At 46.4% G+C, this 143,833-nt stretch overlaps 2 protein-coding genes across 4 annotated transcripts; one reads left to right on the forward strand and one right to left on the reverse strand.

The window, feature by feature from the left end:
* Positions 1 to 1,361: 1,361 nt before the first annotated feature.
* KCTD9 (potassium channel tetramerization domain containing 9) lies at positions 1,362 to 34,032 on the reverse strand. 2 transcript variants are annotated; one of them, XM_038746703.1, is made up of 12 exons: positions 33,985 to 34,032; positions 22,109 to 22,230; positions 17,422 to 17,465; positions 16,512 to 16,632; positions 15,391 to 15,449; positions 15,103 to 15,231; positions 9,595 to 9,662; positions 9,388 to 9,483; positions 8,165 to 8,314; positions 6,120 to 6,225; positions 5,463 to 5,596; positions 1,362 to 2,106 (listed from the first exon to the last, which is right to left on the reverse strand). In XM_038746703.1, exons 1-12 carry the CDS (start codon positions 34,030 to 34,032, stop codon positions 1,990 to 1,992), a joined length of 1,194 nt encoding a protein of 397 aa, XP_038602631.1. In that variant the 3' UTR covers positions 1,362 to 1,989. The 2 variants fall into 2 exon arrangements, with proteins under 2 accessions (XP_038602631.1, XP_038602632.1); XM_038746704.1 differs by lacking the exon at positions 33,985 to 34,032 and adding an exon at positions 23,433 to 23,487.
* A 646-nt stretch (positions 34,033 to 34,678) lies between these two features.
* CDCA2 (cell division cycle associated 2) lies at positions 34,679 to 86,076 on the forward strand. 2 transcript variants are annotated; one of them, XM_038747418.1, is made up of 18 exons: positions 34,679 to 34,755; positions 41,158 to 41,290; positions 41,406 to 41,570; positions 44,831 to 44,988; positions 50,553 to 50,706; positions 52,134 to 52,312; positions 53,778 to 53,868; positions 58,787 to 59,004; positions 59,387 to 59,468; positions 59,925 to 60,160; positions 61,854 to 61,932; positions 66,698 to 66,786; positions 70,688 to 70,816; positions 71,488 to 71,668; positions 77,235 to 77,542; positions 79,260 to 79,388; positions 80,115 to 80,295; positions 84,410 to 86,076. In XM_038747418.1, exons 2-18 carry the CDS (start codon positions 41,236 to 41,238, stop codon positions 85,621 to 85,623), a joined length of 3,648 nt encoding a protein of 1,215 aa, XP_038603346.1. In that variant the 5' UTR covers positions 34,679 to 34,755; positions 41,158 to 41,235; the 3' UTR covers positions 85,624 to 86,076. The 2 variants fall into 2 exon arrangements, with proteins under 2 accessions (XP_038603346.1, XP_038603348.1); XM_038747420.1 differs by lacking the exons at positions 34,679 to 34,755; positions 41,158 to 41,290; positions 41,406 to 41,570; positions 44,831 to 44,988 and adding an exon at positions 48,628 to 48,712.
* The last annotated feature ends 57,757 nt before the right edge of the window (positions 86,077 to 143,833 follow it).

Consider the following 143,833-nt stretch of genomic DNA (forward strand, 5'->3'; position numbering starts at 1 on the left):
TTCAGAACCCGGTGAAGAAATACGGGCAGAATGACCGTAATTTTAATTCAAAAGCAAGAAATGAAACACCTCATTAACATTTCAGATGTTTTTTATTGGTGCAGTTTACATTAGACTTGAAGTCTGCAGTGTCTGAGTATATCCTCCTGCATTTTAAAGTCACGTCAGAAGAGGTACCTATTTTTCCCCTTTTCGATGAATGAACAATGCATTCTATAATTACTGAAAATAGAGTACAGCAATGAAATGGAGTATTTAAATATAATTTATACACATACTGATTATGAAAATAGATCTCTCAATACAATATTCTGTTTCTGTCTTGATAAAAAACAATAAAGCAAAGAAAATAATTCACTTTTTAAATTGCTTTCCAACACCCCTGGAGCTTTGGTATTTTCTCCTTCTGCATACATCACCCTACGCAAACACGAGTAATGTTCAGGAAAGCTTTGCATATGTAGAGGAAAATAAACTCCAGAAACATCTAACATTGTCAGATTCTTGGTTGGTTTCTCCAGACAGGGAGGATGTGTTCAGAGAACTCTCTCAGAGGGCTGAGCCATGGCCAGGGGCCAGAGCCCAGACCGGGCCAGGCCAGGCCAGGCCAGACCAGGCCCGATCCTTGCTACGTCCCCGCCAGATGCTTCCCAGAGGCACTGGCCTCCAGTTTGCTCTTTCAAAACAACATACAAAAAACAAGACAAAATCCGCGGGTGCGGATATGGGGGCAGGGGGATGGGGCCTGTCTCCTGGGCGGGGCCACCGCTTGTCAATGCAAATTGTTGAGTTCCTAGCAGGGCAATTTAACCTTTCACTTAGCGGTAATGATAGTTTTGACTCCCAAAGAAGGACTGATTACAGAATGCATTTGATTTTTCAAGTGTAGGAGACAGGATGGGAGTCAGCACTAGGTTTCCATGAGTTAGTCAAGCACCTGAGGCCACACAATATTGTTCAGGCCCGGGCCTTATTTGGTTTAGAAGGTTCTGAATGTGCTTGTTGAGTGGTAGATGCACTAACTAGGGTGGAGCAAATCAACTGGATCTTTTGGTGATTGGTGGAACTTGGTCAGAGTGAAAAGATGTTTAACGGCAAACCACAAGGAGTTGTGCAAAACAAACCAGAGGCTTCACAGAAGCCCCTCAGAGAGTCTGGCCAATGTACAGGTGGAGGGATGGAGAGGGAAAGGGAAAGGGAGAGAGGAAGAGGGAGGGGGAGAGAGACAGAAAGAGAGAGAGAGACTTGCCACACAAAATAGTCCCAATCCATCCCATTGCTCCCAGACACATACATTAATTTTCCTCAGTTGTGGAGAACTGAGAACTTCTTTTGTTTCGCTGCTGCTCTGTCCCCCCCGCCCCCCCCCCCCCCAAAAAATGAGCATTATGAAAAATACCTGAAGAGAGAGGCTTGCTGAGGTTGGCCCCACCACACCCATATTATGCGACAGTTTCTACAGGTCAAAATAAGCCAACGGTGGTAACTCTAAAGCTAACTGTAAACCTGAAATTTGTCTTGCTGCATGTAATTGAAGTTTAAGTATTCATATTGCATCTACAGACTTAATAAATATAATTGCATATATTGTGCTTTTCATAAATTAAAATCCTCCAATGCACTTCAAACCGAGGAGTTGTTTCCATAATACACCCGTTTCAAAGCAAAAAATAATATTGACCATCCCTGGTTCAAAATGAGCAGACCCCCCTTTATCCCAGCTCACTTGAAAGGCAGCAATAGAGTTGATTTTCCCTACATTTACAGAATAAATGCCGTCCCCTTCTAACTGGGGGTGGGGGGAGGGAGGTCAGATATACTTCCTTAGGCACTACTGAGGATGTTCATTATCATCTAATGGTTTTTTTTTAATTCTCTAAACAGTTCTGTTCCTGCTCTGCAGATGAGCAGGAGAGTGAGGGGTCACCGCTGTGAGGATGTCTCTCTTCTTCCCGGGTATGTGGCCATCCCATCGGTTCCCCCAGGTTCTTATCGGACGCTCTGGGACATGTGGAGGGGTGTGAGCATCTCTTCAAAGATCGCCCCCTTCACGTTGGAGCCTCTCAAGTTGGCTTCTTGGAGATCACACCCAGACAGGTCACAATTCTGAAATGCAACCCCCAAATTCTCTTTAGCAGGAAGAGGCCCAGGTCTACTCGCTGCTTCCCATGCGGTTGTGACACTGTGCCTAATGACAGTCAAACTGCGGAGAGCACCAGGTGCACTCCAAACCTAAGAATAATCACAGTGCTATTCGTTAAACACTTACTACTATGCACTGTTAAGCACTGTACCAAGCCCTGGGGTCGTCACCATATAATCAGGTGGGACACAGTCCCTGATCCACATGGGGCTCACAGTCTAAGCAGGAAGGAGTACAGGTACTGAATTCCCATTTAACAGATGAGGAAACCAAAGCACGAAGAAGTTAGGTGACTTGCCCAAGGTCACACAGCAGACTTGCTGGCAGAGCTAGGACCAGAACCCAGGTTCTCTGATGTCCAGGCCTGTGCTCTTCATTCATTCATTCCATCGTATTTATTGAGTGCTTACTGTGTGCAAAGCACAGTACTACGCGCTTGGAAAGTACAATCTGGCAATAAAGAGAGAAATTCCCTGCCCACAATGGGCTGACATTCTAGAAGGGGGGAGACAGATATCAAAACAAGTAAACAGGCATCATGACACTGGCCAGGGAGGTGTGAGGAAGCAGAGGAGAATAACATCTCCCAACAGGCAGAGGAACTGATTGCTACATTTTCCAGCAGCCATGGGGGCTTTCTGGGATGACTTTGCTTCTATCCAACTCTGGTGTCAAACCAAGAGTTTATAAGGGGTTTCTGTCTGCTTTTCCTTCTGACTTGGCTGAGAGGCAGTAGCTCCCAGCTTGGGCTGTCATGTAGTGAGTTTCTCCCTTTGCCTCAGCAATTTTACAGGAAAACAAGCTTGAGAGATGAGGGTGGTGACTTACACTGGGTTTGGCCCTTTTTTCCCTTTCTTCGGCAAACACTTTAGAGCAAATTTTCCAATGGAAGTCGGGCTCCCTAGCCCGCGTTACGGAGCCTCTATTGCTGAGGACATGCACTTAGATAAGGCTACTCAAGCCAGTAAGAGCTGGTCATCTGGCTTTGGGGTTTGCTATTTATTTCTGAATTTGTGACTTCCACTTTGGATCCCTTCCTGAATTGTTACAAGATTATCAATAATAATAATATTAGTAATTATGGTATTTGCTAAGTGCTTACTACGTGTCAAGCATTGTTCTAAGCACTGGGGTAGATATCCCACACAGGGCTCACAGTATCAAGGCAGAAGCATTGTGGCCTACTGGAAAGAGCACTTGCTCCCTTATCTCTTTGTCTGTCTCGTATCACTAACCCTTCCAACCCTGAATCACCTCCCCAGCCTGCCTCCTTCGCTCTTGGGTACGAGCTGCAGAGAGCTGCTGGAGGAAATCTAGACAGCAGGCTGACCTCGTCCACTTCAAGCTTATCCTTGCGTGCGTTAACTCTGCTCTCTCCTCAGCCCGGCAAAATGAGTTCTCCATCCTTATTGACACCCATGTCCATTGCTCTCACCAGTTGTTCCAGGCATTTGATTCCCTCTTCAAACCCCTGTCCCCCACGTCTCCTCCATCCCTTGCCCCTAATGACCTGGCCACCTACTGTATTGAGAAAATTGAAACCATTATCATGGTCTCCCCAAAAATCTCCTGTCCCTCCCTAGTCCCTCCCCACTTCTGCCCCTTCTTCAACTCTCCCATCTTTTCCAGCAGTATCTCTAGAGGAGATTATCCTGCCTCTTTTCAAAATCCACCCCCTCCGGCTCTGCACTCAACACCATCCCTTCGCACCTTCTTCAACTGTTCGCTCTCCAATAACAACTTCTCTGCTTCTTTCAAATATACCCATGTCTCCCCATCTATCAATCCATCACTAAATCCTTTCAGTTCCACCTTCAAAGCATCACTAAAACCCACCCTTTACCCTCCATTCAAACTTCTACTATGTTAATCCAATCACTTATCATATCCCACCTTGATTACTGTCTCAGCCGCCTTGCTGATCTGTCTGCCTTCTGTCTCTCCCAACTCCAGTCCATACTTCACTCTGCTGCCCAGGCCTTGATGTGACTTTACCCCAGAAGCTCAGAGGGACCAGAGCACAAGGTGGACAGGCCAGGGCTGGCACCCCTGTTTCCAGGAAGAGCTGGGGGCAGTGCTGGCATCAAATTGGGCACTTTGGGGCCTCATTCCCATTCTAGGCCAAGCACTGTAGTCTTAGAGAAGCAGCATGGCCTAGTGGATAGAGCATGGGTCTGGGAGTCAAAAGGTCATGAGCTCTAATCCCGGCTCCACCACTTTTCTGCTGTGTGAACTTGGGCAAGCCACTTAACTTCTCTGTGCCTCAATTACCTCATTTGTAAAATGGGGATTAAGACTGTGAGCCCCACGTGGGACAACCTGATTACCTTGTATCTACCCTAGTGCCTAGAACAGTGCTTGGCACATAGTAAGTGCTTAAAAAATACCGTAATTATTATTATTAGGTCCATTTCTGCAAGGAGGTGGCAGGGTGGGGGGTGGTGGGGAGCTGGGGAGCATACGACATCATTGGTCAGCCTGAGAAATGGTGGCCAAAAGGGAGAAGGAGTTTGGTTGTCAATAGACAGACTTGTGTTCAAAACCTAGTTGCAAGCCCATTCTAAAAACCCTGAAAACTAAGACACGCCACGGTCCATTGGATACCAGGCATCAGAGACTGGGCCCATCAGAGAGGAATGAGATAACTCCCTCCAGCTCCCACCTCTAGAGTGTAAGCTTGTTATGGGCAGGGAATGTGTTTATTGTTGTATTGTACTCTCCCAAGCACTTAGTACAGTGCTCTGCAAACAGTAAGAGCTCAACAGATATGACTGAATGAATGAGTAGAGCCTGATGTGCTACTGCCTAGTGCCCGCTGCCCATGAAGTGAGATGAAGGGAGTGGAGCAGGGAACACACTATCTGCTTGGGGTCCAGATCCAGACACAGTCTGAAGACATAGGATAACGTCAGCTTCCCCACCTGACTGACTGGATTAAGATCTCTACCTCAACAAAAGCTTTTGGCCTTTCTGTAGCAAAACACCTGCCTGGAAAGAAGTTTAACAAGTTGGAAAGCTCAGACTTGGGCAGCTTCTGACAAAAATTACAAGCCTGCAGGCCCAAGAAAGGAGAGATGTAAAAGAAAAACAAACAACAACAACAACAAAAACAACCCCCAAAAAAAGAAAACAGAGCCAAATCTCCAAATCGGATATTAATATCTATCACCTCTAAGATGAAATTCCCATTGACATCCACACTTGCTGAGAGGTTCACTTCCCAGGATTGCTGGGGGAGCTGTCAGCTGATTGTTAGGATCTATGCATTCACTTGCCAACCCCTGCCCCCTTTGTGCCCCCCTCAAAACTGATCGCTCACCTCTAAATCTGTCCCTGCCAGAGTTGCTCCTCTAAGGTTACAGTTCTTCAGCTTTGCGTTTTTTAACGTAGCCACTCGGAGGTTAATTCCTGTCATTTGACTTCCTTCCATGTCCACCCCTTTCAGATTAGCACCTCCAAAAAAAAAAAAAAATCCTGTCATCATCAACCACCTATATTAAACTTCTGGGCAAACTGCAATGATGAAACTTAAAAAACCACCTCTCTGTGTGAGGTTTAATGTGTCACGCAGTGTTGGAGCTGCTCAGAGCTAGACTAAATCCACTATTAACGCGAGCTTGGGTGAGCATGGCCTCATCCTCCATGCTTGTTCACACCAGTGTTTCTCTCTTTGAGACTCTCCAAGGGAAATGATTTTTGTTGGCCAAAATGGCAGCCGTTAATAGTAGATCCTAAAGGTAAAACCCACTAAGCAGTCCAGAATTGAACACCACCCCTCCTAGCTTTGGACTGGTACAAGACTACAGTGGGTGTGGGCAGAATCTGCCTGGGCACTTAATCACCTGGGGGGGGTGAAGGGAGAGTTAATGTACAATGTCCGTCGGACTAGCCCCACCACCCCAACACCACCATCATCCCAGGCTTTCAATGTAAGTCTGACTTTCCTTTTAAAAAAGACGGGGAAACATGATCTTACCTTCCAAATTGGCCTTAAGGCCCGAGGGATCTTCAAAATTACATAATTTCAGAGATGCTCCTTCAGCATTAGAACAAAGCATCTTCACACCCTGGAGGTTTGCGCACTGGTAGAGAAATGAGAGCCATTCATGCTGTAAGGAAGCTCAAGGATATATCATGGTTCGAATAGCAAAAAATCTTCTCAAGATTCAAGAGAAATAGGTAACGCTGTTTTTCCTTGCCTCTCACATCTCACAAAACACCGTCCCAAAAGCAAGGGCTGGTCCCTGCTTTTTCACCTCATCCCACACAGACCCGCATTTATGAGAGCTACTTCCTAAGGAGAAAAACTTTCCAACAGGAACACACAGTGCAGACCTTGGGCAAGTCGCTCCACTGCTTTATGCTTCAGTTACCTCATCTGTAAAATGGGGACTAAGACTGTCAGCCCCTTAAGGGGTATGAACCGGGTCCAACCTTATTTTACCCCAGCGATTAGTATACACTGCCTGGCCCAAGATAAGCACATAACAAATACCATAAAAAAAGTAATGATGATGGTACCTGTTAGGTCCTTACTATGTGCTAAGTACGCACAGTGGAAGGTCTAGGATAATCAGGTTGGACCCAATCCCTGTCCCACCTGGGGCTCACAGTTTAAGTAGAAGGGAGAGAGGGCAGGTATTGAATCCCCGTTTTACAGATGAACAAACGGACCCCAGAGAAGTGAAGTTACTTGCCCAAGGTCACAGAGCAGGAAAATGATGAAGCCAGAATAAGAACTCAGGTCCTCTGGCTCCCAGGTAAGGGCTCTTTCTACTAGGTTGTGCTGGATTCTGAATTCAGACTTTTCTCCAAGCTTTTTTGTTTGATTTTCCATTGTAGAGGTCAGAGAAATGAAAAGTTAAACCCCTAGACCTAAGAACACCCTAGCAGAGCTGTAAGCAAGGGAAGGAGAAGGTGTGGGGAGGAGCTTCTGCCTGGCCTTCCTTAGTTTGTGCTACTCACTGAGAAAATGCCTGGGGGGGTCACAAAGACTGCCATCTTTGCCATTATCATCACTACGAAAGGTGAGGGAGCCAGCTGCATTGCAGCATACCGTGGCACAGAAGCAGAGAAGAGTGTGACTTTTGCAGCAGAGACTTCCGCCTCCCAGGCCCTTTGGCTGGGCCTGGCCTCTCGTGGTTACCTCTCGATTACTAGACCTGTTTACTGCCTGCCCAGAGGACAGTCCTGCTGCTAATCTAGCCACCACAGAAGGAAATGGCTAGGCAGTTGAGAGCTAAGGACACCCAAGAGTTACAAGAGTGAGGCCTGGCCTCCTGTTGGCCCTCTTTACTTAGCCTAATCCACGCCCACAGGACAGAGAACCCAGAACTCGCCAGCTGGTGTGACTTTTCTTGCCAAACACATTTGAATCTCTCCCTGCTCAACAGGACAGACTTATCAGAGCTCCTTGAGATTGTTGCCCAAGGATCACATGGTGCCAGTTAGGACCATTTGCTGTTTTCTGCCCTCTGTCTTTCCTTGGTTGTCCCCCTCCTCAGACAGGGGGTGCCACCGAGGAGAGGGAAAGCCCCAGAGAGAGGCGGTGGTGGAGAAAAGTCACAACAAAGATGCGTTTTGTTGTGTAGCTCCATCTGGGACCGCCCTCCCCTGCTGCCTCCTCAAGCTGAGCTCCAACCTTGTCCCCTTGTCCGGCGGCTTACAGCTGCGAGATAGTTGAAGGGAGTGGATGAATGGTGATGGTTAAAGAAAAAAAAGGGAAGGCAACAACAGGTGAGAGACCGAGGGTTTAGAACGGGAAACTAGTGCTACAAAGAGAGGGCATGAAAATTTGCCTTGGCAGATAAGCTGTTTTCCCATCCCAAGGTAGAGTTCAGGGGCAGTTTTATATTTGGCTTTGTTTGGTTTCTGAAGCGCTCATCTGCATATGATACCGAACAAGTTCCAGATTCCGGATTCAGACTCTGCCGCATAGCTAAGGCCCCGGCCCCTGCAAACTTACAGTCTAATGAAATGGAAATGCAAAGCCTCCACCTTGAAAAGAGCACCGGTTCTTACATCAAGCACTGATCCTGAGAGATCGGCTCGCTCAAGATTTGCACAGCAGAGGTTGGCATGAGCTAAGTTGCAGCGACTTAAATTGGCCATCTTGAAGTTGATGTATCGCAGGTCCAAACGTGAAAGATCAGCACCACTGAAATTCAGCCCCTTCAGAAACAAACAAAACAAAAAATGTGGTCTGCCAGGGTTAAGCCAGCTTCCAACAGGCTACTGATCTGCCTCCTTTTCCCTCTTGGGAGCAGCCAGCGGTGCAGGGCGCTTTGCAACTGCACGTGAGCTGGGCCAGATTCCACATGTGGTAGGGCGGAGATGGAAGAGTTCATCCTTGTGCACGTGTGCTCCACTACGTGTGTGTGTGTGTGTGCGCGCGCATGTGTGCCTGTGCATGTGCACTTGAAGCAGCGGCAGGGGCATGGGGTGCCATCTTGGTGTCAGTTGGAGGTCCCCCTGGCGCCGCAGAGGCTCCCTTGGCAGACCAGAAGCCTGTGGCAGGAGCCTCGGGACCTGCGGTCTAGGCTGCTGGGCCCTGCCCAAGGGGACCGGGGGGCACTTTAGAGGAAAACCTCCCAGTCCCCACTTCACTGGCAGGGCCAGATGCACACCGCGGGATTAGTCGCATGAGCTACTAGAGAAGCTGAGAAGGGAAGCCCAATCGGCAGGCCCCCAGGACCCCCAGCCCATTTCATCACTTTGCCATGAACACAGTGCTTCCCTGGAACTTGCTCTGCTGTTTCTTCTGCCCTGACGATTCCAGGGAAGCAATCCCTGGGAATGGCTTGAGTGGGGTGTGGGGAGAATGGGTTTATTGCATGCTACTGCTATTTTACACGTGAGCTCCCTTGGAGGGGGACTCCGGTACGTGCCTTCTGATGCTGCCTCTGTTTCCTAGGAAAGCCAGTCGGATGGCACTTATTCACCAAAAATCCCAGGGCTGGAGTCAGAGGTGGGGTGTGGCTTACAAGAGAGGGTTGGCTTTTCGGCAGTAGGGTACATATTTTAGCACAAAGCACCCCTAGAGGGCCAGTGTTGAAAAAGCACACATCATCTCCACGACCCTGAGGAGTCAGTGGACGGAGCTGGCATGCAACCCATCATTTTCTGTGGAGATGAAAATCTGCAAATGTTGATTTCCCAGTCAATGAGCTCTTAGAGATTCTCGAGAGCCATCAAAACCCACTACAGGAAGCCTCTTTATCCAGAGGATACAAAGGCAAAGGTACCTGGCAACGCAGCTCGGATTTGGTCGGGGTGGCAAGCAGGAAACGGACAAATTCCTTTCGGGATATCGGAGAATGATCTTCTGCTGGTTGAGAATTCTTAGAAATACATTGGGAGAAGCTTGCTTAGTACACTTCCTTACAAAGTTGTGGCAAGTGTTACAATAGTCAAAAGATTTATAAATGAAACCAGAGTGAAATATGGGTTACCTTTATCGCTACTTCTAAATGTTCAATCAGTGAATCAACTCCAAAAAATCTGGCTTCTTCTAACACACCTACCCAAAACCAAAAATAAGTGACATTTGTAAGACTACATCCTATGCTAATATCATCTTTCTTTTCAATTCTGTAAGTCAAGCTCTACAGGGGAGGTATATCAACCACTTCCTGGATGTCAAATATGAAGCACTGTTTCAAGTATTGAACAATACTGCTGATTTTAAACAAGGAAGACTAAAAGAACATAAACATAAAATTATCGCTCAAAACAACTTCAAAATAATAATAATTGTGGTATTTATTAGGGACTATGTGCAAAGTACATGCTCCCTCTTCCTTCTGCACCACCCTTGCATTTGGATCTGTATTCTTAAAGCATTTGCTGTTCACCCTACTCTCAGCCCCATAGCACTTACATATATATTCATAGTTTAAATTCATGTCTGTCTCCCCCTCTAGACTGTATGCTCCTGGTGGGCAGGGAACATGTCTACTAACTCTCCCAAGGGCTGGTAGAATGCTCTGCACACAGTAAATGTCAATAAATACATCGATTGATTGATTTTACAGATGAGGAAACTGAGGCATAGAGAAATGACTTGCCCAAGGCTACATAGTAAGCAGGCAAATGTCAGAGCCATGATTAGGACCCAGGTTCCGTAACTCCCAGGCTTGTGCTCCTTCCACTATGCCGTGCTGCTTCACTATGCACAAAGGTGAACTCAAAACAACTGATTACTGAGCAAGAATTAAAGTTTCCATATTCAGAAAATCATTCTGATAATCGTTACTATGTCACCAATCCAAGACCAAGAAAATGAAAAACTCCCCATGTTAAAATATGGGTAGAATGATTAGCTCGTCGAATTTGACTTCTGAATAGAATGTTCTTGTATATAAGGTCCTAGCACACATGCACTTTCTTATTGGACAGGTCTGAAGAGGACTCATAATAGCACAGTTTCCATCTTATGAAACTGAGAAATGATTGGATATCATTTCCTAGAAAGCCAATTTTCTAACACTCACAAATTTAATCTAGCATTGATAACTGAAGGACCTCGGACCAACAGCATTCAATCCCCAACACACAAAGTTGGTTGTGACAGATGGGGCTCAGTACGGTTGACTTGCTACTGAGTAGGTTTGTGGCTCCTGGCCAGATTATTCCCTCAAATTGATGGCCCCACACTCTTCATTCTGGTGGCCCTCTCTCAAAATGGTGGGCAGCTCAACACAGAGGCTGAGGGCTGGTCCATTTGGGCAGCTCCAGAAAGAGCACCTGAGCCTCCCTCTCTGCCCCCCACCCCAACACACACATCCAAACTCTGCCCTCTGTCATATAAGCACAGGGTGTTAGACCCCTGGGCTCTTAGCCCAGATGTTTCTGGTCTGTCTCTGGGTGCCTGGGTCATTCATTCATTCATTCAATCGTATTTACTGAGCACTGTGTGCAGAGCACTGTATTAAGTGCTTGGGAAGTACAAGTCAGCAACATATAGAGACGGTCCCTACCCAACATCAGGCTCACCGTCTAGAAGGGGGAGACAGGCAACAAAACAAAACATGTAGACAGGTGTCAAAATTGTAAGAACAAATAGAATTAAAGTTATATGCACATCATTAACAAAATAAATAGAATAGTAAATATGTACAAGTAAAAAAAATAGAGTAATAAATCTGTTCAAATATATATACAGGTGCTGTTGGGAGGGGAAGGAGGTAGGGCGGGGGGAATGGGAAGGAGAAGAGGAAAAAGGGGGCTCAGTTTGGGAAGGCCTCCTGGAGGAGGTGAGCTCTCAGTAGGGCTTTGAAGGGAGGAAGAGAGCTAACTTGGTGGATGTGTGGAGGGAGGGCATTCCAGGCCAGGGGAAGGACGTGGGCCAGGGGTCGATGACGGGACAGGCAAGAACGAGGTACAGTGAGGAGGTTAGCAGCGGCACAGGAGTGGAGGGTGTGGGCTGGGCTATAGAAGGAGAGAAAGGAGGTGAGGTAGGAGGGGGCGAGGTGATGGAGAGCCTTGAAGCTGAGAGTGAGGAGTTTTTGCTTGATTCGTAGGTTGACAGGCAGCCACTGGAGATTTTTGAGGAGGGGAGTAACATGCCCAGATCGTTTCTACACAAAGATAATCTGGGCAGCAGAGTGAAGTATAGACTGAAGTGGGGAGAGGCAGAAGGATGGGAGATCAGAGAGGAGGCTGATGCAGTAATCCAGTCGGGAAAGAATGAGAGATTGAACCAGCAAGGTAGCAGTTTGGATGGAGAGGACAGGGCGGATCTTGGCAATGTTGTGGAGGTGAGACTGGCAGGCTTTGGTGATGGACTGGATGTGAGGGGTGAACGAGAGAGTGGAGTCGAGGATGACACCAAGGTTGTGGGCTTGTGAGACGGGAAGGATGGTAGTGCCGTCTACAGTGACGGGAAAGTCAGGGAGAGGGCAGGGTTTGGGAGGGAAGATAAGGAGTTCAGTCTTGGACATATTGAGTGTTAGATGGAGGGCAGACATCCAGATGGAGATGTCCTGAAGGCAGGAGGAGATACGAGCCTGGAGGGAGGGAGAGAGAGCAGGGGCAGAGATGCAGATTTGGGTGTCATCAGCATAGAGACGATAGTTGAAGCTGTGGGAGTGAATGAGGTCACCAAAGGAGTGAGTGTAGATCGAGAACAGAAGGGGACCAAGAACTGAACTTTGAGGAACCCCTACAGTAAGGGGATGGGAGGGGGAGGAGGAGCCTGCAAAGGAGACTGAGAATGAACAGCCGGAGAGATAAGACAACCAGGAGAGGACGGAGTCTTTGAAGCCAAGATTGGATAGCGTGTTGAGGAGAAGGGGGTGGTCCACAGTGTCCAAGGCAGCTGAGAGGTCGAGGTGGATTAGGATAGAGTAGGAGCCATTGGATTTGGAGAGAAGGAGGTCATTGGTGACCTCTGAAAGGGAATTTTGGTGGAGTGTAGAGGACGGAAGCCAGATTGGAGGGGGTCAAGGAGAGAGTTGGCGTTGAGGAATTTGAGGCAGCGGATGTAGATGACTCATTCTAGGAGTTTGGAAAGGAAGGGTAGGAGGGAGATAGGGTGATAACTAGAAGGGGAGGTGGGTTCAGGAGAGGGTTTTTTTTTAGGATGGGGGAGATGTGGGCATGTGTGAAGACAGAAGGGAAGGAACCAGTGGAGAGTGAGCAGTTGAAGATGGAAGTTAAGGAGGGGAGGAAGGAAGGGGCGAGAGATTTGATACGATGAGAGGGAATGGGGTCTGAAGCACAGGTGGAAGGAGTAGCACTTGAGAGGAGGGAAGAGATCTCATCTGAAGATACTGCTGGGAAGGATGGGAGAATAGCAGAGAGGGTTGACAGCGAGGGGGTTGGAGAAGGGGGAGGAGTGACTTTGGGGAGCTCAGACCTGATGGAGTTAATTTTACTAATGAAGTAGGAGGCCAGATCGTTGGGGGTGAGGGATGGAGGAGGGGGAGGAACAGGGGGCCTGAGAAGGGAGTTAAATGTACGGACAAGCTGACGGGGATGATGGGCATGGGTGTCAATAAGGGAGGAGAAATAGTTTTGCCTGGCAGAGGAGAAGGCAGAGTTAAGGCAGGAAAGGATAAACTTGAAGTGAACAAGGTTGGCTTGGTGTTTAGACTTTCGCCAGCAGCATTCAGCAGCTCGAGCATAAGAGCAAAGGAGGCGGACAGTGGCAGTGATCCAAGGCTGTGGGTTAGTGGTACGAGAGCGGCAAAGGGAAAGGGGAGCGAGTGAGTTGAATTGAGTAGAGAGGGTGGAGTTGAGAGCAATAATCTGATCATCAAGTGTGTGTAGAGAGGATAGGGAGCCGAGGTGGGGTGTGATGCGCTGGGAAAGATGGATGGGGTCTAGGGAGCGGAGGTGTCTGTGAGGTAGTAATATAGATTTACAGGGGAGATGAGTGAGTGAGGAGGCAGGTGAGAAGGTTATGATCAGAGAGAGGGATTTCAGAGTTGGTGAGGGTGGAGACAGTGCAGCGGTAGGAAACGATGAGGACGAGGGTGTGACCAAGCTGGTGAGTGGGAGAGGTGGGGTGGAGCAGGAGGTTGGCAGCGTCAAGGAGAGATAGAAGGCGGGCGGCAGAGAAGTCACCAGGGACATCCATGTAGATGTTGAAGTCTCCGAGGATCAGAGAGGGCATGGAAAAGGAGAGAAGGAAAGTGAGAAAGCGGTCAAAATCGTAAAAGAATTGGAGGTGGGGCTGTGGGGGGGCATGGTAGATGATGGCTACAAGAATCTGGATGGGGTGGTAGAGGCGAATAATGTGGGCTTCAAAGGAGGGAAAGGAAAGGGAAGGGGGAGGAGGGACAGTGCGAAAGCGACATTGGGGGGCGAGAAGGAAACCGACACCTTTTCCAGTGAGTCTGGGGGAGTGGGAGGAGAAGATGCCTCCGCTGGAGAGAACAGCAGAAGAGACCATGTCATCTGGAGTGAGCGATGTTTCGGTTAGGGCGAGGTCCTGAGGGGCCCCTGGCATTTGCCCAATACTTTCTGTTACATCCTTAAAGGCCACAAACACCTACCTTTCACACCCTTTGCCTGCCCTCCCATTCACTCAATCAGTGGTATTTATTAAGTGCTTACTCTGTGCAGAACACTGTACTAACTGCTTGGGACTCTACAACAATGAACAGACACATTCCCTGCCCACAACGAAGTTACAGTCTAGCGGCGGGGAGACAGACATTAATATAAATACATTACAGATATGTACATAAGTGCTTTGGGACTGGGAGAAGGGATGAACAAAGGGAACACGGCAGGGCGACACAGAAGGGAGTGGGAGAAGAGGAAAGGAGGGCTTAGTCAGGGAAGGCCTCTTGGACCTTGTGCCTTCAGTAAGGCTTTGAAGGGGGGGGAAATTAATTGTCTGTTGGATTTGAGGAGGGAGGAAACTCCCAGCCAGAGGCAGGATGTGGGTGAGGGGTCGTCGGCAAGAGATGGGCTGTACCTGGGCTGGCCTCAGGAAGGCTTTCCCCTGGGTAACAGACCTTTCCTGGGTCTTCACGTACCAAAGAGAAACCAATCATCAATCCTTTCCTCCTCTGCCCACCCGCTACCGCTTTGTATGAGACGACAAACAGTCTTTTCTAAATGCACGTGCGTGTACACCCCACCCCCCCCCCGGCTCCTCCCACCTCCCATTCCCCATGACTATCCCCAGTGACCATGCTCAACTCCCGGTTGAGCAGCTTACCATGATACAATGTTTTCTGTGCAAATTTGTTAAGGGAAAAGGGAACGCTTCTGGAAAGGGAATAAAATATCCACAAGAAGAATTTCAGTTGGCTTTTGTCCAAATTATTCAGTTGGCTAGTCTTCCAATTACATTTTCTGTTTCATAATTTCCATTGGTTTGGACTGCAAGACATCTATTACAGCCGGCAAGGGAATTTTATAGAAACCCACGCACTGCATTTTAACCCCAAAACAGTTAAAAACAGCATTTTCAGAGGCTTTATAGTAATAGCTGTAAGATTTACCCAATAAATTTATGCCATCATTTACAATGAGTTGTCCGTGACGCAGGTAATTCAAAATTGGTTCAAAGTACTCGGGACTGCGGTCAATTAAGAAAGCTCCTTTGTGATCTTGCTTATTTCCCCAGGCACCTGCAATCACATTACAGTGAAAAAAAAAAACATGGTAAGATTTGGGGGAATAAAAATTGTTGAATATCTTCTTATCACGAACAGAGGCAGATTCTTGATTCAAGTCAGTGTAAATGAAAATGAACAGATCCTCATTCATGAACATTACAATGCACTCACCTTTGTCTTTGAACATGTGGGCCAACATACTATCAGGTTCTTTATTTACTAAAGTGCTCCTGAAAATTCAGAAAAAGTCAGTTAGTTTGGAAAGCATTCAATAAAATGCTTTCTGTTAAAGTCCTAAGTGGCTCTCCCTTTGGTTTAATTTTTGATATATTCATTCATTCAATCGTATTTATTGAGCACTTACTATGTGCAGAGCACTGTACTAAGCACTTGGGAAGTTCCCCTCCTGGGGTGTGTTTTATCCCCTTACATATATCCACTGCTACAGCTTTCTTGGGCAAATGCATACAACTTGATAGTTAAAATAATAATACAGTCTAATCCCAAATATGAAGTTAGCATTAATAATAATAATATTATATAATAATATTACATAAATACATTAATAATAATAACTACAGTAATTGTAGAATTTGTTAAGTGCTTACTATGTGCCAAGAACCATAATAAATGTTGGGGTAGATATAAGATAACCAGATCAAACATAGTCCCTGTCCCACATGGGTTTCACAGTCTAAGTAGTGGGGAGAACAGGTATTGAATCCCATTGTACAGATGAGGAAACTGAGACACAGAGAAGTGACTTGTCCAAGGCGTGGAGTGGGCAGGTGGCAGATCTGGCATTAGAACCCAGGTCTCTGATGCCCAGGCTCTTTCCACTAGGCCATGACACTTTCCTAGTGATTAAGATGATTTTACTCTGAAGGGCTCAGTGTGCACTCTGCAGTACGAAACACCTTTTTTTAATAAAATGGCACAATTAATGATTTAAACTTCTGATGACCTCATCATCATCAATCGTATTTATTGAGAGCTTACTGTGTGCAGAGCACTGTACTAAGCGCTTGAATGAATTAAGAGTTGCTTGAGCTGAGAATGAGCTGAAACCCAGTTTTAAAAAGCATCCATTTTCAGGATGTGAACTGTGAGTTCTGGGGGAAAGTTGTCCTCCCATTTTACTTCAAGAGAAAAGGTCAGGTTCGCATCCTGAAAATGTATGTTTCTTCAAGTTTGGTTTCTGTTCACGCTACACTTGAATTGCTGTGGAGACAATGAGCAGCCTATACTCATTCAACTCTTCTCCAGAGAGATCGGACAAGTAGCACTTGTACCGTGTGGTTGTAAAGTACCGCCCTCCGACATTGAGTGTTAGCCAGTCTGTGTGGGACCCCGTTAGTCCTTCTGGGGTCCGGAGCTCCGTCGGAGTGTCCGTCGGGGGGTCCGTTTGAGGATCTGTTGGAGGTAGATAATCAAAGTCACGCAGGCCCTGGCACTGGCATGGGCTTTTCCTAAAGACCACAGAGGGCCTGGAGAGATACTACCTAACTGATCTTCACTAGAGGACAACCATCTGATTCACTTCTTCCCAGAACCCTTTGCTTCTTCTGTCAGAGGCAGAGATCCTGACTTGGATGAACCTGAGATCTGATTTACGAAACCCAAAGGAAGAAGGCTACTATCTCAATCATTACAGAGATGGGAAAACAAGAACAAAGAGTTCAATGCAAACTTAAATTTCTGTAGCTTGCTAAAAGATACTAAAACTTCTTAGATTTCATTCCAAGAATTCTTCTTTCTTTTTTAGTAACTGTACTTCACTTGGTTCTTTCGATGGTTGACTCCTGCCTTTCACTTCCTGTGTCACTTGATTCCTTTGGAGGATTGTTGGGGAAAACCCAGGTGGGTATAAATGTCTTCCAGTATCTGTTACAATACTGAGGGAAAATATGGGTAATTTGGGTAGAACAAAAAAAGAATGAGTTTTAATTGTAGAAAGTTCTTTTTTAACCAACTGCCTTGTGACCATCCAGGTACTTTAGAAGCACGTGAGACCCAGTCTCAATTCAAATAGTCTCTAATTTTGAGGGAAAGGCACCATGAAGAGCCACATACTTGAAGTATTCAGAACCAAGTCCTAGATCAAGAAAGTTATTCAGTGTCAACCTTGATCAAAAGCCTTGTGTTAAACTTATATTTTCTTTTATATTAGGGGAAAAGCTTTTTAACTTTTAGCACACTTACCAATAAACGGTTCTCCTTCACAAACAAACAGAACATCATCATCTCTGAAAAATAAAAACAGGCATCAGCATTGCCATTTATATAGAAGTCCATTATTTGAAAACAATGGTATTTGTTAAGGGCATACTATGTGTCAGGTACTGTACCTAAGCGCTGGGGTAGATACAAGCTAATTAGGTTGGACGCAGTCCATGCCCCAAGTAGGGCTCACAGTCTTAATCCCTGTTTTACAGATAAGGGAACTGAGGCACAGAGAGTTAAGTGACTGGGCCAAGGTCACATAGCAGGCATATGGTGGATCTAGGATTAAAATCCATGTCCTCTGACTTCCAGGCCTATGTTCTTTCCATTAGACCACACCACTCCTTTTTTGCCCAGTGCTTTATAGTCCTTCTAACTCCTCAGAACTGGGAAGCAGCACAGCATAGTGGATAGAGAAGCAGCGTGGCTAAATGGAAACAGCACGGGCTTTGGAGTCAGAGGTCACGGGTTCAAATCCCAGCTCTGCCAATTGTCAGCTGTGTGACTTTGGGAAAGTCACCTCACTTCTCTGATCCTCAGTTACCTCATCTGTAAAATGGGGAAGAAGACTGTGAGCCCTACATGGGACAACCTGATCACCTTGTATCCCCCCAGTGCTTAGAACAGTGCTTTGCACATAGTAAGAGCTTAACAAATGCCATCACCATCATTATTATTATTATAGAGCCCGGGCCTGGAAGTCAGAAGATCATGGGTTCCAATCTCAGCTCTGCCACTTGTCTGCTGTGTGGCCTTGGACAAATCACTTACTTCTCTGTGCCCTGGTTACTGCATCTGTAAAATGGGGATTAAGACTATGAGCCCCATGTGGGACAGGGACTGTGTCCAACCTGATTTGCTTGTATCCACCCCAGCACTTAGAACAGTGCCTGGCACATATAAGCACTTAATAAATACCATCATTAGTATAATTGTTGAGTTCCAGATAGGTTTGACTATACCAGTGCGGCTCAGGTAACCTACCCAAAGGTGAGACAATGAAGCAGTGCTTCATTCAGAACCTGTAATATTCAAGTTTTTCTTCATTCAGAACCTGTGATATTCAGGTTTTTTGTCCCTCATTCATCCCACTGAGGTAAAATGCTCCTTCTTTAGCAGCAATAGTATTCGTATTTGAGCATCTACTTGGGACGATGCACTGTTCTACACTGTGAGCACACATGATTGGGACTGGGGGATCCCCACCTGCCTTTTCAGCCACACACGCACTCATAGGTGACCTTCACTGTCAATGGTATCCCCTTTGAATATGGAGGGCCTAGATGTACAATCAACTAAATGGGTACACAAATCTGCTGAAGTTACTGATAAGGTAATAAATGCCTGAAGCGGCTGATAGAGTAAAGTGCTTGGTGCAGAGCTCTGCATGTGATGGATTGATTGGTCTTTCCAATGTGAGGAGCGAGGGACAGCTAGAAGGGTAGCTCAGGAGGAAGAGAGAGAGCAAGTTGGGAAGTGGTGGGTGAAGAAAGCAGGTATAGTAATAGTAATAATAATAATAATTGTGGTATTTGTTAAGCTCTTACTATGTGCCAAGCACTGCACTAAGTTCTGGGGTGGATACAAGCAAATCGGGCTGGACACAGTCTATCCTGAATGGGGCTCACGGTCTTAATCCCCATTTTATAGATGAGGTAACTGAGGCACAGAGAAGTTAAGTGACTTGCCCAAGGCCACACAGCAGACAAGTGGAAGAGTCAGTGTTAGAACCCATGACCTTCTGACTCCTAGGCCTGTGCTCTATCCACTACGCCATGTATATGTTGGGTGGAGTGAGTTGCAGGGAGCATGGAGGGCAAACTGTCAGGGCCTTTATGGTGATGTGGAGGGAATCGGAATTTCAGCAGAGAACTTTGATGAGAGGAGCAATGTGGGCCACGTGGCCCTTCAGGAAGATGATCCGAGTAGCTTCTTCAGTTTCAAGAACTAGATTTTAAGCTCCTTGACAGTAGGGATCATTTCTACGTAATTCTATAGTCCTCTCCCAAGTGCTTAGCACAGGGATCTGCACAGAGTAAACACTCCATAAATACTGATTGAAAAAAAATCAATTGTATTTATTGAGTGCTTACTGTGTGCAGAGTAATAATAATAATGGCATTTATTAAGCACTCACTATGTGCAAAGCACTGTTCTAAGCGCTGGGGAGGCTACAAGGTGATTAGGTTGTCCCATGGGGGGCTCAGTCTTAATCCCCATTTTACAGATGAGGTAACAGGCCCAGAGAATCAATCAATCAATCAATTATATTTACTGAGTGCTTACTATGTGCAGAGCACTGTACTAAGCGCTTGGGAAGTACAAATTGGCAACACATAGAGACAGTCCCTACCCAACAGTGGGCTCACAGTCTAAAAGGGGGAGACAGAGAACAGAACCAAACATACCAACAAAATAAAATAAATAGGATAGAAATGTACAAGTAAAATAAATAGAGTAATAAATATGTACAACCATATATACATATATACAGGTGCTGTGGGGAAGGGAAGGAGGTAAGATGGGGGATGGAGAGGGGGATGAGGGGGAGAGGAAGGAAGGGGCTCAGTCTGGGAAGGCCTCCTGGAGGAGGTGAGCTCTCAGCAGGGCCTTGAAGGGAGGAAGAGAGCTAACTTGGCGAAGGGGCAGAGGGAGGGCATTCCAGGCCCGGGGGATGACGTGGGCCGGGGGTCGACGGCGGGACAGGCGAGAACGAGGTACAGTGAGGAGATTAGCGGTGGAGGAGCGGAGGTTGCGGGCTGGGCAGGAGAAGGACAGAAGGGAGGTGAGGTAGGAGGGGGCGAGGTGATGGAGAGCCTTGAAGCCCAGGGTGAGGAGTTTCTGCCTGATGTGCAGATTGATTGGTAGCCACTGGAGATTTTTGAGGAGGGGAGTAATATGCCCAGAGCATTTCTGGACAAAGACAATCCGGGCAGCAGCATGAAGTATGGATTGAAGTGGAGAGAGACACGAGGATGGGAGATCAGAGAGAAGGCTGGTGCAGTAGTCCAGACGGGATAGGATGAGAGCTTGAATGAGCAGGGTAGCGGTTTGGATGGAGAGGAAAGGGCAGATCTTGGCAATGTTGCGGAGCTGAGACCAGCAGGTTTTGGTGATGGCTTGGATGTGAGGGGTGAATGAGAGAGCGGAGTCGAGGATGACACCAAGGTTGCGGGCTTGTGAGACGGGAAGGATGGTAGTGCCGTCAACAGAGATGGGAAAGTCAGGGAGAGGACAAGGTTTGGGAGGGAAGACAAGGAGCTCAGTCTTCGACATGTTGAGCTTTAGGTGGCGGGCGGACATCCAGATGGAGATGTCCTGAAGGCAGGAGGAGATGCGAGCCTGGAGGGAGGGGGAGAGAGCAGGGGCAGAGATGTAGATCTGGGTGTCATCAGTGTAGAGATGATAGTTGAAGCCGTGGGAGCGAATGAGGTCACCAAGGGAGTGAGTGTAGATTGAGAACAGAAGGGGACCAAGCACTGAACCTTGGGGAACCCCCACAGTAAGAGGATGGAAGGGGGAGGAGGAGCCTGCAAAAGAGACTGAGAAAGAACGACCGGAGAGATAAGAGGAGAACCAGGAGAGGACGGAATCTGTGAAGCCAAGGTCAGATAGCGTGTTGAGGAGAAGGGGGTGGTCCACAGTGTCAAAGGCAGCTGAGAGGTCGAGGAGGATTAGGACAGAATATGAGCCGTTGGATTTGGCAAGCAGGAGGTCATTGGTGACCTTTGAGAGGGCAGTTTCCGTGGAATGAAGGGGACGGAAGCCAGACTGGAGGGGGTCGAGGAGAGAGTTGTTGTTGAGGAATTCTAGGCAGCGCGTGTAGACAACTTGTTCAAGGGAACTTCAGAGAAGTTAAGTGACTTGCCAAAAGTCACACAGCTGACAAGTGGCGGCACCGGAATATGAACCCATGACCACTGACTCCAAAGCCTGTGCTCTTTCCACTGAGCCACGCTGCTTACTGTTCTAAGTGCTTGGGAGAGTACAATACAGCAGAGTTGGTAAACACGTTCCCTGCCCACAACTAATCATTCATTTTGGATTTGCCTTCTCCCCGTTTCAGGGTGCTGAAATACTCCCAGGGAGCTGAATGAAATTTCTTACTAAACTCTTCCAAGTTTGCTGACAGTTATCCTGTGCTCTTCTGATAAAGAACAGCTTTCATCTTCTACAACAGGGACTAGGAGACTTAGTGCTTCCCTGACAGACCTTCATGGAGACAGAGGGGTTTTTCCTTTGGTCAAAAAGGAATTTAGGTAGGAGTGCAGCCCAACTATCCCAAGTTACAATTTAAGAGTCAGTGGAACAAAAAAACCCTTCCAAAAGCTACATCATAGTCCTTCCAAAAGCAGGTGTTGGCTGTAACTTTTGGACCACCTTGAAAATCATTCTCAGAAAAATTGCTATCATCTCCTTTAACCTCATGGCATAAAACTCCATGTCTGGATTGAACAAAGTGAAGTTGCATACCCAGAGGTTTTATTTCTTTCTGGCTGACAGTGAAAGATTGAACACCACACCAAATCAATCCTCCTTCTTCATCGGATCTTTGCGGCAATTCTCCCCTGAGCATTTAATTTATTATCCCTATCTTAAGTAGCTGTTGGATGGCTGGAGAAACCACAGAGTATGAACTGGCAGCAATACTGACCAAGCAAGTTACCTGATCAAAGCGATATCATCAATCAAGCCACCTTTTCCATTGTACACACTAGTGGCTTTTATTCCTAGTTTATTGCTGGCTACAGAGAGTAGGTCTGATAGTGTTCCATAAACGGCAACCACCTGAAAAAAGAAAACAGGAAAATGAACAAAATGGAGTCATCCACTCTACAGAAAAATCATTTACTCTTACCCCATGAGAGGAATCTCTCTTCCTTGGATCAAGTAACGAGTACAACTGAGCAAGTCGCCAGTCTGTAAACAGAATCCATCTGTGTCTTTTGGCTTGGGCCCTTGCCTTTCTTGGCCTCTGCCTCTCCCTCTCGGTCTCATGGGCGCCCGCGGGCTAGGTGTGTGATTCCCTCGGGTATGGGCCCCCAACTTGTCAGGGTGTGGGTCGGTGGGCTCGCATGCCTGTTGTGTCAGGGTTGTCCCCATATGTTTTTCCATGTTCGTGCTGTATTATGTTTCTCTGAATTTACCCAAACCCTTCCATAACTTAGTGCCGTGTGCTGTCTGCAGAGCTTCCAGTAATAATGACTTCCATATGCTTACCACCTGCTGCTGTGTGAAGGAGGTTTTCCTTCTGGTTTGAATCTGCCCCTTTCATGCTTTGTGATTCCGTAAACTTCAGTCACATCCCCTTTCAGCCACCTTCTTTCTGGACCAAAGAGTCATAATCTCTTTAGCCTCCTCTGCTTGTCAAACCTCCCCGCTTCCACGTGTCATTTCAGCAGCTCTTCATTGTTCCTTCTCTAGATTGTTCGGTCCTCTCCGAGCCCTGGCAGCCAGAACCTAGGGTTTCCAGGGGAGGACGTACGGCAGCAGAACAGAGGTGGAACATCCGGTTTGATTTTCTAAAACTTTCCTGGTTATTCTTTCCCTGCCCGCCACCCCCCTGGCTCTCAGCCACCAACAATGCCTTGGGCTTTCTGGCTGTGCAGCTGCTAGCCATCACATCAGTGTGAGGTCGAGGGTATGGCCACCAATGATCCTTTTCTGGATCCTGAATAACAGCTTGTAACTAGAGCTTACATGATTTTGCACCTAAGTGCTCTGTCTTGCACTTGCTTGCTCATGCCCATTGAATCTCTAGATCGTAAGCTCACTGTAGGTAGGGAATGTGTTTGTTACTCTCCCAAGAGCTTAGTACAGTGCTCTGCACAAGATAAGAGCTTAGTACAGTGCTCTGCACAAGATAAGCAGTCATTAAATACAACTGAATGAATTAATGTCTCCCGCTCTTTTTTCTCCCCACTTTGCTGTATGGGGGTCTGGCAGTTGTCACTCCCATCAATAGGGTTGAACATGGAAATGATATTTACCATTCCACAAAATCGTTTTCCTTCTCTGCCCTCTTCCTGAGCCACAGGGCCTACGTCAACATTCTTCAGAATGGCTTTTCCAGATTGTTTCTTGTTCCGTGCACACATAGGCAAAGGAGAAAAAAAGGCTGGGACAAACCCGGTGTACCCAGCTCAAGTCTGCACTGGCGTTCTTTGTTTGACTTATGCCCTTGGCCAGCCTCCCAAGACCCAGAGACCATTTATACGGCTGATTTAATGGGAGGCTGTACTTGGCCAAATGTTAGCTTAAACGTTTACGAGCCAGTTGAATGCTTGGAAAAACAAAAGTTTTGGCTAGGGCTGGATCTTTTTGATTCGCTTACAATGCGCCCCCTGCCCTAGGGCCTCTGGGTTTGGCAGACCTAAGTAGTAGTAATGATATTTATTGAATGTCCACTGGGTGCAATGTACCGTATTAAGCGCTTGGGAAAATACAACAGAAGTATGAGACACATTCCCTGTCCACGAGGACCTTAAAGGAATCCAACATCTAAGAGTGAGTCCTCCATTAAACTGGGCAGAGGACCACTGACTACAGGCGGCAGGCAGAAAAGATGTAATATTCCCTAAAGTTGTTGACACTCTATTAATTCACACTGCAAACCCTGACCTCCCCTAGGCACCCCCCTCACCCTGCCCTGCCCCAGTATGCCTTTTCCAATCTGCTGGCCACTGCTTGGAACAAGGGCACCCATTTAGAATGGGCTCTGCCACTTGTCTGTTGTGTGATCGTGGCAGGGCTTAGTGGAAAGAGCCCAGGCTTGGGAGTCAGAGGTCATGGGTTCTAAGCCCGGCTCCGCCACTTGTCAGCTGTGTGACTCTGGGCAAGTCGCTTAGCTTCTCTGTGCCTCAGTTACCTCATCTGTAAAATGGGGATTAAGACTGTAAGCCCCACGTGGGACAACCTGGTTACCTTGTATCTCCCCCAGCGCTTAGAACAGTGCTTGGCACATAGTAAGTGCTTAACAAAATACCATCATTATTATTAACTTTTCTGTGCTTCAGTTATCTCATCTGTAAAATGGGGATAAAGACTGTGAGCCCCATAAGGAACAACCCAATTATCTTGTATCTATCCAAGTGCTTAGAACAGTGCTTGACACACAGTAAGCGCTTAACAAATACCATTGTTATTATTATTATTATAGTCTCTATTCCGAAGGTGGGTCCAAGTTCCCCCTCCCCGGTTCCTAACCTGACCAAGTGGTCACATTTTTTTAAAAAAAGGGAAACCGAAAAGACTTGGAAACCAACTCAGGGCCAGAGTCTTTGGTGACCTGAGACTTCCCGAGAGAAAGGGGCTGCCAGACAGCTGGAACCCAAGGGGTGCCTTTGCGATGGAACAGGAATAATAGTAATAATAATAATTATGGTATTTGTTAAGCGCTTACTATGTCCCAAGCACTGTTCTAAGTAAATGGGGGGTAGATACAAGGTCATTACTAAGGTTGTCCCACGTGGGGCTCACAGTCTTTATCCCCATTTTACAGATGAGGTAACTGAGGCACAGAGAAGTTCAGCAGGTTGCCCAAGGTTACACAGCAGACAAGTGGCAGAGCCTGGATTAGAACCTACGTCCTGACTCCCATGCCAGTGCTCTTTCCACTAAGCCATGCTGCTTCTCTAAGCAGTAAGTAGCCAGCTTAGCCAGCGGTAAGTGGCCAGCCAGGGCAAGGTAACCCATTTTCATATTTCTCGTCACCTCATTCCCATATTTTGAAGGCAGGGAGGAAGCAGGGGCTGGGGAGCACTGACTTTGAACCTTTCTAAACTGTAGCTAGCTAGCTGTCTGTTAATGCTCTTCAGGGCTCAGTATAGGGCTCTGTGCCCAGTAAGCGTTCACTGAACACCAATGATTCATTTTATTTTAGGCAACTTTCCAGAAAAGGCACGGTACATTATACAGCAGCGGGAAGAACAAAAGGCTCACGGAATATATAGGTTCCCCCGTTTCCAGAACGATGCGTTGAAGTAGTTGCGGTGGCAGCACATGCCACACATCTAGTAACAGAATAATTCACCTTGGGCAACCAGGGTTCTCCTCGTGACTGACGCCCTAAGAAGGAAAGGCATTCCATCCCCAGAACAACTGACACCACCGACAAGAAAGAGTCCTCTGTGTGGTCGGGGCAGTTAGGAGGTATATACTCTGACTGGCAAATTGTACTTTTCTCTGAAGCAAAAATGTTCCTGTAGTTTTGGCATGTGAGAGTTCATAAATTCGTGCTTGCTATCAAAGCACTGAAAGAGTTCTGACCTGCTTAGTGTGATGACAAGGAATAGAGCTCCAGGGGACTCAGTGGCACACCAAGATAAAGCAGTTATGCACCCACAGATAATAACAGCATGTGTGCATATAACTATATCTTTGTATAGATAGACATACATACCTATCTACCTATCTAGATAAGCAGCATGGTGTAGTGGATAAAGAACGGGCCTGGGAGTCAGAAGGTCATGGGTTCTAATCCCGCCTCTGCCACTTGTCTGTTGTGTGACCTTGGGCAACTCACTTCACTTCTCTAAGCCTCAGTTCCCTCATCTGTAAAATGGGGATTGAGACTGGGAGCCCCAGGTGGGACAGGAACTGTGTCAACCTGATTTGTTTGTATCTCCACCCTAGCTGTCCTTCAGAGGAAACATCACTGACGGGAAATTCACCTATGAGTACATGTGGACGAAATGGTCAAACCAGGATGCCATGGCCCAGCCCTTACAGCGGCGAATCCCTTCCTCTCTCCCCCCCGAGCTGGCCCAGGACAGAGAAAGGTGAAGCCTCCCGTCTCCGTCGACTGGGATTGCCTGCGCTGCCTCCACACAGCCGCCTCCTTGTCCCCCCATCCCCTTCATCCCTGGAAAGCCTGCTCGTTGTCACCATTCCGGTTAAGGGGATCCTTTTTGGATCTGCGACTTTTGACCTTACTTGGTTTTTGGTCTGTGGCTCTTGAGTTCATGAAGCCTGGCCAGCGCCAGTGTACACATTTATCTTAAACATGTCTTCACAGCTCATTATGGGCAGGGAATGTGTCTGCTAATTCTGCTGTATTGTACTCTCCCAAGTGCTTAGTATAGTGCTTTGCACACAGCTGACCGATTGATTCAAGTGATCTGAATTACTTTAGAAGTTGAAATACCCCCTGAACTCCTTGACTTTCTTAGAGAGGCAGCATGGCCTAGTAGAAAGTGCATGGGTTTGGGCAGCAGGTCACCTGCTGCTCTGTGACAGTGGACAATATCTTAACTTCTCTGGGCTCCAGTTTCCTCCTCTGTAAAAGGGGCACAAAAAGTGGCACTGTGAGTCCTTTGAGGGGCAGGGTCCTGGGTCCAATCAAAGGAGAGCGGTCTAGTAGATAGAGCCCGGGTCTGGTAGTCACAAAGATCTGGGTTCTAATCCACAATCCACACTTGTCTGCTGTGTGACCTTGGGCAAGTCACCTCACTTCTCTGTGCCTCAGTTACCTAATCCGTAAAATAGGGATTAAGATTGTAAACCCTATGAGGGACAGGGACTGTGTCCAACCCTATTACCTTGTATCTACCCCAGGACTTAGTATAGTGTCTGGCACTCAGAAAGCACTCAACAAATACCATTATTATTATTACCCCAGAATCTGGCACATAACTGGTGCTTTGTAAATGTCACTATTATCATTATTATTCTGAATGATCAAGAGGCATGTAGGCTTGACTGATTTCCCTAAAATCTCTCACTGAAACCTGGTTTTCTTGTAATGTAGTGGTCACGTCTCGCAGATCTCACAGATGTACAATGCCCCTCCATACACACATCCCACATCCCCTTCTTCCAATGTCACACTGTACTGTCACAAGACCCATGTCCACCGTGGAAAAAACACGCCCTAATCCTGCCAATGAAGGATTAACCCGCAGTGAAAACTAGCTTAGGGAGACCTCAATCAATTAATCAATAATAATAACAGTAACTGTGGTATTTGTTCAGCGCCTACTGTATGCCAAGCACTGTTCGAAGTGCTGAGGTAGATACAAGACAATCAGGTTCTTCATGGGGCTCATACAGCAAGTAGGAGGGATCTATCAATTGATAGTATTTACTGAGCACCTACCGGGAGTAGAGCACTGTACTAAGTAGTTGGTAGAGTACAACAGAGTCTTCTAGACTGTGAGCCCACTGTTGGGTAGGGACCGTCTCTATGTGTTGCCAACTTGTACTTCCCAAACGCTTAGTACAATGCTCTGCACACAGTAAGCGTTCAATAAATACGATTGAATGAACAGAGTTAGAAGACACAATTTCGGCCCTCAAGGAGCTAGACCTAGTGAGGGAGACAGACATAAGATCACTGTGAACAGGGAATGTGTCTGTTTTATTGCTGTGTTGCACTCTCCCAAACGCTTAGCACAGTGCTCTGCGCATAGTAAGTGCCCATTAAATACCACTGATTGATTGACTGAGAAAGGAGAAATTGATATGGAGGAGTGTAAGTGTTCAGAGGGTCACTATTTTTGGGAGTACTTACAGGTGGGTGTAAGGGCCTAAGTGGTGCAGTAGCAGCATGGCGCAGTGGATAGAGCACAGCTAATGGGTTCTAATCCCAGCTCCATCACTTATCTGCTGGGTGACCTTGGGCAAGTCACTTCACTTCTCTGGGCCTCAGTTCCCTCATCTGTAAAATGGGAATTGAGACTGTGAGCCCCAGTGGCACAGGGACTGTGTCCAACCCGATTTGCTTATATCCACCCCAGGGCTTAGTACAGTGCCTGGCACATAGTAAGCACTTAACAAATACTACAGTTATTACTAAGTGCGGAGGTGGTGTTTGGGAGTGTACGCCCTTGGGAGAAGAAAAAGAAATCGGGGAAGGTCTCCTGAAGGAGATGGGAAGGGAGTTCCAGGCAGGAGGAAGGATGGGAGCAAGAGGCTGGAGATATAATAATAATAATTAATAATAATAATTGTGGTATTTGTTAAGTGCTTACTATGTGCCAAGTACTGTACTAGGCACTGGTGTGGCCTCAAGCAAATCAGGTTGGACACAATCCCTGTCCCATAAGAGCCTCACAGTTTCAATCCCCATTTTACAGATGAGGTAACTGAGGCCCAGAGAAGTCAAGTGACTTGCCCAAGGTCACACAGCAGACATGCAGCAGAGCCGGGATTAGAACCCATGACCTTCTGACTCCCAGGCCCGTGCTCTATCCACTAGGCCATGATGCTTCTCTAGAGATAATAATAATAATAATAATAGTAATAATAATAGTATTTGTTAAGCGCTTACTACGTGCCAAGCACTGTTCTAAGCACTGGGGTAGATACACGGTCATCAGGTTGTCCCACCTGGGGCTCACAGTCTTAATCCTCATTTTACAGATGAAGTAACTGAGGCACAGAGAAGTGAAGCGACTTGCCCAAAGTCACACAGCTGATAAGTGGCATAGCCGGGATTAGAACCCATGGCCTCTGACTCCCAAGCCCAGGCTCTTTCCACTAGGCCACGCTGCTTCTCTAGAGATGAGATCAAGGCACAGTTAGTAGGTTAACTTGAGAGAAACAAAGAGTGTAGTGTGACAAGGTAAAATGGGAAGCCTCCAAGGTCTTCCCCAATTAAGCCTTCTTTTATTATTTTTTGTTATTATTATGGTATTTATTAAGCGCTTACTATGTGCCAGGCACTGTACTAAGCACTGGGTTGGATAGAAGCAAATCAGGTTGGACACGGTCCCTGTCCCATGTGGGGCTCACGGTCTTGACCCCCATTTTGCAGATGAAAAAACTGAGGTACAGAGAGGTGAAGTGACTTGCCCAAGGTCACACAGCAGACGTGTGGCGGAGCTGGGATTAGAACCCATGACCTTCTGACTTCCAGGCCCGTGCTCTACCCACTACACCACGCTGCTTCTCTTTTCCCTGGCTCGCTCTCCCCTCTGCGTTGTCTATGCACTTGGATCTATGACCTCTGGGCATTTGATATTGGCCCCACCCCCAATAGCACAGCACTTAAGCACATATCTTTACATTTTATATTATAAATTATTTATTTATATTAATATTAACGTATGTCTTCTGCTTCTAGACTATTAGTTCACTGTGGGCAAGGAACGTGTCAACCATCTCTGTTGTAGTATACTCTTCCAAGCGGTTAGTTCCTAGCTCTGCACACAATAAGCACTTAAAAATATGACTCATTGATATTAATTGGGAGAATCTACTATACATAACTTGGAGAAACTGTGGTGCAAATCTCAGAAGCCCTTCAGGAGGTTAGTGGTCAGCTTTCATCTACCAGAAAAGAACCTGCCCCACCAGTGCCTTTGAGGCTGAGTTGAAAAGCCCCTATTTAATACTTATGATAATACCCAAATGGAACTCCTCATCTTCCCACCCACACCCTGTCCTGCCCCTGACTTTACTATGTATCACCACCCTCCCTGTCTCGCAAGCCTGTAACCTTGGAATTGTCCTCAACTCGTCTCTCTCGCTCTGTTTTTATGGTATTTGTTAGGTACTTACTATGTGCTGTGCACTATTCTATGTGCTGGGGTAAATACAAAGTCATCAGGTTGGACACAGGCCATACCCCACGTCATCATCATCATCAATCGTATTTATTGAGCGCTTACTATGTGCAGAGCACTGTACTAAGCGCTTGGGAAGTACAAATTGGCAACATATAGAGACAGTCCCTACCCAACAGTGGGCTCACAGTCTAAAAGGGTGCACAGCCTTAATCCTCATTTTACAGTTGAGGTAACCGAGGCACAGAGAAATTAAGGGACTTGCCCAAGGTCACACAGCAGACAAGTGGTGGAGTGGGGATTAGAACCCAGGTCTTTCTGACTCCCAGGCCCAGGCTCTAGCCACTAGGCCATGCTACTTCACCAAACCACATATTCAATCTGTCTCCAAATCCTGTCACTTTGGTGACCCCCCTCTCCATTCTGCATTGCCCTTGCACTTGGATCTGTATCCTTTGAGCGCTTGATATGAACCCCGCCCTCAGCACTTCTGAACATACCTGTAATTTATTTACTTATACGTCTTCTCCTCTAGACCGTAAGCTCCCTGTGGACAGGGTACATGTTTACCAACTCTGTTGTACTGTACTCTCCCAAGCACTGAGAACAGTGCTCTGCACACAGTATGCGCTCAATAAATACAACTAATTGATCAACTTCTATCTTCACACATCTCTAGACCGTAAGCATGTTATAGGCATGGAGCGTGCCTGCTAATTCTGCTAAACTGTACTCTCCCAAGTGCCTAGTACAGTGCTCTGCACAAAGGAAGCACTCGATAAATACAAATGATTGACTGATTGATTGTTTGAAAGATCATGGGCTTGGGAGTCAGAGGACCAAGGTTCTAATCCTGGCTCTGCCACTTATCCACTGTGTGACTCTGAGCAAGTCACTTAACTTCTCTGTGCCTCAGTTCCCTCAACTGCAAAATGGGGATTCAATAACCACTCTCTCTGCTATTTAGATTGTGAGCCCAGTGTGGGACTTGATTCGTTTATATCTATCCCAGCGCTTAGTGAGTGCTTGGCTCATCATAAGCACTGAACAAACACCACAATTATTATTACAATATGGAGTTGGTAGACAGGTTCCCTGCAAACAGAAACTCCTTACCATCAGTTTTAAAGTTCTCAACCAGCTCTCCCGCTCCAAATGCCAACCTACTCACTATACCATGACCTCATCTGTCTCACTGCCAACCCTTGCTCACATCCTCCCTCTGCCCTCAAACTCCCTCTTCTTTCATATTAGACAGACAACCACTCTTCCCAACTTCAAAGCCTTATTAAAATCACACCTCTCCAAGAGGCCTTCCCTGAATGGACTCTCATTTCCCCTACTGGCTGTCCTTTCTCTGCAACCTTTGCACTTGGAGCTGTACCCTTTTAGTATTTGATAGTCACCCCATCGTCAGTCCCACAGCACTTATGTCCATATCCGTAATTCATTTTAATGTCTGCCTTCCCCTTTAGACTGTAAGTTCCTTGTGGGCACAGAACATGTCTAACAACTCTGATGTACACTCGCAAGCACTTAGTAAAGCACAGTAAGTGCTCATTAATAACAATATCGATTACGCACATGCAAGTTAATTTGGTGGGACACAGCCCCTGTCCCACATGGGACTCTCAATCCAAGCATTTCCTCACTCGGCTTCTCTGTAGTACATCCAGATGCTACCCGGCTGCTTCTACCCATTAACTGAATATTAGAAATTTATTTTGGACAGGCACAGACAAAACCAACTTCCGCCCAAAAAAGTCAGTTGAGTAAGTGTTGCTTTATCCCTGGAAACATATTTTATCACACAGTCTTTTAACATGTTTCTGCCCACTTGGGGGTTGTCCTGCCCACCTTCGAGCTGGTTCCAGGCCACCCATAACCCATTCAATCAAGGCTGGGCGAGCACTGAGGCGGGCGGGCGGGGTTTCAGGGAGGTGGAGGTGGGGGGATGGAAGGTTGCCCCCAGGGTGATGGACGTGCACCCCCCCCACCCCCCCGGTACTGACTGAGCACTTATCGTGTGCACAACACTACACACGGTAGCAGAGTGGCTTAGTTGAAATTCGCCCAGGCTTGGGGAGTCAGAAGTCATGGGTTCGAATTCCGACTCTGCCACTTGTCGGCTGTGTGACTCTGGCCAAGTCACTTAACTTCTCTGGGCCTCAGTTCGCTCATCTGTTAAATGGGGATTAAGACTGTGAGCCCCACGTGGGGCAACCTGATTACCTTGTATCTACCCCAGCGCTTAGAACAGTGCTCGGCACATGGTAAGCGCTTAGCAAGGACCACTATTATTACAATAAGCGCTTGGGAGAGAACCATACAATAGAGTTGAAAGACACGTTCATTCGGCGTTCTGTGCCCACAGTGAACTTACCCTCGGGCCCAAGCCCGGTGCCATGGCCCCCGCCAGGTCAGCCCGTCTTTGGGCCCGGAGAGCCGCTCTCGCTCCTCGCCCGGATTCCCCCACAATCCCTCTACCCTCTCGCCCCGACACGACCCAAACTAGCTCGGCTCTCTTCCTCCCTCCAAAGCCCCACTGAGAGCTCACCTCCTCCAGGAGGCCTTCCCAGACTGAGCCCCCTCCTTCCTCTCCACCCCCCCGCCCTACCTCTTTCCCCTCCCCACAGCCCTTGTATAGATCTGTACAGATTTATTACTTTATTTTACTTGTTCATATTTACTAGTCTATATATTTTGTTAATGATGTGCATACAGCCATAATTCTATTGGCTCTGACGATTCTGACACCTGTCTCCATGTTTTGTTTTGTTGTCTGTTTCCCCCTTCTAGACCATGCGCCCTTTGCTCAGAAGCAGCGTGGCTCAGTGGAAAGAGCCCGGGCTTTGGAGTCAGAGGTCGTGGGTTCGAATCCCGGCTCCGCCACAAGTTTGCTGCGTGACCTTGGGCCAGTCACTTAACTTCTCTGAGCCTCAGTTACCTCATCTGGAAAATGGGGATGAAGACTGTGAGCCCCATCATCATCATCAATCGTATTTATTGAGCGCTTATTATGTGCAGAGCACTGTACTAAGCGCTTGGGAAGTACAAATTGGCAACATATAGAGACAGTCCCTACCCAACAGTGGGCTCACATGGGACAACCTCATTACCTTGTTTCCCCTCCCCAGCGCTTAGAACAGTGCTTTGCACAAAGTAAGTGCTTAACAAATGCCATCATCATCATTATTATTATTTGCTGGGTAGGGACCGTCTCTGTTACCGGCTTGTCCTTCCCGAGCGCTCAGTCCAGTGCTCTGCACACAGTAAGCGCTCAATAAATACGACTGAATGACCAGTGCTTTGCACACAGTAAGCGCTCAGTAAATACGATCGAATGACTGAATGACCCTTCCTCCCCTCTAGCGCCTTATTCACTCATTCATTCAATCAGTCGTATTTATCGAGCGCTTGCTCGCCCTCGCCTGTCCCGCCATCGACCCCCGGCCCACCTCCTCCCCCGGGCCTGGAATGCCCCCAATCCGTCTGCCCATCCGCCAAGCTAGCTCTCTTCCTCCCTTCAAGGCCCTGCTGAGACCTCACCTCCTCCAGGAGGCCTTCCCAGACTGAGCCCCTTCCTTCCTCTCCCCCTCGTCCCCCTCTCCGTCTCCCCCATCTTACCTCCTTCCCTTCCCCACAGCTCCTGTATATATGTTTGTACAGATTTATTACTCTATTTATTTATTTATTTTACTTGTACATATCTATTCTATTTATTTTGTTAGTATTTTTTTTTCTCTCTGTCTCCCCCTTTTAGACTGTGAGCCCAATGTTGGGTAGGGACTGTCTCTCTATGTTGCCAATTTGTACTTCCCAAGCGCTTAGTACAGTGCTCTGCACATAGTAAGCGCTCAATAAATATGATTGATTGATTGATTGCTGTGGGCAGATCACTGTACCACGACCCCACCGCCTCTCGCGCCCCGATATCCCCCCACGACCCCTTCCTCCCCTGGCCCCCTTATCCTCCCGCCCCCTCCTCCCCTCTAGTCCCGATCCCCCGTCCCCGGCCCGTTCCCGCCCCACTTACCTTCCCGTTCTTGGGGCTGCCATTAAGAAACAGGGTGACTCGCCTCATAGCGCGCTGCGCCCGCCCGCCCGGCGACGCTCCCCTCCCTCCGCCTGCCCCGCCTCTACCCCCACCTCCACCTTCACCCCGCTTTCCCCCGGAGCCCCCATGATGGGCGGCCGCCCCCGCCAATCGCCGCGAGGACGGGCCGCGCTGGGACCAATCACCGCCGGGAAAGGGGGGAACTCGGGGGTGGGGGCGGAGGCCGCGGGATGACGCGACCGCGAGCCCCACCAATCGCGCGGCGGTCTGGGGCTCTCATTTGCATGGAGCGACGGCCTGCCGCGAGGGGAGGGGGAGCGAACGGCGCGGGGACGGAAACGGCCTCCCATCGGCGCCGCTGATTGGGTAGAGGCGAGGCGCGTCACGCGGCGGTCGTTGACTAGATTTCGAAGTTCGCAGCGGCCGACCAGGTCGCAAGATCGCTCCGCGCATGGCTCGGGAAGTAGTCCCTGCCAGGCCGGGCCCACCGCCCCCGCCGGCGCTCCCGCCCCCGGGACTGTGGAGTTTGCGGCGGGCGGCGGGCGGCGGAGGGCCCCCGGAGGAGGGGGTCTCCGTGGCGGGGGGGGAGTCCCAGGGGCGGGGGCAAGGGCGCCGAGGGCGGCGGAAGCATCCAGCGTTGAGGCGCACGTGGTTAGGTGGGCGGGGCCTGCGGACCGTTTGAATGGGAAGGCGGCGGGGCCGCCCTCACTTTTCCACACAGTCCTCAGGGCAAGGAGCCGTCGGCCGCAGGTGAGGGGCGGGTAATAATCATCTTAATCATCATAATAATAATCATGAAGACATTTGTTAAGCGCTTACTATGTGCAAAGCACTGTTCTAAGCGCTGGGGGGGATACCCCTCGTCCCCCTCTCCATCCCCCCCATTTTATCTCCTTCCCTTCCTCACAGTACCTGTATATATGTTTGTCCATATTTATTACTCTATTTTACTTGTACATATCTATTCTATTTATTTTATTTTGTTAGTATGTTTGGTTTTGTTCTCTGTCTCCCCCTTTTAGACCGTGAGCCCACTGTTGGGTCGGGACTGTCTCTATATGATGCCAATTTGTACTTCCCAAGCGCTTAGTGCAGTGCTCTGCACACAGTAAGCGCTCAATAAATACGATTGATGATGATGATGATGATGATCAAGTTGTCCCCCGTGGGGCTCACAGTCTTAACCCCCGTTTTAACAGATGAGGTAACTGAGGCTCAGAGAAGTGAAGTGACTTGCCCAATGTCACGCAGCGGGCTTGTGGGGTAGCCAGGATTCGAACCCATGACCTCTGACTCCAAAGCCCGGGCTCTTTCCACTGAGCCACGCTGCTTCTCTGATACTGGTGGCGTTTGTTAAACTCTAGTGGAAAGAGCCCGGGCTTGGAAGGCACTCATTCAATTCAGTCGTATTTATTGAGCGCTTACTTGGGTAGCTTAATTGGGTAGCACCTCTTGGTTGAGGAGGTGATTTTAAGAAAGGCTTTGGAAGTAGGAAGAGTGGTGGGCTGTGTGGATGTACTAGTAATCGTATTAATAATTGTGGTACCTGTTAAACGCTTCCCCACAGCACCTGTATATATGTTTGTACATATTTATTACTCTAATTTACTTGTACATATCTATTCTATTTATTTTATTGTGTTAGTATGTTTGGTTTTGTTCTCTGTCTCCCCCTTTTAGACTGTGAGCCCACTATTGGGTAGGGACTGTCTCTATATGTTGCCAACTTGTACTTCCCAAGCGCTTAGTACAGTGCTCTGCACACAGTAAGCGCTCAATAAATATGATTGATATATGTTTGTACATATTTATTACTCTATTTTACTTGTACATATCTATTCTATTTATTTTATTTTGTTAGTATGTTTGGTTTTGTTCTCTGTCTCCCCCTTTGAGACTGTGAGCCCACTGTTGGGTAGGGACTGTCTCTATATGTTGCCAACTTGGACTTCCCAAGCGCTTAGTACAGTGCTCTGCACACAGTAAGCGCTCAATAAATACGATTGATTGATTGATTACTGTGTGCAGAGCACTGTACTAAGGAGGTCGGGGGTTCACTCCTTCATTCATTCAGTCGTATTTATTGAGCGCTTACCAGTACTAATATTAATGATGGTATTTCTTAAGCGCTGACGTAGATACAAGGTAATCAGATGGTCCTACTTGGGGCTCACAGCCTTAATCTAGACTGTGAGCCCACTGTTGGGTAGGGACTGTCTCTATATGTTGCCAACTTGTACTTCCCAAGCGCTTAGTACAGTGCTCTGCACACAGTAAGCGCTCAATAAATACGATTGATTGATTAATCCCCATTTTCCAGATGAGGGAACTGAGGCCCAGAGAATGATGATGATGGGATTTGTTAAGTGCTTACTATGTGCAAAGCACTGTTCTAAGCGCTGGGGGAATACAAGGTGATCAGGTTGTCCCACGCGGGGCTCACAATCTTAATCCCCATTTCCAGATGAGGTCACTGAGGCACAGAGAAGTGAAGTGACCTGCCCAAAGTCACACATCTTTTTTTTAAATGGAGAAGCAGCGTGGTCTAGTGGACAGAGCCCGGGCTTTGGAGTCAGAGGTCATGGGGTCATATCCCAGCCCCGCCAATTGTCAGCTGTGTGACTTTGGGCAAGTCACTCCACTTCTCCGGGCCTCAGTTCCCTCATCTGTAAAATGGGGATGAAGCCTGTGAGCCCCGCATGGGACAACCTGATTACCTTGTACCCGCCACCCCCCCCCCCCAGCGCTTAGAACAGTGCTTTGCACATAGTAAGTGCTTAATAAATGCCATTATTATTATTATTATTATTATTATTATTATTATTTGTTAAGCACATATTATATGCCGGGCACTCTACTAAGCACTGGGATAGATACAAGCAAATCAGGTTGGACACAGTTACCTGACCCGCACGGGGTTCGCAGTCTTGATCCCCATTTTGCAGATGTCATTGCTGAGGCACGGAGTGGTTGAGTGATTTGCCCAAGGTCACACATCGGGAAGGTGACGGAGCCGGGATTGGAACCCAGGTCCTTCTGACTCCCGGGCCTGTGCTCTTTCCACTAGGTCACACAGCTCTCCAGCCCTTTGAGGAAACTAAATTATGTCCCTGAGATTGAACAAACTCATCTCAAATGATCCTAATGCCACTGCAGGGGCAATAGGGGAGCACCAGGAGTTTCAAATTTAGGGTAGACGGTAAGCTGCTCTCTAGACTGTAAACTCATCTCTAGATTTTATGCTTGTGTCTACCAACTCTGTTATATTGTTCTCTCCTAGAGCTTAGTATAGACCTCTGCACAGTCGTACTCAATTAGGGGAAGCAGCGTGGCTCAGTGGAAAGAGCACGGGTTTGGAGTCAGAGGTCATGGGTTCAAATCCCAGCTCCGCCACTTGTCAGCTGTGTGACTTTGGACAAGTCACTTAACATCTCTCTGCCTGTTATCTCATCTGTAAAATGGATATTAAGACTGTGAGCCCCACGTGGTACTACAACCTGGTTATCTTGTATCCTCCCAAGCGCTTATAACAGTGCTGGGCACATAGTAACCACTTAATACATGCCATTCTTATTATTATAAATACCATTGATTTTGGGCAACTACTGCTCTGAAAAAAGGAAAGCCCCCATGCTTAGATACCTAGCATATGCATATCCAGAAAACTGGGTTACCAAATTTTTGGTTGTGATAAACATTTAGAGGGGTGTGCTATTTATATTCAAGTCACTATGTATATATGTTTGTACATATTTATTACTCTATTTTACATGTACATATTCTACTTATTTTATTTTGTTAATATGTTTTGTCGTCTGTCTCCCCCTTCTAGACTGTGAGCCCGCTGTTGGGTAGGGACCGTCTTTATATGTTGCCAACTTGTACTTCCCAATCGCTTAGTACAGTGCTCTGAACACAGTAAGCGCTCAATAAATGCGATTGAATGAAAGTGGCGAAGCCGAGATTGGAACCCACTCCCAAGCCCGGGCTCTTGTCAGTCAGCCACGCTGCTTCTCTGTCTGTGTGCAGAGCACTGTACTAAGCCCTCGGAAAGTACAATTCGGCGAAAAAAAGAGAGGCAACCCCTGCCCAACAACGGGCTCACAGTCTAGAAGCGGGGAGACGGACAACAAAACAAGTAGAGAGGCATCAATAGCGTCAATATAAATCAAAAGAATTATAGATATATGCATGTAATAAAATAAATAGAATAATAAATATGTACAACTGCAGCAGTGCTGTGGGGTGGTTAGGGGGTAGAGCAGAGGGAGGGAATCGGGTCGATGGGGAGGGGAGGAGGAGCAGAGGAAAAGGGGCCTCAGTCTGGGAAGGCCTTCTGGAAGAGGTGAGCTTTCTAATCCACTTGTCAGCTGTGTGACTTTGGGCAAGTCACTTCTCTGTACCTCAGTTACCTTATTCATTCATTCAATCTTATTTATTGAGTGCTTACTGTGTGAAGAACACTGTACTAAGTGCTTGACTCTATTAACCTCATCTGTAAAATGGGGACTGAAACTGTGAGCCCCATGTGGGACAACCCGATTACCTTGGCCCATAGTAAGGGCTTAAAAAATACCATCATTATTATTACTGTCGGGGTGGGGGCGGTGCCACTCAGGTCAGTGCACCCCCCCCCACCCCCCCCAATCTCTGAAGCAGCGTTGCCTAGTAGTCAGAGCCCGGGCCTGCTAGTCAGAAGGACCTGCCTTCTAATCCCCCTCTGCCACTCGTCTGCCATGGGACCTTGGGCCAGTCACTTCCCTGTTCTCTGCCTCAGTTCTCTCATCTGTAAAATCTCTCATTGCCAATCACACTCCCCCCCTCCCACCGCGCCCCCTTCAAAGCCCTACTGAAGCCTCACTCCTTCAGGAGGCCTTCCCAGACTAAGACCCCCTGAGCCAAGGCCCTACTGAGAGCTCACCTCCTCCAGGAGGCCTTCCCAGACTGAGCCCCTTCCTTCCTCTCCCCCTCGTCCCCCCCTCCATCCCCCCATCTTACCTCCTTCCCTTCCCCACAGCACCTGTATATATGTATATATGTTTGTACATATTTATTACTCTATTTTACTTGTACATATTTATTCTATTTATTTTATTTTGTTAGTATGTTTGGTTTTGTTCTCTGTCTCCCCCTTTTAGACTGTGAGCCCACTGTTGGGTAGGGACTGTCTCTATATGTTGCCAACTTGTACTTCCCAAGCGCTTAGTGCAGTGCTCTGCACACAGTAAGTGCTCAATAAATACAATTGATTGATTAAGCCCCCCCTTTCCTCAGATACCCTTCCCCGCCCCATCACCCCACTCACTCCCCTTTGCTCTTCCCCAGCTCCCTGCCCCACAGCACTTGTATAAATGTGCATATCAATAGTTCTATTTGTTAATGCCTGTTTACTTGTTTTGATGTGTGTGTGTATATATATATATCTAAAGTTATATTTGTATTGATGCCTGTTTGCTTGTTTTAATGTCTGTCTCCCCCTTCTAGACTGTGAGCCTGTTGTGGGCAGGGATTGTCCCTCTTTGTTGCTGAATTGTACTTAACCACGACAGTGCTGTGCATACAGTAAGCTCTCAATAAGTACGAATGAATGAATAAAATGGGGATTGGGTGTGAACACCGTGGGGGGACAGGGATTGTGGCCAACCTGATTAACGTGTACCCTAGCGCATAGAGCAGTGCTTGGTATGTAGTAAGCGCTTAAGTACCTTAATTATTATTATTCCCCCTGTCTGTCTCCCTCTCTTGTGTCCCTGTGTCAGCTGTCACTCCTTTCCGCATTCCCCTTCCTCCCCTCCTCACCCCACAGCACTTATGTATCTATCTATAATTCCATTTATTTATATTGATTCCTTTTATTTGTATTGATGTCTGTTTGCTGAATTGTACTTTCTAAGCGCATAGTACAGTGCTCTGCGCACAGTAAGCACTCAATAGATACAAATGAATGAATAATAATGATGGTATTTGTTAAGCACTTACTATGTGCCAAGCACTGTTCTAAGCACTGGGGAAGATACAAGGTTATCAGGTTGTTCAGGTTGTTAGAGATTAATAGTAATAATAATAATAATAATGGCATTTATTAAGTGCTTACTATGTGCAAAGCAGTGTTCTAAGCGCTGGGGAGGTTACAAGGCGATCAGGTTGTCCCACGTGGGGGCTCACAGTCTTAATCATGAAGCTACGTGGCTCAGTGGAAAGAGCATGGGCTTGGAGTCAGAGGTCATGGGTTCAAATCCAGGCTCTGCCAATTGTCAGCTGTGTGACTTTGGGCAAGTCACTTAACTTCTCTGGGCCTCAGTTCCCTCATCTGTAAAATGGGGATTAAGACTGTGAGCCCCCCGTGGGACAACCTGATCGCCTTGTAACCTCCCCAGTGCTTAGAACAGTGCTTTGCACATAGTAAGCGCTTAATAAATGCCATCATTATTGTTATTTTTATTATTATTAATCCCCATTTTACAGATGAAGTAATTGAGGCAAGGAAAAGTTAAGTGACTTGCCCAAAGTCACACAGTTGACAATTGGCAGAGCCAGAGTTTGAACCCATGACCTCTGACTCCAAAGCGCGTGCTCTTTCCACTGAGCCACACTGCTTCTCATCCCAGTTCCGCCAATTGTCAGCTGTGTGACTTTGGGCAAGTCACTTAACTTCTCTGTGCCTCAGTTACCTCATCTGTGAAATGGGGATTAAGACTGTGAGCCCCCCGTGGGGCAACCTGATCACCTTTTAACCACCCCAGTGCTTAGAATGGTGCTTTGCACATAGTAAGAGCTTAATAAATGCCATCATCATTATTATTATTCCAGGTGGGGCTCACAGTCTTAACCCCCATGTTACAGATGAGGTAACTGATGCACAGAGAAATTAAATGACTTGCCCAAAGTCACACAACTGACAAGTGTGGTGCCGGCTACAACCCATGACCTCTGACTCCCAAACCTGGGCTCTTTCCATTAAGCCACGCTGCTTCAGAATGAATGAAGTTTAGACTGTGAGCCCACTGTTGGGTAGGGACTGTCTCTATATGTTGCCAACTTGTACTTCCCAAGCGCTTAGTACAGTGCTCTGCACACAGTAAGCACTCAATAAATACGATCGATTGATTGAAGTGTCTCTCTCTCCCTTCCTGCCCCCTAATCCTGGCCCAGGTCCCAGGAGAGGCACGGGGTGTCCTGCTTGACTTTTCCATCCCACCAGCCACAGTGCACATTTTGGAAACGGACATCATGTCAGCAGGGAAGGAGTGTCTCAGAGATGAGGAGCCCATTACTAGCAGTATTGGTAAGTTGGATTTGAATGTCTTTTTATCCTGTGAAATTGTACCTGCAGTTATTTTTTTTAAAATTTGTATTATTGTTTCGTGTTTGCTCCTGCCGTTTGCCACTGTGTGTTTCAGGAAGCCCACCTCTGGCAGATGGACAACATTTTCTGCCTCAAAAATCTGAAGCAGACATGATCCTCACAAGAGACCAACCTGTATTTAAATCCCCGCTGAATTTTGCTACTCTAACTGTAGAACAATTGGGAATTACACCAGGAAGTTTTACTAATATTTCTCCAGGTAAGAACCAAAGATCCATTCTAATGGCTGTAGGGTTTTAAAATGCTTCTTAAGTAACCATTTTGTCCTTGTGGGTAATTCACCAAATGAAGGGAGGGAATCTTTATTGTGAAAATGTTGGAAAATATGCCTCATTTGCATAATCAAACTCTTTTTAATGATATTCATTAACTGCTTTATAGGGTGCCAAAGCACTATGTTAAGAGTTAGAGTAGCTACAAGATGATCAGAGCCATAACGGCCTCTGGCCCACGTGAGAAGCCCACTGTTGGGTAGGGACTGTCTCTATATGTTGCCAACTTGTACTTCCCAAGCACTTAGTACAGTGCTCTGCACACAGTAAGCATGCAGTAAATACGATTGATTGATCTCTGAAGGAAGAACAGTGCTTTGCACATAGTAAGTGCTTCTAGACTGTGAGCCCACTGTTGGGTAGGGACTGTCTCTATATGTTGCCAACTTGTACTTCCCAAGCACTTAGTATAGTGCTCTGCACACGGTAAGCGCTCAATAAATATGATTGATTCTAGCTCTATTTTTTAGATGAGGAAACTGAGGCCCTGGTGACTTGGCCATAGTTACACAGCAGGCCAGTGACAGAAGTGGGACTCAAACCCAGGTCTCTCAACTCCCACTGCAGTGCTCTTTCCACTAGTCCATGCTGCCTCCTAACCTTATCAAATTCATTTTTTTGAGACGTTGAATCTTTGGGAATTGTGACTTGCTCGAGTAGTTGCATTATTAAAAAATGAGATGTAAGCTCATGTGGATAGAGAATGTGTCTCTTTACTGTTGCATTGTACTCTCCCAAGTGCTTTGCACAGTTCTCCGAACACAGTAAGCTCTCAGTAAATACGACTGAGTGAATTGCAGGGCCTGGATGTCCCCGTTAATTGGGTGTTGGGAAGGTGTGTTGGACATGCTTAGTGGAATGACTATAGAGTAACTTTGGAGCAAAAAAAGGGAGTAAAAGATGAGGGAATGTACACGTGATCAGAAATGCAGTCAGGGCTTGGAAAGAAATACAAATGAGGATTGAGAGAACCCAGGAGAAGCACTGTGGGCTGGTGGAAAAAGTACAGGGCAAGGAAGCAGAGGACCTGGGTTCTAAGTCCGACTCTGCCACTTGTCTGCCCTGTGACCGTGGGCAAGTCACTTCATTTCCCTGTGTCTGTTTACTCAACTTTAGAGTGCTTATTCAATACTTAAGACTGTGAGCCCCATGTAGGACAGGGATTGATTAACTTGTGTCTACCCCAGTGCTTAGAACGGTGCTTGGCACATAGTAAGCGCTTAGCAAATACCATTTTTTTAAACAGGAAGGAAGAATAGTAAAAGTCCATTCACCTTCAATCATTTAATAATATTTTTAAAAATATTGCCTGCCAGGTGCAGAGCACTGTGTTTAAGCACTCTGGAGGTGCAGTAGAAATAGCAGACATGATCTGTCATTTACCTCACTGACCTCACCATGCTACCCCCTCTCCCCTCATCCCAAAGCACTTGTGTATAGATGTACATATATATAATTCTATTTATATTAATGCCTGTTTACTTGTTTTGATGTGTATATAATTTTGTTTATTTGTATTGATGCTATTGATGCCTGATTGCTTGTTTTGGTGTCTTTCTCCCCTGTTCTAGACTGTGAGCCCATTGTGGGCAGGGATTATCTCTCTTTGTTGCTGAATTGTACTTTCCAAGCACTTAGTGCAGTGCTCTGCACACAGTAAGCACTCAGGAAATACGACTGAATGAATGAAGGAATAATGAGTTTACAATTAAGCAGAAGAAACAGACATGGTCTCTCAATATGCTTTTTGCCAGCGTGCCTTCTCCTTGGCACAAATCCATGAAGGAACCATCCCTGTTTCTGCTCTGTAGGGGTCTGCTTGGGGTTGGTTAGTTTAAAGAGGACTTTGGGGGATACGGGCCTGAGTGTCGATGCTCAAAGTGATTGAAGGAGGGCCCAAGGGAAGCCACTTCAACTTGGAAGGACTTAACAATTCAGCAGTTAGTATGGTTTGAGGGGATTACTTCCTCTTGGGGCTTTGAATAACTGCCAGGAAAGGGAGGGTCCCCAAACAAATTCTGGACAGGAGGGCCTTATTCACATAGGCCCGGACATGTGTTCAGGCCTGATTCTGTGGATGAGTTCTGCAGATTTGAGGCCAGTCTGTGGGCTCAGTCCAGAAGCACGGGGTCCGCTGCTGCTTCAATTGAATCCTATCTGGATTTCTGGGACCTGGACCTAGGTTTGTTCCGATCTGCTGCTGGCCCAGTAGAAAGAGCACTGCTCTGGGAATAGGAGGACCTGGGTTGACATTCCAGTTCTGCCTGCTGTAGCTGTGCTGTCAGCGATGAAGGTCTCTGACTGTTCTACCCAGTGGTTGGGCTAAGGAGGAATCTCAAAATATCTGGCTGCAGTTGGTGGGCAAGAGGGTGGCAACTCCCAGGGCAGCCGCCTGCTTGGTCACGGTGCTTGGGCACAGCGTTGGCCCAGTCCTGTGCTCACTTTGGCCGTCATTCATTCATTCATTCATCAGTCATATTTATTGAACACTTACTGTGTGCAGAGCACTGTACTAAGCACTTGGGAAGTACAAGTTGGCAACATATAGAGACAGTCCCTACCCAACAGCGGGCTCACAGTCTAGAAGGGGGAGGCAGACAACAAAACAAAACATATTAACGAAATAAAATAAATAGAATAAATATGTACAAATAAAATAAATAAATAGAGTAATAAATACGTACAAACATATACATATATACAGGTGCTGTGGGGAGGGGAAGGGGGAGGGGGAGGAGGGGGAGAGGAAGGACAGGGCTCAGTCTGGGAAGGCCTCCTGGAGGAGTTGAGCTCTCAGTAAGACTTTGAAGGGAGGAAGAGAGCTAGTTTAACGGATGTGCGGAGGGAGGCCCATCAGTGGGCCTCACACAAAAACATGTTGCCTGCACTGCCCCTATTCCCGCTTGCTTGCGACACTCTGTGCCCCTCCACGAGCGTGATTGGTAGGGATGAGCGGGTGAGTGACGTGGTGCGTAGCACTAACGCTGGAGTGTATTTCTCTATGCAGGGGCTTAATCCCTGAGATTCTGGCTCAGGATGTCACAGCACGTTGCGTTCTTCACTGAAGCCTGCATCGTTGTGTTCTACAGCACTTAAGACATCGTGTATGCACTCTGTATTTCAAGGCAAATGATGAAATTATAACATTTTATTATTTCCTTCCCAAATATACACATTAAAAATCCAGGGAAATCCCCACACTTGCTCAAAAAATTCAGACGGCGTTCTACAATTGGAACAAGAGGCTCTCCTGAAACAAATCATCTTATCCGCTACATTGCTCAGCAAAAGAATTTAAAGAATGCAGACAAATCTCCATTGGCCCAGTCTTCCTCTTCAGCCCAGGTACGGATCCTCCTCTGTAGCTTTAGCTGATTTTAGCGATCTTGTGAAGGTTGAATGGGCAGAATATTTAGACATCAAGTATGTGGGTTGGATAACGCCAAGATTACGGGCTTGTGAAACAGGGAGGATGGTGGTACTATCTACAGTGACAGGAAAGTCACTGGGAGGAGGGGGTTTGCCTGAGAACATAAATTCAGTTTTGCACATGTTAAATTTGAGGTGTCAGCGGGACATCCATGGAGAGCTGTCACGAAGGCAGAAGGAAATGCAAGACTGCAAAGAAGGGGAGAGGGGGCTCTCCTGGAAATCACCTGCATAGAACTGGTCATGGAAGCAATGGGGGTAAAGGAGTTCTCCAGGGGAATGGGTGTAGATGGAGAATAGAAGGGGACCCAGATCTGAGACTTGAGGGGCTCCCACAGTTAGGGAGTGGGAGGCAGAGGAGGAGCCTGCAAAAGAGACTGAATTCATTCATTCAATCATATTTATTGAGCGCTTACTGTGTGCACAGCACGTTACTAAGCGCTTGGGAAGTACAAGTCGGCAACATATAGAGACGGTCCCTACCCAACAACGGGCTCACAGTCTAGAAGGGGGAGACAGACAACAAAACATGTAGACAGGTGTCAACATCATCAGAACAAATAGAATTATAGTAATAATAGAAATGAGCGGCCAGAGAGTTAGGAAGCAAACCAGGAGAGGACAGTGTCAGTGAAGCCAAGGTGGGATAATATGTCCAGGAGAAGGGGGTGGTTGACAATGTTGAAGGCAACTGAGACATTAAGGAGGATTAAGATTGTGAACAGTCCATTAAATTTGAGAAGGAGATCATCGGCGACCTTTGAGCTGGCAGTTTCTGTGGAGTTGAAGGTGGTAGACGCCATTCATTCAATCGTATTTATTGAGTGTTTATTGTGTGCAGAGCACCGTACTAAGCGCTTGGGAAGTACAAGTTTGCAGCATATAGAGACGGTCCCTACCCAACAGCGGGCTCACAGTCTAGAAGGGGGAGACAGAAAACAAAACATATAAACCAAATAAAATAAATAGAATATGTACAAGTAAAATAAATAGAGTAATAAATGTGTACAAACATATATACATATGTACAGGTGCTGTGGGGAGGGGAAGGAGGTAAGGCAGGGGGATGGGGAGGGGGAGTAGGGGGAGAGGAAGGAGGGGGTTCAGTCTGGGAAGGCCTCCTGGAGGAGGTGAGCTCTCAGTAGGGCTTTGAAGGGAGCTCTCAGTAGGACTTTGAAAGGAAGCCTGATGGAGGGCGTCAAGCAGAGAATCAGAGAGCATCTAGAGAGAGGAAGCAGTGCATCTTCTGAGAGAGGCAAGATCAAGGCACAATGAGTAGGTCGGTGTTAGAGGCGTGAAGTTTGGAGATGGATAGGGAGACTGGTAAAGAACAGTTTGGGGTTTTTTGTTTTTTGTTTTGTAACAAAAATGATCCCACCAGCAGAGTTGAAATATGGACTGGAGTAGGGAGAGGCAAGGCGGTCATTAAGGAGGCTGATGTAGTATTTGAGGTGGGATATATAACAAGTGTTTGGACCAGTGTGGTAGCTAACAACCCTGTTATTTTGTCCTCTCCCAAACGCTTAATACAGTGCTCTGCACACAGTAAGCACTCAATAAATATGATGATTGATTGCTTGGATTGAGGAGAAGTGCGTTGCTTTGGTGCTCCTGCTGTTTTCTGGCTCTGGATTGAGTTTTGCAAATAAGGGGAAAGAAGGTCCTTCCACTGCCCTTTACTAAGCCACTCTGAGCACCGTACTCAGCTAGTGCTCACCAGCTGGTGTTTGCTGCTGCTCAAGGATTCACGTGTTCTCTTCTGTGACCATAGCCTGTGTCCGCGCTCCCTGTCGGCTATCTCGTAATACAAGCTGCTGGGCACTGGGGAGTGGGTGCGGGCGCATGGATGGTGCCGTGCCAGGCATCACCACTGCAACAGACCTACCTCAAGCTCGTGCCGGTGGTAGAGCGCGCATTTCCCCTCTTCACCAGTGGTGTTTGATCAAGGCTCACCCGAATGGCAAGGTGCTTGAAAAAGTGAAATTGCACATGGTTCTCTCTCTGAGTCCTTTTTTCCTCAAGCTCTTCACGCATACTCCATCCCCTTTCTTTTAACTGTATATAATAATAATAATAATAATAATGGCATTTGTTAAGCGCTTACTATGTGCGAAGCACTGTTCTAATGACTTTCATCAACTGATGATTTCGATGCCACACATTTGCAGGACTTCATTTAAAGTTATTGTGGTAGTATTAAGCACCTATTACATGCCTGAGCCCTGAGGCAGCTGCAAGATAATCAGATCGGGCACTGTCCCCACCCCACACAGGGCTCAGTCTAAGGAAAGGAAGGAGAGCATGGATATTATGGCTCAGTGGAAAGAGCATGGGTTTTGGAGTCAAAGGTCATGGGTTCAAATCCCTACTCTGCCACATCTGCTGTGTGACCTTGAGCAAGTCACTTAACTTCTCTGAGCCTCAGTTACCTCATCTATAAAATGGGGATTAAGACTGTGAGCCCCACATGGGACAACCTGATCACCTTGTAACCTTCCCAGCGCTTAGAACAGTGCTCTGCACATAGTAAGCGCATAATAAATGCCATTATTATTATTATTATCCCTATTTTACAGATGGGGAAGTGGGGGTCCAGAGGGATTAAGTGACTTCATTCATTCCATTCATTCAGTCGTATTTATTGAGCACTAACTGTGTGCAGAGCACTGCACTAAGTGCTTGGAAAGTACAATTTGGCAACAGATAATAATAATAATAATAATGATGGCATTTGTTAAGCGCTTACTGTGTGCAAAGCACTGTTCTAAGCGCTGGGGGAATACAAGGTGATCAAGTCGTCCCACGTGGGACTCACAGTTAATCAATCAATCGTATTTATTGAGCACTTACTATGTGCAGAGCACTGTACTAAGCGCTTGGGAAGTACAAGTTGGCAACATATAGAGACAGTTCCTACCCAGCAGTGGGCTCACAGTCTAAAAAGGGGGAGACAGAGAACAAAACCAAACATACTAACAAAATAAAATAAATAGAATAGATATGTACAAGTAAAATAAATAAATCAATAAATAGAGTAATAAATCTGTACAATCCCTACCCAACAACAGGCTTACAGTCTAGAATGGGGGAGACAGATAACAAAACAAAATAAGTAGACAGGCTTCAGTGGCAGAGTCCCCCAGCAGGCCTGGAGGGAATGAGTCAATCCATTAGAACTCGAATATTCTCGATTCCCAGACCGGTGATCTCTTCGTTGGCCACGTGGCCTGGACTTTTTGCTTCTAAGCAGTTTTTTCATGTATTACCATTTAGCCCCTAAGTTTTCTTAAGTCTGTCCTTTTGCTGTATCAACCAAGGGGTCCCTGTAAACAGGAAGCCATGAGATGACCTGCTGCTTTTTGGACCTTATTATTTCTCCTGTTGACATTTGAAAAAATTGAATAACTTACACCTAATTTAAAATAGGTGTAAGACTTTTGGTATTGGCCTATTACAAGTGCTCAATGCTGAATGTGTGTTTACATCATAAAGGGCCCAGTTACATCATAGAAGCTTATTTGAATTTCAAGTTCTCCCTTCGTGAGCAGTTAACAAAATCATGCAGCTTTTAACCAGATAACATCAAGCATGGCATCAAGATTTTGACATTCATCTTCCTTCTCTTTAGAACATAAAGGAGGTAATCGGAAAGCCTGATTGATGTAGTACTTCATCTTTTGGATTTCCATTTTCTTTTTAAAAAGCAACCTGTCAATTCTGTGTGTATTTTTAGGGGGGAATCTAAAAAGAGAGATAATTTAGTATTTTCAGAAGGGAAAGCTTTAAAGAACAGAAATAGAGGGGAACTAATTTTGTGCCATCAAACCCCTCAAAAGTTCTTAGTAACACAAAGCAAGAGGAGAGTATTTGTTTTGTCTGAGTTTTCTTTCTGTATATTAGTCACCACTATATGGTGAGTTTTCTCATTTACATTTTTAACAAACCCTTAAGGATAGAAACTTGGAGGGAAAAAACACACTGCAGTAAATAAATGTGTAATTGTGGTACACAAGTGATTAAAGAAAACCCCATATCCTGAAGCTTAATTTTGCTCACCAAATCTTTTACCAGTATTGGAAATACTTAATAATACTTTGATAATTTACGGCTGTCTTTCTCTGCCTAAGGTTTGGAGGAATTAGTCCTTTGGCACATATTGAGTGGTCATTGTATGCAGAGCACCTTGCTGACTTCCTTCAGGCATTAATATAAATAAATTACGGATATGTACAGAAGTGCTTTGGGAGCAAATCCAAGTGCAAGGACAACTCAGAAGGGAGTGAGAGAAGAGGAAATGAGGGCTCAGTTGGGGAAGGCTTCTTGGAGGAGATATTCTTTCAATAAGGCTTTGAAGATGGGGAGCGTATTCACCTGTCGAATATGAAGAGGGAGGGAGTTCCAGACCAGAGGGAAGATGTGGATTAGGGGTTGGCAGCGAGATAGATTAGATTGAGGTCAGGGGGTAGGTTGGCTTTAGAGGAGTCAAGTGTGCGGGCTGGGTTGTAGTGGGAAATCAGAATGGTAAGGAAAGGGGGCAAGATGATCGAGAGTTGAGGTGTTTATAAAGTGCTTACTATGTGCCAACCACTGGAGGTTCCTGTGGAGTAGGGAACCTTGGGCCTAACGGTTTTGTAGAAAAATGATCCAGGCAGCTTGTGACTCCACATGTGACAGAGACGACTGTATGTGATCTGATTGAATTGAATCTACCCCAGCACTTAGCTTAGTGACACCCCACACTGTAACAGGCTTGAACCCCATTCAGTACACACACCCCCAAAGCACCTCTGTGGAGACTTGACTACTTTCCGTGCTACCACTTAAACATCAAGTCCCTTAAACCCTGAGCCCCATGTGGGTCAGGGACAATCCACATGATTATCTTATATCTACCCCAGTGGTTGGCACATAGTAAGCACTTAATAAACACCTCGACTATCGTTTTAGTATATTCCACTTTTCCCTTTAGGCTATAAGTCATGGTGGGCAGAGAACATGGCTACCAACTCTGCTGGATTGACTCCCCCAAGCGCTTAGTACTCTGCACACTGTAAGCGCTTAAAAATACCATCATTTAATTGGTTAACTGAAGTGGGGAGAGGTAAGGAGGTGAGCAAGGAGGTTGATGCAGTAATCAAGACTGGAGAGGATGTGTTAAATAATTAGTTCCTAGACAATTGAAGGATAGTCTTAGAAAACACCCTTTTTACCTTTTCCTTTGTTTTTCTCTTGTACCTTGCATGTGAGTCTCTAATCACAGGAGTAGTTATTCAATTCCCAGAATATTTGGAAAGGTTAAGCAGATTGTCATATCATTGCATTTATTTCTGTTGTTTCACCCAACACAACTCTTAAGCCCTGGAGTCCAGTCTTGGGCCACCTTACCTGTCTGCTTCGTCTATCTTATTAATTGATCAATTCTGGATCCAAACCAGTCATTGTGTGTAGCTGATTGTACTGAATATTCTGTCATTACACAGGCCTGCCCCCTTTCCCATCGAAATGGTGTCTCATTAAAAGAGCAAATATCTGCCTTCCAGTCAGTTTTTCACCCGATGGAAGAAAACGAAGGAAAGCCTTGCTTTCCTGGATTCTTGGAGGAGGAGGAGGGAGAATTCCAGGTGACAGGCTATGGTAAGTAAACCAGTTTTTGTTTTTGCCCGAAGTGACGGTCTAGTTAATGAGGCCCTAGAAATTTTGGTCAAACTAGTTTTTCAGGTAAAAAAATGTATTCCGTTTGGGTGACCGTTATTAGAAGAATGTAGAACTGCTACACCTACCGCTCATCTTTTTATTGTCCAAAATGAGGTTGGAAGTAAAGTTTAATTTTCTGGCGATTTGGTTCGCTTTTAACTGTAGTTGTAAGTTCTTAGCAGACAGATAAAAGCTAACTCTGTATCCCTTTATGTGCTATTGTGGTGATGCCCTTTTACTGGTTTAGCTTCTAACATTCCAAGGTTTCATTGTGACCGCTTGGATTGGAGTCAAATCATCCAAAGTGAATGAGGCTTTTCGTGAGGCGGCGGGTGGGTCAGTTGACGCCTCCATTTGGCACTCCCTGCCCTACCCATCCTGGCCGGGACTAGGTCCCGGTTGAGGGAGACCGGACTCCTGTGAGCACCACCGGAGGCCTGGGAGTGGCAGCCGGCTGGGGCCCTGTCCTGACCTCGTCTGCAGGCTGAACTTCAGCGACTTGATTCCCGTGAGGCTCCTCTGGCCGGCACAGAGATTGAATGCTTGTGTATTCTTCCTGGGCGAGCCAGGGGTCCGCCTGGGTGGCAGCTCTGGTTGATGGCCATCAGAGGCTCCCTCCATCCCTCCGCCAGCCTTCTGTGGTGTTCCAAGTATCTCCTGAGCTTTGGGTGCAGATCAAGCCTCCGGGACTGAGGACGGAGAGGTCCTGGACCGGGGCTCTGCACTCAAGGTCTCCAGGCGGTGGGGCAGAGCAGGCTGGAGCTCTACATGTGGTCATTGTGTTGGCCCAGCGGGGCTCATGGGTAACACCGGCCCCTGCCAGTTTGAGTTTACCCTGACCCAAATGGAATTTCCCCTGGGAAGGTTCTTTACGGAAAGCACAAGAGTAGCTGGATGTCAGTTGCTGTGTGTGCTCCTTCTCCTCTGTGAAACATATAGTGAATTCCTTTGGTCCGCCAAATCCCCATACAGCTTTCTTTCTTTATTTCTTTCTTTCACTGGGACACACAACTGACTGCCACCTGACAGTTACTACTTCACTGGAATTTAGCTTTGGACCTGTAACCCAGATAGTTTAAGACTGCCACTCTGCTCCCATCAGTCATCCACCATATTTCTCTCTCTCAGTGCAGTGGCACTGAAGTTTAAGGAAATAAATAAATTTTCCATTATAATTTCCCATAGTGATCACTCTGCTTGTCTTTCTTTTTCTGAAATTTTCTTTTCACTTTTGACTTCAGAAAGAATTTTAACCTTTACTTGCTTTACAGAAATATTCAGAGATTTTGTTATAAGCACACTGTTTAAAAGTAGATTCAAAGAGCAAATATACTGATCCATCGATCATTCTCTCTTATGAAATGCAGTTAAGAATGAAAGCCCAAGAAATAGTGGAGATTTTTCATCGAAGCGCCGGCGAGTTTCTTACCAGCAAGATTTAAAAGATAACATTGCTAGTGGTGAAAACAAGCTGGCTGTCATCCAGACGGACTGCAAAGTGACTTTTTCTGAAGGAGCCAGAGCTAGTGGCGTGGACCAATCTATGGTAATGCACTTGGACAAAGGAAGTGAGAGCCGGGGTTTGGGGTTCTGCCTAGGTCATTTTCCAAATCAATCAAGTGTTGTGTTTTGCTATGCCTGGACAAATTTCAATAGATTAGGAGTGGTTCCTAAGGATTTTTTTTTATAACATTTGTTAAGCACTTACTATGTGCCAGGTACTGTGCTAAGCACTTGGGGAGAAGCAGTGTGGCTCAGTGGAAAAAGCCTAGGCTTTGGAGTCAGAGGTCATAGGTTCAAATCCTGGCTCCACCACTTTTCAGCTATGTGACTTTGGGCAAGTCACTTAACTTCTCTGTGCCTCGGTTACCTCATCTGTAAAATGGGGATGAAGACTGTAAGCCCCCCGTGGGACAACCTGATCACCTTTTTAACCTCCCCAGTGCTTAGAACAGTGCTTTGCACATAGTAAGTACTTAATAAATGCTATCATTAAATTAAATTAGATAAGAAATTAGGTTGGACATAGTGAATATCCCATATGGGGACTCACAATCTTAATCCCTATTTTACAGATGAGGTAACTGAGGCCAGAGAAGTGAAGTAATATGGCTTAGTTGGTAGAACATGGACCTGGGTTCTGATACTGACTCCCACATCTGTTGTGTGACCTTGGCCAAATCACTTAACTTCTCTGGGCCTCAGTTACCTCAACTGTAAAATGAGGATTAAGACTAAGCCTCATGTGGAACAGGGACTGTGTCCAACCTGTTTAACTTGTATCTACCCCAGTGCTTAGAACAGTGCTTGGCACATAATAAGCCCTCAACAAGTACCATTATTATTATTACTATTATTATGTGACTTGTCCAAGGTCACACAGCTGGCACATGTCAGAGAACCCAGGTCCTTTGACTCCCAAGCTCATGCTTATTCCACTATGCCACACTGCCTAGGCTCATATGGTGTATCGTACTTTCCCAAGCATGTAGAACAATGCTCTGTGCCCAGTAAGTGCTCCTGCGACAAAATTGAGTTCTCATTTCAAATTTTGTCCTCCTTAAATGGCCGCATGGAAGAAGTACTTAACTCAGTGAGGTTTTGAAATTGGTCAAAATACAGGTCTCTGGAATGATGATATTATAAGCACACCAGTAATGCCATTATAGTCTAACTTAATTACCATTCTGCCCCAGATTGATATTCCCACCCTTCACAATCTGGCACAGTCAAACCCAGTGTATCAAACATTTTTTGCCTTACATTGTCCTTCCATCCTTGTGGTAACAATTAGTTGAGTGCTGTGAATCAAATTGGTCTGGGAAACTGATGAGTCTCTGGAGTTGGGGGGCATTGGAGTTTGAGATGAGAATTAAATGGGTAACTGAAAGTATCCCTGAACCTTTTTATAAAGCCTAGTATGAATGTTGTAACCAGATTCCCAAATAAGCAATGACGTTTGTCTAATCTGTGACAGAGATATGCTGAAAATAAGATGTTTTTTTTTCTAGAAATCTTGTGTTGAACAACCCAGCGTTACTCAGTCTGGATGTCTCCGTTTAGGAGCTGTTCCATTAGCAGATCTCTCAGGGGCATTAAATGGTAAGAGACATTTTTCTTTGTTTTACTAAGCAGTGTGTCCTAAGTCAGTTCTTACAAGAAATGAGGTGGTATTGTTCTAGAGTGAAGGGTGATGTGTTCTTCAGGTAGAACAAACATGCTGGCAGTGCAGAGTAACTGAAAAGTGGGAGTCATTTTGTTTCCACATGAAAAATCAGGTTTGGGAGTCTTCCACTCAAAGGTTTGCTGGTGAGGTTGGAGGTTGGTGGGCATGCAGATCACTTCCATAGACTTCCCAAGCTAGGACAGGCCCCAGCACTCGCCTTTTCCAGGGTGTGAAACTGTGGGAGGGGATGGTACCCCATGGGAAACTCTGGCCTTGCTTCATTTCAGGGAATATGCCTTTTGGCTGATCAGTTGAGGAGGTGATTTGGCTTTTAAAGCTGTCTGAAGGGAGGTACCAGCAAACTGGAACTGTCTGGGAGAACCCAGCCCAGTGATAGGTCTCCAGATGGAGCAAATTGTTCATGCAGATATTCTGGGCAAGCTGCACACTCAGTCAATCCCTCAACTGCATTTATTGAGTGCCTACTGTTTGCAGAGCACCATACTAAATGCTTGGGAGAGTACAACAAATACCTTCCCTGAGAGGACCCGCATTTTGTCAATTATCCCTCTCCAGGGAAAAACCAAGTTGGTCTGTATAGGGAAAGTTCCAATTGGTAACACTTTCAGGATGGTGAGGTACTGGATCGGAGAGTATTTACTGAGTGCCTGCCGTGTGCAGAGGTCTTTATTGTGTGCCCAGGAGAGTACACTAATAGTAGTAATAATAGGTTTTATAAAACACTCTTTGGCCCTGAACTAAGTGCTGGGAAGAAATAACACAGGTGAGAATAAATACCTGCTTTCCCCTGGACTATGAGCCCATTCATTCAGTCATATTTATTGAGCTCTTACTTTGTGCAAAGCATTGTACTGAGCGCTTGGGAGAATACAGTATAACAATAAACAAACACATTCCCTGTCCCAGATTGTCCAACTTTGTGTGTGTACCCAAGGGCTTAGTATAGTGCTCTGCCTGGAGTAAGTGCTTATCAAATACCATTTTAAAAAAAGAGAGAATCATACAGGATTGTTAGCACTCCAGGGACTGATAATCCAAGAATGGAAGGAAGGAACCTGGAAGATGCTGTTTCTATGGATTTCATTATCATTGAGTGCCTAGTGCGTACAGTAGCAGGAATATAATACAAGAATGCAATATATAGAGATGGTAGACACCTTCCAGGATCTTACAATCCGGTAGGGGAAACATACATTAAAATAATGAAGGGTAGGGATCTGTGCATAAGGGCTATAGGTGTGGGGTGAGTACCATATATGTCCAAGGGGTATGAACTCAAGTATAAGACATGGAGAAGCACCCTTGCCTAGTGGAAAGATGATAGGCCTGCGAGTTGGAGGATATGGGCCCCAATCCTGGCCTGGCCATCTGACCAGAGTGTGACCCTGGGCAAGCCTGTTTTCCTCCCCGTGCCTCAATCTCCCCATCTGCAAACTGGGGCATTCTCCTTACCCACCCAGACTGAGTTCCCTGTGGGGCTGGGCCTGAGCCTGACGTGGCCAACATCCTGCATCTGCCTACCCAAGCTCTCAGCACAGAGGGTGGCACAAAGCAAGCGAATGCCACTATTATTGTTGTTATTATGGGGGAAGACTGGCAGGCCCAAATCATAAATATATAGTAGGAACAAGAATGAAAACATACGTACAACTTATAAAAACAAATATAAAAAATAAATGGAATATTTATATATCTATATATTTCCATATATATGCATATATATAGATACTCTCCCTCTCTCTCTCTCTCTCTCTCTCTCTCTCTCTCTCTCTCTCTCTCTCTCTCTCTCTCTCTCTCTCTCAGAGCACCTGAGGCAATTCCATGACTAGGGGGGTAGGAATTAGTTGGGAAACACAGTCTGTAGGTTGAGTGTTGTTAGGATTTTGAGGGTGGAGAGGGAGTTCCTGGGTGGTGTGTCTGTGGGGCTGGGGTGGGGTAGGGGGGCAGGTGGGGGGTGTAGAGAGAGACCCAGAGATCCCTGATGGAGAGCCTTGATTCTATCCGTGGGTAGACATGCACCTTGCCCACAAGGAGGGTATTTATTGCATGCATACTCTGTGCAGAATCTTGTACTAAGCACTTCTGAGGGCACAGTAAAGTTAATATATACGATCTGTACCCTTGAGGAGCTTACAGTCTAGCAGGGAAAAAGTCAGTGATCAGAAGTTTCTGTTTGGTATGGAGAAAAAGGGGTAGCCAGTGGAGGTTTTTGAGGAGGGGAGTGATGGATTCTGAAAGGTGTTTTAGGAAAATGACTCAGCCAGCTGTGTGTGAAAGAATCTGTAGAAGCGAGAAGCTAGAGGCAGGGATAGCAGCAAGGAGGCTGCTACGGTAATACAGCGGGGGTTTGTAAAAGACAGAGCTCTGAGTCCAGCAGGTCCAGGGGCATGTTGGGGGCAGGGAGTGTACTCTCCCAAGCACTTTGTACAGTGCTGTACTCTGAGAGGGCACAAATATTGATCCGAGTCTCAGGACATTGCTGCCCAGGTCATCTGGAGTCCAGTCAGACCAAAGCTTCCCAGTGTTCTAATTTGTAGCAGCCTCACACTGCCACAGCCTCAAATCCTTTCATAGCTGTGCAGGCTCAGGGCCCGTGGGAGCCCGGGGCTGGGGAGGAGGCGACATGGGGGATGTCGGGACAGGAGGAAGCTGGTGAGGGATGACGAGTCAGGTGAACCTGGACTTCCCAGGTTCAAATGTAAAACTCTGAATTTTGGGTGCTCTCTGAAACAATATCGAGTATTCTGGTGTTTCATAAATTAACATAGTTTTCAGATCAAACTGTTTTTGGAAATATAAGCTGCTCCAGTACAGTGCCTGGCACATAGTAAGCACTTAAATGCCATTATTATTATTATTTTTACTTTTAAATGTCTTTTTTTAATGGCATTTGTTAAGCGCTTACCTTGTGCCAGACATTGTACTAAGAGCTGGGGAAGATACAAACTCATCATCAGTAAGCACTCCATAAATACCGTGGACTGATTAATCCTGGGCTACTCTGTTAAGAACTAAACGTTGGAAGTGGATTACAGAGACGCTTTTGTTTCAAAGAAACCAACTTTTCATTATCAGTAGGTGGGTGAAAAGGGGGCTGCAATTTTAGGGGTGAGAACAGTGTGAAGCCTGGCAGGAATCCCTCCAGTAGTGTCAGGTATCTGTGTCATTAACTCTTTCATCTTTGAGCCTCCGTTTCTATTTCTCAAACTTCTTTTGGCTCTTCTGCGTCAATGTGGAACTGAAATAAGTGGATGAGGGGTGAACATTGAGGGGTGAACTCAATATGTCCAAGACTGAACTCCTTATCTTCCCTCCCAAACCCTGCCCTCTCCCTGACTTTCCCATCACTGTTGACGGCACTACCATCCTTCCCGTCTCACAAGCCCGCAACCTTGATGTCATCCTCGACTCCGCTCTCTCGGTCGCCCCTCACATCCAATCCGTCACCAAAACCTGCCAGTCTCACCTCTGCAACATCACCAAGATCTGTCCTTTCCTCTCCATCCAAACTGCTACCCTGCTGGTTCAGTCTCTCATCCTATTCCGACTGGACTACTGCATCAGCCTCCTCTCTGATCTCCCATCCTTCTGTCTCTCCCCACTTCAATCTGTACTTCACGCTGCTGCCTGGATCATCTTTGTGCAGAAACGCTCTGGGCATATTACTCCCCTCCTCAAAAATCTCCAGTGGCTACCAGTCAACCTATGCATCAAGCCAAATCTCCTCACGCTTCAAGGCTCTCCATCACCTCGCCCCCTCCTACCTCACCTCCTTTCTTTCCTTCTACAGCCCAGTCCGCACCCTCTGCTCCTCTTCCGCTAACCTCCTCACTGTGCCTCATTGTCACCTGTCCCGCCGTCCAGGCCCACATTCTTCCCCTGGCCTGGAATGCCCTCTCTCCACACATCCGCCAAGCTAGCTCTCTTCCTCCCTTCAAAGCCCTACTGAGAGCTCACCTCCTCCAGGAGGCCTTCCCAGACTGAGCTCCCTCCTTCCTCTCCCCTTCTCCCCCTCCCCATCCCCCCCACCTTACCTCCTTCCCCTCCCCACAGCACCTGTGTGTGTGTGTGTGTATATATATATATATATACATATATATATATGTTTGTACATATTTATTACTCTATTTTACTTGTACATATTTATTCTATTTATTTTATTTTGTTAATATGTTTTGTTGTCTGTCTCCCCCTTCTTGACTGTGAGCCTGCTGTTGGGTAGGGACCATCTCTATATGTTGCCAAGTTGTGCTTCCCAAGTGCTTAGTACAGTGCTCTGCACACAGTAAGCGCTCAATAAATACGATTGAATGAATGAATGAACATTGGGATTGCCTTCTGGATGCAGGATGGGGACTCCTGTCCAAGCTACAAGGGCATACTACTAACCTTGACATTAAGCAGAATTCATTGTATCTCCCATGCCTTCTTTTTCTATCCTCGGTTCCCAAACATTTTTTTAATCACTAGAAGCACAGCTAACTAAAATATCTTTGTGGCTGATTGGCACCAATTTTAAAAGTTCTAACCTGTTTGCCCTCTCCTACTTAAGATTAAACCTGGGAGCCCATTGTTGGGTAGGGACTGTCTCTACATGTTGCCGAGTTGTACTTCCCAAGCACTTAGTACAGAGCTCTGCACACAGTAAGCGCTCAATAAATACAATTGAATGGAGGAATGAATGAAAGGAAATCATTTAGAAGGCCCCTTAGCCAAACTCCTTTCTATAAAAGCATTATGAGATACTTTTTTTTTGCATTTGCATTTTTTTCTTCATGTCAGCATGAAACACATATCCTTATTAATCATTGACCAATATATATAACTTTGAAGGGGCTGGTGCTGCTGGCTATGTACTGGAAGAGATTTCAAGTAATGAGGCATCAAAAAGTGTAAAGAGAGTTAAGTTGGAAGAATCACCGCACCTGGGAATATTGAAGGAAAACATGTTACCAAGAACACCATTGTGCAAAAAGGAGGTTGGAATTCACACCAACCTCCGCTCGGTGCTGAAGAAGACCCCCGTTAAGTCATTATCTGAAAGTTGGAAGGTGAAATGATTTTCTTTATTCCTTTACATTTCTATAAACAAGGAATTTGCTTGCTGTAAAACAGCCACTTTGATTAAAAAAAAAATTGAAGGAATGAGTTAGATAAAACCAGAGGAGAAATTGACCCATTGTGTAAATGGAAGGGAGTATGTACTTTTTATAACTGGAATTCGGCCTTGTAAATGGATTTTGCGCTTTAATTGGCCTGTGTCCATTGTTTAGTTTCTGGTCTCTTTTTATTGCATACCTCTTTTACACCAAGTGACAAGTCAATAAGTAGCAAGCAAGCAAGGTTCCAGAGCAATCCCAGATTTTGGGGACCATTGCCACCCTCGTTGAAGCTGCCTCCATAAAAATGCCTTGTTGGTGATTGTTTTATCAGGAACACTGCTGCGCCACTTGTGAAGATGGAAGTCGGCCTTTCTCGTTCTCAAATGTGAAAGATTATGAAGACCTGAAAAGTGGTAAGTTTGCATTCCTTTGTGAGCCTGTACATAAGATGACCTGGTTGATAATGTGGCATCTTTGCCTTTTGAGCTTTGGCACTTGGGCATTGAGAGTTCCTGGAAGGAAAGGCAGCCGACCTGTGGCCTGTGATCAGTGATCCTGGCAGGGCCCTAATCCCACAAGAGCAGTTTGGACTGATTCCTCCACCACCTCCGAGCTTTTGGGTCATTCTTTGGTGAAATTATAATGCTATTTTAATTTGTGCCCTATTTTGCTTTATAATCCCTTTCTTCAGAATAATTATCAGTCATTTTTTTTTAAATCTTTGGCTTTGGCATTCATTTCCAATTGCTGTCTTTCTTCCAAATCCTGGGAAAGCTTTTCATCAGAAGTGCATGAAACCTTTGAATTGTTTTTTCAGTCTTATTACTGTGTGAATATTTTACATATTTTCTATGTTGCTGACTTTCCAGCTGGAGGGGAAGCTGGCATTCTGAGCACCCCAAAAACGTGGCAGAAGAAGGTTACCTTTGGAGAATACTTAAGCCCAGAAGTATTTGATGAATCTTTGCCCGCAAACACTCCATTACGTAGAGGAGGAACACCTGCCCGTCAGCAAGATTTGAGAAACATAAGCTCTCCAGAGCCGCATCATTTTCCTACGACAGAGTCATTACCTCAACTAAATTTTGATGATGATGAGACTCTGGTAAGTGTGACTCTTTTTTCCTTTGTAGGAAATCTCCATACTTTGCTCATCGGCAGAGAAAATTAGACTGTGTTCTTAGGGTTCTCTCAGATCTGTCCTCCTTTATTCACATGGTAGATTCCATTAGTGTTTTCTGCCACACATAAGCATTTTTTAAATGGTATTTGTTAAGCATTTACTACATGGCAGGCATTGTACTAAGCACTGGGATAGATACAAGCTATTCAGGTTAGACTCAGTCCGTGTCCCTTATGGAGCTCGCAGACTTAATCCCCATTTTAGACATGATGACACTGAGGCACAGAGAAGTTAAGAGACTTGCCCAAAGTCACACAGCAGACAAGTAGCAAAGGCGGAATTAGAACCCAGGCGTTCTGAATCCCAGGCCTTTTCTCTATGCATTTTGCCGCACCACTTTTTGCTGCTCTGTATTTTCAATAGGGCTCACTTAAAGTGGGCAGTAATTGGGCCATTGTATTAGCCAAGTCATTGCATAAAGTAAATCTGTCAAACCAACCAAATGGTATAACTGATTTTGATTTGATGTATTCAGAAATAAACTGTTATAATAGTAATTGTGGTATTTCTTAAGTGCTTACTGTGCACCAAGCACTGTCCTAAACACTTGGATAGATACAACATAAGTAAATGGGACCCCACAGAGAAGTAAAGTGGCATGCCTCAGGTCACACAGCAGACAAGTGGCAGAGCCGAATAAGGACACAGGTTGCCTGACTCCCAGGCCTGTGCTCTTTCTGCTAAGCTATGCTCATGTGCTGAATTTTGAGGAAACAATTTTGGAGTTGTTAACAGATTATACAGATCATGGAGTAATGAACCTCACTCTTGTCTCCAAGATGTACAAAAGGAGCCATTCCTGAAGGGGCAAGACAAACTATTGATGGGATATTTTCCACTTTTGGGTTGGCAGCACCGTAGTTGCTGATGTCTACAGAAGAGTTCAGAAAATCTATTTCACCTATTATTTTAGTATTTCCCTTATCCAAAATTCATTTTAATGATGATTTTCCCCTGTAGTCTGTAAACTCCTTGTAGGCTGGGAATATATCTACCAACTCTGATTTATTGTACTCTCCAAAGTGCTTAGTACAGTGCTGTACACATGATTCATTCATTCAATCACATTTATTGAGCGCTTACTGTGTGCAGAGCACTGTACTAAGCGTTTGGGAAGTACAAGTTGGCAACATATAGAGACGGTCCCTAACCACACAATAAACACCCATAAATACCATCGACTGAAAAGTCTACTTTTTTGCTTCCAAGTATTGGCTTGGATTTTTCAACCTTTCATTCCTCGAATTTCCTTTGCTGGCTGATCAGGATGGACAGGCATCTGATCTGGGGGGCTACTTGGAGCGAGCGGAGGCCAGTGGGATGAGGGAGGAGGGGTGGAAGCCCTCTGTTGGAAGCTTCTGTCCGGCTCCCAGACATCTCATGGACCTAGTCTCGGGGTTGCCAGGGGTGCCCGTGGCAGACGTGGACCTGGCATCGGGAAGATTTTAGTAGCTGAACTTGCGGGGGGTGGATGGATCTGGCCTGCAGTCCCTGTTGCCTTGAGCTTATCCACTCTTCTGGCTTGGGTGATGAAGTGATCAAGAAATTTGGAAAGGTATTGAGACTATTTTTTATGTATGACTTTGAAACGTCTTATTTCCCTGCCCTTGTCTAGGAAAATACTGAGCAACTTCAAGTATCTTGTGGTGCTGTACCTCCTGTTGGAAGTTCTCCATCTTCAGAAACTCTTAATGGTAAGGTAGGGGGAGGGGTGTGTGTGTGTGTGTGTTTGTGTGTGTGTGTGTGTGTGTGTTCCTTGTTGAGCTGCTTTGGTGATACTTCTGAGGAAACCTGTACTTTTCCAAGCACTCAGTGAAGTGCTTATCCAACCTTGGCTTCACTTGCTACTATCCTCTCCTGGTTCTCCTCCTATCTCTGACTATTTCTTCTCAGACTCTTTGCAAGCTTCTCCTCTGTCTCCCACTCTCTAAAAAAGGGAGTCCCTTAAGGCTTAGTTCTGGATCCCTTTCTATTCTCCCTTTACACCCACTTCCTTGGAGGACTCATTTGCTCCCCCAGCTTCAACTACCATCTCTATGTAGATGATTCCCAAATCCCCTCTCTCCAGCCCTGATCTTTCTCCTTCTTTGCAGTCCTACATTTCCTCCCACTTTAGGACACACCTACTTGGATATCTCACTGACACCTCAAATTTAACATGTCCAAACAGAACTTCTCATATTCCCACCCAAACTTTGGGGCTCACGGCCTTAACCCTCATTTTACAGATGTCAGTCAATTGTATTTATTGAGCGTTTACTGTCTGCAGAGCACTGCACTAAGCACTTGGGAGAGTACAATACAATAATAGACACATTACGTGCTCACAATGAGCTGACAGTCTAGATGAGGTAACTGAGGCACAGAGAAGTGAAGTGACTTGCCCATGGTCACACAGCAGACAAGTGACACAGGTGGGATTGGAACTCAGGTCCTACTGACTCCCAAGCCCATGCTCTATCCACTAGGCCGTGCTCCTTAGTAATGACGGTATTTGTTAAGAGCTTACTATGTGCCAAACACTGTTCTAAGTGTTGGGGTAGATACAAGGTAATCAGGTTGTTCCACGTGGGGCTCATAGTCTTAATCCCCATTTGACAGATGAGGTAGCTGAAGCACAGAGAAGTTAAATGACTTGCCTAAAGTCACACAGCAGACATGATGGAGCCGGGATTAGAACCCATGACCTTCTGACTCCCAAGCCTGTGCTTTTTCCACTAAGCCACGCTGCCTGTCTGCCAGGAATCTGGTAATTTGTCTGTGCCTGATTTGATCGATGGAAAGGACATGTTTGAAATATATCATTTATAGTTTTTTGGTAAGTTGTGGATATATTCTCCCTTTTTTCCTTCTGGAATTATTTTATTGTAGTCAATCTCCCATGCTAGATTGTAAACTCTCTGAAGGTAGGGATAATGCCTATTCACCCTATTGCACACTTCCACGTGCCTAGTACAGTGCTCTGCAATCAGTGCGGTACTCAAATATGGATTGTCTACATGTTACTTTGGAATACAGAATATCGACATAGAATAGTCTTAGTGCTGTCATTAATAATAATAATAACGTTGGTATTTGTTAAGCACTTTCTATGTGCCAAGCACAGTTATAAGCATTGGGGAAGATACAAAGTGATCAGGTTGTTCCATGTGGGGCTCACAATCTTAATCCCCATTTTACAGATGAGGAAACTGAGGCACAGAGAAGCGAAGAGAGTGTGAACTCTTGAGAAACTGTGTATAAAGAATCCTGGAGAGTTGATGATGATGATGATGATGATAATAATTATATTGAGTGTTTACAATGGGTCAAGCACTGTACTATGCCCTGGGACAGATACAAAATAAGAAGGTTGGGCACAGTCCCTGTCCCACAGGGAGCTCATAATCTATTTCACAAAGTAAACAGTCAAATAAAATCAATGGTATTTATTGAGCGTTTACTGTGTACCGAGTGCTGTACTCCGTCTTTGGAAGAGGACCATACAACAGAGTTGGTAGGCACTATCTCTGTTCACAAAGAGCTTACAGCCTAGAGGGGGAACTGAGAGCCTAGTGTAAAGGGGGCCAATGTGCCTTCCACCTGACGAGAGACTCTTAGGCCTGAGGGCAAGGATGGTCGCTGTCGCTCCTCTGCCTGCATAGAAGCCTCCCTCTGACATGGTCAAGGATACGTCGTACGTACAGGGAGGTTCCTGGACTTGGCAGCTGGGCTTGGATGCTGCTGAGTCAGTCGGTCAGTCATGGTATTTATTGAGCACTTACTGTGGTCAGAGCTCTGTACCAAGTGCTTGGGAGAGGACAGTACACCAAAAAAGTCACATTCCCTGCCCAGAACGAGCTTACAGCCTAGAGGCTGAGGTGGTATAGGATGCGATGGGAGAACACGTCTGGCGAGAACCCGGGCCCAGCCCCCACCATTCCTGGGGGAGCCGGAGCCCTTGAGAACCTGCCAAGCGAGACGGATAGGCTTCTTAGCAGAGATTTTGTTTTCCTGTAAAATGAAGGCATGTTGGACTGCCTTCTGCAAGAGGGAATCTCTCAACCTAAACTTGGCCAGCTGTCTGAGAGCCCATCAAATGAGCCGTTACTGAATACAGAGTCAAAGCGCAGTACACTTCCAGGGGAAGGAAGCCTGAACTGAGAACCTGACAGGGTTCAGGCAGTCCCCTAGAGCAGCTGCCCCCATTCATGCTGCTGTTACATTGCCATCAGAGGGAGTGTGCGCGTGTGTGTGTGTGTGTGTGTGTGTGTGTGTGTGTGTGTGTGTATTTTAAATAGAAGTTCAAGCTCTCTGGCTTGGAGACTGTTCCAGAAGGTGGAATTCATTCATTCAATCATTTATTGAGCGCTTACTGTGTGCAGAGCACTGTACTAAGTGCTTGGGAAGTACAAGTTGGCAACATATAGAGACGGTCCCTACCCAGCAACGGGCTCGCAGTCTAAAAGGAATGAGCTGGACCAATCAGGTGCCAGGGGGTCCATCACAACCCCCTCCATCCACCTCTCTCCAGGAACCCCCTTCCCCTTCATATCAAGTTACTTCACTTCTCTGTGCTTAAGTAATTATAATAATAATAATAATAATAATGATGGTATTTGTTAAGCGCTTACTATGTGCAAAGCACTGTTCTAAGCGCTGGGGGCGGATACAAGGTGATTAGGTTGTCCCACATGGTGCTCACAGTCTTAATCACCATTTTACAGATGAGGCAACTGAGGCACAGAGAAGTTGTGACTTGCCCACAGGCACACAGCTGACAAGAGGCGGAGCCGGGATTCAAACCCATGACCTCTGACTCAAGCCTGCTCTCTTTCCACTGAGCCACGCTGCTTCTCTAAGTTATCTCATCTGTTAAATGGGGATTGGGACTGCGAGCCCCATATGGGACAGGGACTGTATCCAACTCTTGTCTTGTATCCATCCCAGCACTTAGTATAGTGCCCGGCACTTAGCAAGTGCTTAACAAATACCATTACAGTAATAATAAAAAAATAATAATAATTATTATTATTATTATGTCTAAGAGACCACCACTCTTTTCCTCTTTAAAGCCTGATTAAAATCACATCTCCTCCAAGAGGGCTTTCCCCTTATGCACCCGCCCTTCTGCATGATCTGCACACTTAAATTTGTGTGTACACTTTCTGCATACAGAAAGCGCTCCACAAATGCCATTGGATTGATCAAGTGATTGATTGATCTGCTTCCACCCTGAATCCCAGAGAAGTTGGACCACAGGCCTAGTGTGCTGTGTTAGGAGAGGTGTTGGTTCTCTTCCCAGCTTTTGCTGCCTGCTAACCAATCCTACTCTTGTTCCCTAGTTCCCTCCCACCTACTGAATGCCCCTAGGTGCCTACCGTTGACTGCTTTGCCCTGCCTGTGTTGTGATGCCTCTGGGTTCCATGCAGGGCAGCCACGGTGGCTGCAACTCCTCTGTGAGCCCATTGTTGGGTAGGGATCGTCTCTATATGTTGGCAATTTGTACTTCCCAAGTGCTTAGTACAGTGCTCTGCACACAATAAGCGCTCAATAAATATGATTGAATGAATGAATGAGGACTGGAGGGTGGTATCCCCCACTTATCTAATTACCAATTGGTGGTTGGCGAGAGCAGAAAACAGCATTCAGAAAACAGAGAAGCAGCGTGGCTCAGTGGAAAGAGCCCGGGCTTTGGAGTCAGAGGTCATGGGTTCAAATCCCGGCTCTGCCACATGTCTGCTGTGTGACCTTGGGCAAGTCACTTCACTTCTCTGTGCCTCAGTTCTCTCATCTGTAAGACTGTGAGCCCCCCCGTGGGACAACCTGATCACCTTGTAACCTTCCCAGCGTTTAGAACAGTGCTTTGCACATAGTAAGTGCTTAATAAATGCCATTATTATTATTATTATTATTCTCTGTACACGATTCCTTGTCCCATAAACACACCTACACCTAAGTGCCCAAGCTGCAGAGGAGAACAGTGACAGAGAACACAGCTGGCTTCACGACTAGAATACACACCCATCAGCATCAGGCAGAGAGCAAATGGGATCGGCCACAAAGCACCTGGACCCTCCGGGTGGCCTTCTGGCCTCATGCACTCGCAGAAGTTGAGCTTGTTCTGTTGCTCCAGGATCGATCCAGTTGGTTGACCTGTTATCTCCTTGCATGCCTTCTTCTCCCGCACTGCTGCTCTGGAGCTGCCTTACAGCCGTGTTGGCCAATAGAAGGGAAAATTGATGCTTCCTGAAACACTTGTTCAAGCGAAATCTTCTTTTAAGTACCAAGGCTACAGGTTAAGTAGCCCAGTTTTCAGCATGCTGTTTAAGCAGATCACCTACTGTGCCCTGGTCTAGTGAAGAGATGGCAGTAACTTTAGTGTCAAATGATTAGTGAATGTTGGCGAATGTGTCAAAAAATGTATATCTTATGGTTTTTGAGTCAATTAGAATGTTTACTTCATTTTTACTTCTTCAGAAACCAAAATTTCTAATTCACCAAATAAAGATGGAAGTACTTCTCCCCTTAAAGATGGTAGAATAACACGGTCCTCCTCCAAAAGGAAGGTGAGTTTGTCATTGCTGTAATATTTTATTATGCATATTAATTTGTATTTTAATATTTTATTCTTCCTTTCATGCAGACAACCCCTAAATCTCACAATACCTGAATTTATACTTACTGTGACTGTCACTCTAGCTAACCTGCACCTCTGGGAAGAGGCTAGAAAGCTCTCCGTTGGTGAGAAGGGAAAGAGGCGAAATACAGTAGACACAGGAACCCCCTCTGCAAACATCCAGAACTTCTCGAAGCTACTCATTTGCCTGTCTCTCCCTGTTAAAGAAAAACCCTGTCACAAAATGAAACAGTTGCTATCTAAAGGCTTAGCAAGAGGAAGGCTACTTTGTAGAAAGTGTCAGTCCAGGAGCAGTACCATTGAGCACTCTGATGCTTTTGGACAAAGGGAAGGGGAAGAGACAATTAAAACGAAGGGCAGACATGTTTTAGAAAGAATGGGGGCTGAGTTTAAGGGGCCAGAGAGACACAGAAGTGGAGAGTTGCTCCAGGACTTTTTGCCGGAAAATTAAATGCATCCCTGGGAAGAGGGGTTGCTTAGGGATAAGAGTTTGGAAAAGGACTCTGTTTGAAAGGCTGTTCCCTAAAACATCAATGTTGATGTAATTTTTATGCTAAAAGCAGAGGGTTATTTCGATTCACTTATCTCGCACCCCTCTGTGTTCCACACCTATCATGGCCTCCACAGATTTAGGAGGCCCCTGCCGGACCCCTTTATCATGGGACAAGGCTGAACTTTGGACTTTTTTATGTTTGTCTTCTATGGTGCTCTGTATTTCTTTTTCATCTCTGCTACTAAGTCTGTCACCAAACCCAACCCTGCCTCGTTTTTAGGTTCTGAGCCCCCAGTGGGCCAGGGAACCTGTTCTAAGGCTCAACTGTGTATTATTTTTCCCCAGGGTTTGGTGCAGTGCTCTGCGCAGAGCAAGCTTTTACTTCCATTACTGCTAACCTGAGTGTCCAACTTAAGCAAAGAGGTTAATGGGGATAGTGGAACTTAGGCTTGCTGGAGAAAGTGCTGCTTGGAAAGAGGGAGGAGAGAAGGGGTGAAAAGTCTCTGCCGATGTCCAGGAGCCGGCCGACTGGCTGGACCCTGAATGAGCGCCTCCCTTGGCATTTGCGGGACTCTGAGTCAGAAGGTGGTGGGGGCAGGGAATAGCCCTTGTCCTGGGAAGGAAAAACACAAGGGTGTTAGCATCCAGGAAACATCTCCAGATGGTCTCGCCTTGTTCTCTGACTTTGGGGGTCACTTGGGCCAGGAGAAGGTTTGGGGGAATGCCCAAACCATCACCCCCACCCTTGAGTTAGCCTTTAACATGATCTTAATCCAATTAAAGTGAAACTAATATTTCTTAGTTGCCTTGAAATGATCATGATGCTTTCTCTGTTCTGTCCCAGACGGGTTCCTGTTTATCAGCTATTGGCACTTTATTTAATCAATCTGGTATTTATTGAATGCTGACCGTACACAGAGTACTAAGTGATTGTGAAAGTACAGTGCAACAGAGTTAGTAGACGTGATCCCTGGCCACAAGGAACTTACAGTGCCCAGCCAGGGGCAGACATTAAAATAAATTGGGGATTGGGGAAGTAGAGTATAAGACTATTTACACATGTCCTGTGAGGTTGGGGTGAGTATCCGAGGGCTTCAGGGTTGCATAATTTACAACAGAGGGGAGGGCAGATAGGGGAAATAAGAGGCTTAATCTTTAGGATTAAGGGAGACCTCTTGGAGGAGATGTAGGAAGGTTTTGATAGTGGAAAGGGTGGTGGACTGTCGTTTATGAAGGTGGAGGAAGTTCCAGGCTTAAGGGAGAATATAGGCAAGAGGTGGAATAGATGGGAACGAGGTAGAAAGGGTAGGATGATAGCAGAGGAGTGGAGTGTTTGGATTGGATTGTAGGAGGAGATCAGCAAAGGTAGGAGGGAGGGAGTGAGCTGATTTGCTGTAAAGCCAATGGGAAGAAGTTTCTGTTTGTGGAGGTGGATGGGCAACTATTGGAATGGGGATGTAGGGACTGAATGTGTTTTCTGAAAAATAACCTGGGCAGCAGAGAGAAGTATGCTCCATCACTAAATCCTGTAGGTCCCACCGTTACAACATCGCTAAAATCCTCCCTTTCCTCTCCATTTTAACTGCTATCATGTTAATCCAAGCACTTTTCCTATCCCACCTGGATTACTGCATCAGCCTCCTTGTTGACCTCCCAGGCTCCTGTCTCTTCCCCACTCCAGTCCATACTTCACTCTGCTGCCTAGATCATTTTTCTACAAAAACGTTCAGGACATGTTTCTCCACTCCTCAGAAAACTCCAGTGGTTGCCCATCCACCTCCACAAAAACTCCTCGCCACTCCTCACCTCTAAATAAAAACTCCTCACCACTACCTTTAAAGCATTTAGTCACCTTGCCCCATCCTACCTCACCTCGCTACTCTCCTACTACAACCCAGCCTATACACTTTGCTCCTTTAATGTTAATTTCACTGTGCCTTGATCTCACCTATCTCACCACCTACTCCTTGCCCGTCTCCTGCCTCTGGCCTAGAATGCCCTCCTTCCTCAAATCTGACAATTACCCTCTCCTCAGGCAAAGCCTTATTGAAGGAACATCTCCTCCAAGAGGCCTTCCCTGATTAATCCCCCCTTTCCTCTTCTCCCACCTGCTTCTGAGTGGCCCTGATTTGCTCCCTTTGTTCATCCCCTCTCCCAGCCCCACAGTACTTCTGTACATATCTGTCATTTATTTGTATTTTCTTTCTCCCCCACCCCCCAAGACTGTAAGCTTATTGTGGGCAGGGAATGTGTCTATATATTGTATTGTACTCTCCCAAGTGCTTAGTGCAGTGCTCTGCATGCAGTAAGCACTCAATACATGCTATTGAATGAAGGTATGGATTGGAGTGGGGGGAGTTGGGAGGCAGGGAGCCCAGTGAGGAAGATGATACAGGAAATGATGAAAGCTTGGATCAGCATGCTAGCAGCTTGGAGAAGAAAGGACGGATTTGAGCGATGCTGTAAAGTTAGAACTGACAGTATTTGGTGACAGAGTATTTGAATTAGATAAGTTGAGGATGCTGCCATGGTTATGGACTTTTAGGACCAGGTGGACAGTAGTGTTGTTTACAGTGAAGGGAAAGTCAGGGCGAGACAGGGTTTGGGGTGGGAATATGAGGAGTTCTGTTATGGACATGGTAGGTCTGAGATGTAGGCAGGACATCCAAGTACAGATATCCGGTAGGCCAGAAGAAGTGTGGGCCTGCAGAGAAGGGGAGAGGTCAGGGCTGGAGGGAGAGATTTGGGAATCATCCCGGTAGAGATGGTAGTTGAAGCCGTGAGAGCAAATGAGTTCTCCAAGGGAGTGGATGTAGATGGAAAATGGAAGGGGACCCTAAACTGAACCTTGAGGCACCTCCACAGTTAGGGGGTGGGAGGCAGGGGAGGAGTCTGCGAAAGAAAACTGAGGAGGAGGAGGATAAATAGGAGAACAAGGAGAGGACAGTGTCTGTGAAGCTAAGGTTAGATAATGTTTCCAGGTGAAGGGGGTGGTTCATTAATTCAATCATTGCTATGTTTATTGAGCCCTTACTGTGTGCAGAGCACTGTACAGTGTCAAGCAAGCTCAGAGGTCGAGGGTTGTGCTGGAATAGTTTGTCCTCTAAACTGTAAGCTCCTTGTGGACCAGGATTGTGTCTGCCAATTCTGTTGTATCATACTATCCCAAGCATGTAGTACAGTGCTCTGAAAATAGTGAGCTCTCAGTAAATACCATTCATTGATTGATAGAAAGTTCTTTGAATTTATCTCTTATTATTGCAGTAGTAAATATTAAAATATAATGACAGTCTTTTCAGATTATTAACAGTTTGAAATAACACATTCTTCAAATCAGTTTGTCAGCATCAAAGAAGAGACTGCCAGCAATTCAGCTGAAATAGAATCCAAAACTGAGAAAGCGATGAAACCCAACAGAAAGAAACCTCAAGGTCCTAAGGGCAAAACAGCATCTCAGAAAATTCCAGTAAGAGAGTGTTAAAGCTTCCATTTCTCTTCTTTCTACCTTGCTCCTTTATCTGGGTTGTAATAGGGGTGAAGGACAGTCAGTCTGGATAATGATGTTTCACTAATGTAGTGTCATTTGTCATGTATACTTTAATGAAATATCTATCAGTATATATCAATATGTGATAATCATGTTTACGTTGGTAGCAAAGTGCCATGTCAAAGTGTGGCTCTGGGAGCGGTCGGCAGCGCAGGGAGGTGGGGATGTGGGCTTGTCCGGCAAAGACCCAGATAACTGAGTTTTCCCAAGATGCAGCAGGGCCCTTGTGCTCCAAAAGGCTACCTGGGAATCTGGGTGCTGGGGGGCCAGGAGCACCAGTCCTTGCTCAGGGACTTGTTGCTCGGTTTCATCTAGAGCCAGTTGGTTCTGTACCTTCTCAGACTCTCCTTTTAAACAGTAAAGATTAAATTAAATTTTAAATTAAATTAAAATAATGGGTATGACCTCTTAATTTGAGAACAAATGAATTAGAATAACTATGAAGCACTGTAAAAGCCAATTTGCTGATTTTTTTAGAATATATAAATACATATTCTGCAGTGTGTGTGTGTGTGTATACATATACACATACATACACACACATTTTATATATATATATAGCCTCAGTTATGCTATTCTACATTTCTCAGGGGTTAAGAAGTGGCAAAAGAAGGAAAGGAAAGGGAAAGAGAAAAGTAGAGAAATCTTTGTATGGAAAAAGAGAGATGGCTTCCAAGAAACCTCCCTTAAGTCCAATTCCTGAGGTCCCTGAGAGCCCCGGAGCAGCAGCATCGCCCCACCTCAAAAGGCCAGAGAGTCTGTGGTCTTCAGGTATTCCTCATCTTTTATGTCTCAACCTCAGTCCTCTTTTCCTTTACAGCTAGGTGTCCCAAGGAGCTGAAAGGGAGGTTTATTGAATGGTCGCTGTTTGCAGAGTACTATAGTAAATGCCTGGGAGAAAGCACTACCACTGGTAGACATGATCCTTGCCCTCAGAGAGTTTCACTGAGGGCGAGTCTCAACTAACAGATTGCTCTTTCAACCTTCAAAGCCTTATTCAAATGATATCTCCTCCAAGAATTCATCCCTGACTAAGCCCTGACTCCCCCTACTTCCTCTCCCTCTGCATCGCCCTTGCTCTTGGATTTGTACCCATTAGGCACCCCACCCTCAGCTCTACAGCATTTAGGTATGTATCCATGATTTATTTTAATGTCTGTCTCCCCCTTTAGACTGGAATGTGTCTCCCAACTCTGCGGTATTGTACTCTCCCAATTGCTTAGTACAGTGCTCTGCACACATTAAGCATTCAGTAAATACTATCAGTTGATTGTTGATTGATTGATCGGTTTTGCATGACGGGACATGTACTCTAAGCCCCTCTTTCTGGGTTTTCCTCATTGACTCCTGCTGGATGCACATACTTTCAGGCCCTTGGGACAGTGTAAATGGCCACTTTGGGTCGCAGTGCCAAAGGATGTGGGGACTGGGCTGTCTCCTAGGGATTGGGTCCTGCCAAGGCCCTGCACTCTAGATCTCACCCCAGGGATAAAGGTGACTCTTTGGAAACCATCGTGTGTGTGACCTACACTCACTCACTTGGTGACCTCATTCGCTCCCACGGCTTCAACTATCATCTCTACGCTGATGACACCCAAATCTACATCTCTGCCCCTGCTCTCTCCCCCTCCCTCCAGGCTCGCATCTCCTCCTTCCTTCAGGACATCTCCATCTGGATGTCTGCCCGCCACCTAAAACTCAACATGTCCAAGACTGAACTCCTTGTCTTCCCTACCAAACCCTGCCCTCTCCCTGACTTTCCCATCACTGTTGACGGCACTACCATTCTTCCCGTCTCACAAGCCCGCAACCTTGGTGTCATCCTCGACTCCACTCTCTCATTCACCCCTCACATCCAAGCCGTCACCAAAACCTGCCGGTCTCAGCTCCGCAACATTGCCAGGATCTGCCCTTTCCTCTCCATCCAAACTGCTACCCTGCTCGTTCAAGCTCTCATCCTATCCCATTTGGACTACTGAATCAGCCTCCTCTCTGATCACCCATCCTCTTGTCTCTCCCCACTTCAATCCATACTTCACGCTGCTGCCCGGATTGTCTTTGTCCAGAAACGCTCTGGGCATGTTACTCCCCTCCTCAAAAATCTCCAGTGGCTACCAATCAACCTACACATCAGGCAGAAACTCCTCACCCTCAGCTTCAAGGCTCTCCATCACCTTGCCCCCTCCTACCTCACCTCCCTTCTCTCCTTCTACAGCCCAGCCCGCACCCTCCGCTCCTCTGCCGCTAATCTCCTCACCGTGCCTCGTTTTTGCCTGTCCTGCCGTCGACACCCGGCCCATGTCATCCCCCTGGCCTGGAATGCCCTCCCTCTGCCCATCCACCAAGCTAGCTCTCTTCCTCCCTTCAAGGCCCTACTGAGAGCTCACCTCCTCCAGGAGGCCTTCCCAGACTGAGCCCCCTCCTTCCTCTCCTGCTCCTCCCCCTCTCCATCCCCCTGCCTTACCTCCTTCCCTTCCCCACAGCACCTGTATATATGTATATATGTTTGTGCATATTTATTACTCTATTTATTTAACTTGTACATATCTATTCTATTTATTTTATTTTGTTAATATGTTTTGCTTCGTTCTCTGTCTCCCCCTTCTAGACTGTGAGCCCACTGTTGGGTAGGGACCATCTCTATATGTTGCCAACTTGTACTTCCCAAGTGCTTAGTACAGTGCTCTGCACACAGTAAGCGTTCAATAAATACGATTGATTGATTGACCTGCTTGAGGCTGGGGATGGAGCTGCATTCACTGGGGTAATAATTATCATTCATTCAGTCAGTCGTATCTGAGTGCTTAATTTGTGCAGAGCACTGTACTAAGCGCTTGGGGAGTACAAGTCGGCAACATATAGAGACGATCCCTACCCAACAAGGGGCTCACAGTCTAGAAGGGGGAGACAGACAAGAAGACATGTAGACAGGTGTCAAAACCATCAGAATAAATAGAATTATAGCTAAATGCACATCATTAATAAAATAGAGTTGTAAGTATATACAAGTAAAATAAACATAGTAATAAATATGTACAAATGTATTGCTGTGGGGAGGGGAAGGAGTTAGATTTGGGGTGGAGATGGGGAGGAGGTGAAGGAAAGGGGGGCTCAATCTGGGAAGGCCTCCTGGAGGAGGTGAGCTCTCAGTAGGGCTTTGAAGGGAGGAAGAGAGCTAGTTTGGCAGATGTGTGGAGGGAGGGCATTCCAGGCCAGGGGAAGGACGTGGGCCAGGGGTTGACGGTGGGACAGCCGAGAACAAGGCACAGTGAGGAGGTTAGCAGCAGAGGAGCGGAGATTATGGTACTTACTAAGCACTTACGCTATGCCAAGCACTGTTCTAAGTGCTGGGGTAGGTAGTAGTTAATCAGGTTGGACACAGTCCCTTTCCTAGAAGTGGCTCTCAGTCTTAATACCCAATTCATAGATGAGGATACTGAGGCCCTGAGAAGTGAACTGACGTGACCAAGGTCACCCAGCAGGCATGTGGCGGAGTTGGGATTAGAACCCAGGCTCTTCTGACTCCCAGGTCTGTGCTCTATCCACTAAGCCATGGTGCTTTTCTGTAGGGGAGGAAGGGGTTAAGTATTATAAAAAAATGATGGCATTTATTAAGCGCTTACTATGTGCAAAGCACTGTTCTAAGTGCTGGGGAGGCTACAAGGTGATCAGGTTGTCCCACGGGGGGGGGGGGGCTCAGAGTCTTAATCCCCATTTTACAGATGAGGGAACTGAGGCACAGAGAAGTTAAGTGACTTGCCCAGAATCACATAGCTGACATTTGGCAGAGCTGGGATTTGAACCCATGACCTCTGACTCCAAAACCCATGCTCTTTCCACTGAGCCACGCTGCTTCTCCATGCTGCTTGTACCCCTGGAGTCTTGACACCGATGCTACCTCTGGCTGCCCGGCTGAAGGAAGCACAGCCAGTGGGGGCAGACTGGCCGTGGGGACAGGGCAAAGTTGTTGGCATGGAGGCCTGGCACTGCCAGGCTGTCCTTTGCTAAGGTGCTCAGAGGCCCTGGGTCTCTGTCTGTTGGGTCTGAGCTGTGCCGAGAGGCCTAGCTGGAGGGGCGGGGTGCTCGCGAGCTGACTGAAACCTAGTGTTCTGGAGCCTGCCTACATGTCTGATTCTCAGGCAAGCAAACTCACATTTGACTCCATCAGCACAGCAGGCTAATACATTACACATCCAAATTGATGGCAAAACATCTCAAACAACAAAATTTCATACAGAGCCTAAGGATCACTTCAGTAGTATTTATTAGTGGCAGGAAAGGTATTTATTAAGGCTTATTGGGTACAGAGCACCATGCTGAGCTCTGTGGGAAAATACCAGGTGAAAATTAGACTCGGTGCCCAAGTATTCATTCATTCATTCAATCGTATTTATTGAGTGCTTACTGTGTGCAGAGCACTGTACTAAGCACTTGGGAAGTACAAGTTGGCAACATGTAAAGACGGTCCCTACCGAACAACGGGCTCACAGTCTAGAAGGGGGAGGTAGAAAACAAAACATGTGGACAGGTGTCAAGTTGTCAGAACAAATAGAATTAAAACTAAGTGCACATCATTAACAAAATAAATAGAATAGTAAATATGTACAAGTAAAATAGAGTAATAAATCTGTAAAAAAAAAAAAATATATATATATATATATACAGGTGCTGTGGGGAGGGGAAGGTGGTAGGGTTGGGGGGTTGGGGAGGAGGAGAGGAAAAAGCGGGCTCAGTCAGGGAAGGCCTCTTGGAGGTGAGCTCTCAGTAGGGCTTTGAAGGGAGCTTCTAGGTGGCTTCTAGAACGTTTCTTGTGTGTCTGATCTTCCTTTGGGGTCCTGAAAGTGTTTTTTTCTCTTGATCAAATCAGGCACAGCCAAATTACCAGAGAAGCAGTGTGGCTCAGTGGAAAGAGCACAGGCTTTGGAGTGAGAGGTCATGGGTTCATATAGAGGCTCCACCAATTGTCAGCTGTGTGACTTTGGGCAAGTCACTTAACTTCTCTGTGCCTGTTACCTCATCTGTAAAATGAGGATTAAGACTGTGAGGCCCACGTGGGGCAACCTGATCACCTTGTAACCTCCCCAGCGCTTAGAACAGTGCTTTGCACATAGTAAGCGCTTAATAAATGCCATTATTATTATTATTTCTGGCTGAGGAGCAGCATGGCCTAAAGGATGGAACGTGGGCTGGGAGTCAGAAGGACTTGGGTTCTAGTTGGCTCTGCCACTTATCTCATGTGTGACCTTGGGCAAGTCACTTAACTTCTCTACTTCAGTTTCCTCATCTGTAAAATGTGGACTAAGACTGTGAGCTCCATATGGGGCATGGACTGTATCCAACCTGATTAGCTTGTCTCTGCCCTAGTGCTTAGTACAGTTCCTGTAAGTGCTTATTACAGTGCTCTGCACACAGTAAGTACTCAATAAGTACTCAGCCCTACTGAGAGCTCACCTCCTCCAGGAGGCCTTCCCAGACTGAGACCCCTCGTTTCTCTTCCCCTCCTCCCCCTCTCCATCCCCCTGCCTTACCTCCATCCCCTCCCCACAGCACCTGTATATATGTATATATGTTTGTATGTATTTATTACTCTATATATTTATTTATTTATTTTATTTGTACATATTTATTCCATTTATTTTGTTAATATGTTTTGTTTTGTTCTCTGTCTCCCCCTTCTAAACTGTGAGCCTGTTGGGCTCACTGTTGGACAGCCTACCCAACAGCCTACTGTTGGGTAGGGACCGTCTCTATATGTTGCCAACTTGTACTTCCCAAGCGCTTAGTACAGTGCTCTGCACACAGTAAGCGCTCAATAAATACGATTAAATGAATGAATAAATACAATTGAATGAATGTAAGTGCTTTAACAAATACCAGGTAAAAAAAAAAGTGGGAGTCAGGATGGTAGGCATTCATGCGTTTTGCCACTAGGTGGCAGTGAAGAACAACCTCAAAGCAGAGAGTGCATTCATTCATACAATCGTATTTATTGAGCGCTTACTGTGTGCAGACAGCTGTGATAAGTGCTTGGGAGAGTACAATGTAACAATAAACAGGCACATTCCCTGCCCAAAACTAGCTTACAGTCAAGACGGGGGGAGAGTTAGCACTAGAGATTATTCAACTCTGTCATAGACATTTCTGGGAGAAAAGAAAAAGAGAAAACTAGCATTTGTAAGTGGAGGGTGGAGGGCAGTGCCAATTTCACCACCCAGTTAAGCTTCTTATGGACTTAATGACATCTGGAGGCAGTTTTAAAATTGGTTGAAAGAGCTAAAATATTAATTTTCCATTATTAGGTTTGAATTAAGTTGAATGCCTCTTGCTAACCTCCTAGATTATTTCAACTTCGACATTCCATGTGACATGCCTGTGAGCCCTGAACTGAGAAAACCTGTTGAAAGACCCAGAAGGAAATCTCTCCCCCAAAACAATATGAAAATGGAGGATTCCAAGACGTTCCAGACAATTCGGGGCTTTGATGAGTGCCGTGTGTCAGAAGTAGAGGGGGCCTCTCCTGTCAATCCCCCAGTTTGGGACCCGGCTCCTACTTTGAGTCCCTCTATGGCCAGCGGAAGCATTCAAGGAGAAAACTGTGACCCAGTCCCTTCTTTGGATCCTCAAAGTCCTGATTCAGGGGAGAAGGTATTTCCTGGTTGCCTTGAAATGATCATGATGCTTTCTCTGTTCTGTCCCAAACAGGTTGCCGTTTATTATCTACTGATACTTTATTTTATTTAATCAATCAGTGGCATTTATTGAGTGCTTACTGTACCCAGAGGACTAAGCGCTTGTGAAAATACAGTACAACAGAGTTAGTAGTCGTGATCCCTGGCCACGAGGAGCTTATGGTCTACAGAGACAGACAGACATTAGAATAAATTAGGGTTGGAGGAAGTAGAGTATAAGAATACATATGTACCATGAGGTTGGGTTGAGTAGCCAAGTGCTTAAGGGGTGCAAGCCAAGTGCATAGTTGACATGGAGGAGAGGGCGGATAGGTGAAATAAAGTACTTAATCTGGGAAGACCTCTTGGAGGAGATGGGATTCTAGGAAGAATTTGATAGTGGAAAGGGTGGTGGACTGTTGAATATGAAGGGGTAGGGAGTTCCAGGCCTGAGGGAGAGCACAGGCAAGGGGGCAGTGGTGGGATAGATGATGAGATAGAGGTGCAGAAAGTAGGATGGTCTTAGAGTAGAGGAGTGGAGTGTTTAGTTTGCATTGCAGTAGAAGATCAGTGTGTTTTGGTGGGAAGGAGAGACCAAGCTGATTGCCTTGAAGCCAATAGGAAGGAATTTCTGTTTGATGTGGAAGTGGATGGGCAACCACTGTAGGCTCTTTAGGAGTGGGGACATGACTGAATGTGTTTTCTGAAAAATAACCTGGGCAGCAGAGTGAAGTATGGACTAAAGAGGGACGAGACAGGAGGCAAAGAGCTCAGTGAGGAGGCTAAGGCAGGAGATGAAGAGGGCGTCCAACAGCCTGGTAGCAGTTTGGATGGAGAAGAAAGGCTGGATTTTTAGCAATGTAGTAAAGGTAGAACTGAGAGTATTTGGTGACAGATTAAATATTTGAGTTAAATGAGAGAGCTGAGTTGAGGATGCTGCCAAGGCTATGGACTTGTGAGACAGGGAGGACAGTGGTATTGTCTACAGTGATGGGAAGGTCAGGGGAGAATAGGTCTTGGGTGGGAATATGAGGAGTTCTGTTTTGGTTATGTTAAGTCTAATGTATGGGTGGGACATGCAAATTCAGATATCCTGAAGGCTGGAGGAAATGCGGGTCGGGTCTGCAGAGAAGGGGAGAGTTTGGGGCTCGATAAAAAGATTTCAGAATCATCCATGTAGAAGATGCTAGTTGAAGCTATGGGAACAAATGAGTTGTCCAAGGGAGTGGATGTAGATGGAGAATGAAAGCATGCACTAAATTGAACCTTGAGGCACCCCCACAGTTGGAGGGTGGGAGGCAGAGGAGGAACCTGCAAAATAAAACTGAGAAGGAACAGTCAGAGAAATAGGAGAACCAGTAGAGGACAGTTAGATAATGTTCCATGAGAAGGTGGTGGGCCACATTGTTGAACCAGCTCAGAGGTCAAAAGTTGGGATGGAGTGGTTTGTTCTCTAAACTGTAAGCTCCTTGTTGTCCAGGATTGTGTCTGCCAATTCTGTTGAATTGTTTTCTCCCAGGCATGTAGTACAGTGCTCTGTGTGCAGTAAGCACTCAATAGATACCAATGGTTGATTAATAGGAAGTTCTTTGAATTTGATTTATTTGCTAAAATTGCAGCAGTAAATGCTAACATATAATGACTTAGTCTTTTCATGTCGGTAGCAGTTTGAAATAACACATTCTTCAAAACAGTTTGTCAACATTAAAGAAGAGGCTGCCAGCAATTCAGCTGAAATAGAATCCAAAACTGAGAAAGCAATGAAACCTAATAGAAAGAAACCCCAAGGTTCTAAGGGGAAAACAACATCTGAAAAAATTCCAGTAAGTGTGTTAAATGTTCCATTTCTCTTCTTTCTACCTTTCTCCTGACAACTTATGAAGGCAGGTAAAAGCTTCTTTATCCGGGATGTAAGAGGGGCAGAGGACAGTCAGTCTGTATAAAATTGTCTCACTTAGACTGTAATGTCCTTTATCACGTACAGTTTATTGAGATATAAATACCAATATAAACATTTGATATGTATAAAAATATGTATCAAATATGTATCATTGAATATTAAAATATGATGTGTTTACATTTGTAGCAAAGTGCCATGTAAAAGTGTGGCTCTGGTGACACTGGGGGAGCGGTTGGCAGAGCAGGGAGGTGGGGGTGTGGGCTTGTGCTGCAACGCTTAGTACAGTGCTTTGCACACAGTAAGCACTCAATAAATACAACTGAATGAATAACTAAGTTTTCTCAAGATGCAGCAGGGTTCTTGTGCTCCAAAAAGGCTTCCCGGGCTGCTGGGAGCTGGGGGGCCAGGAGCACCAATCCTTGCTCAGAGACTTGTTGCTGCGTTTCATCTTCAGCCAGCTGGTTCTGTACCTTCTCAGACTCTCCTTTTAAAAAGTAAAGATTGTCAAAAGAATGGACCCTGGCCTCTTAATGTGAGAACTACTGAATTAGAATAACTGTGAAGCATTGTAAGAGCTGATTTGCTGGTTTTTAAAGAATATGTATTATATGCTGCTTCTGCCTCAGTTATGCTATTCTGCATTTCTCAGGGGTTAAGAAGTGGCAGAAGAAGGAAAGGAAAGGGAAAGAAAAAAGTAGAGAAATCGTTGTATGGGAAAAGAGAGATGGCTTCCAAGAAACCTCCCTTAAGTCCAGTTCCTGAGATCCCTGAGAGCCCCGGAGCAGCAGCATCACCCTGCTTCAAGAGGCCAGAGAGTCTGTGGTCTTCAGGTATTCTGCATCCTTTAGGTCTCAACCCCTCATTGCTCTTTTCCTTCACAGCTAAGCGTCCTTCATATTGTCTTGGGCTTTTAATCTTCACAGATAGATTATTTTCAAAAAGGAGATGAAAGGGAAAGTAGCATCAATCAGTGGTATTTATTGAATGTTCACTGTGTTCAGAGCACTGTAATAAATTCCTGGGAGAGAGCAGTACCGTTGGTAGACATGTTCCTTGCCCTCAGAGAGCTTACAGTCTAGCGAGGGGTATTATAAAACCTTTAACTGAGGACAAGTTTGTAGCCAGTCTGTCTCAACTGACAGATGATTGCTCTCCCCACCTTCAAAGCCTAATTCGAATGACATCACCTCCGAGAGGACTTCGCTGACCAGGCTCTGACTCCCTATACTTCTTCTCCTTTATGCATCGCCCTTGCTCATGGATTTGTACCCATTATTCACCCCACCCTCAACCTCACCCCATTTATGTATGGATCCCTAATTTATTTCAATGTCTACCAACTCTGTGGTATGGTACTCTCCCAAACAGTACAGTGTTGTTAATGAATACGATTGATCTATCCATTGTTCAGTTTGCGTCTTGGGACGTGTGCTCTAAGTAACACTTTCTGGGTTGTCCTTATTAATTCCTGCTGGGTGCATGTATTTTCAGGCCCTTGGGACAGTGTAAATGGCCATTTTGTCTGGAGTCATTTGAACTGTGCCAAGGGGTGTGGGGGCTGGGCTGTCTCTTAGTTGGGCTTGGGTCTTGCCACGCCCTGAACCCTAGATCTCACCCCAGAGATAGAGATGGCCCCTTGGGAACGATTGTATATGTGGACTCCTTGAGGCTGGGGATGGGGTAGCAACTGAATTCACAGGTTGATACATTACACATCCAAATGGATGGCAAAATATCTCAAACAACAAAATTTCATACAGAGCCTAAGAATCACTTCAATCGGTAGTATTTATAAGTGGCAATAATGGTATTTGTTAAGGGCTTACTCGGTGCAGAGCACTATACTAAGTTGTGGGAGGAAATACCAGGAGAATATTAGACTTCTCGATTCATTCATTCATTCAATCGTATTTACTGAGCGCTTACTGTGTGCAGAGCACTGTACTAAGCACTTGGGAAGTACAAGTCGGCAACGTATAGAGACGGTCTCTACCCAACAACAAGCTCACAGTCTAGAAGGGAGAGACAGACAACAAAACATGTAGACAAGTGTCAAAATTGTCAAAACAGATAGAATTAAAGCTATATGCACATCATTAACAAAATAAATAGAATAGTAAGTATGTACAAGTAAAGTATATAGAGTAATAAATCTGTACAAATATATACAAGTGCTGTGGGGAGGGGAAAGAGGTAGGGCTGGGGGAATGGGGAAGAGGAGAGGAAAAAGGGGGCTCAGTCTGGGAAGGCCTCCTGGAAGAGGTAAACTCTCAGTAGGGCTTTGAAGGGAGGAAGAGAGCTAGCTTGGCGGATATGTGAAGGGAGGGCATTCCAGGCCAGGGGAAGGACGTGGGCCGGGGGTCGACGGTGGGACAGGTGAGAACGAGGTACAGTGAGGAGGTTAGCGGCAGAGGAGTGGAGGGTGTGGGTTGGGCTGTAGAAGGAGAGAAGGGAGGTGAGGTAGGAGGGGGCGAGGTGATGGAGAGCCTTGAAGCCGAGAGTGAGGAGTTTTTGCTTGATTCATAGGTTGACAGGAAGCCACTGGAGATTTTTGAGGAGGGGAGTGACATGCCCAGAGCATTTCTGTACAAAGATAATCTGGGCAGCAGAGTGAAGTATAGACTGAAGTGGGGAGAGACAGGAGGATGGGAGATCAGAGAGAAGGCTGATGCAGTAATCCAGTCGGGATAGGATGAGAGATTGAACCAGCAAGGTAGAGGTTTGGATGGAGAGGAAAGGGCGGATCTTGGCGATGTTGCAGAGGTGCGACTGGCAGGTTTTGGTGACGGATTGGCTGTGTGGGGTGAAAGAGAGAGCAGAGTCGAGGATGACCCCAATGTTGCGGGCTTGTGAGACGGGAAGGATAGTAGTGCAGTCCACAGTGATGGGAACGTCAGGGAGAGGGCAGGGTTTGGGAGAGAAGATAAGCAGTTCAGTCTTGGACATATTGAGTTTTAGATGGTGCGTAGACATCCAGATGGAGATGTCCTGAAGGCAGGAGGAGACATGAGACTGGAGGGAGGGAGAGAGAGCAGGGGCAGAGATGTAGATTTGGGTGTCATCAGCAAAGAGATGATAGTTGGAGTCATGAGAGCGAATGAGTTCACCAAGGGAGTGAGTGTAGATAGAGAACAGAAGGGGACCAAGAACCGACCCTTGAGGAACCCCTACAGTAAGGGGATGGGAGGGGGAGGAGGAGCCCACAAAGGAGACTGAGAGTGAACGGCCAGAGAGATAAGGGGAGAAGCAGCATGGCTCACTGGAAAGAGCCCGGGCTTTGGAGTCAGAGGTCATGGGTTCAAATCCCAGCTCCGCCAACTGTCAGCTGTGTGACTTTGGACAAGTCACTTCACTTCTCTGTGCCTCAGTTCCCTCATCTGTAAAATGGGGATTAAGTCTGTGAGCCCCCAGTGGGACAACCTGACCACCTTGTAACCTCCCCGGCGTCTTAGAACAGTGCTTTACACATAGTAAGCGCTTAATAAATGCTATCATTATTATTATAAGGGGAGAACCAGGAGAGGATGGAGTTGGATATCCAGGCCAAGGTTGGATAATGTGTTGAGGAGAAGGGGGTGATCCACAGTGTCGAAGGCAGCTGAGAGGTCGAGGAAGATTAGGATAGAGTAGGAGCCGTTGGATTTGTCAATAAGGAGGTAATTGAGGATTAGGATAGAGTAGGAGCCGTTGGATTTGTCAAGAAGGAGGTAACTGGTGACCTTTGAGAGGGCAGTTTCGGTGGAGTGTACGAGAGGGAAGCCAGATTGGAGGGGGTCAAGGAGAGAGTTGGCGTTGAGGAATTTGAGGCAGTGGGTGTCGACGGCTCGTTCTAGGAGTTTGGAAAGGAAGGGTAGGCGGGAGATAGGGTGATAACTAGAAGGGGAGGTAGGGTCAAGAGAGGGGTTTTTTTAGGATGAGGAAGACGTGGGCATGTTTGAAGGCAGTTGGGAAGGAACCAGTGGAGAGTGAGAAGTTGAAGATGGAAGTTAAGGAGGGAAGGGGCGAGAGATTTAAGCATAGGTGGATGGAGTAGCACTTGAGAGGAGGGAGGAGATCTCATCTGAAGATACTGCTGGGAAGGATGGGAGAGTAGTGGAGAGGGTTGGTGGGGGGGGGGGGATGGAGAAGGGGGAGGGGTGATTTTGGGGAGCTCAGACCTGATGAAGTTAATTTTGCTGATGAAGTAGGAGGCCAGATCGTTGGGGGTGAGGGATGGAGGAGGGGGAGGAACAAGGGGCCTGAGAAGGGAGTTAAATGTATGACTTCTAGGAAGTTTCTTGTGAGTGTCTGAACTTGCTTTGTGGTCTTGAACAGGTCTTTTCCCTCGATCAAATCAGGCAGAGCCAAATTACCAGATTTCTGCCTAAGTGAGGAGCAGCATGGCCTAAAGGATGGAGCATGGGCCTGGGAGTCAGGAGGACTTGGGTTCTAGTCCGCTCTGCCGCTCGTCTGCCGTGTGGCCTTGGCCAAGTCACCTAACTTCTCTGTGCCGCAGTTTCCTCATCTGTAAAACGTGGACTGACCGTGAGCCCCATGTGGGACATGGACTGTGTCCAGTCTGATTAACTGGTCTCTACCCTAGTGCTTAGTACAGTGCTGCCACAGTAAGGAAGTGCTTTAACAAATACCATTTAAAAAAAAGTGGGAGTCAAGATGGTAAGCGTTCTCACTTTTCGCCACTTGGTGGCAGTCAAGAGCTACCTCAAGACGCGTTAGTCGGAGAGGTCATTCAACTGGGTCACAGACCTTCTGGGAGGAAAGAAAAATGGAAAACTAGCATTTGTAAATGTGAGGTGGGCCAGTGCCAATTTCACTGCCCAGTTAAGCTTTTTACGGACCTAATGGCATCTGCAGGCAGTTTTAAAATCGGTTGAAAGGGCTAAAATGTTAATTTTCCATCATTAGAGTTGAGTTAAATTGAATGCTTCTTTGCTATCTTCCTAGATTATTTCAACTTCGACATTCCCTGTGACAAGCCTGTGAGCCCTAAACTGAGAAAACCCGTTGAAAGACCCAGATGGAAATCTCTCCCCCAAAACAGTATGAAAATGGAGGATTCCAAGACCTTGCAGACAGTTTGGGGCTTTGATGAGCACAATGTGTCAGGAATAAAGGGGGACTCTCCTGTCAATACCCCAGTTTGGGACCCGGCTCCTACTTTGAGTCCCTCCAAGGCTGGAGGAAGCATTCGAGGAGAAAACTGTGACCCAGTCCCCTCATTGGAGTCTCAAGGTCCTGGCTGGGGGGTAAAGGAAGGGTCCAGGAGCCTCTCTGGAGCCCAGGGAGGTCTTTCGGTCACTGATCCCGAATCAGCCCTTCCCCTGCTCCCTCTGTCGTCCCCTGCCATGGTCCCGCCACAGCCCAATGGGGCCCCAGTGTCCCCAAGGGGAGCCGCAAGCTCAGTGAATGGTAGTCCCAAGAGCTCTTTAACCAAACCTGGGGGAGGACCAGAGACCGGCATCTTCACAGACGGGTGGAGCGTGGAATTAGAAGAGCCAGATGGGGTTGATGTTCGGGAGGGCATGGAACAAACCGCAAGTCAAAGTTGCCAGGAATTTGAAAGAGAAGAATCAGCAGAAAATCGCACGGTGACGAGTTACCAAAAACAACTGAGGGGACGTAGAAGAAGCTCTGTGTATTACCCGAATTATGAAAGTGTCCCCGTTGAAGAAGATGGAGACGCACTTCCTGGTTCCCGTTACAGTTCCTCAACCGAAGAACTGTTTTTGAAAAGTAATTCAGAGCTATGTAGTAATCTAGCCTACTCTATAGAACGGGCCCTCGAGCCAGTGCAGGCTGATGAAACAAGAGTGAGGCGGAGTATGAGGCTGCAAAAGGGTTCAGATAGTCAGGGACTTGTGTGGATTTCAGACCCAAATGCCACCTCGCTGAGCTTTCTACAGAAAACAAACAGGAGGACTATATGTGCTTCCCACAGCAGAGAGTATGAAAATATCCACAGGCAAGAATCCTGTGTTCTGTTCTCTACATCCAACAAAGAGAACTCTGAGACTCTTTCGGTTGCAGGTTCTTCTCATAGGCCGAGAAGAAAAAGCTTTTGTTCGTCTGCTTTTTTACAAACCAGAAAGAAGTCCCAAACAAAAACAGCTGGAAGAGCAAGCTTGTCTTACACAAATAAGAATAATTGCCTCAAATGACTTTGAAGTGTCGGAGCAAAAAAGTGGATGCTCAGATTTCCAATCTTTCATTAGAAGTGGGCAGGTAACTAAGTTTGAAATCTTCTTTAGTCACAGTCTTTGTTTTGCCTCAGGATTTTCATAGTTTTGAGAGATGCTAAGCAAATCCACTACCAATAGGAAAAAAAGGAACTTCTTTTTATCTCTTTCCTGATGAAGGCGATCATCATTCATCTTCATTTCCATTTGAGTGAACCATCTTGTGACCATCCGTGAGTGCCCCTTGCAATTAGCCAGAGGGCCAGTGGTTAGATCGAGAAGTGAGATTGAACAGTTAAGTGAACCCCAGTACCTGTGGCAGCCATGGAATAGAATTACTGAGGCTTCAGATAAGCAAAAATGACTTCTGGAGGCTAGAATATGTCAGCACATTCTGGTTACATTTAAAATTAATAAAAACAATACAAAAGGGTTGATCTGAAGCAAGAGTGGATCATTCATTCAACTTGTTTCCCTAGGAAATTTTAATGTAAAAAACCTAAACGAATGGGCAAGTATTAAATTCCTCTAGGCTGCCACAGTTTGGTAGCATGTTTTGTCTATCTGGAGTGAGACGAGTGGTTTACGTTTTGCCTCAGATATAAGCAAATCTAGATACCCAATGACTTGGTTTTAGAAGAAAAGCATTTTGGATTGGACTATATTACAATTTGAGATGAACTTGCTTTCCTTAACAAGATCACCTTACCTCCTAATTTGAAGCAACTTGCTGTCGAATACTGATTTTCTTTAAAATTGGGCCACAAATCACTAAGCATGGCATAGTTAACTTCGGAGTTTGGCAAGTTCCTGACTACCCCTGGAGAAATTCCCACAAAGTCATTTTATTTGTAGTTAGCAGCCAACAGTGAATCAATAGTATTTATTGAGTGCTTACTCTGTGGAGAGCACTGTACTAAGTGCCTGGATTGTTCACTAGAGTTCCAAACCTGAGCCATAGGTAAAATGTGATTTGGGCTCTTGTAATGGAGATTTAATCTCTCTCCCTCAGCTCCTTGAACAGCAAAGGAGCACAGTTTGGTTCTAGTAAATCCCATGTGTGAATTTAAACTCTTAAGTGTATATTGAATCATTGTTTCATTGAACAGTTACCCTGAAATTCATTTCACTCTCCCCTCCCTCCCTTCACCACCCTCTCCATGATAGCAAAAACATGTTAACAAATAAAGCTCTCTACAAATAACACAACAAGGAAGAAAGCCCCCTGCTGCTGAGTCAGGCTCTCCTTCCTCCTGGGGTGCCCGTAGGTCTGGCACCCCCGCTGTTCCAGACTAATGTATTTCACATTAACACTCGGGGCCAGCCCCACTTTTCTTGCTACAGTGTCCGGAGAACTCTTGCTTTATATTTCCCTGCCTGCTGTTTATGGTTTTAATACCTGGTTAGCAAACCCTTAGCAAACTTCTCCTAAAGTTAATCTGTCCATTGCACTGTGAGCTCCTCGTGGTTTTGGTTGTCGAAAAACCAAGCATCAGCTGTCCTATTCTAGAATGTATCTTTTCTTTTACTTCAAATTGATCTGCTTGCAGTCCAAGAAGAATTGTGATTGTCGAAATGTGAACTATCCGAATAAAGTTCAGATTTCTGGGAGTTGATATGAGGGTGCGGAGAAGTTTGTTTTCTGATCCTAATGACTGTTCTGTAAACTTGTCTTTTTAGGACTTAAAGCTGGAAATAAAAAAAAAAGTACACACTCCTTAAAGTGGTTTGCTTCAAAATAATCACATTTAATTTCTGCTCATAAGACAGTTTTCCCCATCAGAAGTGGAAAACTTAAAGGAATTTAGAAGTGGTTTCATTCAGCAAATCCTTTCTGCACTGAATAATTTGTTCATTCAGCTGTACTTATTGAGCACTTACTGTGTCTAGAGTACTGTACTAAGCTAAGCTCTTGAGAGAGTACAGTATACAGACGCATTGCCTGCCCACAATGATGTTTTGGTGGGGTCGGACGGGGACAAACAATATAAATAAACGACAGAAATGTACATAAGTGCTATGGGGCTGGGAGGGGGATGAAGAAGGAAGTGGGAGAAGAGGAAAGGGGGGGCTTAGGGAGGGCATCTTGGAGGAAATGTGTCCTCAATAAGGATTGGAGAATAATTGTTGGGTTTCAGGAGGGAGGGTGTTCCAGGCCAAAGTCAGGACGTGGGCAAGGAGTCAGCAGTGAGATAAGTGAGATGGAGGCACAGTGAGTAGGTTGCCATTAGAGGAGCAAAGTTGTACGGGCTAGGTTGTAGCAGGAGAGTAGCAAGGTGAGGTAGGAAGGGGCAGGCTGATTGAGTGCTTTAAAGCCAACCGTGAGGGGTCTCTGATGCAGAGGTGGATGGGCAACCACTAGAGTTTCCTAAGGAGTGCGGAGATGTGTCCTGAACGTTTTTGTAGAAAAATAATCTGGCAGCAGAGTGAAGTGTGGATTGGAATGGGGAACAATTTTGAAGCATTTACGGTTTATGAATGAATATGCTGGGATTTTTTTGTCAGCTTGTTAATGAATCATTGACTAAATCTGTTGCATGTTCATATGATCTGCCTTTTACCATCCTCCTACATAGATGCTTGAGTTGCTTGAAATTTCAGTGGTGCCAAAATGGAATCTTCTACCCATGAAAACTTCCCTGGATACTGTGACAATAGAATCAGTAGTCCTTTATGAGGCAAGTTCTTATTTCTCCCAGAAGGTGGCAGTATGCCGTATGCAGTTCCCCGGGCACAGCATATCTGTGGACGCAAATCCAGGACAACACCTGTTTGTCATTGGCTTAGGTTAGAATTTCTCCAAATACTGCATTTATTGGCAAAGTCGTGGATGATCCAAAAACAAGTTGTTCCCCAAGAAGAATCTAATACGAGAGAGCCATACTTTGAAAAATCTTCCTTTTATGAGGCAGGGTTGTCATATCATGTTCCAACTTTTTGCAGTCTTTTGCTTCAAATTGTTCAAATTTGGCAGAAAATTGCTAAATAAGCCCAGACTCCTCTTCTGCAACATCTGTTTGATGTCTCTGATCATGGACCACGAATCTGGCGGACCCATGCTATAGAAGGCCAACTACGCTCCATCAATCAGTGGTACTTATTGAACTCCACATCTTCCCATCCAAATCCTGTCCTCCCTCTGACTTTCCCATCACTGTAGAGAACACCATCCTCCCTGCCTCACAAGCCCAAAACATTGGCGTTAGCCTCAACTCATCTCTTTCATTCAATCTGCATATTCAGTCTGTCACCAAATCCTGTCAGTTTTCCCTTCAGAATATTTCTAGAATCTGTCCTTTCCTTTCTATCCAATGTGCTTCCATGCTGATCCAAGCATTTGTATCTCTCCTTGACTACTACATCAGCCTCCTCGCTGACCTCTCTGCCACCTGTCTCTCCCACCTCCAGTCCGTACTTCACTCTGCTACTTGTATCATTTTTATAAAAAAAATCTAGACCTTATCTCCCAACTCAAAAACCTGTGAACAGAATCACCTTACCATCAGCTTTAAGGCACTCAATTGGCTCTTTTCTCCCCCATCTTACCTCATTGATCTATTACAACTCAGCCCACACTTTGCAGCTCAAATGCCCATCTACTAGTCTGTTTCTTCATTGATTCCATGCCTACGTCCTCTCTCTGGCCTGGAGCTCCCTCCCGCTTTGTATTCGACTGAACACTACTCTCCCCACCTTCATAGCTCTCCTAAAATCACATTTTCAGGAGGCCTTCCCAGACTAAGCCCTCACCTTGTTCGTCCTCCCTTCTAAGCCTATGCACTTTGATCTGTACCAATAAATTAATACGTTATTGAGTGCTTACTATGTGCAGGGCACATAATACTAAGCGCTTGAAAAAGTACAGTATAGCTGTTGGTAAACATTCCCTGCCCACAAGGAGCTTAGTCTAGAGGGGGAAACAGGCATTAATAAAAGTTATGGATTTGTACATTGTGCCATGAGGTTGAGGGTGGGGTGAATGATTGCAAATCCAAAAGTACTTGGCATTCACCCGATCCCCAACCCCACGACACTTATGTACATAATCTTCTACTCTCCCATATTCCCTGTTGTAGTTTAGTGTCTGTCTCTCCACCCTAGACTATGAGCTCCTCATGGGTAGGTATCATGTCTAGCAACTCTATTGTACTCTTCCAAGTGCTTAGTACAGTGCTCTGCACATAGTGCACAAATGTGTGAATGACTACATTGAACACTGATTGTGTAGAACACTGTACTAAGCACTCAGAAGAGTGCACTGGAGTTCCTAGACATGATTGAGCCCTGCTCTCAAGGAGCTTACAAACCAGTGATTGTAATTTACACTTAGGGTCAGAGTGGACAGGGAGGGAGACATGAGCCATTGGGGGCTTCCATTTGCCTTGATCTGCTGCTGCTTGGTTTATTCCTGTCCTGCTACTATCAGCAAGGCTGCAACAGGGCCTCTTTCATAACTGGGTGGAAAGCAGAATTGTAAAGTGCCAACAGGGTTGACTCAGTGAACTCCAAAAAATTTTCTCTGCTTAACTTAATGCTCATCTTGGCATTCCAGGGAGCAAACAAACTCCTAATAAAAAAAAGTATTAGCCTTGAATCTGATTCTGTGTGTTTCAGGCTGGTGTCTGTTGCTTTTTGAATACTAGGAAGGGAAAAGGGAGAAAACATTTCAGCTATTTGCATATATGTGCCTGTATGTATCTTATAAGTGCTTTAAGGCTGTAATTAATTAGGCATTCATTCAATCATATTGAGTGCTTCCTGTGTGCAAAGCACTGTACTAAGTGCTTGGGAGATAGCACTATAACAACAAATAGACACATTCCTGCCCACAACGAGCTCACAGTCTAGAGGGACTTTGCAAGATAAGGCTGGTATATAACTTGCCTCCATTCTCGTAACCTAATTTGGCAAGTCAATAACTGGATCCACTTGTACCCTAAGTTCTGGTGCGTTACATACTGGGAAAGTTTCAAAAGTTTGGAAATTGCAAGCTCCATAATTGCCTTTTTGTGTTGTTACTTTTTGCATTCTGTCACTTGGATTGTACAAAGAGGAAAAACAGATGAGCCTGTATGTTCTAGAAATATGCAAGTTTTCAGGGTCAAAGGGGCAGGCTGGGATTTCATCACAAATGTTCTACTAATGACAGTTCAATTGGCTAAACCCCTTTCTTCCACCTCCCCATTCTTCCTCCAATCAAACTCTTCGCACAGAACATATGGAGAGCAAATTAACTTATTTAATATAAACGATTTAAGAGGGATTCTTTTGAAGAGGGGCAAGAATAAAGGTGGTTTTAAAGTTGCCAGCATCCTCAATCAACAGCATTCATCGGTTGTTGTTTAAACAGTGGAAAAGTAAAATTGAGTAGAAGTGAAAGGGAAAAGCTCCAAAGGCCTGTTTTCAAAATTGCAGACTTCAGGAAGACCCACAATCTTGTGATGGGAATAAAAGCTTCTAAATGCCATATTTGAAGTGATCATCATATCTTATACTCCAAATCCAATGTAGCTGACAATCGTTCTATTCTCATAGATCTCGCTTCCCCTTCTGTAAAATAGTTTTGGATCAAACCAAGTGCTCCATTGTGAGGGTGAATACTTGGCTTGTGTGGCTGTAGGTGTCAGAAGCAGAGATGTGTCTTCCGGTGTTCCCTTCGCCGCTTCAGTTTCCCGAGGAAACGGCATTGCCGGGGCCCTGCTAACATCATGCACGATCAATCAATCAATCGTATTTATTGAGCACTTACTGTGTGCAGAGCACTGTACTAAGCGCTTGGGAAGTACAAGTTGGCAACATATAGAGACAGTCCCTACCCAACAGTGGGCTTACAGTCTAAAAGTCTAAAAGCCACGATGTCCGTCAGTGGCTAGGTAAGGGGGAAAGAAGCCAGGTCAACCTCAGCACTGTGAAAAACCTCATTTGATTGGAAATACTCTAGAAAATGCCTTCATCCTCCTAGACACGTTTTGAACAATGGAACAGCTTTTTCCCGCCCGAGATAGAGGAGCCTAGCTGAGATCGCATAACCCAAAGCCCATTAGTAAGCAATATGAAGAATGTCTTGAGGAAAGGAGGCAGGGTTGGTTCAGATATCAGGTCCGTTCCCTGTAGGTCCTGTGCATTTTATCTGTATCCTTGGACAGGAAGACTAATGTGTTAATTTTGTAATTAAGTCTTGTAAATTGTGCATAACTGAGCAATAAACTACTTCAACCAATCTGTTCGGAAAAAAAGTCGGTGTGCCTTGCGAATGAAGAGTCAGAACATACTCCCAAAGTCAAACCTGAAAAACCTGGTGTTAGTCTTGGGTGATTTCCAGTGACCCTTTGACTCCCATCTTCCTGCCCCCTGCACAGATTTGGAACCGGTCAGCCATTTTTGTTTTTGGAAGGGAAGGAAGACAGATATAATGAATGGCTTTTATTGTGCAATATTTCAACTCCTTCTGACTGCATTTGGATGGGATGGAAACTGTTCTGCCCTGTGTCCCAGCCAAAACAAACAAAACCTATTCCCTAAACCTGGATGTGTGTTTCTCTCAAACTGGCAGTAGTTAGAGCTCTGCTCTCAAACAAGAATTTAGTTTGACAATTTTTAGCCCTTGTTCAGCTGAATGTTTGAATAGGTCACAGCCAAAGCAAATATGAGGAAAAAAATTAAATATACGTATTTACAGCTTGCAGGTGGCATTCATTTTTTTTCTTTTTCATAGTTTGGGTATTGGTTTTAAGGAACTCCCATTTTTTTGGACCAAATTTTGGAGTTTTGTATTTTACTGTTTCCGTTATATTAAATGAAATTGCCTCCCAGAGTGGCAACTAAATGAAAATAAATTCTTCAAGGGTCCCTGAAGGGCGATAAATGTTGAGGTCCAAGGTTTTAAGTATTTAGGGGCTACCAAGAAGCTGAGAGTTCTAAGAACATGAGACCCAACAAATGTGCAATAAACCGGACCCCCCCTCGCCCCCAACCCCCCACTGACAGCAGTTAGCAGGTATTGCCGCTGTTTCTGCCCTCCACAGAAATCTGGTTTCAATGCCTTCTTTATCACGCAGCCTCTAATATTGTTTACTGTGGCTTGCTCCTCCAATCATCTCTTTCCCCCTATGGATCTGTGCAGGGCAAGCGAGATCATTCATTTTGGAATGCACCATCATGTTTTATGATCCTGACAAAATATATTATTAATTACAATAATAACTTTTAATTTATAGTTACCTATGCCCAAAGGTCTCTAAGTGCCTCAACCGAGAAGAACTCAAAACGTAAATTACCGAGCCAGGCAGCCTGCCCAGATATTTCAGAGTGGGTGAAAAATCCCTCTTCCAGGGTCACTCCTCTGAAAAACTCAAATATGAACTTTCAACTACTTACTTGGTTTAACAGTATTGGGCATTTGTGCGGCTGGAAGTGAGCCTGGAAGGTGCTTGGATAATTGCATCGAAGGTTTTAATGTTGCAGATAAAAATCCTACCGGAACTGGGCCCCATAGTGCAAATTGGCTCCTCAAATCCTGTTCAGTAATCACCCAAGTCGAATTATGCTGCAATAAAGTCCGGTGAGGGCCGTGTCCCGGACAGATAAATCATGCGGGGGAGCGGACGCGGAGTTGTTTTGGAGGCCTGGACCGTGGGGAGTGGAACGGGCTTGAGCTCAGTGGGTGGGTTCTGTGGGGTTCACAGCTCTGGGACTGTATGTCAGAACCCACCCACCCTGCTGTCGGGGGACACAGAGCCCAGAAGAGAGGCCACAGGAAACAAGTGGAAGACCCTTGTGTGGGCAGAGCTCTGTTTTTCTCTGTCTAAAATGTACTAAAATCCACTGGACTAGTGTGCTTCACACTGGCTTCTGTTGGGGGAGGTTTGGCTGTGGACCCCTTAGGAGCGCAGTGGGCCTGGCGGGCACGGGGGGCATGTTGGAGTTGGATGAAGAAGAGAGTTTTCAGGAATTGGTTTAAGTCTCATGCCATGCAGCATGACCTATTGGATAGAGTACGGGCCTGAAAGTCAGAGGGACTTGGGTTCAAATCCCAGATCTGCCACTTGTCTGCTGTTAGACCTCGGGAAATCACTACATTTCTTGGTGCCTCAGTTACCTAATCTGTAAAATGGGAAAATAATAATAATAATAATAATAATAATAATAATAATAATAATAATAATAATAGCATTTGTTAAGTGCTTACTATGCGCTAAGCACTGTTATAAGCGCTGGGGTAGATACAGGGTAATCAGGTTGTCCCACGCAGGGCTCACAGTCTTAATCCCCATTTTACAGATGGGGTAACTGAGACACAGAAAAGTTAAGTGACTTGTCCAAAGTCACATGGCTGATAAGTGGCAGAGCCGGGATTAGAACCCATGACCTCCGACTCCCAAGCCTGTGCTCTTTCCACTGAGCCATGCTGCTTCTCAGTTGGATTGAGACTGTGAGCCCCATGTAGGACAGGGACTGTGTCCAATCCGATTATCTACCCCAATGCTTAGTACAGTGCCTGGCATGTACTAAGTAAGCGCTTAAAAAGTACCTCAACTATTATTGTTATTATTGTTCTGGGGGATGAGAGGATGTTTTTTCATCTCAGTCGATTTCTTTAGGGATTTGAGATGCAGTTGGCTAGTATTGGGCTCACTCGGTCCAACTGGAGTCTCATGTCAGTACCCATAGCTGCTCTCCTCACAAAGGGTTGCATGTCTTCTGTCTAGCCTCACATGGCTCCCTCTTCCCTCTGGATTGTCGGGCCCAGTCCCTCTCACTGCCCCCCGTGTCAGTCCAAGTGTCCCCATCGCTCTGGGTTTCAGCACATCACCCAGGGTAGCGGGAGACAGATCGCAACAGACTCCCCTCTCTCCGACAGCTGGACCACGGAGCAGTTTATGGTGGTTCAGGCCCAGGTAAAGCCAGAGAATTGGGCCTCCAGTAGGGATGAATTGTGTCTACTCTTGCGGTCGCACTTTTCTTTTCTGCTCCATTTGCTTTTTGGCCTTTGCTTTGTTGCCTCTCATCCCTCCCCTGCTTTTGATTGAAAGCCCAGTGGCCCCTGGGGACAAAGCCCCAACCACCCTGTTCCTCCTGGCTTCCCTGGGCCCCTGCGTCACATGGTGTGAGGGTTCCTCTGCTTGGCTCTGACCCGAGATTCAGCCTTTTTTGCTTTTGGGGGGTGGGGGGATGCTGGTAAACTTCTTCTGGGCAGTGGAACTTGTCCTTCTACTCTGCTATATCGTACTCTTCCAGGGGCATAGTAAAGTGTTCTGCACACATTAAATGCTCAATAAGTATGATTGATTGATTGATGCTGGTCCCTGGCATCCCTAGCAAAAAGCCTCCTCAGCATGGTATGGACTCCCTTCCCAGTAGCTGGTCTTGGGCTAGTCCTCAGTTTGTGCCACTCTCCCTCCCCACCCCCGGCCCCAGGCCCTCGATTTCTTTTCCTGGAAAGAGAATACAATAATAGCTACTGCTCCACCTCCCCAGATCAATCAATCGAGAAATGAATGGTATTTTTTGAATACTTACCGTGTGCAGAACATGGAACTAAACATTTGGGAGAGTATAATAGAGAAAGTAGTCAAAGACAATATGAACGTTACTGAGTTGACGCTCCTAGAGCACTTCAGAGAGAGGTAATAATAATAAAAATAATAATGATAATGATGATATTTGTTAAGCACTTTCTATGTGCCAAGCACTGTTCTAAGCACTAAGGTGTAAACAAGGTAATCAGATTGTCCCATGTGGGGCTCGCAGTCTTCACCCCCATTTTACAGATGAGGTAACTGAAGCATAGAGAAGTTAAGTGACTTGCCCCAGGTCACAGAGCACACAGTGGCAGAGCCAGGATTAGAACCTCCAACCTGGAAGAAGTTTAGGACAGCTCTGGGGAATTGTGGGCAAAGGTTAAGGGTGCACAACCCTTTAGGTCTGGCACACTGGTGCCTGCTTTTGGTGGAGGAGCCTCAGGTGGGCAGGAAACATTGGTCTGAACCTAGGGACCGGTGACATCAGAGCAGGTGTGTCTGAGGCAGAGCGGACCTAAACAGAGTGGGCTCAAGGCTCCTCATCCCTGCCTGGCCTGGGCCACCGTGGCTCAGGAATTTGGTTCTCTTGCTGGCCCTGGGCCCCACTGGAGGCCTCGCACCAGCCAGCACACTCATGGTCCTAGCTGGGCCTTCCTGCAGCCTGGCCTCTCCCTACTTCTGCCTGGAGCAACGAATGTTGGGGGTTGGGGTTGGGGGTCCTCCTCGACCTCTCAGCTGCCTTCGACACTGTGGACAACCCCCTTCTCCTCAACACGCTATCCAACCTTGGCTTCACAGACTCCTTCCTCTCCTGGTTCTCCACTTATCTCTCCGGTCATTCATTCTCAGTCTCTTTTGCAGGCTCCTCATCCCCCTCCCATCCCCTTACTGTAGGGGTTCCTCAAGGTTCAGTTCTTGGTCCCCTTCTGTTCTTGATCTACACTCACTCCCTTGGTGACCTCATTCACTCCCACAGCTTCAACTATCATCTCTATGCTGATGACACCCAAATCTACATCTCTGCCCTTGCTCTCTCTCCCTCCCTCCAGGCTCTCATCTCCTCCTGCCTTCAGGACAGCTTCATCTGGATGTCTGCCCGCCACCTAAAACTCAACATGTCCAAGACTGAACTCCTTGTCTTCCCTCCCAAACCCTACCCTCTCCCTGACTTTCCCATCACTGTTGACGGCACTACCATCCTTCCCATCTCACAGGCCCGCAACCTTGGTGTCATCCTCGACTCCCCTCTCTCGTTCACCCCCACATCCAAGCCGTCACCAAAACCTGCCGGTCTCAGCTCCGCAAGATTGCCAAGATCCACCTTTTCCTCTCCATCCAAACTGCTACCCTGCTCATTCAAGCTCTCATCCTATCCTGTCTGGACTACTATATCAGCCTCCTCTCCGATCTCCCATCCTCTTGTCTCTCCCCACTTCAATCCATACTTCACGCTGCTGCCCGGATTGTCTTTGTCCAGAAACACTCTGGGCATGTTACTCCCCTCCTCAAAAATCTCCAGTGGCTACCAATCAACCTACGCATCAGGCAGAAACTCCTCACCCTCGGCTTCAAGGCTCTCCATCACCTCACCCCCCTCCTACCTCACCTCCCTTCTCTCCTTCTACAGCCCAGCCCGCACCCTCCACTCCTCTGCCGCTCATCTCCTCACCGTGCCTCATTCTCGCCTGTCCCACCGTCGACCACCGGCCCACGTCATCCCCTTGGCCTGGAATGTCCTCTCTCCCCACATCCACCAACCTAGCTCTCTTTCTCCCTTCAAGGCCCTACTGAGAGCTCACCTCCTCCAGGAGGCCTTCCCAGACTGAGCCCCCTCCTTCCTCTCCCCCACCTCCCCCTCTCCATCTTCCCGGACCCTACCTCCTTCCCTTCCCCACAGCACCTGTATATATGTATATATGTTTGTACGTATTTATTACTCTATTTATTTATTTATTTTACTTGTACATATCTATTCTATTTATTTTATTTTGTTAATATGTCTTGTTTTGTTCTTTGTCTCCCCCTTCTAGACTGTGAGCCCACTGTTGGGTAGGGACCATCTCTATATGTTGCCAACTTGTACTTCCCAAGCGCTTAGTACAGTGCTCTGCACACAGTAAGTGCTCAATAAATACGACTGATTGATTGAGATGCTGGAGAGCTTGCTCCCTCCCATCCTCCTCTCCTTCCCCCTGTCTCTAGGAGTGCCATCTGAGAAAAGCCTTTTATTAAGGAGCTGTTTATAGACTTTTCTGATGACTCTTTCCTTCTCCTCAGCCTCTTTCTCCTACCATTTGGCTTGTTTGCTAATTAGCACTTTCCAGCTGGGCTGGGCTGAGCTGGGCTAAGGTCTGAGTCCTGAGGTGGGCAAAAGGACAGGAGGCAAAACTATATTTACTCCATTTGGTTACCTGGGTGCCAAATTGCTGGGGGTATGAAGACATGTATCCAGGCTCCCCCGCCCCTCCCCACACACCCCTCTGTCTCTTTCCTCCTACCCCAATGTCTCCCTCCTTTCCTCCTTCTCCATCTCTCTCCCTCCTTTCCTCTCTCTCTCTCTCTCCACTCTATTCCTTTCTCATTCCCTCTTTCCATCCCCATTCTCTCCTTTCCTCTCTCCCTTCCTCACTCATTTAATCAATCAGTGGCATTTATCGAGCACTTACTGAGTGCAGAGCACCATACTAAGGCCTTGGGAGAGTACAACAGTTGGTAGAATGGTAGACATGTTAGTAGATATGTTACTTCCTTCACCACTCCCTCTCTTTCTCCCCGCCCGCTCCCCCCATGTCTCTCTCCACTCTCTCCTGTTCCCTCTCTCCTCACCCTATCCCTCTTCCTCCCTACCACCTCACTTTCTTCCTTGCTTATTCCCTCCTCATCCCTTCTCTTTCTTCCTCTTTTCCTCCAACCCTCTCTTCCCCCGTCCTCTCTTCCTTCCTGCTCCCTCCCTCTCTCTCCCCCAGACTCCTCCCTGCCTCTTTCTTTCCACACCACCACCCTCCCTCTCTCTCTCCCTCTCCACTCTCCCCTTTTATTTCCCTCCCTCCCTCCCTCCCTCCCTCCAGTTGAAGCCTCTTTCCTTTTCTCAAAATCAGCTAAGGGAGGTTCATGGGCAAAGAATTATCTAACTAAATGACCAACATCTCAGTCTCACCCCAGGGATCAAGGTGGCAAGATTCAGTGAGCAATCTGCTGGATCCCGGTATTCCTGACCTAGTGTCTGAAACTCTGCTGACAGGCAATGGCCCTGCCTCCACCCTGCCCAATCCCTGCTTCTCGCCATTGCATAGAAATCTGAAATCCTTCCAGTTCTGCAGGTCAAGGGTGTGTAGGGGGGAAGGGGGAGGGCGATATGTGCCCGACTCCCCGCCCCCCACATATACACACACACACAGGCACACCAACTCCTCATCTGTGAGCCCTGAGGCATAGCCATAGCAGCCACTGGCTCCTTGGAGTGGAGCTGCCTGTCCCAGCCACCCAGCCTCGTTCCCTGAGAGCCCTGCTACAACCAGGCCAAAAGCTGTTGGACAATATTAAGATGTTTTCCTAAACCTTGTCCCCAGAAAGATACTCTCTTTCGGGAAGAATGTTGTCCCCGGAGCATTACATCATGAACTGGTTCAGCTCTTGGAGGAAGAAATTGGACCCAATAGTCGATCATCTCCTGAGGAAACATACTTAGGTTGTTAAGTATTCCCACCAGAAAACCAAGAAACAGCTTCTATATTACTATTCTGTCCACATTTGACCTTTCACCTTTTTGCAGCTGACAAAGTCTTTTCTCTCTCTCTCTTGCTCTCTTTAGAGCCTTGTTTTTGGTTCTTTTCCTCCTGCCTCTCCCCAGTCCCTCTCCCTCCCATTCCGTCCTCCCCAGCCCTTTTAAAAAGGGAAATCTGAGCCCTTGTCGAGGTTTTTCCATTCCAGGGCTTCCTTCATCATGTGAGCTTGCTCATGGAACCTCCTCTAAGTCTGACCTCAGAGAGCACCAGCGCCTGTCCACCCGCTCGCCTGCCCGCCTGCCTACTTGCACACCTGCCTATCCTCCTGCTTGCTCACCTGTAGTGATGACAGGTGCTGGAGATCTGGATGCAGGGGACAACCCAGGGGCTCTTTTGCCTGGTGAGGGTGCGGACAGAACCCTTCAGGCTGGGGGACAGAGCCGGTGCCACTCTCAGAGCTGGAATCTGGACAGACCAGGCCTGTCCTGGCCATGGATTGGATTGCCTGGCTAGCGGGAACTGCTTCCTCAAGAAAGATGGTGGGGATTGATGAGCCATCCTCTGGCCAATGAACAGGGCAGTGGGAAATGTGGGCATTTTTTCTGTTTCAAGAGGAGCAGTCAGGGAGAGAGCAAGAAGCCAGGAGCCAGCTTCTGGACGGACATGGCCAGCAAATGTAACTAGGAATGCCGAGGGCAGAGGAGAAGGAACAGGGCAGCGGGAGAGTGTGGGAGAGGGAGGGCAGGGGAGGGCCCAGCTGGGTCACTGAGAAGCCAGGAGCCAGTCACTGGGACCAGACCTGCTGGATGTGGCAGCCTGCTCTCCAAACGCTGCTTCAGTCTTACCTGAAGTGGATTGGTCTTTTCAGCCTGATAGAGTTTCCAGGTGACAGACTGTCGTTCAATCAACCAATCAGTCATATTTATTGACTACATACTGTGTGCAGGATACTGTGCTAAGGGTTTGGGAGAGGACAAAACAATATACCAGACACAATCTCTGCTCACAACAAATTTACAGTCTAGAGGATCTTACAGTAATCTGATAAGGGTGTAAAACAAAGATGTATCATCGCCTTTCTGTTCATTCTTTATGCCGAATGCCTAGTGAGAGAAGCGGGATTAGATGAAGATGACTAGGGAGTAAAGATTGGAAGAAGGAATAAAGACAACCTTCGTTATGCTAATGATATTACCCTGTGAGCAGAAAGTGAGGAAGATTTGAAGGGCTTATTATTAAAAGCTAAGGTGCAGAGCAAAAAGACGGGCCTCCACTTGAATGTCAAGAAAACAAAGTTCATGACAACTGGAAGTTTCAACACATTATAGTGGATGGAGAGAAGATTGAAATAATTGGCAATTTTTCACTCCTTGGATTGATAATCAGTAATAAAGGAGCTAGTAGTCAAGAAATATGCCGAAGATTAATGCTGGGAAGATTTGTTATGAAGGGCCTGGAAAGTCATGAAATGTGCTGATGTAACAATTACCACAAAAATACAAATTGCCAGTTTCATGGTGTTTCCAGTGACAATGTATGGAGCTGAAAGCTGGATAGTGAAAAAATAGGACAGAAAGAGCATCAATTCTTTTGAAATGTGTTGGAGAAGGTTTTCGGGAATACCATGGACTGCCCAAAAAATAAACAAATGGGTTAGGGAGTAAATTAAGCCAAAGTGGTCTTTGGAAGGTCAAATGACTTGATTTAGATTAGCATATTTTGGACACATCATCAGGAGGACTAATTCTCTGGAGAAGACAGTAATGCTAGGAAAAGTCCAGGGAAAATGTGGATGAGGCAGACCAGCAGCTGTATGGATAGAAGCCATAACACTGATAAAGGAAGAACTGTTAGCAAGATTATGGATTATGGCAGAAGACAGGACATTCTGGAAAAAATAGATCTATAGAGTCACTATGAATCAGAAACGACTCAATATGTCCAAGACTGAACTCCTTATCTTCCCTCCCAAACCCTGCCCTCTCCCTGACTTTCCCATCACTGTAGACGGCATTACCATCCTTTCCTTCTCACAAGCCTGCAACCTTGGCGTCATCCTCGACTCCACTCTCTCGTTCACCCCACACATCCAATCTGTCACCAAAACCTGCCGGTCTCACCTCCACATCATCACCAGGATCCGCCCTATCCTCTCCATCCAAACCGCCACCTTTCTGTTTCCATCTTTCATCCTATCCTGACTGGATTACTGCATCAGCCTCCTCTCTGATTTCCCATCCTCCTGTCTCTCCCCACTTCAGTCTATACTTCACACTGCTGCCCGGATTATCTCTGTGCAGAAATGCTCTGGGCGTGTTATCCCCCTCCTCAAAAATCTCCAGTGGCTGCCTGTCAACCTACAAATCAAGCAAAAAATCCTCACTCTCGGCTTCAAGGCTCTCCATTACCTCACCCCCTCCTACCTCACCTCCTTTCTCTCCTTCTATAGCCCAGCCCACACCCTCCACTCCTCTGCCGCTGCTAACCTCCTCACTGTACCTTGTTCTCGCCTGTCCCGCTGTCGACCCCTGGCCCAAGACCTTCCCATGACCTGGAATGCCCTCCCTCTGCACATCTACCAAGCTAGCTCTCTTCCTCCCTTCAAAGCCCTACTGAGAGCTCACCTCCTCTAGGAGGCCTTCCCAGACTGAGCCCCCTTTTCCCTCTCCTCCTCTCCATTCCCCCGCCCTACCTCCTTCCCCTCCCCACAGCACTTGTATATATTTTTACAGAATTATTACTCTATTCATTTTACTTGTACATATTCACTATTCTATTTATTTTGTTAATGATGTGCATATAGCTTTAATTCTATTTGTTCTGACGATTTTGACACCTGTCTACATGTTTTGTTTTGTTGTCTGTTTCCCCCTTCTAGACTGTGAGCCTGTTGTTGGGTAGGGACTGTCTCTATGTGTTGCTGACTTGTACTACCCAAGCACTTAGTACAGTGCTCTGCACACAGTAAGCGCTCAATAAATACAATTGAATGAATGAATGACTCAACAGCCCTTGATAATAATACTGTGTACAATGCACAGTGCTTAGGGCTTGACTGAGTAGAATAGGACAGAGGTAGTATACATGTTCCCTGCCCACAAGAAGTTTACAGTCCAAAGGGTGAGTTTTTTTTAATGGTATCTGTTAAGTGCTTACTATGTGCCAGGCACTGTACTATTCATTCATTCATTTGAGACATACAACAAAAGTAAACATGTAGACAGGTGTCAAAATCGTCAGAACAAATAGAATTAAAGCTATATGCACATCATTAACAAAATAAATAGTAAGTATGTACTAGTAAAATAAATAGAGTAATAAATCTGTACATATATATATATATAGGTGCTGTGGGGAGGGGAAGGAGGTAGGGTGGGGGGATGGGGAGGAGGGGAGGAAATAGGGGGCTCAGTCTGGGAAGGTCTCCTGGAGGAGGTGAGTTCTCAGTAGGGTTTTGAAGGGAGGAAGAGAGCTAGCCTGGCGGATGTGTGGAGGGAGGGCATTCCAGGCCAGGGGAAGGACATGGGCCTGGCGTCGAAGGCGGGACAGGCGAGAATGAGGTACAGTGAGGAGGTTATCGGCAGAGGAGTGGAGGGTGAGGGCTGGGCTGTAGAAGGAGAGAAGGGAGGTGAGGTGGGAGGGGGCGAGGTGATGAAGAGCCTTGAAGCTTATTGTTTTATTGAGAGCTTACTGTCTGCAGAGCACTGTACTAAGTGCTTATTGGGGAGCAGCATGGCGTAGTGGATAGAGCATGGGCCTGGGAGTCAGAAGGCCATGAGTTCTAATCCCAGCTCTGCCACATGTGTGCCGTGAGACCTTGGGCAAGTCATTTCACTTCTCTGTGCCTCAGTTACTTCATCTGTAAAATGGAGATTGATACAGTAACCCCCAAATGGGACAGGGACTGTCTCCAATCTGATTTGCTTGTATCCACCACAGCACTTAGTACAGTGCTTGGCACATAGTAAGCACCTAACAAATACCACAATTATTTAGAGAAGCAACATGGCTTAGTGGAAAGTGCACGGGCTTGGGAGTCAGAGGATGTGGGTTCTAATTCCGGTTCTACCATTTTTCTGCTGTGTGACCTTGGGCAAGCCACTTAACTTCTGTGCCTCAGTTACCTTATCTGTAAAATGATGATTAAGACTGTGAGCCCCACATGCAACAACCTGATTACCTGGTATCTACCTCAGTGCTTAGAACAGTGCTTGGCACATAGTAAGTGCTTAACAAAACCATTATTATTATTATTATTCTTAAGCTCTGAGGTAGATACAAGCTGATCAGGTTGGACACAGTCCATGTCACATGGGGCTCACAGTCTTAATCCCCATTTTACAGATGAGGCAAACTGAAGTATAGAGAAATTAAGTGACTTGCCCAGGGTTATTCGGCAGACAAATGGCAGAGCTGGAATTAGAACCCAGGTCCTTCTGACACCCAGGCCCATGTTCTTTCCATCAAGCCATGCTGCTTCTCAGAAATAGCATGACCTAGTGGATAGAGTATGGGCCTGGAAATCAGAAGGACCTGTGTTCTAATCCTGGCTCTGCCACTTGTCTGCTATGTGACCTTGGGCAAGTCACTTCACTTCTCTGCATCTCAGTTCCCTCATCTGTAAAATGGGGATTAAGACTATGAGCCCCAAATTTGTTAGGGACCGTGACCAACCCCGATTATTTTGTATTTACCCCAGTGCTTAGTTCGATGCCTGGCATATGGTAAGTCCATAACAGATACCACAGTTATTATTAAATAAACATTAAAATAAATTACGGACTTTGGCATATGCTGTGGGGTGAATATAGGGTGTAAATCCAAGTGCAAGAATAATGTAGAAGGGAGAGGTAGTAGGGGAAATGAGGGATTAGTGGGGGAAGGCCCCTTGGTTGGAGTTGGAATTTTAGTAAGGATTTGTTATTAAGGCCTTCACTTGCCATTTCCAGTTACACCAAATGGAACTTGAAGCATTTCTCAGTTCACTCCCTGTTTCAGCTCTAAAGCACATGTAGTTTCGACCTCACAACTTGCAGTGTAAGCTTGGGGGAAGGGGAGGGTGAAGGGAGGGGCCCATGAATGAGTGACACTGAGAGAGTGCCCCACCCTTGAGCTTGCACACGTGCGCACACACACACATGTACACACACGCACACATGCATGCACACATGTGTGCAACTCCAGAATGGAAGACAAGTTAAGCCTATTTGTCCTGAATGCATTTCTTGGTGAACATGCAATGGGAACCAAGGCTAATGAGTTCTACCTCTGGCTTGGGAACTTTCTGGAGTCCAGGGATGATATTAATAACAATAATGATTGTGGTATTTCTTAAGATGGGGTAGATAGAAAATAATCTCTGTATCTCGTTCTCACTCTGACCCCACCCCTTCTCACCTTGTCAAAGCGCTTGCCCCCTCCTGTCTTCCATCCCTGATTGCCATCTTCAATGGATCCCTCTTCAATGGTTTCTTCCACACTGCTTTCAAACATGCCCATGGCTCCCTTAACCTAAAAGTCCCTCCCTTGACCCCATGGCTCTCCAGTTATCGTCCCATCTCCCTCTTACCATTCCTCTCCAAACTCCTTGAGTGAGTTGTCTATACCTACTGCCTCAAGGTCCTCTCCTCCAATTCTCTCCTCAACTCCCCCTGGCTTCTGCCCCATTTACTCTACAGAAACTGCCTTCTCAAAGGCCACCGATGATCAGCTTCTTTCCAAATTCCTAACTCTCAATCCACTACCTTCTCAGCTGCCTTCAGTTACCTCTTTCTTCTGGAAACATTATCCAACCTTGTCTTCACTGACACTGTGCTCTCCTGATTCTCCTCGTATTTCTCTGGCTGCTTATTTTCAGTCTCTTTCACAGGCTTCTCCTCTATCTCCCACCCCCTAACTGAGGGGGTCTCTCAAGGTTCAGTCTGGGTCCTTTCTATTCTCCATCTACACCACTATCTTGGAGAACTCATTTACTCCAGTGGCTTCAACTACCATCTATATGCAGATGATTCCCAAATCTACTTCTGTAGCCCTGATCTCTCTCCTTCTCTGCAGTCTCACATTTCCTCCTGCCTTCAGGACATTTCTGTTTGGATATCCCATCGACGCTTCAAATTTAACATGTCCAAAACAGAACTACTCTTCTTCCCACCCAAATCTTGTCCTCCCCCTGACTTTCCCATCTCTGTAGACAGCATCACTGTCCTCCCTGTCTTACAAGCCCATAGCCTTGGAAACATCTTCAACTCATCTCTCTTTCACGTTGCTAAAATCCACCCTTTCCTCTGCATCTAAACTGTTGGTATGCTGATCCAAGTACTTATCCCCTTGATTACTGCATCAGTCTCCTTGCTGACCTCTCTGCCTCCTGTCTCTTCCCACTCTGGTCCATTCTTCATTCTGCTGCCTGGACCATTTTCTACAAAACCATTCAGACCATGTTTCCCCACTTCTCAAGAACTATGGTTGTTCATCCATACCATAGGCTTTAACGAACTCAGTCACCTTGTCCCCTCTACCTCACGTCCCTGCTTTCCTACTGCAACCCAGCCCTCACACTTCACTCTAATGTCAACCTGTTCAGTTTACCTCAATCTCAGTTTACCTTATCTCATCACCAAACTGTCGCCCACATCCTGTTTCCGGCCTGGAACTCCCTCCCTTTTCATAGTCAACAGACGATTACTCTTCTCATCTTCAAAGCTTTATTGAAGGCACATCTCCTCCAAGACGTCTTCCGTGACTAGCCCCTCATTTCCTCTTCTCCCACTACCATCTGTGTTGCCCTTGCACCCTTTGCCCTCAGCTCCACAGCACTTATTCATTCATTCATTCAATTGTATTTATTGAGCACTTACTGTGTGCAGAGCACTGTACTAAGTGCTTGGAAAGTACAAGTTGGCAACATATAGAGACGGTCCCTACCCAACAGCAGGCTCACAGTCTAGAAGGGGGAGACAGACAACAAAACAAAACATATTAACAAAATAAAATAAATAGAATAATAAGTATGTAGAAGTAAAATAAATAGAGTAATAAATCTGTACAAACATATATACAGGTGCTGTGGGGAGGGGAAGGAGGTAAGGTGGTGGGGATGGGGAGAGGGAGGAGGGGAAGAGGAAGGAGAGGGCTTAGTCTGGGAAGGCCTCCTGGAGGAGGTGAGCTCTCAGTAGGGCTTTGAAAGGAGGAAGAGAGGTAGCTTGGCAGCTGTGCGGAGGGAGAGTATTCCAGGCCAGGGGGAGGACGTGGGCCGGGGGTCGATGGCGGGACAGGTGAGAACGAGGCACAGAGAGGATGTTAGTGGCACAGGAGTGGAGGGTGCGGGCTGGACTGTAGGAGGTGAGGTAGGAGGGGGCGAGGTGATAGAGAGCCTTGAAGCCGAGAGTGGGGAGTTTTTGCCTGATCGTAAGTTGATCGGCAGCCACTGGAAATTTTTGAGGAGGGGAGTAACATGCCCAGAGCGTTTCTGCACACAGATGATCCAGGCAGCAGCGTGAAGTATAGATTGAAGTGGGGAGAGACAGGAGGATGGGAGATCAGAGAGCAGGCTGATGCAGTAATCCAGTCGGGATAGGATGAGAGATTGAACCAACAGGGTAGCAGTTTGGATGGAGAGGAAAGGGCAGATCTTGGCGATGTTGTGGAGGTGAGACCGGCAGGTTTTGGTGATGGACTGGATGTGAGAGGTGAATGACAGAGCAGAGTCGAGGATGACACCAAGGTTGCAGGCTTGTGAGACAGGAAGGATGGTAGTGCCGTCAACAGCGATGGGAAAGTCAGGGAGAGGGCAGGGTTTGGGAGGGAAGATAAGGATATGAATATATCCATAATTTATGAATTTAAATTAATGTCTGTCTCCTCTGCTAGACCATAAGCTCGATAAGGGCAGAGAATGTAACTACCAACTCTGTTATATTGTACTCTCCTAGGCACTTAGCACAGTGCTTGGCACACAGTAAGCACTCAATAAATAGAATTGACTGATAGATGAGATTGAGGCACAGTGAGTAGGTTGGCATTAGGGGAATGAAGCATGTGGGTGAGTTGCAGTAGGAAATCATTGAGGTAACATAGGAGGGGCCATGGTGATTGAGTTCTTTAAAGTCTATGGTAAGACGTTTCTGTTTGTTGCATATGTGGGTGGGCAACCATTGGAGGTTTATATGTGGGGAGTCGTGGACTGAATTTTTTCTAGAAAATTGATCGAGGGAACCGAGTGAAGTCAAGATTGGAGTAGGGACAAACAGGAAGCAGGGAGGTCAGCAAGTAAGCTGATGCTGTAGTCAAGGCGGGATAAGACCAGTGCTTGGATTCAGTGTGGTAGTAGTTTGGAGGGTGAAGAAAGGGTGGATTTTAGTGAAGTTGTAAAGCTGGAACCAATGGGATTTGGTGACAGATTGAATATGTAGGTTGAATGAAAGAGAAAAGTTGAGGATAATGCTAAGGTTAGAGGCTTGCGAGTCACAGAGGATAGTGGTGTTAATAATAATAATAATGATAATAATAATAAATAATGGTATCTGTTAAGTAAGCACTATGCGCCAAGCACTGTGCTAAGTGCTGGGTTAGCTGTGCTAAGTGCGGCTCATGTCTTAATCCCCATTTTACAGATGAGGTAACTGAGGCACAGAGAAGTTGAGTGGCTTGCCCAAGGTCACACAACAGACAAGTGGCAGAGCTGGTATTAGAAGCCACTTCCTCTGACTCTCAAGCCCATGCTCTTTCCACTAAGCCATGCTGCTTCTCCATACTTAAGTGTTTAGTATCGTGCTCTACACATAGTAAGTACTCAGTAAATGCCATTGATTGATTGAATGAATGGTGTGTCAGTGATGGGAAAGATGGGGGAAGACAGGGAAGTGTGTGAGTGCTGATCTGTGGTATGTAGTGGGAACTTACTGTGTGCAGAGCACCGTACCAAGCACTTAGGACAGTACAGAAAAACAGAACTGGTAGACACATTCCTTGCCCACAATGAACTCACAGTCTAGAGGTATTTCCAAGGGCTAAGATGTTTACATGTAAACATTTAGATTCCCTTTTTCATTTCCTAATTGTAGGGTCAAGCCAAAGGGCTGGCTGCTGACCTGCCCAAGTCATGGTTAGTGTCCTCCCCGCCATCCAGGGACATTGACAAATCTAAGTTTTGCCTCCCTTGGACCTGAGTTGCTATCAAAATGTTGTTCCTTGTCCAACTGTTGCTGGATCAGTTTGAAAGTGAAAAGCAACAATAAAATTCATGCTTTAAAAGCTGAGCTGGTATTCCCTCTGTTTACATTCTTCCTTGAAATGCCCAGTTTGGCCTTGCTGGGACCCATCCAGTAACTGAACCCAGATTAATAATAATAATTATGGTATTTGTTAAGTGCTTTCTATGTGCCAGGCCCTGTACAAGGGATGGATACAAGCAAATGGGATTCGACACAGTCCCTGTCCCAGGTGGGGCTCACAGTCTCAATCTCCATTTTACAGATGAGATAACTGAGGCTCAGAGAAGTGAAGTGACTTGCCCAAGGTCACATAGCAGACAAGTGGTGGAGTTGGGATTAGAACCCATGACCTTCTGACTCCCAGGCCCGTGCTCTATCCACTATACCATGTTGCTTCTGGAATCAACCTATCAGTCAATCACATTTATTGTGCACAGAACACTGTACTAAGCACTTTGTAGAGTACAATACAACAGAGTTAGTGGACACGTTCCCTGCCCACAACGAGTTTACAACCTAGAGGGGGAGAGAGACATTATTATTATTATTATGATAGCTTTTGTTAAGCACTTACTATGTGCCAGGCACTGTACTAAGAGCTGGGGTGGATACAAACAAATTGGGTTGGACACAGTCCTTGTCCCACGTGGGGCTCACAATCTCAATCCCCATTTTGCAGATGACATAACTGAGGCAAGAGAAGTTAAGTGACTTGCCTAAAGTCACCCAGCAGGCAAGTGGTGGAGCTGGGATTAGAACCCATGGCCTCCTGACTCCCAGGTCCGTGCTCTATCAGCTGTGCCGTGCTGCTTCTCTGATAAATAAATAAATCTGGGCTATGTACATAAGTGCTGTGGGCTGAAGGGGAGGCAGTGCAGTGAATAAAGGGAGTAAATCAGGTTGACACTGAAGGGAGTCGGAGAAGAGGAAAGGAGGGCTTAGTCAGGGAAGGCCTCTTGGAGGAGATGTGCCTCCAAGAAGGCTTTGAAGGTGGGGATAGTAACCGTCTGTTGGATATGAAGAGGGAGAGCATTCTAGGCCAGTGGCAGGACGTGGGCAAGAGGTCTGGGGTGAGATAGATGAGTTCGAGGTACAGGGAGTAGATTGGCACCAGAGGAGCAAAAGTTGCGGGCTGGGTTGTAGTAGGAGAGCAGTGAGGTGAGATAGGAGGAGGCAAGGTGATTGAATGCTTTAAAGCCCACGAAAGAGACTGAGAATGAGTGGCCAGAGAGATAGCAGTGTGGCTCAGGGAAAGAGCATGAGCTTTGAAGTCAGAGGACATGGGTTCAAATCCCAGCTCTGCCAATTGTCAGCTGTGTGACTTTGGGCAAGTCACAACTTTTCTGTGCCTCAGTTACCTCATCTGTAAAATGGGGATTAAGACTGTGAGCCCCACACAGGACAACCTGATCACCTTGTAACCTCCCCAGTGCTTAGAACAGTGTTTTGTACATAGTAAGCACTTAATAAATGCCATTATTATTATTATTAGAAGGAGAACCAGGAGAAGACAGTGTCAGTGAAGCTGAGGTTAGGTAACATTTCCAGGAAGGGGTGGTTGACAGTGTGTCGAAGACAGCTGAGAGGTTGAGGAGGATTAGAATGAAGTAGAGGACATTGGATTTGGTGAGAAGGAGATCACTGGTGACCTCTGAGAGGGTGGTTTCTGTGGAGTGAAGGAGATGGAAACCAGATTGGAGAGGGTCAAGGAGAGAATTAGAGGAGAAGAACTTGAGACATCGAGTGTAGACAACTCAGTCCAGGAGTTTGGAGAGGCATGGTGGGAGGAAGCCATGGGGTCAAAGGAGGGTTTTTTTAGGCTAGGGGAGACATGAATATGTTTGAAAGTAGTGGGGAAGAAGCCATTGGAGAGCAAACAGTTGAATAGAGAGGTTAAAGAGAGGGGGCAAGCACTTGGATAAATTGCAAAGCGTGTATAGATACACAGGTGGAGGGGGTGGATTTTGAGAGGAGACAGAAGTTCTCCTCCTGAGATACTGCTGAGAATTATGGGAGAGTTGAAGAAGAGGCAGGAGGTGGGAAGGAATGGAGAGGAGCCGGGGAAATTTTAGAGCAATCACACCTGATAATTTCAATTTTCTCAATAAAGTAGGTGGCCAGGACATTAAGGGCAAGAGATGGGGAAGGCAGGGGGACAGAGGGTTTGAGGAGGGAGTTAAACATCTGGAATGACTGGTGAGGGCAGTGGGAACCCCACCCTCACCAGAAATCCTTGGATAATATTCCTTAGTGACCTGCCTCAGAGGAAGGAAAGAAGGAGGAGGGGTTCTCTTGCCTGGCCCCCAGAAAGGCCGGCTCCTCTGAAAACCCTCCATCCTCAGCAGTCACCACCTTCAACTGCAGTGGGAATCCAAGCAAGGCGTCACATGACCCTCCAACACTGATGCTTCTCTTTCCATTTGATGGATACGGCATCATGTGCTAATTTTTTTTTTCCCCCTGACCAAAGTGCTCTGCTGTAGAAAACCCATTTTAAAGGAGGGGAGACTGAGAGACAAAGGGGCTGGGCTTGGATGCTCACGAAAGGGCATTGGGAGGAGAGGCTTGCTGCTTCGGACTTTTCACTTTGCCTGGTAGCCTGGGCCAGCTGGCCATGGATTGGTCCTTGTCCCCGGGCACATTAGCAGAGTGGAGGTGTGAGTGACATGGAGCCCCAGTAAATTTGGGTGGTGTCCATTTTCCAAGGGAGAGGTGGCTTGTTCAGCGTTTCCATTCCCATAGATAACGTCTCTTGTTCCCCTGATTGATTTATTGGCTATTTATGCAGTTGGCAGCACGATCTGAAATATCCCATAAGCGCTTCCGGAGATGTCAGCCCCGTAACGTTAGTGGCCTGGACAAGGATGTAATTCATATCTGCAGGTGCTTACTCTAGTATCAAATACTTCAATCACATCATGCCTGTGGAATCTGGGGCTCCCCAGTGTCCTATTTGTATTCCGATATGCCCACGTCTTTCCTATGTGTGTTTTCCTTTCTTAAGGGGCTCTCATTTCCTTCAATAGGATATGTTTTATTTCATCCTTTTTCCTGCATTCACTCATATTAATGTCACCGCATTCACTGGTAATCGCTGAGCTTGGAAATAACCCGTATATCCATGTAAATACCAGGCTGAGCCCCAGCGCCTGGGATGCATTATTAGGGAAGAATGGGGCTGGAAGGGGAGGGGGAGGAAGTCGCTTCTCGTGGAGTTCAGATTTGATCGGCACCCCCAGAGACATCCTGCCCAGGGAATGCGGTGGTCCTGGATTGAGGTCGGCGATGATTGCAGGGCTGGGGAGAAAAGCTATCAGAGCTTAGCTAGGTGGTGGCCGACTTGAAGACTCTTGGCCTGGAGGAGGAGGAAGTGGCTCAATCCTGGGTCTTGTTTCATTTCGGGCTGAGAGAAAGGCTAATGTTAGTGACAGGTTGGCCTGTGGGACTGGAGGTTGGGATGGCCCAGGGACCTTTCACGCAATCTGATCATGGCTTCCTCTGCAGCAGGGCCAACGGGGCCACAGAGCTCACCGGCAAGACTGCTCAGGAGCCTGGGGTTCTAGTGCCGGTTCCATTCCACACCTGAATCGAGAGGGTCGTAGCAATCAATCAATCAGTGGTATCTATTGAGTGGTTACTAGGTGCAGAACACTGTACCAAGCACTTAGGAGAGCACAATACAACAGTTAGCAGACAGACACATTCCCCATCCCCTCTTAACTGTAAACTCGTTGTGGGTAGGGAATGTGTCTACCGATCTGTTATATTGTACTCTCCCAATGCTTAGTACAGTGCTCTGCACACAGTAAGTGCTCAATAAATACCATTGATTGATTAATTGTGCATATACATATTACACACAACTACACTTGTATCTCTTGAAGCCTGACTTCATTCATTTTTAAATCAATCAGTAACGATAATACTAATAATTCTGGTATTTGTTAAGCACTTACTATGTACCAGGCACTGTTCTAAGCACTGAGGTAGATACAAGATGATCAGGTTGGACATAGTCCCTGTCCTACATAGGGTTCACAGTCTTAATCCCCATTTTACAGATTAGGGAACTGGGGCACAGAAAAGCAAAGTGGTTTGCCCAAGTCACAGCAGACAACTGGAAGAGCCAGGATTAGAACCCAGGTCCTTCTGACTCCTAGGCCTGTGCTCTATCCACTAGGCCATGCTGCTACTCTCAATCAATCATTCAATCAATCAATCATGTTTAATGAGAATTTACTGTGTGCAGAGCACTGTACAAGTGCTTGGGAGAGTACAGTATAACAGAGTCGGTAACCACATTCCCTGCCCACACTGAATTTACAATCTAGAGGGGTGCTAACAGACTAGAGACTAAAATGGGAGCAGCCCTCTCTTCCCTAATTTCCTGGTTGTGGAGGTTGTGCTAGAGAAGCTGTGTGGCTTAGTGGAAAGATCACGGGCTTGGGAATTAGAGAACATGGGTTCTAATCCTGGCTCCGCCACTTGTCTGCTGTGTGATGTTGGCCAAGACACTTAGCCACTCTGTGCCTCAGTTACCTCATCTGTAAAATGGGGATAAAGATTGTGAGTCCCACGTGGGACAACCTGATTACCTTGTATCTACCCCAGTGCTTACAACAGTGCTTGGTACTTGGTAAGCGCTTAGCAAATTCCATAATTATTAATTATTATTGTTATTATTGTGAGTTCAAATGAGAAGCAGCATAGGCTAGTGGATTGAGCATGGGCCTGGGAGTCAGAAGGATCTGGGATCATTCATTCGTTTGTTCATTCAATCAATCGTATTTATTGAGCACTTACTATGTGCAGAGTACTGTACTCAGTGCTTGGCAAGTACAATACAACAATAGAGACAAGCCCTGCCCACAAGCGGCTCACAGTCTAGAGGTGGGTCGGGGGGAGACAGACATCGATACAAGTAAACAGGCATCAAAATAAATAAATAGAATTATAAATATATACATAAATGCTGTGGGGTGGGGGGAGTGGGAAAGAGCAAAGGGAATGAGTCAGGGTGATGTGGAAGGGAGTGGGAGCTGAGGAACAGTAGGGCTTAGTCTGGGAAGGCCCTTTGGAGGAGGTGCGCCTTCAGTAGGGCTTTGAAGGCAGGGAGAGTGATTGTTGGATTTGAGGAGGGAGGGCGTTCCAGGCCAGCAGTAGACGTGGACCAGGGGTCAGGGATGAGACAGTCGAAATGGAGGCATAGTGAGAAGATTAGCACCAGAGAAGCGGAGTGTGCGGTCTGGGATGTAGAAGGAGAGAAGTGAGGTGAGGTAGGAGGGGGCAAGATGATAGAGAGATTTAAAGCCAATAGTGAGAAGTTTTTGTATGATATGGAGGTGGATGGGCAAACACTGAAGATTTTTGAGGAGGGGGGTGACATGTCCTGAACGTATTTGTAAAAAGATAACCTGGGCAGTGGAGTGAAGTATGGACTGAAGTGGGGAGAGGCAGAAAGGAGGCTGATGCAGTAATCCAGTCAGGCTTGCGAGACAAGAAGAAAAGTGATATTGTCTAAAGTGATGGGAAAGAGAAGCAGCATGGTCTACTGGATAGCACATGGGCCTGGGAATCGGAAGGACGTGGGCTCTAATCCTGGCTCTACCACATCTTGACTCTATGAGCCTGTGGGCAAGTGGCTTCCCTGTGATTTTTCTATTTATTCATTTCTTTTTTCCTTTCTTATTCTATTTCTCCAGATTAATATCTATCTCCCCCTGTAGACTCCCCCTCTATCTCCCCCACTGGACTACTGCATCAGCCTTCTCTCTGATCTCCCATCCTCGTGTCTCCACTTGAATCCATACTTCATGCTGCAGCCCAGATTGTCTTTGTCCAGAAACACTCTGGACATGTTACTCCCCTCCTCAAAAATCTCCAGTGGCTACCAATCAATCTGCGCATCAGGCAGAAACTCCTCACCCTGGGCTTCAAGGCTCTCCATCACCTTGCCCCCTCCTACCTCACCTCCCTTCTCTCCTTCTACAGCCCAGCCTGCACCCTCCACTCCTCTGCCGCTAATCTCCTCACCGTGCCTCATTCTCGCCTGTCCCGCCGTCGACCCCCGGCCCATGTCATCCCTCTGGCCTGGAATGCCCTCCCTCTGCCCATCCGCCAAGCTAGATCTCTTCCTCCCTTCAAGGCCCTACTGAGAGCTCACCTCCTCCAGGAGGCCTTCCCAGACTGAGCCCCTTCCTTCCTCTCCCCCTCCTCCCCTTCTCCATCCCCCGTCTTACCTCCTTCCCTTCCCCACAGCACCTGTATGTATGTATATATGTTTGTACATATTTATTACTCTATTTATTTATTTATTTATTTATTTATTTTACTTGTACATATCTATTCTATTCATTTTATTTTGTTAATATGTTTGGTTTTGTTCTCTGTCTCCCCCTTCTAGACTGTGAGCCCACTGTTGGGTAGGGACTGTCTCTATATGTTGCCAACTTGTACTTCCCAAGCGCTTAGTACAGTGCGCTGCACACAGTAAGCACTCAATAAATACGATTGATTGATTGATTGACTATAAGATCACTGAGGGCAGGGAACGTCTCAGTGCATTGTTATATTGTACTCTCCCAAGTGCTTAGTACAGTGCTTTGCACGTGGTAAACTCTCAATTAAAACGATTAATAATAATAATAATAATTATAATGGTGGTATTTCTTAAATGCTTACTATGTGCCAAGCATTATTCTAAGCGCTGGGGTGGTAATCAGGTACAAGATAATGAGGTTGTCCCACATGGGGCTCACAGTCTTAATCCCCATTTTACAGATGAGGGAACTGAGGCCCAGAGAAGTTAAGTGACTTGCCCAAGATCACACAGCAGACAAGTGCAGAGCCGGGATTAGAACCCATGACCTCTGACTCCCAAGCCTGGGCTCTTTCTACTGAGCCACGCTGCTTCTATTGAAAGAAGGAATTCATGATTGAATGAATAAATCAATTCTCTGGGTCCCAGTTCCCTCATCTGTAAAGGCGGGGTGGGGTGGGGGGGTTAAGACCATGTAAGTGCTTAGTACAGTCCTCTGCACACAGTAAGCTCTCAATAAATACGATTGTATGAATGACTGTGAGTCCCATGTTGGACAGGACTGTGTCCATTCCAATTTGGTTGAATCTACCCCAATGTAAGTGGATCTCATTCCTGCTCTCAAGGAGTTTACAATCTAGTGGTGGGAAGGCAGGGGGAGTAATCAGGTAAAAAAGTTTTGTATGTAAGAAGTATGGGGATGGGAGATGGGGTAGGTACTTCAGGGTTTAGTGGGTGTGGACTCAAGTGCATAGGTGACACAGTAGGGAGGGAAAATAGGATGGGCAGATGAGAGGTTAGTCACCATCTAGGTGGAATGGCACTTTACTTACTTTACTCTTTATTCACCCTTTCCTCAGCCCCACAACACTTATGTACAACTTTGTAATTATTGATATTAATAATAATAATAATAATAATAATGGTATTTGTTACGTGCTTTCTATGTGCCAAGCACTGTTCTAAGCACTGTGGTAGATACAAGGTAATTAGGTTGTCCCATGTGGGGCTCACAGTCTTAAACCCCATTTTACAGAAGACATAACTAAGGCACAGAGAAGTTAAGTGACTTGCCCAAAGTCACACAGCTGACAAGTGGAGGAGCTGGGATTAGAACCCATGACCACTGACTCCCAAGCCTGTGCTTCCCCTCTAGACTGATTGTTTGTTGTTGACAGGGAGTGTGTCTATCAACTCTGTAATATTTTACTCTCCCAAGAACTTAGTACAGTGCTCTGCACACAGTAAGTGCTCAATAAATATGATTGATTGATTGATCTAAATTGCCTCCCTGCTTTGACTACTGCATCAGCTTCCTCTCTGTCCTCCCTGCCTCCTCTCTCTCCTCTCCAGTCCATACTTCACTCTGCTACCCAGATCATTATTCTAAAAACATTCAGTCCACATTTCCCCACTTTTTGAGAACCGGTAGTCCTTACCATCGACTTTAAGGCACTCAATCAGCTCTCCCCCTCCAACCTTACCTCTCTAATCTACTGCGACCCAGCCCACACATTTTGCTCTTTTAGTGCCAACCTACTTACTGTACCACAATCTCATCTCTCTTGCCTCCATCCCCTTGCTCTCATCCTCCCTCTGGCCTGCAACTCCCTCCCGCTTTGTATCCTACAGACCACCACTCTCCCCATCTTCAAAACCCTTCTAAAACCACATCTCCTCCAAGCCCCTTCAAAGCCATATTAAAAACACATCTCCTCCAAGAGGCCTTCCATAATTGAGCCCTCATTTTCTTCTTCTCCTCCCACTACCTCCACATCACCCCTGCACTTTGATTTGCACCCCCTTTCCAGCCTTCCCTCAGCCCCATAGCTCTTGTGTTCATCTCCGTAATCTATTTATTTATATGAATGTCCATGTCCCCAACTAGACTATAAGCTCTTGATAGTATCTGGCTAATGTGGGTGGCGATAACCTTAGCGGCTACCAAGGCTACTGCTTCTGCCTGGGTCACTACTGCACAGTGCTGGAACTAGACTGGGGTCTCTTTGGCTGTAAATGGGGACTGCAAAGACAATTCCTGCCCCCATTTTGAAATGAAATGCCCCGTTACTTGTTTCATTCTGTACCCCGGAGGGAACAGACAGACGACAGAAATGAGTAGTGGCTATTCAAACTGTTAGCACTGTAATGTCAGCTAATCCTATTTACTGAGCGCTTACTGTGTCCTTGGGAGAATAGACACAGTCCCTGCCCACAACAGCCTTACAGTCTAGGGGGAGTGCTGTAATCAATCCCTCTGCATGGGTTCTCAGTTCTGAAATTTCCATGCCTGGACACAGGCTTGTTGGACATTTATGATGGGAAAATGCTTCTTCCTCCCATTCTTCCTTCCCTGCCTCCTTCTCTTCCTCTCGCCCTCCCCCTCAAATTTACGATCATCCTAATTATCATATGAGCATCATGAAGTTAAACTCTAGTGGAAAAAAGACCTCTGTCATTGCATGTGAGAGTAAATTTGACTGTTGCCAGGAGCAGTCCGGAAAGGAAAGGTCAGACTGGATTCTGAATGGTGACCAGGAATCTGATCCTGACCAAGGATCTTGTGGTCCCAGAATTGGCCAAGTTCCCAGCACAGTGAATGTGACCCAATGTCTGTGGAAAAAGGGAAGAGTCCCTAAGGTCATGTCCAGGAGAGAACTTGGCTAATACAATCCTCAGGGTCTGGGCCTGAGTGCTACCAAATCCTGAGTCCTGACTTAATATCAACTAACATCAATGCACCAGTAGAGGTGGGAAATGAAATTCATAGCAGGATCAATAATGATCATTTCAAACAGATCATTTTTATCTATACATTTCCACTGAGGGCACTCCCCTCCTTCAAAACCTTATTGAAGGCACAACTCCCCTAAAAGGCCTTCCCTGACTAAGCTCTCTTCTCCTTTTCTTCCATTTCCTTCTGTGCCGGCCTGACTTACTCCTTTTATTCATCCCCCATCCCGCCCCCGCGGCATTTATGTACATATCTGTAATTTATATTTAGTCTGTCTCCCCTTCTTGACTGTCAGCTCGTGGGCAGGAATGTGTTTGTTATATTGTTATATTGTACTCTCCCAAGCCTTAGTACAATATTCTGCACGCAGTAAGCCCTCAGCAAGTATGTTTGATTGATTATCATTATTAGTGCTGTTTTTACTGCCTGTGACCCCTGTGCCTTTTGTTTCTTTTATCTCACAAACAGGAAGAAATAAGGAGGAGGCTCAAGAAGGTTGTAGCCGAACCCACAGGGGCAGAGTTGACCACAGTTTGAGGATGTGCCCCTGCCCTCCCAGTCAGTCAGTCAATCAGTAAATCAATCAGTAGTATTTATTGAACACTGCTGAAGTACAGAACACATAGTATTTCTCTGCTCTTTGATCCTATTTCCTCCCCTGCTATGTCAGCCACGTACCTGAGCTCATATCCCCTAAGCAGTTTGATATCCTCCACAACCCCACAGGCACAACACATAAGTAACTAGCCTTGCAGTGAGTTGCCTACTCTTGTCTTGTCTTATGCTGTCGAGTCATCTCTAACCCATAGCAACTCCATGGATACGTCTCTCCCAGAATGCCCCATCTCCATCTGCAATCGTTCTGGTAGTGGATCCAGAGAGTTTTCTTGGTAAAAATAGAGAAGTGGTTTACCACTGCCTTCTTCCATGCAGCAAACTTGAGTCTCTGCCCTTGACTCTCTCCCATGCAACTGCTACCCCTTACTAGTTTGGAAACTTTATGAGGGCAGGAATCATCTTGTCTACTCACCCTATTGAACCTTCCCAAGCAGTTAGTACAGGGCTCTGCACACAGTAGGCACTAAATAAATACCATCGATTGATTAATTGATTGAAAGCATAATATGTAAAGTGAATGTCATTACAGTGTGCAATCACAATGCAATTCCTCTAGTGTACAAACACATTCAGCTCTGCCAGGCACAGTTTTCCTCCGCGGGTTTGGGCAACAGCATAACAGCAGAGTCAGGAAGCATTCTTCCAACCACGGGAGTCTGACTGGTCACAGTGCTGTGCCTGCCATGTTCCAAAAAATGGCTCGGACACAGTCACTTCTGTACCACGGGTTCACCTAACGCAGGTTCTGCAATGAGGCAACTTCTGCACTGGAGGAGAAAATTTTGAAATGATTTAGAAGAAACACAGGCACAATTCTCAAAGACAATCATTACTGCTGATCAGAATGGTGAGTGATAATGCCCTCTTTTCTCCCCCCACATTTTACAGATGAGAAAACAGAGGCACAGAGAGGTCATTTTTCTTTTGTAAGGACACAGATCAATTAGTCAGTTGATCAACTAATGGACTTTATTGTGTACCAAGTGCTTAGGAACAGTACAATAGAATCAATAGATAAGACCCCTGCCCTCAAGAAGCTTACAGTCAGGTAGAGGAGAAAGACATCAAAATAATTCATAGATTGGAGGAAGAAGGAAAAGTGGTTATGTAGATGGGTGAATGCTTAAGTAATAAAGTTGGCGATTATGTACAAAAGTGTTACAGGGGCTGGTGAATGTCTAAGTGCCTAGTTGGTGCAGAGTGGCTAGGAAGAGAGTTGTGGGGCTTACCTGGGGAGAAGAGAGACTAATCCTGGAAGGCCTCCTGGAGGATATGTCACTTACAAGGGTTTTGAAGATGGTGAGAGCTATGATCTGCTTGATCTTAAGGGTAAGGGAGTTCCAGGCAGGGCGGAGGGTGAAAGCAAGAGATCTTCAGCAAGAGGGACAAGAATGAGTCAAAAAGACTAGGTTAGCTGGAGAGGAACAAACAGTGTGAGCTGGGGTGTAGTGGAAGAGGAGAGAGGATAAGTAGCTGTAGTCATAGTAGGAGTAATAATAGTAGCAACATTTACTGAGAGCCCACTTAGATTGGTACACTGTACTAAACACTTGGAAAGTATAGAACGGAGAAGTGATACATAGGAGGAAGAAAGTTGATTGAGCACTTTAAAGTCGATGGTCAGGAGTTTGTGCTTGATGTGGAGGGCAACTAACTATACAAAGGTTTGAGAAGAGAGGAGAGACAGGCAGAACCATGTTTAGGGAAAATGACCTGGGAAGCAGAGTGAAATATGTACTGCAGAGTGGCGAGGCTAGAGGCATGGAGGTCAGTGAGGAGGCTGTTGCAGAAGACCCGCTGGGATTTTTTTTTTAAATGGTATTCGTTAAGTACTTATTATGTGCCAGACACTGTACTGAGTGCTGAGGTAGATACAAGCTAATCAGGTTGGACACAGTCCATGTCCCACATTGAGCTCTCAGTCTTAATTCCCATTTTACAAATGAGGTTACTGAGGCACAGAGAACTGAAGTGTATTGCCCAAAGTCACACAGCAGACAGCATCACTAAAAATCAGCCCTTTCCTCTCCATCCAAACTGCTATTACGTTAATACAGTCACTCATCCTATCCCTCCTAGATTACTGCATCAGCCTCCTTGCTGACCTCTCAACCTCCTGCCTCTCCCCACTCCAGTCCATACTTCACTCCGCTGCTCGGATCATCTTTCTACAGAAATGCTCAGGACATGTCGCCCTGCTCAAAAATCTCCAGTGCCTGCCTATCCACCTCTGAATCAAACAAAAGCTCCTCACCATTGGCTTTAAAGCACTCTATCACCTTGCCTCCTCTTATCTCATCTTGCTTCTCTCTTTCTACAACTCAGCCCACATACTTCACTCCTCTGGTGTTAACCTTTTCACTGTGCCTCCATGTCACCTATCTTACTGTCGCCTCCTGGCCCACATCTCGCCTCTGGCCAGGAATGCCCTCCCTCCTCAAATGTGCCAAACAATTACTCTTCCCCTCTTTAAAGCCTTACTGAAGGCATATCTCCTCCAAGAGGCCTTTCCAGACTAAGCCCCACTTTTCCTCATCTCCCACTCCCTCCTGCGTCACCCTGTCTTGCTCCTTTTGCTCCTCCCCCTTCTCCCAGCCCCACAGCACTTATGCATGTATCTGTAATTTTATTTACTTGCATTGATGTCTATTTATTTGTATTTGTATTAATGTCTGTCTGTCCCTCCTCCTCTAGACTGTGAGCTCGTTTTGGACTGAGACTGTCATTCTTTACTGTTGAATTGTACTTTCCCAAGTGCTTAGTATAGTGCTCTGCATATAGTAAGCGCTTAATAAATAAGATTGAATGAATGCATGAATGAATGAATGAACAAGTGGTATAGCTGGGATTAGAACCCAGTTCCTTCTGATTCTCAGGCCTGTGCTCTATCCACTAGTCCATGCTGCTCCAGGGTTTGACTAGGGCCTGGGTCAGGGCTGTGGCTTACTGGGGAGAGATGAAGGAGCATATTCTGAAAATACCAGGGAGGAAAAACTGGCAAAATTTAGCCATAAAAATTTAGTCCCTAATATGGAATTAGGTATAGTTGGTCCTCCTATAATGTGTGTTTTCTTTCTATGTCTTGGCTAGAACTCTGAAGATGAGGGAGAGAATAATAATAATAATAATAATAATAATAATAATAATAATAATAATAATAATGATAATAATAATGGCATTTATTAAGTGCTTACTATGTGCAAAGCACTGCTCTAAGCACTGGAGGGTTTACAAGGTGATCAGGTTGTCCCATGGGGGGCTTACAGTCTTAATCCCCATTTTACAGATGAGGTAACTGAGGCACAGAGAAGTTAAGTGACTTGCCCAAAGTCACACAGCTAACAATTGGTGGAGTGGGGATTTGAACCCATGACCTCTGACTCCAAAGCCCGTGCTCTTTCCACTGAGCCACTCTGCTTCTCAGCGAATGTTTTCTCAGGGAATGTTTTTCTATCTGGATACTCAGCCTTCCACAGGTTGGCACAGGTAGGTGTGTAACAAGAAAAAAGGTTCTGTCCCCGTGAGCTCCATTTTGTTGGGGTACACACACCTTGACCAGCTTGACCAAAATATGAGGGCTTTTTTGTGTGGTATTTGTTAAGCATTTACCAGGTTCCAGGCACTGTACTAAGTGCTGGAGTAGATACAAGTACATCAGGTTGGACACAGTCCATGCCCACTTGGGGCTCACAGTCTTAATCCCCATTTTACAGCTGTGGTAACAGAGGAATAGAGAAGTGCAGTTACTTCCCTATGGTCATACAGCAGACAAGTGGTGGAGCTGGAATTAGAACCCAGGTCCTTCTGACTCCCAGGACGTGATGTTCCTGTCTCCAAATCATTTTTCCGGACTCAGGGCTGCTTTATTCCCCAAGGTGGACTCTGAAGATTACAGATTCAATGTAGCCAACTAACTGCCACCTTGTTTGCAATCAGAGCCAAGCCAAGAGGCTTTATTACCTTCAAAGCTTGCAGGGGTGTTCTATAGACTTTGCCAAAACAATGGAAGGAATCTTTTTTTTTACATGACTAAAATTTCAAGGGGTCGGCTTACTTCATTTTCTTTCCTCTAGAAACTGAAATCTCAAATATAAGGAAAAATATTGGGAGTAATTAGCCACAACGGGTGGAATAAATCCAAAGAGAAAAAGTAATTCATCAGTTTTAAAGCAACTCATTTTAAAACTGCAGGTTTGCTTTAACGGACGTGCATTTGGGAGCCAATATTAATGAAAGGGTGAAGGCGGCTCATGGCTTTTTCAGTTCTTTCATTTCCCACTAGATGTCTCTGATGGAAACTAATTATGAATGTTCTTGATTTCATTTGGAAAAAGAATGGATGAAGGCTTTTTGTGGGTCCCGTGTTAGTGTCCAGGGCTTGGGAGGGGGGCTGGGGGCAACCCTTGGTCCTTCTTCAGTAACTACTTTAGCTGGGAGAATCCATGGAGGCCACTTAGCAAACAGGCTGTTAATGAAAACTGATTTCTTTTTAATAAAGATTTCTTCCAAGATGGCAAAAGGTGGGTTGAGGCTACTTAATGGCTAAGCCCACGATTAGCTCAGGAACCATGTACACACACACACACACACACACACACACACACACACACACACACACACACACATGTAGACACACTCTTATGCCCCCACCCATCCACCCAGTCAATCAGTTAATCAATGATATCTATTGAGTACTTACTATGTGTCGAGTATTGTACTAAATGTGCAGGAGAGTACAATACATGTTCCCTGCCCACAACGAGCTTCTAGAGGGTGGGGCACAGACATTAAAATAAACTACGGCTAGGTACCTAAGTGCTGTGGGGCTGAGGGTGGAGTGAATGAAGGGTACAAATATAAGTGCAAGGGTGATGCAGGAAGGAGAGGGATTTGGGGAAATGAGGGTCAAGTCGGGGAAGGCCCGCCCATCAGCCCTACCCAATTTAAGTGAAAGATGGCAAGTGTTTCCCTGCTTTCACAGTAAATTTGGTATTGGGATTTGGGATTTGGTATCAGTACTGGTACGGAGAAATCCCTGGTCTCAGGCCCCCGGTTCCTCCCCCTCCTCTTTCCCTCACCCCCAACAATCTGGCCTCCTACTTCGTTAATGAAATTAAATCCATCAGGTCTTACCTCCCCAAAGTCACTCCCCCCCCGCCCCATCTCCAACCCCCCAGCTCTTAACACTCTCTGCTACTATCCCATCCTTCCCAGCAGTATCCTCAGAGGAGCTCTCCTCCCTCCTCTCAAGTGCTACTCCGGCCACCTGTGCTTCTGACCCCATTCCCTCTCATCTCATGAAATCTCTCGCTCCATCCCTTCTCCCCTCCTTAACTTCCACCTTCAACCGCTCACTCTCCACTGGTTTCTTCCCCTGTGCCTTCAAACATGCCCATGTCTCTCCCATCCTAAAACACCCCTCTCCTGACCCCACCTCACCTTCTAATTATCACCCCTTCTCCCTCCTACCATTCCTTTCCAAACTCCTTGAACGAGTTGTCTACACGCGCTGCCTCGAATTCCTCAACACCAACTCTCTCCTCGACCCCCTCCAGTCTGGCTTCCGTTCCCTACATTCCACGGAAACTGCCCTCTCAAAGGTCACCAGTGACCTCCTGCTTGCCAAATCCAAAGGCTCATACTCTATCCTAATCCTCCTCGACCTCTCAGCTGCCTTCGACACTGTGGACCACCCCCTTCTCCTCAACACGCTATCCAACCTTGGCTTCACAGACTCCGTCCTCTTCTGGTTCTCCTCTTATCTCTCCATTCTTTCATTCCAGTTTCTTTTGCAGGCTCCTCCTCCCCCTCTCATCCCCTTACTGTAGGGGTTCCTCAAGGTTCAGTTCTTGGTCCCCTTCTGTTCTCGATCTAAACTCACTCCCTTGGTGACCTCTTTTGCTCCCATGGCTTCAACTATCATCTCTATGCTGATGACATCCAAATCTACATCTCTGCCCCTGCTCTCTCCCCCTCCCTCCAGGCTCGCATCTCCTCTTGCCTTCAGGAAATCTCCATTGGATGTCTGCCCACCACATGGAACTCAACATGCCCAAGACTGAACTCCTTGTCTTCCCTCCCAAACCCTGCCCTCTCTCTGACTTTCCCATCACTGTTGATGGCACTACCATCCTTCCCGTCTCACAAGCCCGCAACCTTGGTTCATCCTCGACTCCGCTCTCTCGTTCACCCCTCACATCCAAGCCATCACCAAAACCTGCTGGTCTCAGCTCTGCAACATTGCCAAGATCCGCCCTTTCCTCCATCCCAACCGCTACCCTGCTTGTTCAAGCTCTCATCCTATCCCGTCTGGACTACTGTATCAGCCTCCTCTCCGATCTCCCATCCTCTTGTCTCTCCCCACTTCAATCCATACTTCACACTGCTGCCCAGATTGTCTTTGTCCAGAAACACTCTGGGCATGTTACTCCCCTCCTCAAAAATCTCCAATGGCTACCAATCAACGTACGCATCAGGCAGAAACTCCTCACCCTCGGCTTCAAGGCTCTCCATCTCCTTGCCCCCTCCTACCTCACCTCCCCTCGCTCCTTCTACAGCCCAGCCTGCACCCTCCGCTCCTGTGCCGCTAATCTCCTCACCGTGCCTCATTCTCACCTGTCCCACCATCGACTCCCGGCCCACATCATCCCCCTGGCCTGGAATGTCCTCCCTCCCCACATCCGCCAAGCTAGCTCTCTTCCTCCCTTTAAGGCCCTACTGAGAGCTCACCTCCTCCAGGAGGCCTTCCCAGACTGAGTCCCCTCCTTCCTCTCCCCCTCCTCCCCCTCTCCATCTCCCCGCCTTACCTCCTTCTCTTCCCCACAGCACCTGTATATATGTATATATGTTTGTACATATTTATTATTCTATTCATTTATTTATTTTACTTGTACATATCTATTCTATTTATTTTATTTTGTTAATGTTTTGTTTTGTTCTCTGTCTCCCCCTTCTAGACTGTGAGCCCACTGTTGGGTAGGGACCATCTCTATATGTTGCCAACTTGTACTTCCCAAGTGCTTAGTACAGTGCTCTGCACACAGTAAGTGCTCAATAAATACGATTGATTGATTGATTGATTGGTCCTGGACCCGGCTGGGCTGAGAATCGGGGCTGAGATGTTTAGGGGAAGGGAGGATTTCGATGCTTCATTTTCTTGGATGACATTAGGGAGCCTACAGTGTCTCACAGGAGAGGAAAATTTGTTACCCTAAAAGAGGTGAGCAAGAGCAAAATGAGTTTTCTTAACAAGAAAAACAATCAATGGAATGTATTGAGAATGTACTGCGTGCAGGGACACTGTTCTAAGATAACAGAGTTGGTACAGCCGTTTCCCATTCACCAGGAGTTTACAATCTAGAGAGAAAGACAGACATTAAAATCAATTTTGGGTAAGGACAGAAGTGCTGCTGGGCTGAGGATGGAGTTAATATCAAGTCCTTAAAGGGCACAACTCCAAAGCTCCAGATCAAAGTCTCCCACACCCAGAGGTGACACTCCAGGGCCCAACTCACTTTAGAACCAATTTGGACTAACCCAGAATCCCCAAAACCAGAGAAAGGAAAAGTCTTCTGCAAGCACACAGACTCCAGGAAATATTTCCCCCAGTAGAGGAGTAGAGGTGCTCATTAGGAGGGTTAAAGCAGCCTTTGGAGGGGCTTGGAACTTCCCTTGAAGAAACTCAGCAGGAGAAAACAGCAGGAATGTACCTTTAGAAACTGTGATTTTTTTTGTTTTCTTAGGATTATATCTTTCCACCAGGCTTGTGGTGTGTTTCCTAACTCTACTGCCTTCCCTGGGCCAATTCCCCATGCTGGTAAGGCAGAATCATGTCTCCTCCACGAAGTTTTCCCTGACTAACCTCTCATCTCCTTGTCCTATTCACCCACCCTTCTGTGTCACCTTCTTATGTGGGTCTTTTCCCCATAAGCACTATGGTAATCATCCCAGCCCCATAACACTTACATATATGTATTCTTTACAGGCTGCAATTTCCCCTGGTACTTATTATAATTTCAGTCTCCCCGACTAGACTGAAAGTTCCTTGTGGGTAGGGATTGTATCTAACAACTCTGTGTCGTCTATGCACTCAGCTCTGTGACCTTTGGACATTTGATATTTGCCCCAATCCCACAGCACTTGTGTACATAACTTTAAATTATATATTACATTCATTCATTCAATTGTATTTATTGAGTGCTTACTGGGTGCAGAGCACTGTACTAAGCACTTGGGAAGTACAAGTTGGCAATATATAGAGACAGTCCCTACCCAACAATGGGCTCACAGTCTTCACATTAATATCAATCAATCAATCAATCAATCAATTGTATTTATTGAGCACTTACTGTGTGCAGAGCACTGTACTAAGCACTTGGGAAGTACAAGTTGGCAACATATAGAGATGTTTCCTCCCCTAGACGATAAGCTCGCTGTGAGCAGGGGACATTTCTGCTAATTCTGTTGTACTCTCCCAAGTACTTTGAACTGTGCACTGCACATAGCCCTCAAAAAATACCATTGATTGGTTGATTGATTATTGTCCTCTCCCAGGTGATTAGCTCCATGCTCTATACCCAATAAGTGCTCAATAAATACCATTGATTGATATATTGCCATGAGAGCTACTGATTGATTGATTGATTGGTCAACTTTTAATGATATTTTGGTCCACAGGGGCCCATCCAAGGAGCTCTGACTCTTGCTGGGGTTGCGGTTCTGCTCTTGTGGAATTGACAGTTCCTCAGTCCGAGCACAGCTGAAGGAATACTGGTGCAGGCTTCCCCTTGATCGAAGTTAATAATAGTAATATTAATAAGTATTTGTTAAGCACTAACTATGTGACAGGCACTGTTCTAGGTACAAGAAAATTGGTTTGGACACAGTCCCTGTCCCACATAGGACTCAACGTCATAGTCCCCATTTTACAGATGAGGGAACTAAGGCCCAGCGAAATTAAGTGACTTGCCCAAGGTCACACAGCCAACAAGAGGTGGAGCTGGGATTAGAATACATGACCTTCTGACTCCCAGGCCCGTGCTCTATCCACTAGGCCATGTCCTGAGTTATTCCTGCCTTTTGACCAGGGGGGCCCTGAAAGAACCCAGGGTAGGTAGAGAACCTGAATGCTATCTGAAGTTCCTTCCTGTTGCTTTCCCCATATCAAAGGAGGGCCTTGCATTACATTCTACAGTATGTCGTGTACAGTAAGCTCTTAAGCTTGCATAATAACTGAGTGGCATAGGGGGGTTCCAGGATCAGGTGAGATAGGTCCTTCCTGGAACCAGTGTCTATATTCTGTAATCTCCAGTGGCTACCAATCAATCTGCGCATCAGGCAGAAACTCCTCACCCTGGGCTTCAAGGCTCTCCATCACCTCGCCCCCTCCTACCTCACCTCCCTTCTCTCCTTCTACTGCCCAGCCCGCAACCTCCGCTCCTCCACTGCTAATCTCCTCACTGTACCTCGTTCTCGCCTGTCCTGCCATCGACCCCCGGCCCACGTCATCCCCCGGGCCTGGAATGCCCTCCCTCTGCCCCTCCGCCAAGCTAGCTCTCTTCCTCCCTTCAAGGCCCTGCTGAGAGCTCACCTCCTCCAGGAGGCCTTCCCAGACTGAGCCTCTTCCCTCCTCTCCCCCTCGTCCCCCTCTCCATCCCCCCATCTTACATCCTTCCCTTCCCCACAGCACCTGTATATATGTATATATGGTTGTACATATTTATTACTCTATTTATTTATGTATTTATTTATTTTACTTGTACATTTCTATCCTATTTATTTTATTTTGTTGGTATGTTTGGTTCTGTTCTCTGTCTCCCCCTTTTAGACTGTGAACCCACTGTTGCGTAGGGACTGTCTCTATGTGTTGCAAATTTGTACTTCCCAAGCGCTTAGTACAGTGCTCTGCACATAGTAAGCGCTCAATAAATATGATTGATTGATTGATTGATATATTCGGTATAGTCAATCCTCGTGGTTCTTCAGGGTCACAAAACAGACATTTTCAAGTTTTCCCAATAATAATAATAATAGTAGTAGTAATAATAATAGTAATAATAATAACAATAATAAAACTGTGGGATTTTTAAAGCACTTATTATGTTCCAGATGCTGTACTAACCACTGGGGTGGATACAAGCAAAGAGGGTTGGACACAGTCCCTGTCCCACGTGAGGCTCACAGTCTCAATCTTCATTTTACAGATGAGGTAACTGAGGCACAGAAAAGTGAAGTGACTTGCCCAAGGTCACACAGCAGTCAAGTGGCAGAGTCAGGATTAGAACGCATGACCTTCTGACTCCCAAACCCATGCTCTAACTAAGCCATGTTGCTTCTCAATCTTCAAACTTCAGAGTGAGCCCCCAAATTGCACATGTGAATGGCCTAGGTCATGGCCTAGACTCTCCTCCCCGCCATCCAAATGGTGTCACACTGGCCCAGGCACCTGTTACCTCCCAGTTGGACTACTGCATCCAGTCTCTCTGCCTCCAGTCTCTCCCCTTTCCAGACCATACTTCACCCTGTTGCTTGGGACATTTTCTTAAAACAGCATTCTGTTCTCATGTCTTCCCATTCCTCAAAAGTCTCCAGTGGTTGTCCATTCTTCTCTCCATCAAGCAGAAATCCTTGATCATCAGTTTTAAGGCCCTCAATCAACTCTCTCTCCCCTACTTATCCTCTCTGTTTCCCCATTATACTCCAGCTCACATTTTATTCACCTCAAGCTAACCTACTCCTTGTCTCTATTCCCCTACTCCTATGAATGATGTCTTGATTGCATCTTCTCGCCTTCCTAGAACTACCCCCTGCTTCCTATCTAGCAGACTATTGGTCTTCCCACCTTCAAAGTCCTTCTAAAATCCCATTTCTTCTAGAAGGACTTCCCTGATTAACTCCCATCTCTCAACTCCTCATCCGCCCCTAAATTTCTTGATTGATTTCTAATTTCCCTGTATCCTGTATCCTCCAACTTCCATTTCAGCACTTCCATGCCACCTAAGAGAAGCAATGTGACCTCATGGTTAGGGCACAGGCCTGCGAGTCAGCAAGACCTGGGTTCTAATCCTGCCTTCACCGCTTATCTGCTGGGTGACCCTAGGCAAGTTACTTCTCTACTCCATGCCTCAGTTATCTGTAAAATGGGGGATAAGACTGTGAGCGCTATGTGGAACAGGAACTGCATCCAACCTGATTAACTTGTATCTACCCCAGAGCTTAGTACAGTGCCTGGCACATAGTAAGCACTTAACAAATATCATTAGAACAAAAGAAGATGCTCCTAAGCATTTATGGATTCACAAACCCTTCTGTCACTTGTGTGCATATCTTATATATACTCCATTGCTTCTTCCTATCTGAAATTCATTTTAGTGTCTGTCAAACCCACTGTTCTGTAAGCTCCTTGTGTCTAGGCATCGTGTCTCATCTCTATCATTCACTTAGTACAGTGCTCTGCACACAGTAGGCATTGAATAAATACTACTGGTAGATTGTGGTAGAAGGAAATTCCTGTCCCCTTGTGGGTAGGAAGTTTGAATGGAGTTCCAGTGAAGCAGAGACACAGATTCTTACAGGACGTCTCTACCTCCCTATCTCCCACTCGAACCCCAAGAAGGGAGGAAAGTAAGAGGACTGAGAAATGAGTGGAGAGTCATTAGGGAACTTAGGGAAATTATTCTTGTTGTTCTGTTTCAATAATCTTCCTGGACAATCTTGGAAGCTTTGATACAAAACACATTACTGATAGCCCTTCGGGATAGGTACTTTCTGCAATTATATAGCCAGTCTGAAGTGAATTTAGAGTATCCATTTATGAGGCATTATTTTATGTGTCCTTGCAAATTGACATTCACTCACTGATCTAATAATAATAATGATAGTACTTGTTAAGTGCTTACCATATGCCAAGCACTGTTCTAAGTGCTGGGTTAGATACAAGTTTATGAGGTTGGACATAGTCCCTGTCCCACATGGGCACCCAGCATGAATCCCCATATTGCAGGTGAGGTAACTGAGGCCCAGAGAAGTTGAGTGACTTGCCCAAGGTCACACAGCAGACATGGAGAGGAGCTGAGATTAGAACCCAGGTTTGGAACCAATAAAGCCTATGGTTAAGAGCTTCTGTTTGGTGTGGAGGTGAATGGGCAACCACTGGAGGGTTTTAAGGAGGAGGAGACATGGGCTGAGTGTTTTTGTAGGAAAATGATCCAGTCAGCAGAGTGAGGTATGGACTGGAGTGGGGAGAGACAGGAGGCAGGGTCAGCAAGGAGGCTGATCGGTAATCAAAGTGGGATTGAATAAGTGATTGGATTAACATGGTAGCAGTTTGAATGGAGAAGAAAGTACAGATTTTAGCGATGTTGTGATAGGTTGAACCAACGGGATTTAGTGATAGATTTGAATATCTGGGTTGAATGAGTGAGAGGAGTCAAGGATAACGTCCATGTCTCCCCCTCCTCCCCCTCTTCACCCCCCCGCCTTACCTCCTTCCCCACAGCACCTGTATATATGCATTAATGTTTGTACATATTTATTACTCTATTTTACTTGAACATATCTATTTTATTTATTTTATTTTGTTAATATGTCTTGTTTTGTTCTCTGTCTCCCCCTTCTAGACTGTGAGCCCACTGTTGGGTAGGGACCAGCTCTATATGTTGCCAACTTGTACTTCCCAAGTGCTTAGTACAGTGCTCTGTACACAGTAAGCACTCAATAAATATGATTGATTGATTGATTGATTGATTGATATCTGGATTCTAATCATGGGTCTGCCCGGAACAGGTGAATGTGGGTGAAGACCATGCATGTACACTTTGTCATGTGCTGCTGCTGCAGCCCTGCCTGTCTATTTGCTTGTTGCCTTCTGTGCCCCAGGGGGAACATACCAAGGAGAGGTGACAGAGTATGAGTGGCACTGCACAAGCCACTAGCACTTGAATCAATTCCTCTGCACAGGTTCTCAGGCCTGAAGTCTTAGCATCCAGGCTTACCCAGGCTTCCTGATGGAAGGAAGACTCCATAATCACATAATGAACTAGGCAAAGGTGGACAGTTTCCTCTCCCCCAAGCTGGAAAGAGATGGAAAAATGGAACGTCTGGTTAACTTGTGGGTTACTGACTCTCTTTTGACCCTGTATATCTTGTTCTCCTGCGACTTCTCACTTTCCACGGGAGATGATGGATCGGCTTGAAAACAGGATGACAATCCAAGACAGGGCAAAAGAGACACTGCAGCCAGCATTTCCAAGGATTGGCAAGCATGGCTGGGATTTCACTGTCACTTGCCTCCTCTTGGAAAACAAAGGGCAGCTGGATATCTCTACCTATGTATTTATCTATAGTCACATACATTTGGCTAAGCAAGCCTAAGGTTTCTCTTTCCAGAGCTGGGCAGGAGGATCTCAAAGACCACCTAGGCAGCTAATATTGTGGAGCCGGTGGCCCTCAGGAGAGCAGGGGGGCCCCTGATCTAAGAGAACTCCTGGCTCTGGTGGTCGCCTCCACTGCAACTGAGGGCTCGACCCACACAAATTCTGAGCTGCCTCAGGCTCAGGGCGAACTTGAGCATTGATCGCGGGGCAAATAAAATGTAGTCAGACAGAAAAATTACACCACAGTGGTTTCAGATGCCTTGGGGAGAGGGGGTAGTCTGCTTTGGGCTTCCGGAATTGCCCTGACCTCAGCCTGTTTTCACATGACCTGAGGCACCTAAGAAAGGGCAGCAAGATATAGTCGAACTTCCTGGGATTGATTATTAAATGAGGAGATTATCCACGCCTTTGCCTCTCCTCCTTTTCCCTCCTGCTGCCTGCCTATGGACCATTTCATGACTTGTTAGCATTTCCACAAAGTAAGAGGAGGTGAAACTCAAAACCAGTCAATTTGACTCCTCTTCACTTAATGAAGAGGGGGCTGGAATCCATGGTGAAAAGGATGGTTTTGGATTATCTGGAGATTTTTCTTAATCCTGACGGTCTTCTCCCTGGTTTGCTTCAGTAATAGAGAATTTCTCTTCTGATGCACAATTTACAATCCAGTTTGTCTCACATTCGGCCTTGGCCTTGGCCTCTGCCTGAATCCTGAATTCCAGCTTTTCCTCTGTGCCTCAGTTTCCCAGTCCATTAAGTGGATTAATGACAGTGGGTGGACATCCTCTGTAAAAACATATGCCAAGGAGAGTGAATGTTCCACCCTCAGGAGAAAAAGCCAGCTCTCGCCTTCAGCCCTGAGCTTTATGGGTCCTGAGAAGATAGTTGAATTATTATAGGAGACTGGCAGAGAATACTTACACATGCCCTGAAAAAGGACCGCACTTAATTTTCATCTTTACTACGAGTCAAAAAGATATATACTCTCCAAATAATGGCAGTTTCCTCGACCTGGTCTTATGGCAGTTTGGTGATACAATAAACAGCCCCCTGTCATAAGGCCCACATAAAAAATGGCCTGACATTTCTTTAAAAGTAAAAAGAAACACAACTGCAGGCGATGACCTTTCCGGGGAGGGCACAGATGTTTTGCATGGTGGGGGGGTTGGAGGTGGGGGGAGGGGGGTTGGCTTCATACTTCGGAGCTGCGATATATAGCTGCCGTCTCACAAAGTGTTTTCATGAGAAATTACAGTCCGTTCCAGAGCGAAGCCCCAATTCGGCAGCATTAGTGCTTGGAGAATTTTTTTCTCCCCTTAATTTTTTCCAAATGATATTGTGCCGAACATATTTCTTCTTGTTCTCCTTCATCACCACCATCCTCATCCTCGTTGGTATGTATTGGGACTCCTTGACTTTCAGAGCTGTGCACTGACTGAAGAGGCGGGCTCCTTGCCCCACTGAAGCGCATGATGCAATTGTGGAAATGCGACACACAGGAAATTCCACTTCTTACGAAAAATTCTTTTGAGGAACAAATCCCCTTTAAAAATCAATCAATCAATCACTCATATTTATTGAGCACTTACTGTGTGCAGACCACTATACTAAGCGCTTGGGAAGTACAAGTCGGCAACACAGAGACAGTCCCCACCCAACAGTGGGCTCACAGTCTAGAAGGGGGAGACAGAGAACAAAACCAAACATACTAACAAAATAAAATAAATAGAATAGATATGTACAAGTAAAATAAATAAATAAATAGAGTAATAAATATGCACAAACATATATACATATATACAGGTGCTGTGGGGAAGGGAAGGAGGTAAGATGGGGGGATGGAGAGGGGGAAGAGGGGGAGAGGAAGGAAGGGGCTCAGTCTGGGAAGGCCTCCTGGAGGAGGTGAGCTCTCAGTAGGGCCTTGAAGGGAGGAGGGAGGAAGAGAGCTAGCTTGGCGGATGGGCAGAGGGAGGGCATTCCAGGCCCGGGGGATGACATGGGCCAGGGGTCGATGGTGGGACAAGCGAGAACGAGGTACGATGAGGAGATTAGTAGCAGAGGAGCGGAGGGTGCGGGGTGGGCTGTAGAAGGAGAGAAGGGAGGTGAGGTAGGAGGGGGCGAGGTGATGGAGAGCCTTGAAGCCCAGGGTGAGGAGTTTCTGCCTGATGCGCAGATTGGTTGGTAGCCACTGGAGATTTTTGAGGAGGGGAGTAACATGCCCAGAACGTTTCTGGACAAAGACAACCCGGGCAGCAGCATGAAGTATGGATTGAAGTGGGGAGAGACACGAGGATGGGAGATCAGAGAGGAGGCTGATGCAGTAGTCCAGACGGGATAGTTTGAGAGCTTGAACGAGTAGGGTAGCGGTTTGGATGGAGAGAAAAGGGTGGATCTTGGCAATGTTGCGGAGCTGAGACCGGCAGGTTTTGGTGACGGCTTGGATGTGAGGGGTGAATGAGAGAGCGGAGTCGAGGATGACACCAAGTTTGCTGGCTTGTGAGACGGGAAGGATGGTAGTGCCGTCAACAGAGATGGGAAAGTCAGGGAGAGGGCAGGGTTTGGGAGGGAAGACAAGGACTTCAGTCTTGAACATGTTTAAAAAGTAAATCAATCCATCAATCAATCAATGGCATTTGTATTGGGTGCTTACTATATGTAGAGCAATGTACTAAGCACTTGGGAGAGTACAATGCAACTGAGTTGGTAGATGTGTTCCTTGCCCACAGCAAGCTTACAATTTAGAGGGGGAGACAGGCGTTAATACAAATAAATAATAAGTAAATGCCCTTCCCCTTCTCCCACTCCTCCCACCTTTCCAGCCATGGCACTGCTTCTCTCCAGGAGGTAGGTAAGTTCCATGACCCTCTGCCATGTGTATCTCAATCAGTCAGCTTTATTTGTTGGGTGCTTATGGTGTGCAGAGCACTGTACTAAGCGCTTGGGTGATAGACATGTTCTCTGTCCAAAATGATCTCAGAATGCTTTAATTGACAGGGATATTTCACAGACAACAAAGTCATATGCAGACTTCAGGATCAGCTATGGATGATCAGGGAGAAGTCAAATCTGCACCTGTGGATATACCGAACCATTGTCTTGTTTATTCCCTAGATAAACAGCTGTGGAAAGAGCACGGGCTTGGGAGCCAGTGGTCATGGGTTCTAATCCTGGCTCTGCCACTTAGCTCTGTGACTTTGGGCAAGTTGCTTAACTTCTCTGGGTCTCAGTTACGTCATCTGTAAAATGGGGATTAAGACTGTGAGCCCCAAGTGGGACAACCTGATCACCTTGTATCGCCCCCAGAGCTTAGAACAGTGCTTCGCACATAGTAAGCACTTAACAAATGTCATTATTATTATGAGAAGCAGCGTGGCTCAGTGGAAAGAGCACGGGCTTTGGAGTCAGAGGTCATGGGTTTGAATCCTGGCTCTGCCAATTGTCAGCTGTGTGACTTTGGGCAAGTCACTTAACTTCTCTGTGCCTCAGTTCCCTCATATCTACAATGGGGATTAAGACTGTGAGCCCCCTGTGGGACAACCTGATCACATTCATTCATTCATTCATTCAATCATATTTATTGAGCGCTTACTGTGTGCAGAGCACTGTGTTAAGCACTTGGGAAGTACAAGTCAGCAACATATAGAGATGGTCCCTACCCAACAACAGTCTCACAGTCTAGAAGGGGGAGACAGACAACAAAACAAAACATGTAGACAGGTGTCAAAATTGTCAGAACAAATAGAATAATAGCTATATACACATCATTAACAAAATAAATAGAATAGTAAATATGTACAAGTAAAATAAATAAAGTAATAAATCTGTACAGATCTATACAAGTGCTGCGGGTAGGGGAAAGAGGTAGGGCGGACGGGATGGGGAGGAGAGCAGGAAAAAGGGGGCTCAGTCTGGGAAGGCCTCCTGGAGGAGATGAGCTCTCAGTAGGGCTTTGATGGGAGGAAGAGAGCTAGCTTGGCCGATGTGTGAAGGGAGGGCATTCCAGGCCAGGGGAAGGATGTGGGCTGGGGGTCGACGACGGGACAGGTGAGAATGAGGTACAGTAAGGAGGTTAGTGGCGGCAGAGGAGTGGAGGGTGTGGGCTGGGCTATAGAAGGAGAGAAAGGAGGTGAGGTAGGAGGGGGTGAGGTGATGGAGAGCCTTGAAGCTGAGAGTGAGGAGTTTTTGCTTGATTCATAGGTTGACAGGAAGCTACTGGAGATTTTTGAGGAGGGGATAAAGTGCCGAGATCGTTTCTACACAAAGATAATCCCGGCAGCAGAGTGAAGTATAGACTGTAGTGGGGAGAGACAGGAGGATGGGAGATCAGAGAGGAGGCTGATGTAGTAATCCAGTCGGGATAGGATGACAGATTGAACCAGCAAGGTAGTGGTTTGGATGGAGAGGAAAGGGCAGATCTTGGGGATGTTGTGGAGGTGAGATCGGCAGGTTTTGGTGATGGATTGGATGTGTGGGGTGAACGAGAGAGCGGAGTCGAGGATGACACCAAGGTTGCAGGCTTGTGAGATGGGAAGGATGGTAGTGCCATCAACAGTGACGGGAAAGACAGTGAGAGGACACATTGTAACCTCCCCAGCGCTTAGAACTATGCTTTGCTCATAGTAAGCATTTACCAAATGCCATTATTATTATTATTAAATGATCTCCCCTTTTCAGCCCCACTTCAAACCCTGTGTATATTAATTTTAATGACAATAATAGTACCATTTACCAAGTGCTTGCTCTATGTCAAGAACTGAGCTCAGCACTGGGATAGATACAAGATCATCAGATGGTCCCACCCAGGTAGCCCACGGTCTAAGAGGAAAGAAGAGCAGGTGTTTTATCTCTGTTTTACGGAGGAGGAAACTGAAGCACAGAGGTTGTGAGTTGCCCAAAGTCACACAGCAGGTAAGTGGAGGAGATGGGACTAGAACCCTGGTCTCCTGACTCTCAGTCTGTTCACAGGAACTAGTAGTTTGTGCATAATACACTTGATAAAAAAAGAATTCTTCTGTGACATTACACTATCTTCAAGAAGAAAGGCAAAAGATCAGATTGTGGCAATTACCAAGTTGTTTCATCACTCGCTGTTCCTGGCAAAATCCCAGTCAGAGAATTCCTGGATTGGCTGTTACAGAATATTGCCAACTGAACTCTCTCAGAATCACGATGCAGTTTCAGATCACCTCATGGCTCATGGGACATTATCTTTGCTGCACGTCAGACACTGGAGAAGCACAGCGAACTGCACCATGACTTCTACACAGTGTTCACAGACCCGACCCAAACATCTGATATCAGCAGATCTAGGCTCTGGATATTACTAAGCAAATTTAGCTGACCTGAAATTCAGCAAGATTCTGAGTTGGCTTTCCATCAGCCTGGCTGTCCAGGTCAGAGCTGAGGGTGCCCCGGATGATCCGTTCCCCATCGCTGATGGAGTAGAGCACGGCCCAGTGCGTGGCATGGCCCTGGTCCTGTTCAACTTGTTCTCTTTAGCCAGGATGAATGAGAGACCTAGATGTGGGGGCTAATTAGAGTGTGCTTCAGCTCTGTGGGGAAGCGCTTCCAAATCAGCAGATTTCAAGCACCACCCAAAGTCCTAGACACTGTCATTCAAGAATTCCAAGTCTGCAGATGAGTGCCAGCTGGAGGCCAAGAGCCAAGAATACAAGTCAAAGATTGTAATCCACTTCATTAAATCAGTCGGGCGTTATGGGCTGATAGTGAGTCTAAAGAAAATTGAAGTGTTGTATCAGCCTGCACCAAGGAAACTATGCACACAAAGATGTATTTTTTGGCAACAGAGCCAAGAGCTGTTACAGAATTCTGTTACCTAAGTAGCACCCTGACCAACGGCACAATAGTAGACAAGGAAATAGAAAAATGAATTAAGGAGGCCAGCACATCCCTGGGGAAAGAATGAAACAGGATGTGGGGTGGCATCAAGCTCCAGATGAAACTAAAAGTCTACAGTAGGGTGTAGGGTGGTCTAATCTTCTCAATGGCGGTGAGATCCAGGCCCCACAGAGGTCCCACATCCGCCTCCTTTAGCTATTCTATTTGAGTCAGTTAGGAGCTATACTTCATATTAAATGGCACGATGAGATCATGAATGATGAAGTTCTGGAGCACAGTCAGGCTTTTAACATGGAAGCTGTATGCACCCTTATGCTGCCACTACACTGGGTGGGACATGTGAGGAGAATGAACAGTAGCAGGAGATCCAAACAGCTGCCAAACAGAGACCTGAAATTGGGAATTCAAAAGCCAGAAAGGCAGAGAGAGCATTGTAAGAACTCAGTAAAACCAAGCTTCAGGCAATGCTGCATCCTACTTGAGCGCTGAGAGGCAAATGCTGAAGACAGACCAGCGTGGAGCACCACCATCAACAAAGGAGGGTCTCTCTGAGCAGAAGCTTTGCAAAGAATGAGGGACAAAGAGGCAAAGGAGAAAACAGAACCAGACAAACACTGAGCACAGCAACACAACAAGGGACAGATCATTTTGTGTGTACAATGAGGCCGGGACTGCGGGTCCACACTGGCCTTTTTGGTCACACACGCACCCAGTTTGAATTTCATCATTAGTGTTGTTTTCAAATACAAAGGACAACTGAGTGTACATATAGAGCTTAGAAATTTTTTCTAATTATAATACGCTTGTTAGAATTTCATTTTATTTTTAGTGTTTAACATGAATTGCCACATATCTCTTTCCAGCATTTTATCTCTCAGATGCCTTCGACACTGTGGACCACCCCCTTCTCCTTAACATGCTATCCAAGCTTCGCTTCACAGACTCTGTCCTCTCCTGGTTCTCCTCTTATCTCTCTGGCTGTTCATTCTCAGTCTCTTTTGCGGGCTCCTCCTCCCCCTCCCATCCCCTTCCTGTAGGGGTTCCTCAAGGGTCAGTTCTTGGTCCCCTTCTGTTCTCTATCTGCACTCACTCCCTTGGTGAACTCATTCGCTCCCACGGCTTCAACTATCATCTCTACGATGATGACACTCAAATCTACATCTCTGCCCCTGCTCTCTCTCCCTCCTTTCAGGCTCGTGTCTCCTCCTGCCTTCAGGACATCTCCATCTGGATGTCTGCCATCCCCTCCTCAAAAATCTCCAGTGGCTACCAATCAATCTGCGCATCAGGCAGAAACTCCTCACCCGCGGCTTCAAGGCTGTCCATCACCTCACCCCCTCCTACCTCACCTCCCTTCTCTCCTTCTACAGCCCAGCCCGCACCCTCCGTTCCTCTGCTGCTAACCTCCTCACTGTGCCTCATTCTCGCCTGTCCCACCGTCGACCCCCGGCCCACGTCTTCCCCCTGGCCTGGTCAAGTTTATCCTCTCCTGCCTTAACTCAGCCCTCTCTTCTGCCAGACAAAACTATTTCTCCTCCCTTATTGACACCCATGCCCATCACACCCGCCAGCTCTTCCGTACACTCAACACCCTTCTCAGGCCCCCGGTTCCTCCCCCTCCTCCTTCCCTCACCCACAACAATCTGGCCTCCTACTTCATTAACAAAATTAAATCCATCAGGTCCGACCTCCCCAAAGTCTCTTCCCCCCTTTCTCCATCCCCCCGGCTCTTGACACTCTCTGCTACTCTCCCATCCTTCCCAGCAGTATCCTCAGAGGAGCTCTCCTCCCTCCTCTCAAGTGCTACTCCGGCCACCTGTGCTTCTGACCCCATTCCCTCTCATCTCATGAAATCTCTCGCTCCATCCCTTCTCCCCTCCTTAACGTCCATCTTCAACCGCTCACTCTCCACTGGTTCCTTCCCCTCTGACTTCAAACATGCCCATGTCTCTCCCATCCTAAAAAACCCCCTCTCTTGACCCCACCTCACCTTCTAGTTATCGCCCCATATCACTCCTACCATTCCTTTCCAAACTCCTTGAACGAGTTGTCTACACTCGCTGCCTAGAATTCCTCAACAACAACTCTCTCCTCGACCCCCTCCAGTCTGGCTTCCGTCCCCTACATTCCACGGAAACTGCCCTCTCAAAGGTCACCAATGACCTCCTGCTTGCCAAATCCAATGGCTCATACTCTATCCTAATCCTCCTCGACCTCTCAGCTGCCTTTGACACTGTGGGCCACCCCCTTCTTCTCAACATGCTATCTGACCTTGGCTTCACAGAATCCATCCTCTCCTGGTTCTCCTCTTACCTCTCCGGTCGTTCTTTCTCAGTCTCTTTTGCAGGCTCCTCCTCCCCCTCCCATCCTCTTACTGTGGGGGTTCCCCAAGGCTCAGTGCTTGGTCCCCTTCTGTTCTCGATCTACACGCACTCCCTTGGTGACCTCATTCACTCCCACGGCTTCAACTATCATCTCTACACTGATGACACCCAGATCTACATCTCTGCCCCTGCTCTCTCCCCCTCTCTCCAGACTAGCATCTCCTCCTGCCTTCAGGACATCTCCATTTGGATGTCTGCCCACCACCTAAAGCTCAACATGTCGAAGACTGAACTCCTTGTCTTCCCTCCCAAACCCTGCCCTCTCCCTGACTTTCCCATCTCTGTTGACGGCACTACCATCCTTCCCGTCTCACAAGCCCGCAAACTTGGTGTCATCCTCGACTCCGCTCTCTCATTCACCCCTCACATCCAAGCCATCACCAAAACCTGCCGGTCTCAGCTCCACAACATTTCCAAGATCCGCCCTTTCCTCTCCATCCCAACCGCTACCCTGCTCATTCAAGCTCTCATCCTATCCCGTCTGGACTTCTGCATCAGCCTTCTCTCTGATCTCCCATCCTCGTGTCTCTCTCCACTTCAATCCATACTTCATGCTGCTGCCCGGATTATCTTTGTCCAGAAACGCTCTGGGCATATTACTCCCCTCCTCAAAAATCTCCAGTGGCTACCAATCAATCTGCGCATCAGGCAGAAACTCCTCACACTGGGCTTCAAGGCTCTCCATCACCTCGCCCCCTCCTACCTCACCTCCCTTCTCTCCTTCTACAGCCCAGCCCGCACCCTCCGCTCCTCCGCTGCTAATCTCCTCACCGTACCTCGCTCTCGCCTGTCCCGCCATCGACCCCCAGCCCATGTCATCCCCCGGGCCTGGAATGGCCTCCCTGTGCCCCTCCACCAAGCTAGCTCTCTTCCTCCCTTCAAGGCCCTACTGAGAGCTCACCTCCTCCAGGAGGCCTTCCCAGACTGAGCCCCTTCCTTCCTCTCCCCCTCGTCCCCCTCTCCATCTCCCCCATCTTACCTCCTTCCCTTCCTCACAGCACCTGTATATATGTATATATGTTTGTACATATTTATTAGTCTATTTATTTTTTTATTTATTTTATTTGTACATATCTATTCTATTTATTTTATTTTGTTAGTATGTTTGGTTTTGTTCTCTGTCTCCCCCTTTTAGACTGTGAGCCCACTGTTGGGTAGGGACTGTCTCTATATGTTGCCAATTTGTACTTCCCAAGCGCTTAGTACAGTGCTCTGCACATAGTAAGCGCTCAATAAATACGATTGATGATGATGATGATGGAATGCCCCCCCTCCGCACATCCGCCAAGCTAGCTCTCTTCCTCCCTTCAAAGCCCTACTGAGAGCTCACCTCCTCCAGGAGGCCTTCCCAGACTGAGCCCCCTCCTTCCTCTCCCCCTCCTCCCCCTCCTCATCCACCCCACCTTACCTCCTTCTCCTCCCCACAGCATCTGTATATATGTATATATGTTTGTACATATTTATTACTCTATTTATTTATTTTACTTGTACATATTTATTCTATTCATTTTATTTTGTTAATATGTTTTGTTTTGTTGTCTGTCTCCCCCTTCTAGACTGTGAGCCCACTGTTGGGTAGCAACTGTCTCTATATGTTGCCAACTTGTACTACCCAAGTGCTTAGTACAGTGCTCTGCACACAGTAAATGTTCAACAAATACGATTGATTGATTGATTGATTGCTAACTTGTACTTCCCAAGCGCTTAGTACAGTGCTCTGCACCCAGTAAGCGCTCAATAAATACGATTGAATGAATGCAAGAATGAAATTCACACAAGCATGAGGAATTGTGAACACAAAATAGTGACCAGAAATCATAGAAGCACTCAAATAGGCAAAAGCATGCCAATTAACATTCCCCCCTGCAGCCCCCCAGCAAAACAAAATGGTGTTAAAATCTTGTATGAATTTCCATAGATCCATGTAAAATTCCTTTTTGGTAGCAATCCACAACATTAATATTCTTCTAAATTGAAGGTGTTGTAGGAAGATATATTCCTAAAAGCCAATATGAGATTTTATTGTGTACATGTATGTGCTTTAAAATATTTACATTCACTATGTATGCATATTCAGTGTGTGTGTGAGTGTGTGTGCGTGTATTTTTTGGTGTGTGCCAGTTGTGGTCATATGCTCTTGGATAATTGGTCACCATCAGTGTGATCTGCAAACCAGCAGGCAAAGAGCTACCCTCAATCCCAGAGAAGCAACGTGGCCTAGCGGAAAGAACATGGTTCTGGGAGTGAGAGGATCTCTGCCCTACAAGTTGCTTGCTATTGGTCTTGGGCAAGTCACTTAACTTCTCTGGGCCTCAGTTTCTTCATCTGTAAAATGGGGATCAAATCTCCTCCCTCCAACCTGGACTGTGAGCCCTATGCGGGACAACAACTGTGTCCAGCATTTGAACTTCGAACAGTGCTTGACATATGAGTAAGTGCTTAACAAATACCAATGAAAACAATGAGCCCTGAAAGCAGTATGAAGCTTTGACCAAAGCAACTCAGCAAAGGACCAGCCATTATTGCAGCTGCATCTTCCACCAACCAGGGCATATGGAGCTGGGGCCTGGAGATCTTGGAGAGAGGGAGAGATCTGGGTCTCACCTGATGACAGTTGCCCTTGCTGCTCTCCTGAGGGGTCTTAACTTCTCACACCCACTTCTACCTCTGGGCCCAACATGCCTCCTAGCTCTACACCCAACCCATGGGGAAAGGTCAGAGGAGAGTCAGCTATTCCTCAACCCCACAGTGATATAGTGGATAGAGCATGGGCCTGGGAATCAGAAGGTCCTGGGTTCTAATCCCAGCTCTGCCTCTTGTCTGCTGTGTAACCTTGGGCAAATCACTTCACTTCTCAGTGCCTCAGTTACCTCATCTGTAAAATGGGTACTGAGACAGTGAATTCCACTTGGGACAGGGACTGTGTCCAACTTGATTTGCTTGTATCCACCCCTTTGCTTAGTACAGGGCCTGGCAGATACTAAGAACTTAACAAATAATAATAATAATAATAATAATTATGGTATTTGCTAATCACTTACTATGTGCCCAGCACTATTCTAAGGGCTGGGGTAGATACAGGGTAATCAGGTTGTCCCATGTAGGGCTCATACTTTTAATCCCCATTTTACAGATGAGATAACTGAGGCACAGAGAAGTGAAGTGACTTGCACAGCAGACAAGTGGTGGAGGTGGGATTAGAACCCACAACCTCTGCTCCCAAGCCCCTGCTCTTTCCACTAAAGCACACTGCTTCTCTAAATACCATTATATCATTATTATTATTATTAGAAACCAAATTGTCTCTACTATTCTCTGCACCTACTCGTTGCTGTAATCTACGGCCTTGTTGGTCCCACCTTTGTACTCCTGACTGACCTTGACATCTTTCTCTCCTTCCTGCTCTTATTCTCTTCTCCTACTCTGAACCTTCGGGACTTCGGCTACCACTGTCTGATGTTCTCCCACCTCCCAAACCACTCTCCCAGCCATCAGCATCAATCATCATCAATGGCATTTACTGATGCTTACTATGTGCAGAGCACTGTACTAAGCACTTGTGCTAATTACAGTATAATAGATTAGGCAGACACATTCCCTTCCCACAATGAGCTTCCAGTCTAGAGGGCTTCCCGGAATAAGACCCAGAGAAGAGGGCTAGCTTGAAGCCTACAATAGCCGGTCTTGTCCTGGGGCAGTGAGAGCAGAGAGAGCAGAGAGAGGGCTGCAGTGTGGCACGGCTCTTCGGGTTTTCTTTTTTTTAAGTTAGTGGAATCCCTCTCATGTTACCAGTGAATGGCCTACTGGTTCAGATGTCAGAGATTTCAAGTGGTAAAATGCACCTGGCCAAGGCCAGAGAGCACGAACCTACCCTCTTGTACCCCCTCTAGGGAGAGAGAACACAACCCCCACCCCGGGCTCATGCACCCCCATATCTAGGAACAGAGAGCACAAATCACCCCAGCCCACACACCTGCCTCTAGGGCCGGAGCCCCCCTGCCTCACTTCTGTCTCCCGTGGAGGAAAGAACAGTGGGCCCCGGCTCCAGGCCCAGTCCCTACTCCTCCAACTCATGTTTTGGGCTTGCCTTCAGTAAAGGAGGAGGTGGAAGTCTGGGGATGGTCTGCAGAATACTCCCATGTCAGGCTCTGATCCCAAGCCCCCCTCCCCACAGCACCTTCTCCTCTGTTCCTAAACCTCCTCAACCTCTCAGCTGCCTTTGACACTGTGG

Source organism: Tachyglossus aculeatus, chromosome 5, assembly GCF_015852505.1.
Source record: "Tachyglossus aculeatus isolate mTacAcu1 chromosome 5, mTacAcu1.pri, whole genome shotgun sequence".
In the NCBI taxonomy this organism is placed as follows: domain Eukaryota; kingdom Metazoa; phylum Chordata; class Mammalia; order Monotremata; family Tachyglossidae; genus Tachyglossus; species Tachyglossus aculeatus.

What these genes read in the sequence shown, in the direction of transcription:
- KCTD9 (XM_038746703.1), bottom strand. Translation starts at nt 34,032, where the DNA reads ATGAGGCGAGTCACCCTGTTTCTTAATGGCAGCCCCAAGAACGGGAAG. An exon ending in AATCCGAGCTGCGTTGCCAG is followed by an intron (nt 8,315 to 9,387) that starts GTACCTTTGCCT and finishes TTGTTTCTGAAG; the next exon opens with GGGCTGAATTTCAGTGGTGC. An exon ending in TGGCAGGGACAGATTTAGAG is followed by an intron (nt 2,107 to 5,462) that starts GTGAGCGATCAG and finishes GTTGCATTTCAG; the next exon opens with AATTGTGACCTGTCTGGGTG.
- CDCA2 (XM_038747418.1), top strand. Translation starts at nt 41,236, where the DNA reads ATGTCAGCAGGGAAGGAGTGTCTCAGAGATGAGGAGCCCATTACTAGC. An exon ending in ATTCCAGGTGACAGGCTATG is followed by an intron (nt 50,707 to 52,133) that starts GTAAGTAAACCA and finishes TATGAAATGCAG; the next exon opens with TTAAGAATGAAAGCCCAAGA. An exon ending in GTGGCGTGGACCAATCTATG is followed by an intron (nt 52,313 to 53,777) that starts GTAATGCACTTG and finishes TTTTTTTTCTAG; the next exon opens with AAATCTTGTGTTGAACAACC.